Consider the following 144179-nt stretch of genomic DNA (forward strand, 5'->3'; position numbering starts at 1 on the left):
GATACCTTCTGACCATGCCGATTGGTCCCTCCGTCTGTTTCTCGGGAGGTGTGACCTGAGGTGTAAACATTCACCTAAGGCGGGAGTGCCCTCTGAGAGGGTCCCCACAAGGAAGGAGCGCGCCATCGGAGATGCTGGCAATCATGGGGGATTCCTCCGCAATGGATTCTACTCCATCGCTTTCGACTTCGACCCACAAACGGAAACGTGACCAGCCAACAGTGACAAAAATACTACCGCCTGCCCCACAGTTCCTCGTAGTTTCTCGATCTGAGGACGGAAAGGATTTTTCCTCTGTCAACCCTTTCGTTATCCAGAAGGGCGTAGATGCCATAGCCGGATCTGTCAAATCTTGTACCAGGTTGCGTAACGGTACCTTATTACTAGAAACTGAGAGCGCCTTTCAGGCACAAAAACTGCTTCGGGCCACACTCCTGTACACATTCCCTGTCCGGGTGGAGGCTCACCGAACTTTGAATTCGTCTCGTGGTGTGGTCTACACTAGATCCCTCGACGGTTTGACTGACGAGGAGATTCAATCTTTCCTCGCTGAGCAGGGCGTGACGGCTGTCCATCGGGTCATGAAAAAGGTCAACAATGACCTTGTACCGACCCGGACACTTTTCTTAACCTTCGATAGTGTTAAGCTGCCATCGCGCATCAAGGCGGGCTACGAGGTTATTTCTGTTCGCCCCTATGTCCCGACACCTACGCGCTGCTACCAGTGTCAGCGTTTCAATCACACTCGACAGTCTTGTTCCAATGCGGCTAAATGTGTCACTTGTGGCAGGGATGCCCATGAGGGTGACTGTCCACCTCCGTCTCCTCGTTGTGTGAACTGTCAGGGTGACCATGCCGCATCCTCCCGCGACTGTCCTGTCTATAAGGAAGAACGCTGTATCCAGGAAATTCGAGTCAAAGAGAAAGTGTCCACCTCGGCTGCTCGCAAGCTATTGGCTAGTAGGAAGCCCACGCTGCTCCCAGCGGGGAAATACAGCACTGTCCTCGCCTCTCCTCGGACTACCCGGGAGGTAGCAACCCAGACATGCGATCTGACCTTCAGCACCACGGTCGTCCGTTCGGCCAGTGCTAAGATCGCGAGGTCGACGTCTCCTCTTCGTCCCATCACCCCACAGACACCAGCCCCTTCATCAGCTTCTGCTAAGACGAAGACCCAGAAGTCAGATGCACGGGCCTTCAAGAAGGAACCATCCCGTGCAGACTTCCTACGTACCTCGACCTCCCAGCCTTCGTCCGGTACTTCCACCAAACGACCATCCAAGAAGGCTAATAGGAAGCACAGTTCTCCTTCTCCGCCACGGCGCATTTCTTCTCCTGCGCCACCCAGCGGTTGCCGCCCCAGGCCGTCATCCCTTTCGCCTGGCCGCACCACTGGTAGCCGAACATCTGGCCGTTCACCGGCGGAGGAAGCTCCCCCTCCCGGCCATCTTCCCAAGATGGCCGATGAACCTATAGAACCAATGGACGATGACTGTCCGCCTACTGATAGCGGCGGCAGTGCTCGCTCGAAGCCAGGCCCTCAGCGGCCTTCGAGGTGACCCCTTCTCTCATCTTCCTTTTCTTCCGATGGCACTTATTAACTGGAATATTCGCAGCGTTCGCTCCAACCGAGAGGACTTGAAGTTGCTGCTCCGCTCGCATCGTCCGCTCGTCGTAGCCCTCCAGGAAACGAAGCTACGCCCATGCGATCAAATTGCCTTGGCACACTACACCTCTGTGCGGTTTGACCTACCCCCTGTGGTAGGTATCCCAGCACATGGAGGGGTTATGTTGCTGGTCCGGGATGATATTTACTACGATCCCATCACGTTGCACACCGGCCTGCAGGCAGTTGCCATCCGCATTACTCTCCCCACTTTTACGTTTTCCTTTTGTACCGTTTACGCTCCATCGTCATCTGCCGTTACCAGGGCAGACATGACGCAACTTGTTGCTCAGCTACCTGCACCATTTTTGTTAACTGGAGACTTCAATGCCCACCATCCTCTTTGGGGCTCTCCAGCATCCTGCCCGAGGGGCTCCTTGTTAGCAGACCTTTTCAACCAGCTCAATCTTGTCTGCCTCAATACTGGCGCCCCTACTTTTCTTTCGGACACATCTCATACCTATTCCCATTTAGACCTCTCTATATGTACTCCCCAACTTGCACGCCGGTTTGAGTGGTATGCCCTTGTTGATACGTATTCGAGCGACCACTTCCCGTGTATTATCCATCTCCTGCAGCATACTCACTCTCCGTGCTCCTCTCGTTGGACCATCTCCAAGGCAGACTGGGGGCTCTTCTCTTCCAGGGCGACCTTTCAGGATCAAACCGTCACAAGCTGCGATCGTCAGGTCGCACACCTCACGGAAGTCATTCTCGCTGCTGCTGAATATTCCATCCCTCACCCTACCTCTTCTCCACGTCGCGTACCGGTCCCCTGGTGGACCGCAGCATGTAGGGACGCTTTACGTGCTCGTCGACGTGCTTTACGCACCTTTCAACGCCACCCTACAGTGGCGAATTGTATTAATTATAAACGATTACGTGCTCAGTGTCGTCGTATTATTAAAGAAAGCAAGAAAGCCAGCTGGGCTGCTTTCACCAGCACCTTCAACAGTTCTACTCCTTCTTCTGTTGTCTGGGGTAGCCTGCGCCGGCTATCTGGCACTAAGGTCCACTCCCCAATTTCTGGCTTGAAGGTCGCGAATGAAGTCCTTGTGGCCCCTGAGGCTGTCTCCAATGCCTTCGGCCGCTTTTTCGCCGAGGTTTCGAGCTCCGCTCATTACCACCCTGCCTTCCTCCCCCGCAAACAGGCCGAGGAGGCTAGGCCACGTGACTTCCGCTCCTCAAATTGTGAAAGTTATAATGCCCCATTCACCATGCGGGAACTCGAAACCGCACTTGGCCGATCACGGTCCTCCGCTCCAGGGCCTGATTCTATTCATATTCAGATGCTGAAGAACCTTTCTCCTGCGGGTAAAGGTTTTCTTCTTCGTACATACAATCGCATCTGGATTGAGGGACATGTTCCCGCATGCTGGCGCGAGTCTATTGTTGTCCCGATTCCTAAGCCGGGGAAGGACAAGCACTTGCCTTCCAGTTATCGACCTATCTCGCTTACCAGCTGTGTCTGTAAAGTGATGGAGCGAATGGTTAACTCTCGATTGGTTTGGCTGCTCGAGTCTCGACGCCTACTTACCAATGTACAATGTGGATTTCGTAGGCGCCGCTCTGCTGTTGACCATCTGGTTACCTTGTCGGCCTTCATTATGAATAACTTCTTGCGGAAGCGCCCAACCGCGGCTGTGTTCTTTGATTTGGAGAAGGCTTACGACACCTGTTTGAGGGCGGGCATTCTCCGCACCATGCATACATGGGGCCTTCGCAGTCGCCTCCCTCTTTTTATTCGTTCCTTTTTAATGGATCGACAGTTCAGGGTACGTGTGGGTTCTGTCCTGTCAGACACCTTTCGCCAGGAGAATGGGGTGCCACAGGGCTCAGTTTTGAGCGTCGCTCTCTTCGCCATAGCGATCAATCCAATAGTGGATTGCCTCCCAGCTGATGTATCAGGCTCCCTTTTCGTGGACGATTTTACAATCTATTGCAGCGCGCAGCGTACATGTTTCCTGGAGCGCTGTCTTCAGCGTTCTCTTGACCGTCTTTACTCCTGGAGTGTCACCAATGGCTTCCGTTTTTCTGCCGAGAAGACGGTCTGCATTAACTTCTGGCACTACAAAGAGTTTCTCCCACCGTCCTTACGACTCGGTCCCGTTGCTCTCCCATTCGTGGCGACAACAAAATTTTTAGGCCTTACATTTGACAGGAAACTTAGCTGGTCTCCACATGTGTCATATTTGGCTGCCCGTTGTACCCGTTCTCTAAATGTCCTCCGTGTTCTCAGTGGTATGTCGTGGGGAGCGGATCGAACCGTCCTACTTCGTCTATATCGGTCGATCGTCCGCTCCAAGCTGGATTATGGGAGCTTCGTATACTCCTCTGCACGGCCATCCATCTTACGCCGCCTCAACTCCATACAACATCGGGGTTTACGACTTGCGATCGGAGCGTTCTATACTAGTCCCGTAGAGAGTCTTCATGCTGACGCTGGTGAATTGCCACTGACTTTCCGGCGCGATATACTGCTTTGTCGGTATGGTTGTCGGCTAGTGTCAATGCCCGACCACCCGTCTTATCGTTCCTTTTTTGACGACTCTCTCGACCGTCAATACGGGTTGTATGTCTCTGCCCTGTTACCCCCTGGAGTTCGCTTTCGTCGCCTCCTTCAACTCCTTAATTTTTCACTCCCTGCAACCTTTAGAGTGGGCGAGAGCCACACGCCACCTTGGCTCCAGGCTCAGGTTCGCGTTCATCTTGACCTCAGCTCGCTGTCAAAAGAGGTTACCCCCGGTTCGGTCTACCACTCCCGTTTTGTCGAACTTCGTTCGCAGTTCATTAATATGACCTTCATTTATACAGACGGCTCAAAGACCAATGACGGGGTCGGGTGTTCCTTTATTGTCGGGGCACAAAGTTTCAAATACCGGCTCCATGGCCATTGTTCGGTCTTCACAGCTGAGCTCTTTGCCCTCTACCAGGCTGTTCTTTACATCTGCCGCCACCGACATTCTGCTTATGTCGTCTGCTCAGATTCCCTGAGCGCCATCCAGAGCCTCAGTGATCCGTATCCGGTTCACCCTTTCGTGCACCGGATCCAACGCTCTCTTCAGCAGCTGGTGGACGTCGGTTCTCCGGTTAGCTTTATGTGGGTTCCTGGCCGTGTCGGTATCCCTGGGAACGAAGCTGCAGATGCCGCGGCCAAGGCTGCTGTCCTCCAGCCTCGGACAGCTTCTTGTTGTGTGCCTTCATCGGATTGTAGCAGGGTCATTTGTCGGCGCATTTTATCGCTGTGGCATGCTGATTGGGCTGCACTTACGGACAACAAGCTTCGGGCCTTGAAACCTCTTCCCGCGGCTTGGACGTCGTCCTCCTCCCGCCCTTCTCGGCGGGAGGAGGTCGTTTTGGCCCGGTTACGAATTGGACACTGCCGGTTCAGCCATCGCCATCTGCTGACGGCTGCGCCGGCGCCGTTCTGCCTATGTGGGCAATTGCTGACGGTCCGCCACATTTTAACGTCCTGTCCGGATTTTAACACACTGCGTCTTGATCTTGGCCTGCCATGTACTCTAGATGCCATTTTAGCGGATGACCCAGGAGCAGCTGCTCGCGTTCTTCGTTTTATCAACTTGACAAACCTGTCTAAGGACATTTGATTATGCTGTTTTTTTAATCCTATGCCTGTCAGTCTGTCTTTTATCGTGTTTTCGATTTTAGTTGTTTTAAACTTGTACCTCGCGGTGCATTCTTAACGTAGTCTGGGCGCTAATGACCATTGAAGTTGTGCGCCCTAAAACCACAAAAAAAAAAAAAAAAAAAAGATGTCGATCACTTTAGTTGGAGACAAATCCAAAAGGAACTATTGGATGAGTTTGAGGAACCACCTGTACAACCTAGAATAAGCCACCCTATAATAATAGTGAATATGTTGGGTATCAATGTACGTTGTCTCTTAGACAGTGGAAGTGAGGTGAGTGCAATATCTCAGTCCTTCTTTGATGCATTACCTGGTAAAGACAAGCTTACAGTAATGAGGGTATCAGGACTAAGAATAATTGGTGCTACTGGCAAGGTGTCAAAAACGGTAAAGCAAGAAGCTTTGCTGCCCTTTAACATTAATGGTAATTTAATGGATCATCCATGTTTAATTGTAAACAATCTCAATATTGAGGTTTTAATTGGCATAGATTTCTTGTCGAAATATCAGTGTTGTTGACTTTGAAAGAAGCCAGTTAAAAATGGTCTTGCCAATAACCGGGGTAATTACAGTACCTTTTAGCGATAAACATGTAGTAACTAATGATGAGACTTGGGAGCTGCCTATACGAGTTCTGAAAAATAGGAGGTATTGGGACGAAGTTGTTAATCTTATTTTTATTAAGCTGAACACTGAAGAAGAAGAAGAAGAAGAAGAAGAAGAAGCAGCAATTATTTTAGACGAAATAGAAGCTAAATTGCAGGAAATCGATAAAATTTCAGCTAATCAGAAGGAAGAACTGAGACAGGTTTTAAAAAAATCATCATAAGGTGTTTTCAGATCGACCTGGCGTGGTCAAAGATTATGAATGTCAATTAAAGGTGAAACCCGGCCAAGTGTTCTTCAGGAAGCCATACCAAATACATGTAGCTAGGAAGGAGGCGGTTCGAAAGGAGATACAGAGAATGCTAGAGTGGGGTGTGATTGAAAAAGCGGTCAGTGAGTACAATAATCCTCTTGTTGTTGTACCAAAAAGAGACGGGAGTGTCAGATTGGTCTTGGACGCTCGTTGGTTGAATGAAATAGTGGTTAGGGAAAGTGATAGACTGCAGAACATGGACGAGTTATTGCAAAAATTCCGGGGAGTAAAATTCTTAACTTCTATGGATATCACCTGTGGATATTGGAATTTGCCACTGGCGGAAAATTCAAGGAAGTACACAGCTTTCTTGTACGAAGGAGTTTGTTACCAATACCGTATGGTACCTTTCGGACTTAATATCTCTGTTTGTGCCTTCGTACGTGTGATGTGCCATGTTCTAGGACCAGCTTTAAGTAATAAATTAACAGTCTACGTAGATGATCTGTTAATAGCAACTCCTACCTGGGAAGAACACATAGCTTTATTAGAGGAAGTGTTAGAGGCTATTGAGAGAGGTGGCATGAAACTAAAGATTGAAAAGACAGAGTGCGTTAAAGAGGAAATAGGTTTCTTGGGATATATGATAAGTGGAAAAGGTGTTCTGCCTGACCCAGGCAAGCTAGCAGTCATTGAAAAATTTGAGGCTCCCAGAAACAAGAAGCAGTTGAGATCGATGTTCGGTCTTTTCGGCTTCTATAGGCGTTTTGTTAGTGATCAGGCTTTTAATGCGCCCTGTCTTCACCTCCTGCTGAAAAAGAATACCCCTTGGGTTTGTTTAAGCACCTCAAACGCCTGTTGACATTCTGCTGTCCCATCTTTAATTAATAGTCCTATTTTACATCATCCTGATTTTGAAAAACCATTCTGTATGTCTGTTGATGCTAGTGGCTATGGTATAGCTGTGGAGATATTCCAAGTAGAAATAGAGAACGAACAAGAAGTGCACAAGACTATAGCTTTCGCAAGTCGATCTTTACAGGCAGCAGAGAGAAATTATGGCATCTCAGAACTGGAAGCATTGGCAATTGTATTTGGGGTACAAAAGTTTGAGCAGTATCTATTAGGTCACAAGATAATTGTTTACAGTGACCATAAGGCGTTGACCTTTTTAAAGACCTGTAAGTTGAGGAATTCTCGTTTGGTAAGATGGTCATTGTATCTCCAGCAGTTTGACCTTGAGGTTAGATACATTCAGGGGAAAGACAATCTGGTAGCTGATGGGTTATCTAGAAGTGCGGAGCTCTGTGATGACGCGGGAATTACAGCAACAGACCTAAATGAAGTTCGAATGTTTGCATTGCACGAAGTGAAGGAAGAAAGTGCATTATGCATTAAAGAGAGTAATTAAGAACTTGAGACGTGAGAAGAATGCAGATGACCAGCTGAAATTAGTGAAGAGCTATTTAGGAGATGCGAACTATCCAAAGGTTTCGCAATACTATTGTCTGCATAAAGGTATTCTGTTTAGGTGTTTCTGAGTGGAAGCTGTGCTTTCCCTCACAACATGTAAACTTACTAATCGACTATGTACACCTGAGGTATGGTCACTATGGTGCAAAGAAGTGCATTGCAAAATTAAAAGAGAAGGTTTTGTTTGACAACATGTACCGCCGTGTGGCCAAGCGTCTAGCAACTTGTGTAGTGTGCCAGAAAGTCCGTGCTGCTAACACCAGAATACAAGGAGATATGCATTCAGTAGAGCCAACTGAAACCCTAGAATTACTGGCTTGTGATTTGTTTGGCCCTCTTCCTGTTTCGAGAGGTGGGTGCACCCATGTTTTTGTTATTGTGTATGGATTCAGTAAATATTTTAAGCTATACCCAATTAAAAGAGCAAATGCAAAAACATTGGTAGAAAAATTGGAAAAAGATTTCTTCGTGAACGTTGGCGTTCCGAAGAATTTGCTGTCAGACAATGGGCCTCACTTTACTTCTGATAGATTTAAGGAATGTCTAGATAAGGCCGGCATGAAACATCTGAAAATATCTGCGTATTTTCCCCAAGGAAATATGAGTGAACGTATTATGAGAGAATTGAATAGGCTTTGCAGGACTTAATGTGCTCTGCCCAACTTGAGTGTTTCCGAGCACAATAAGTATTTTGAGAATGTAATTAACAACTTAAGGCATGATGCAACTGGTTTTGCGCCTTGCGAATTAATGTTTGGCCAAGAACCGCACAATGTGATTGCAGATATGGTAGAATTCCCTATTCTAACGCAAATATCCACAGACGAGAAGAAGTTAAAGGCTACGGCAAGTATAAGAAAAAGAGCATTGGAAAGGAAGAAGCGTCATGACGCAAAAGCTGTACCCACCAGTTTCGAAATAGGTCAGTTAGTCCTTGTCAAAACCAAGGAAAAATCAAAGAAAATAAATGCAGAAACAAAGAAATTCATGTTCGTATACCAAGGCCCCAGTTCTCTCCAGACGCTAAACAGCACGCCATCTGTGTCAGGAGTCGCGTTGCGTCGGTATCATTGCTATGAAACGGCCTCGCATGCAGTATTAAGTTACTCGGGATACGTGTAACCATGAAATCATTTTCGAGTGAAGTGTTAATTCTGGGATGATTTTCATTATCTAGCTTCAGTTTGCGTACTGTCGTGTTTTCACGTGCCGCCGCGGGACAGACATTCTACCATTAATTAGCGTGGCGTTTGATGAACCTAATCATCAAATTATGGCGAGCATTCATTTAAATATTCAATTTGGACAATTATAGTTGCATCAGCGCACTAGACTCTGAACTGCTCTGTTAGTTAGGTTGTGTGGATTCTTTTGTTTTTCATCTGTGACTTTCAGAATATACTCAACTATTTTAGAAAATCGTTTTTGATTATAAATCCCGGACAATCTCCTAAATTCCTCAGAGCTATAAGCTGTAACTATAAGTGTATTCTCAGACGAAGTGGGCACTAGGAATTCTAATTACAGGCTTCACGTTTTGCAAATCACTTTCTGGTAACCAATATTGTAGTTAGAGAGCCAGTGTTGAGAACAGCGAAAGACAGCATAAATAACATTCTAAATAATAGGAAATGCAGTGTTTCTACATTCTACAAACATTTCTACAACAATTAATTCCACCCGCCGCCCCACATTTGGTGCATCGGCCGGGAAGTGTTTCTACATTCTACAAAATTTTATACCACCTTAAAATTCCTACATGCCGCCCCACAGCACGGTAGCGACGAAACGCTGGATCCTGGGTTGCAGTGGCAGTATTTTGTGCAAAATGCTCTGCCAGCGACTGAGCAATGGCTCTGGGTGTCGTTTGGAAGCATCCCTGGTTCAGGACTGCAGCTATTGGTAAACGGCTGCGTTTACCGGAAATCCTCCGGATGGCTTCCCATACTTTTGTGGAACAAGTGGAACGGTTGATGGAGTCTAGAAACTCCTGCCATGACCTTTTCTTGCTCTCTTTAATGACACGGCGTGCCCTGGCTCTCGCGATACGAAAGGTGGTAAGATTGACCGTTGTTGGGCGGCATTTAAATCGGCGGAGAGCCGCACGCCTGTCCCGGATGGCCGAACGGCACTCTTCCGTCCACCAAGGCACAAGGCGCCGCTTAAGAGCGCCAGAAGACTGTGGTATGGACAGGTCAGCAGCATGGTGGATCACAAGTGTGACGGCCACAACAGCGTACAGGAATGGGTGGATCACATCAAAGACAGCCAACCGAGTGAACAGTGGCCAGTTAGCCCTGCCAATCATCAACGATGGTGGCCGCTGCTCCAGCAATACACCATCCAGGAGATGAAGGCGGATAGGGAAGTGATCGCAGGAATGAAGGTCGTCAATGACCTCCCAGTGAACAGAGTCGGTGAGGGTTGGAGAGCAGAAAGATAGGTCAATGGTTGAGAATGACCCTGCAGCAGTAGAGAAATGAGTCGGAGTACCTGTGTTGAGGATGCACAACACTTGAGATGTTAGAAGGCTCTCCAAAATTCGACCTCGAGCGCAAAGAGAAGTGGAGCCCCACAGGACATGATGGGCATTGAAGTCTCCCAGGAGGAGAAACGGGCGTGGGTGGTGTGTTGGGGCTTATGGGCGCTCGAGGTCATCAGCGCCCTGACACACATTAAAAGGAACGAATGTGGACAGACCTAACAAAACTGAAGCACTCACTCAAAGAAATCACGAAAAGAAGGAAAATGCTGCACAAGAAAGTAAAACCTAAGGAAAGGGAACACATAGCAACAAGAATACCACAGGAAATTGTCATTGGCTGGCCACTTACATAAAATATGGGCGAGCGTGTCACACAGTGAACAAGTTAAAATTCTCTCCCTGAAATCTTTGTAAAAACATTTGACATGACACAGAACTTTAAAACTTTAACCACATTTGTCCGAGTGTTGCCTGAAAGAGTTGGCAGGTCTGCCGGCAAGTCAGCCGCGGCCCGCTGGTCAGAAAATAAAACACAATCCAATAAAACGTGGCGCACAGTGACTTGGACGCCGCAAGCACCACACATTGGAGGGTCCTCTCGCCGGTGCAGGAAGCCATGCGTTATACGGCTGTGGCCTATTCGAAGCCGCGTGAGGAGAACCTCGTCCCGTCAATGGGGCTGAAAGGAAGTACACCACACACGCGTTGTGGGCTTGACTATACAGAGCTTATTGTCAGCCACTTCCAGCCACTCAACCTCCCATCGTCGCATGACTCGTGAGCTCAACAGCGAGGTGAGTGCGTGCAAGGGGATAGCACAATGAGATACTTGTGGATCGATACACGCCTCCTTGGCTGCGAGATCTGCCCTTTCATTCCCAGCAATGCCGACATACACCGGAACACAGCAGAGAGCTACAAACTTCCCCAGTCGCTGTAGTCGGAGGAGGTCATCCTGGATGGTCTGGACTATTTTGTCTGCCGGATACAAACGTTGCAATGAGTGAAGGGCACTGAGTGAATCGGCACAGACTAGAAATTTAAGAGAGGAAGAAAGTCTCATCTGCTCCAGTGCCCACAAGATCGCAGACAATTCTGCATCAAAGACAGTAAAAGTCGGAGGCAGTCGGACCTTGAGGACACGATCCGGAAAAGCAACTGAGCAACCAACGGAATCCCCTTGTTTCGATCCATCCAAAAAAACAGCTACATAGTCGTGGTGCTCAGATAAAATGGCTGCACTCCTGCCACAGTTTTTAATGCAGCATTGTCAATCTCTCTTGTACTGCAACAAATCTAAAATCACTCCGGGCCTCTTCAGTAACCAGGGTGGCAGGCGGTTAAAACCCAGGATTTGAGGTTGTACAGACTCCACACAGAGGGACTCAAGCACACGTTGCACACGGATCCCAAACGGCAACGTAGCCCGGGGACGGCGGGGAAAAAGGCGGTCCAGAGGTGGATGGGCAACAAGACGGTGAGCAGGCGAGCTGGGAGCTGCAAGAAACTTACAAGCCTGGCGCACCAGCAGGAGCTGCCGCCGGATGGTAAGTGGCGGTTCGCCAGCCTCAGCACAGAGGCTGGGAACGGGACTGGTCCGATAAGCACCCGTGGCCAGTCGAATCCAAGCATGGTGAACAACGTCAAGGATCTGCAAATAAGACGGCCTTGCTGACCCATATACTGTGCACCCATAGTCCAGCCGTGAACGCACAAAAGCTCGATAAAACTGAAGGAGACGCGCCCTGTCCGCTCCCCAAGATCTGGCTTTGAAGTCACCATGACAACCTAGAGTCAAAAATTAGGCCCAGAAACCGCACTGTGTCTCTAAAATGTAGGACAGTATCCCCCATATGCAAGGCAGGCAACGTAAAAAGACGACGAGAACGATTAAAATGAACACAAACACACTTACCGGCAGAAAACCGAAAACCTGTCTTTGCAGCCCACTCCTCTAACCGCCACACTGTTAGCTGCAACTGACGGCTCACGGTTGCAACACCGGAGGAGGAACAGAAAACAGCAAAGTCGTCCACATACAAGAAGCACTGTACTGGACTCCTCACTGTAGACGTTATACTGTTGATGGCTATGGCAAAGAGGGTAACGCTTAAAACACTGCCCTGGGGGACACCGTTCTCTTCCTCAAAGCGATCAGAGAATGTGTTACCAACGCGGGTCCGTAAAAACCTCTGGGACAGGAAAGACCGAATGAAAATGGGAGGCGGCCACGAAAGCCCCATTGTTGCAGTTGTGCAAGAATACAGTGTCTCCAAGTAGTATCATATGCCTTACTGATATCAAAGAAGATAGCGATACAGTGATGCTGACGGAGGAAAGCCTGCTGAATAGCCGCCTCTATGAGGGTCAGGTTGTGGATGGTTGGTTGGTTGGTTGGTTGGTTTGAGGATTAAAGGGACCGAACTGCATAGGTCATCGGTCCCTCGTTTCATGAACACACAGATCACAGTGAAACCATCCATTAGTCATGCAAAACACAAGATAAAAATTCCAGGGGAAGAAAATCCCCAAGGTCAATAATAAAGAAACATGGAAAACGGAGCACAGTAACAAAAACAACAAAGAGAAGAAAGGCAGAAAGAATTAAAACAGTTCAGCAGAGGATCGTGGCTGGCTGATCACGAAAACAATAGGATGAGCCAGCCACTCTGCAATACGTTAAAACCTCCAGCCTAAAAGTTTAGGGTGGAGCCGAATTACAACACAAAACTAATTAAAAGATACAGCTCAAAACAGGGTGATGCTAAAAAAAATTAATTGGACCTATAAAAGCCGCTTGCGCGAATAAAACGTAAAACCCGATCTGCCATAGAGACATTGTCACCTAAAAGAGAGGATAAATCACCCAGGAGATTAAAATCACGCCTGAGAGCGGTTAAAAGAGGACATTCCAACAATATATGGGCCACCGTCATGTTCGCACCACAGCGACAATGAGGGGGGTCCTCTCGACGCAGCAGATGACCATGCGTCAGCCAAGAGTGACCAACGCGGAGCCTACACAGAACAACAGAATCCCTGCGAGAGGCCCGCATGGAGGAACCCCACACAGTCGTGGTCGCCTTTACCTGCCGCAGCTTGTTGGGTGCAGACAGAGTGTGCCATTCGTCTCCCCACATCCCAAGGACCCGACGGTGCAAAACCGTTCGGAGATCAGTTGCCGGGAGGCCGATCTCCAACGGCAGTTTGCGGGTAGCCTCTTTGGCTAACTTGTCGGCGAGTTCGTTTCCCGCTATCCCAACGTGTCCCGGGGTCCATATGAACACCACCGAACGACGACGCTGTTCAAGAGCGTGAATGGACCCCTGGATGGCACCAACAATGGGATGGCGTTGCTAGCACTGGTCAAGAGCCTGCAGACTACTGAGCGAGTCACTGCAAATGACGAAGGACTCTCCAGTGCTGGTACGAATATGCTCAAGGGCACGAAAAATGGCTGTCAGTTCTGCGGTATAAACACTGCAGCCTTCCGGCAAGGAGCGCTGGTCGACATGATCCACATGAGCATAAGCGTACCCCACATGGCCATCAACCATCGAGCCATCGGTATAGATAACCTCCGAGGCATGGTATGCGCTTAGGAGAGCAAGGAGGAACTGAATCTTTTGGCCATCGGGAAAGTTCCAGCCGAAGCTGCGGCCGACGAATACACCAAGGTGGTGTATGTGGGCGGACCTGGAAAGCAGATGGAAGAGGCAAACACTCCATTAAGGAGCGACCAAACACGGATCCCAATTGTATGGCCTGATCGCGGCCGCCGGTGTGGGAGATGGACTGCCGCATTTTCTAAAAGGAGACGATAGTTAGGGTGACGGGGCGAACAACGGACGTGGGCAGCATAGTTGGCTAAGAGTTGTTGACGCCGAATACGAAGTGGAGGAACCCCAGCCTCAGCAAGGAGGCTACGAACAGGACTGGTGCGGAATGCTCCTGTCACCTGTCGAACGGGATCCAGCAGTTGCAACGCTGAGGGCGACGGTGAGCCATACGCCACACTCCCATAATCCAGTCGGGACAGCACGAGGGCTTTGTAGAGCTGCAGCAGCGTGTTACGATCTGCACCCCAAGTTGTGTTGCTCAGGCAGCGGAGGGCATTCAGATGCTGCCAGCACTGACGCTTGAGCTGACGAATATGTGGAAGCCAAGTAAGCCGGGAAATTGCAAGGCAATACACAATATACCATTAACATTTAATAGAACACTCGTTTCTGCAGGTGTTATACTCAAATAAGAAACTATGAAGGCCAATGAGATGGTTGGTACTGCTTATTTCTAACAATCTTAATTATATTGGGTTTGGTATCAGCAAATGCACATCGGACATCGGGTTCCAAATTCAGTCAGTTCCCTGCTTTTGTTTTCATTTCCATCATAGTTCCAAATCCACTTACACACCTTAAGTTTTGAGAAAGGGAATCTTTATTCTTATGCCTTTTTCTGATAATAGGAGGTACTTATCACCAGCCTTTCTCTAAAATTTACTAGTTCTGTGTTAGAGAAATTTATTTTCTGAGTGTTTCCATCACACAGTCCAAAAATTTCTCCTTTGGGTTGAATTTCATTGCCTGAAAATGTTCTTAAAACTATGGCATTTACTTCTCATTTCTCAGGTTCAAGAATAAAGTTTACTGATAGAAGTACGATTAAATGCCGTTTTATTTCATGTGTGAATGTGCATTTTCACTGTTGGTGTCAAGCATCACTATACTGTTATATAGATTTGTGCGCTGCTGTCTTAACTGCACACGGCTATAATCTGAAAGTCATGTTCATCATAAGTTTAGCACAGATGTTGAAATGTCACTAAGTACTACATGGCAAAGGAAAAGATATCAGAGTTGCATTTACATCCAGCGGGATTCTCCGACTGGATGTTGTGGAGTATTGCTAGTGTGATGTGAGCCAGTGACAAGTGACTATCGCACTAAGCTGCTATGCAGAATGCAGCACGATAAATCACAACATCCCATAAACAGCTATCTCTTCAAAGATCCCGGTGACTATTGCCGCCATTGCTAGTGTGACAGTCCGAAGTGGAACTGCGAGGAAACCGAACTTTTAGACCTCTACAGATAAAAGCAGGTGAGAGACCCTAAGGCCAATAATTATCACAAAAACGAAATAATTATTGACAAAGGGACCTGCCTGATTTTGGCTTAGTAAACTGATGACAATCTGTGCTGTATTTTGGATATCCTGGATAGGTACTGCAAAATCAAAGCAATCTCCAGTGTCACGAAGTGCAATGTTATTGCAGCTGTGCACTTTGTGTCCATTGTGCATAGTTACGATTCAACAGTTTTATAGTCTTCAAACAACATATAATACATATTTGCAAAATGTCCATTCTTGCCACCAAACAGTCCTATGAAAATATTTCTGCTGTACATTCTATTTTTAATACTGGTGTTACCCACTGGCAACAGCTTCTTCTCTTTTAAATGACTAAAGCATAATAAATGTGGCACTTGCAATCTTGACACGATTCACGGACCTTCGCACCTCTCAGTGGTGCAGCAGTGACAAAACTGGGCGCACACACACACCCCACTACTTCTGAAGCTCCAATAATGGGAGTAATGTGCGTGGCGTAGCATGGAAGCACCTTAACATATTTTGTTATTTGTTTGCATCCTTTGAAATTATATGTAAGGCTGGCAAATTTACCACCTCTGGTGTGAGAGAAAAATAGTTCCTACATGATCATAAAAAGTAATTTCGATATGTTAGTTACATTTCGTACACAGCAATGTATAATGTAAAGTGCACCAACTGAAAAGTAGCAGCATTCCTAATATACATTGATCAATTCATGAGGTGCTTAAAGAGACACGAATGTCATTATCTTTACGCCTTTAAAAACTGATGGTGGAAAAGGAGTCAGGAATTCCGTGAGAATTATTACAGAAGCTTTGGAAGTACTTTTAAGAGCTGGATGAGATATGCATTTTGGGGAAAAAAATGCACACACACACACACACACACACACACACACACACACACACACAATTTATGCATCTCTAAGAGTAGCAATCACACTTTGCATTCATAATTCACAGCAAATTCCTCAAACAGGCAGTGTTACTGAAATTTTTAAATATCGTAATTAAAAAGGACAAAAAGAATGGCAATTCATTGACAAGCTGAGATGTGAGACTATAGAACGGAAAAGTATTAATATTTTTCACCAATGGTTTCCCAGCAATTATTGAAGAGCGCTGCTTAGCAAAAAGTTGAGAGAACACAAAATATGAGTCTTAACTTGCTCCATAAATAATTAAACTTTTTCCAACAAACTGTGAATGAAATGATTCCACATCATTTGCTGAAGTAAAGAACCTCTTAAATAGCAAAGCAGATAATTAAACTTCCAGTTTTCTCCTTTCCTACAATCAACTCTCGATGCATGCATTCTTTGCATGGCAGGGCAAAAATGTTTACTACAAAGAATTGTGGCAATAAATATGAACAATGAGGAGGGCATGTTAAGCTTTACAAGAGAAGTGCTGTCACAAGCTATACATCTAGATCAGGTGTGTCCAGGAGGTAACTTGACGAGACCACCTACCATGATAAAGGAGATGGCAGTGCTATTTGGCGCAAAATGTGCACCACCTTTTGAAGCATGAAAAGATTTATATTTGTTGTACATTCAATCACAAGCAAAGTCACTCACTGCACTGTGATGATTCTCAATATTTTTCTTTTTATGTTAATGACCATACTGTACAAAAGTTCAGATTTTTTACGGGCTTTTCTTCATTGTACCACCACTACCTCTCAAGACTACAACTAAGATTATGGCCCTATTTGAAAACTTAGACCTTTGTGACCAACTTCTATTCTGCAGTGAAAAAGCCAGATAAAGCACATGCTAAACACAGTTCTATCTTTACTGTGTGACTGTGTCAGATGACTGTTTTATGATTACTGCTCAGTGGAAAAAATAATCTTACCCACTTAGACCTTATCAATTCCACTTCTTATGTGCAATACTAAATGAAAGGCTGGGCTGTAAATTAGTGACATCTTACCCAATAGATGGCACTTCAACACCAAAATTTCACTCACCTGCCATGTTTCTTGTCTCTCAATCCTGAGTAAGTTGACAAGGCATTGAAATCTTAGGCAGCAACAATGTATTCACTTCCTATGTCTGTCGACTTGGTTGGCAAAGTAACTGCTGGCTACCAAAGGAAGAACGAAGAGTAGCCGAGTCAATGACGCACCCCACATAAAAAAAGGGCCTCGCTGCAGCTAGTTGACATTGCTGACTGCAGGCACACTTCATATAATAATGTTAACACACTGTCTCTGTCACATCACTTCATACATGAAAGCCCATAGTTGACAATTTTAGAATTAAGTAACCTTCCCAAAAATTATTAGTGTAAGGAAGTTTACTTTTTAAAACAATTTGCTTTCATGACAATCCTGAATGAACCCTTTCTGTTCTCTCTCCCCTCCCCACTCACAGATATTTCCTTTTACGCCTCTGGAGGTAATTGCTATGTTTTGTTTATTAGATGCACTTCTTGTGATACATGGCTGCCTGCACAATCGCAACAATGTTCACCCCATCCCCCTGCTGCTGCCACTGCAATCTATCACAGAGTAATTTAGTCTAAGTATACACTCACTCATGCTTTTTTTATGTTCACTTAGACCTGCTTTTCAAGACTTCTTAAACTCTATTCATCTTCCAAATCTTTCTGTCTGACAACTATAATTTCATTCGCAAATCTCAAACTTACGGGAACAGTTTCTTAACAACATTAATTACTTTTACCCATAAAAATAAATGTTATGTATGAAGCTTTTCCAGATAGTTTAAAGAGAGTAAATGCCGAATTTTCACACTTCCTTAAGAAAGAACAATAGTAACTAATACACAGCATAATTATATGAATAAGAGGCAAAATGTCTAATAGTGAACACAAGTGTGGCATTGTCTTACTAGGCCCTATTCTTCCAGCTGTTCCAATGTTGTGATTATTTGCACATTTTTATGGGAAGCTCAGGGTCCAAAACCTGTAAGTATGATTATGTAATCAGCATACAACAAGGCGAAGTTTGATTATTGGAAGTGCTACAGCTTCTGCAACCAAAAGAAATTTAAGTACCATGAGAATCTTACCACAGTGGCACTCTTCATAGAAGTGACATGTTCAGTCAGTTTCTGAAGCAAGTTCTGTGAATTCAAACCTAAGAACCATAACTGCGGTAGCAGAAAGGATAATGAATCTCTTAATCTTTTGCATAAAGTCAGGAAACAGAGACACAAATCGAGGTCCAAACAACAAACTGCTATACATATCTCCATTTCCCTAGGTCCATCTTTCTCAAATAATTATATTTTTTGCCTGACCTTTGGAGAACATAAGTTTTGTATAGATACTCTTAACCTTCAGGAAATAGTTTAACATAAGCTGTATCACTCCAACAATTCACTGGACTATATACACCTGTAGGTCACATGCTAAAATTGCATGTTCTTCGTCTCCTCCTCTATCAGACAGCACATTGTAACAGGAACTTACTTTCTATTCTTTCAACCTACTGCATAATTGTTTTATTTCCACTAATGGCCTTAAAACACTTTCATCTGTTAATAGAGAATGTTTAATTAAACTGTATTAAACATTTCACAGGTAGATTGGTTCAAATGGCTCTGAGCACTATGGGACTCAACTGCTGAGGTCATTAGTCCCCTAGAACTTAAACTAGTTAAACCTAACTAACCTAAGGACATCACAAGCATCCATGCCCGAGGCAGGATTCGAACCTGCGACAGTAGCGGTCTTGCGGTTCCAGACTGCAGCGCCTTTAACCGCACGGCCACTTCGGTCGGCACAGGTAGATTGAAATAACCTTTATTAAACCACAAGGCCCACGAGAAAGATAGCTTCTTACAGAAATATTTATATTACAAGATGAGTGTAGAAATTGATACAAAAGTCATAAAATAACTGCAGATTATAAAAAGGTTCTGTAGAGATCTTTACAAAAAGCTGGAACGTCAAATTCACCAGCTGCTTTAATTACATTATGTACAGCCAAAAATAGAACAATGTCCCGCTACTTTTCATCTTCCATTTCTTCCTCTTGTTCATCATCAAATTCAACATCTTCATCTGCAGTAGCTTCCTGATATTGTTGGTACTCCGACACCAAGTCATTAATATTCGACTCTGCTTCAGCAAACTCCATTTCATCCATCCCCTCTCCAGTATACCGATGAAGGAAAGCTTTACAGCGGAACATAGCAGTAAACTGCTCAGATATGCGCTTTAAGAGCTCCTGAATAGCAGTAGAATTTCCAATGAACGTAGCAGACATTTTGAGCCCACAGGGTGGAATGTCACACACTGCAGTTTTAACATTATGTGGGATCCATTCTACAAAGTAGCTGCTGTTTTTGTTTTGGATGTTTAGCATCTGCTCATCCACTTCTTTCATGGGCATTCTACCTCTGAAGATAGCTGCAACAGTCAAGTATCGACCATGGCGAGGATCACAAGCTGCCATCATGTTCTTAGCATCGAACATCTGTTGCATAAGCTCTGGAACAGTGAGGGCTCTATACCGCTGACTGCCACGAGCCGTCAGTGGGGCAAACCCAGGCATGAAAAAATGCAGGCGTGGGAAAGGACCCATATTAACTGCTAATTTGCGCAAGTCCGCATTCAACTGTCCCGGAAACCTGAGGCACGCCGTAACACCAGACACCGTTAAGGAGACAAGGTGATTCAGATCACCATAAGTTGGTTCTGCCAGCTTCAGTGTTCGAAAGCAGATGTCATACAGGGCTTCGTTGTCGATACAGTATGTTGCATCAGTATTTTCCAGTAACTGATGTACCGACAACGTGGCATTGTATGGTTCCACAACTGTATCAGAAACCTGAAACATTTACCAACAATAGATATAACTATATTAAATGCCAATTAATACATCTACATCAATGCAAAACAAACCACCTCAGTGTAAGGCAAAAGGTATTTCTACACAAAAAGGTTCACAATAAGCTACAAGTAGAAAGTACATAAACCATGTGTCTTGTCACCCAATGAAGCACAGTTCTTAACCCTCATTACAACTGGGGTCAATGTGACCCTGTAAGTACAATGAAAGAGTGCCTACCTTGTTATCAAAGGCAATTTTTCTTCAAAATATGTGTCCAATGTTGTTTATTACGATTTTATATTTACAACACATTAAAATTTATTCATGATTTTTGTACTATGTACCACTGGGGCCAATGTGACCCCAACTTACATTCATTTGTTTCTTGAAAGTAATACTTATGGAAATAAAATCATTGTTACATTGAACTACAATGTATGTTTTATGTTTCTTCATTAAAATGCAATTTGTATATCTGGTGTAAATTACTTGGTGTCTGCCTGTCTTATGTTCGTTCATTACAATGCAGCTAGTATATCTGCCTACAGACATCAAATAATTTACACCAGATATACTAGCTGCATTTTAATGAATGAACATAATATATACATTGTAGTTGTTTAATGTAACTCAGTGATACTCAGCGAGAAAAACAAATCCTGCAAGTAGGAGGGTTAAAAGGTCACAATTACTGATAGTTTAAGGCCCTTAATATCACCAAGTGATTAGTATAAATGTGTATATAAAAGGACAAGACTTTACACAGTATCTTGAAATGATGATTTTTTCCATCACCACTCATCTACTGGTGGTCGATGTGTTGAAGCAAGCCATCAAATCAAAGCCACACTTACAAAGTAGTAAAAAGATACAGATAACTGTAAAAATTGGTATTCTTGCTTTAACACTTTTCATTGTCCCAAAAATTTGCACTGCTCGATTTCCACAATGCTGAAAAGTTACTAAAAAGTAACCTTCATTTGAATTTTTAGTATCACATGTGATGACTTCTTGGCTTGCTTGTACAAGGGGCAGCTTGTGCCACTGGTTGTTTAACACCACTTTCAGTGGATTTTTAGGATAGGATCAATCTATATCAAATCTATTTACATGTGGCCTCAGCAGCCAGAAACTGCAGTCACGTGTGGCCACCTCCGGAGGTTCACAAGAAAAACACTCTTTACATAAAGACCAATTTTCATGTTCTTTGATATGAGAGAAAAAACTTAGGTGGAAAGTCAGAAACACACTGTCTAGTACATTAATATAAAAAGTTAAAAATGAGTGGTTGCTGGCAAGCAAAATTTTGCTGTGGACCTCCATACTGGACAATTTATTAATCATTTATTGAAAATTGTGAGAGATCTCAGTGTTGAATGAATGTTCAAGTATGTTTGTCTTATTACCCACTGTATTATGTTTATTATTCTACAAGTATTGTGTGATTTTTCTTTCAAGAAATAGACGAGTACACAGTATACAAACTGACAGTGACTGCCACAATTTTCTTCTTATCGTCTATACTTTGTAATACATAAACTACTTTCGAAGTGCCAAAAAATCCTAGAATACATAAAATGCCCCACTGTACAACATACTTGTGACGAGACAGTTACAATTCCTTAAATTCATCACCCGTGGCCTGTGGGCTGCACAGAAGCACTACAGTCCTGGGCCCGTGGATAAACCGTGAAAATCTGACAAATTACACCACACAGACAGACCCAGCCTGCAGGCAGATCACCGACACTAGACCCGACAGAATGGGCCTGCACATTAGTGGGGAACTACGGCCTTCAGACAGGCAGGCCCGATCCATTACACACACCCACAGAAATGGCCTGCAGTTTTGGCCTGTCGTGGAAGTCCACTCGTGTCACAGACACCATGTTGAAATGAGACTGCAGTGATCACCCGTGCAACAGATAACTTGTGCAAATACTCTAAGAATCAATGAGGATAGGTAGAAACTCACCGTAAAGATGATCGCTGAGCCACAGACAGTCACTCGACTAAATCCTTGGCCGTGGCCTTTGAGTAATTGCGTGAATGTGTGCGTGCTCTCGTTTTCTTACAATCGTGCACACTTTACCACTGTCTCTGGCAGCTGCCTCGACGAGCTCCGAGAATCGGATCGAAACGAACCGCTCCTCACACCTCCCTGCCTCTCATTGGCAGCTGCTAGGCTAACAGTAAGTACTGTTGGCAGCACTGCCTGCATGCTGAAGGGAGGGGTGGAAAGGGGGAAGGGAGGGGTGGAAAGGGGGAAGGGAGGGGTGGAAAGGGGGAAGGGAGGGGTGGAAAGGGGGAAGGGAGGGGTGGAAAGGGGGAAGGGAGGGGTGGAAAGGGGGAAGGGAGGGGTGGAAAGGGGGAAGGGAGGGGTGGAAAGGGGGAAGGGAGGGGTGGAAAGGGGGAAGGGAGGGGTGGAAAGGGGGAAGGGAGGGGTGGAAAGGGGGAAGGGAGGGGTGGAAAGGGGGAAGGGAGGGGTGGAAAGGGGGAAGGGAGGGGTGGAAAGGGGGAAGGGAGGGGTGGAAAGGGGGAAGGGAGGGGTGGAAAGGGGGAAGGGAGGGGTGGAAAGGGGGAAGGGAGGGGTGGAAAGGGGGAAGGGAGGGGTGGAAAGGGGGAAGGGAGGGGTGGAAAGGGGGAAGGGAGGGGTGGAAAGGGGGAAGGGAGGGGTGGAAAGGGGGAAGGGAGGGGTGGAAAGGGGGAAGGGAGGGGTGGAAAGGGGGAAGGGAGGGGTGGAAAGGGGGAAGGGAGGGGTGGAAAGGGGGAAGGGAGGGGTGGAAAGGGGGAAGGGAGGGGTGGAAAGGGGGAAGGGAGGGGTGGAAAGGGGGAAGGGAGGGGTGGAAAGGGGGAAGGGAGGGGTGGAAAGGGGGAAGGGAGGGGTGGAAAGGGGGAAGGGAGGGGTGGAAAGGGGGAAGGGAGGGGTGGAAAGGGGGAAGGGAGGGGTGGAAAGGGGGAAGGGAGGGGTGGAAAGGGGGAAGGGAGGGGTGGAAAGGGGGAACGGAGGGGTGGAAAGGGGGAACGGAGGGGTGGAAAGGGGGAACGGAGGGGTGGAAAGGGGGAACGGAGGGGTGGAAAGGGGGAACGGAGGGGTGGAAAGGGGGAACGGAGGGGTGGAAAGGGGGAACGGAGGGGTGGAAAGGGGGAACGGAGGGGTGGAAAGGGGGAACGGAGGGGTGGAAAGGGGGAACGGAGGGGTGGAAAGGGGGAACGGAGGGGTGGAAAGGGGGAACGGAGGGGTGGAAAGGGGGAACGGAGGGGTGGAAAGGGGGAACGGAGGGGTGGAAAGGGGGAACGGAGGGGTGGAAAGGGGGAACGGAGGGGTGGAAAGGGGGAACGGAGGGGTGGAAAGGGGGAACGGAGGGGTGGAAAGGGGGAACGGAGGGGTGGAAAGGGGGAACGGAGGGGTGGAAAGGGGGAACGGAGGGGTGGAAAGGGGGAACGGAGGGGTGGAAAGGGGGAACGGAGGGGTGGAAAGGGGGAACGGAGGGGTGGAAAGGGGGAACGGAGGGGTGGAAAGGGGGAAGGGAGGGGTGGAAAGGGGGAAGGGAGGGGTGGAAAGGGGGAACGGAGGGGTGGAAAGGGGGAACGGAGGGGTGGAAAGGGGGAACGGAGGGGTGGAAAGGGGGAACGGAGGGGTGGAAAGGGGGAACGGAGGGGTGGAAAGGGGGAACGGAGGGGTGGAAAGTGGAGAAGCACTAAGAATGAGCGAGTAGGGAAGTGGTGCACATTCTCTGCTGCACCCAGCCAGCAACAAAGCTGGACATCTGAATAAAACACTTTCATGCTTTTGAGACAAAAACGAGATTTTTCCAGTATTTTTTCTTCAAATGACCCCGATACATTTAAGGCGAGTTTGAAAGCCCTATTCCAACAATGTTAAATTTATTGACTTGGCTTCCCAGTATTTCAGGAACCACTGTAGCCATCGACATGAAACTTTTACAGGACATTAAACTGTATGTTCTGAGCCCACTGAACTACAATAATTGCACTTTAGGCACTGCTTTTGAAATACAATTTTTTAATTACACAGTTAATATTTTGTGTACTTTTTTGTACATTATCCTAAATAATTTTAATTATCCATAACATTATGTTCTTTTAGTTCAGTAGACTCAGGATATGTATGTTATTACTCCCTGAAAATGTGAATACTCAAAGTGATTTATGAGATTTAGGGAAAAATGCAACAGAAAATATAAATTTTTAGGAATGGCTTCTAAAGTTTCAAAAGACTTAACTCACTCAATATATGCTTAATTTTTTTTTATTTTTGGTCACCCTGCACCATACTGTATCTCATCCTCTTTATCATTTTACAAGTTTCTTCTTTATGGACGTCTTAGTGGCCAACTGTGCTGCATACTCAGCTTTATCAATGCAAAGCTTGTCCATCTGTTCTGAAGTTTGCTGCAGCATATGGGAATTAATCCTGGATCACTTTCACCCTACCAGTGTTGCCATCAATGAAAGCAATAACAGCATCACTGACCCCCACTTTAGTGTCTTCTTTCAAACAAAAAGATTGGTGGACTCGCTTACTAACAAAAGATTATTGAACAACTCATTGGAATTTTTAGTCTGACCATGCACACACTTCAGTAATTCAGGATTTGCCAGCTCTCTGTAAATAGCTTTGTGATATCCATGACTGCTGCTGGGATGGAATGTTTATGGCTGCATGAACTTTGAATACTGGGCATTGTGGTAATTGCACCACGAAACAGGTCCAGCAGGTGATGTACTGGTTTTTCATCAGTTGACAGCATGTGGAAGAAGGTAGCCCATACTGCCTGCTTTATTTTCAACAAATGCTCTGTATTATTTCTAATGGCCATCCCATAAAACTGCTGTAGATCATCAATCATTTTGTCTGTCAGCCTGCCTCTTATGGTTACACCACAAGAAAATTTCTTGTCTCTCAAACTGTTTCGACTTCAACATGGTGCCCATCCTATTATGGACGTGACCTTGATAACACAGCTATGCACAGCCTTTAATAAAATTGGTAATTTTTTATACAAATCCTGCAGTAATGGACACAAAACATTTTATTCAGAAAATTGCAAATTATATAATGAGATAATCTCAAAATGTGAAACAAAATCTGTTCTAACCCCCTTTAATATTTCCTGATTTCCAGAACTTGTGGCAACCATGCGACTGGACCAGGAAAAGAGGTATAAATGTTGTAGGAAAGTTGTGGTAGAATGTAAACAATTCAGGAGTAAAGAAAATTGTATTACATGATACAGCTGATGACCTAGGTTGGGGAGGGATAAGGGGAGGGAGGGGGTGGAGAGAGAGAGAGAGAGAGAGAGAGAGAGAGAGAGAGAGAGAGAGAGAGAGAGAGATGCTAGCTAAGAGTGTTGGGACAGAAGGCTGGAGGGTGCACAGGCTAGGCATGTGACAGGTACTAGAGCCATTGGTGTAAGGAGCACAGTGGTGACATGAATGTGTCCTGACACAGATGCAGATGAAGTAAGTAAAAATGTTAGATGTCTTTGGACAAGCCAGTCAAAGTTATAAAATGCAGAAGACGAGCAGCTGCTGGAGCGTCATCAGCTAAAATATCCGGTGAAGTAGATGGCAGGGACAGGACAACACGAGATTGACTAAAGCGGGGACACGACAATAAAACATGGCGCACTGTTAATGCTTGACCACAAGGGCACTGCGGGGCTGGGCCACGGAAGAGCAGGTAGCGGTGGCTAAACCGGCAATGCCCAATCCGCAACGTGGTCAGAAGGACCTCTTCTCGCCGAGATGGTCGGGAGGAGGTTGTCCAAGCAGTTGGGAGCGGTTTTACTGCCCGGAGATTGTTTCCTTGGAGGGATGACCAAGCATCCCACCACAACGACACAAGCCTCTTACAAACAACCCCACGAACGTCAGATGACGGGACACAATGGGAGGCTGGCCGAGGCCGCAGCGTTGGCTGCAGCAGCGTTGGCTGCAGCAGCCTTGGCTGCAGCCTCATTCCCAGGCACTCCTACATGTCCGGGAACCCACAGAAAGGTGACAGGAGAACCATTATCAGCGAAAGAATGGAGGGACTGCTGGATCCGTTGCACCAATGGATGGACCGGATAGGGAGCTCCAAGGCTCTGAAGAGCACTGAGTGAGTCAGAGCAGAGTACATACGATGAATGGCGGTGGCGGCGGGCATACTGAACGGCCTGATGGAGAGCAAGAAGTTCGGCCGTAAAGCTGGAACATTGTTTGAGGAGCCGGTATTTAAAGGTGACGGCCCCGACAAAGGCACAGCTGACACCATCATCAGTTTTGGAGCCATCGGTGTAAATAAAGGTGTGACCGGCAAGTCGAGCACGAAGTTCGACAAACCGTGAGCAATACACTTCAGCCGGAGTACCCTCCTTCGGGAGTGAGCTGAGGTCGAGATAAATGTGGTGTCGGGCTCTCACCCTCTCTGAAGGTGGTAGGGAGGGCAAAATCCAATTGTCGAAGCAGGCGACGGAAGCGGACCCCAGGGGGCAGCAGGGCAGACATATACAACCCGTACTGACGGTCGAGAGAATCGGCGAAGAAGGACTGGTAAGAGGGGTGGTCGGGCATAGACAACAGCCGGCAGGCATACCGACACAGCAGTACGTCGCGCCTGTAGGTCAATGGTAATTCGGCAGCTTCAGCATAAAGACTCTCGACAGGACTAGTGTAGAAGGCTCCAGTCGCAAGACGTAACCCCCGATGGTGGATGGAGTTGAGACGGCGTAAGAGGGATGGCCGAGCAGACGAGTAGACGAAGCTCCCATAATCCAGCTTCGATCAGACTATGGACCGATACAAACAAAGCAGGACAGTGCGATCCGCTCCCCAAGATGAACCGCTAAGAACTCTGAGGACATTAAGGGAACGTGTACAACGGGCCGCCAAATAAGAGACATGTGGAGACCAACACAGTTTCCTGTCCAACGTGAGCCCTAGAAACTTAGTTGTGTCCACGAATGGGAGAACAACGGGACCGAGATGTAAGGATGGCGGAAGGAACGCTTTATATCGCCAAAAGTTGATACAAACCGTCTTCTCTTCAGAGAACCGGAAGCCATTTGCCACGCTCCATGAGTATAGGCTGTCTAGACAACGCTGAAGGCAGCGTTCCAGGAGGCATGTTCTCTGGGCACTGCAGTAGATCGCGAAGTCATCGACAAAGAGAGAGCCTGAGACATTAGGTGGAATGCAATCCATAATTGGATTGATCGTGATGGCAAAAAGGGCTACGCTCAAGACGGAGCCCTGAGGCACTCCGTTCTCCTGGAGGAAGACGTCGGACAATACGGAACCCACACGTACCCTAAACTTTCGATCCGTTAAAAAGGAATCAATAAAAAGGGGCAGGCGACCGCGTAGGCCCCACCTGTGCATAGTGCGGAGGATACCCCCCTCTCCAACAGGTATCATAAGCCTTCTCCAAATCGAAGAACACGGCTACCGTTTGGCGCTTTCGCAAAAAGTTGTTCATGATGAATGTCGACAAGGTCAAAGGTGGTCAACAGCAGAGCGGCGGCGACGAAAGCCGCATTGGACATTGGTAAGTAGCTGTCGAGATTCAAGAATCCAAACTAACCGAGCATTAACCATGTGCTCCATCACCTTACAGACACAGCTTGTAAGATACATGGGGCGGTAACTAGAAGGGAGGTGTCTATCCTTCCCGGGTTTGTGTATAGGAACAACGACGGCGTCACGCCAACGCATGGGGACCTGACCTTCGGTCCAGACGCGATTGTAGGTACGAAGAAGGAAGCTTTTGCCCGCCGGAGAAAGGTGTGCCAGCATCTGAACGTGAATGGCATCTGGCCCCGGAGCAGAGGACCGGGACAGTGCAAGCGCACGTTCGAGTTCCCGCATAGTAAAGGGGGCATTATAAGTTTGCAGATTCAGCGAGTGGAAGGAAGGTCGTCGAGCCTCTTTTGCCTCTTTCCTGGGAAGGAAGGCAGGATGGTAATGGGCGGAGCTTGAAACCAACGCGAAAAACCAGCCGAAGGCGTTGGAGACAGCCACAGGATCAACGAGGACCGCATTACCTGAGGTCAGGCCAGGTACCGAGGAGTGGGCCTTAATGCCCGACAGCCGGCGCAGGCTACCCCAAACGACGGAAGAGGGAGTAAAACAGCAAAAAAGCTTGTTGGGCCTCTTTCACCAGCTCCTTTAACTGTCTTTGATGACTCTACGGCATTGCGCTCTGAGTCGTTTGTATCCAATACAATTCGCCAACGTAGGATGGCGGCGAAAGGTGCGTAAAGCACGTCGTCGAGCACGGATAGCGTCTCTACAAGCCTTATTCCACCAGGGGACGGAAATGCGACGTGAAGAGTTAGTATGAGGAATGGAACGTTCGGCAGCGTTGACGATAACAGCTGTGAGGTATTCGACCTGACTGTCACAACTGAGAAAATCGTGGTCCGGAAAGGTCGCCAGGGAGGAGTAAAGTCCCCAGTCAGCTTTCGGTATGTTCCAGCTCGAAGGACGTGGGGATGGGATGGGGTGTGGTGCAGGAGACGAATGACACAGGGGAAGTGGTCGCTCGAATAGGTGTCAGAAAGGACATACCACTCGAACCGACGGGCAAGAGTGGTAGAACAGATCGAGAGGTCCAAGTGGGAGTAGGTATGAGTAGAGTCCGAGAGGAAAGTCGGGGCACCAGTATTGAGGCAGACAAGATTGAGATGGTTGAAGACATCCGCCAAGAGGGAGCCTCTTTGACAGGATGCAGGAGAGCCCCAAAGGGGATGATGGGCATTGAAGTCGCCAAGCAATAAAAACGGCGGGGGAAGCTGAACAATCAGGTGCATCATGTCAGCCCGACTAACTGCGGATGACGATGGAGTGTAGATGGTACAAACTGAAAAAGTAAAAGCAGAAAGAGTAATACGGACAGCTATCGCTTGGAGTGGGGTGGTCAATGGGATGGGATGGTAATAGACATCGTCCCGAACGAGCAACATGACCCCACCATGAGCTGGGATACCGTCCACAGGGATGAGGTCATATCGCTCCGAGGTATAGTGGGTAAAGGCAATACGGTCAGTCTGGCGCAACTTTGTTTCCTGGAGACCAAGGACGAGCGGACAGTGCAGGCGGAGGAGCAGTTGTAATTCCTCCCGATTAGATCGAATACCTCTTATGTTCCAGTGTAACAAGGCCATCGCTAGTCAAAAAAGAGGGGGAACGAGACGGGGAAGAGCTGGTCACCTCGACGGCCGCGGAGGTCCAGGTTTCGAGGGAACAACGCTACAACCGGCAGGAGGTGGATCCTGTTCCATCGAGTCATCGCCAGCTGTGGCCGCTGTCCCGGGTAGTGTAGGAGGGGCATCATCATTTGCCGACGAGAGGCCAGCTGAGCGCCTGGCAGCAGAGTGTCCCGGCGAAACTGAGGATGGCCGGGAGCAGCGACTCACGGATGGAGCGTCAGACGAAACGCGCCGGGGTGGAGAGGGGGATAGAGACTTCTTCTTGGAGGTCTTCTTGGATGTCCGAGGAGGCACAGGGATGGTGGGCTGGACCCAAAGAAGGTCCTCACTCACGGGGTCCGTTTTGGAACGCCGGACCTCGGAAGCCGGGGTCCGGAACGTTTCCCCGATGGACGCCTGAGAAGAGGATCGCTTCTCAGGCGGTGGGGGGAGAGGAGGAGAAAGGGTGGCCCCTGGGGTAGAGGGGGCGGGGGCCGCGGGGGAGGAGGATTTGGAAGGGAGGGATTTGGGAGGCGGAGGCATAGACCCCGGATGGGGGTAGGAGGTGGAGGGGGGGACAGGATAGGGGTGAGGATACCGTGGAAGGAGTGGACACGACTGAGGCAAACGAAGTGGTCAACGTCACGGGATGGAGGCGGTCATACTTCTTCCTGGCCTCAGAATAAGAGAGACAATCCAAAGTTTTGAGTTCTTGAATCTTCTTCTCCTTCTGATACGTGAGGCAGTCTAAGGATCTAGGCGAGTGGATGCCAGGACAATTAACACACCGAGGTGGTGGGGTGCATGTATGTTCCTCATGAAGAGGACGTCCACAATCGCCACAAAGGGGCTCAGCCTCACACCTTGACGACATGTGCCCAAAGCGCAAACACCGAAAACAGTGCATAGGAGGCGGGACGTAAGGTCGCACGTCACACCAGTAGCACATCACATTTACCTTCTCCGGGAGAACATCCCCCTCGAAGGCGAGGATAAAGGCCCCGGTGTCGATGCGATGGTTTTTGGGGCCGCGCTGGACTCACAGGTTGGCCCTGAGCTCCTCATCAGATTGCAGCAGGAGGTCCCAATGAAAAATAACCCCCTGCGTCCTATTGAATGCCAGATGCGGGACAATGGATACTGGGATGTCCCCCAGTCGGTCGCACGCCTGGAGCTTCACCGACTGTGTGGCGGAGGTGGTCTTTATAAGAACGGACCCCGAACGCCTTTTACTGAGAGCCTCGATTTCCCCGAAGATGTCCTCGATATGCTGAACAAAGAACATGGGCTTGGAGGTGGCGAACGTCCCCCCCATCTGTCCAAGAACCGACTAAATAGTGGGGGAAGTACTTCGCCCCAAGCCGGCGGGCCTGTCCTTCCTCCCAGGGAGTGGCCAAGGGGGAAAGGGCAGGAGAACCAGAACCAGAGACAGTACTTTTCTTTTTAAAAGACTCGGCCGCAGAGCGACCCGATACATGTTGACATTTCATCTGCAAAACGTCCGCCCCAATACCACCCACTCCGACCAGGGGCTCTCCCCACGGGCGCCACCCAGCCTCAGCAAGGGCCACCTGGCAGGATGACCGTTGCCGGGAGTCCTGATGCCCCAAGGAGACGGGCATCTACTCCTTGGCCGACGTAGGGAGGGTGCAGCTCAGTTACCGGCAATACGATCCCTGTGTTGTCAGGGGGCTACAACCTAGAGGGTACATGACGACCCCACCACAACGGGCTGGCTACTGTGCTGAATTTCGGGTGCCATGGGAAGTCCATCATGATCGTAGGTGCAGATGGGGACGCACAATGGGCGTAACTTGTGCAACCCATCAGGAGGCCCAAATTGATGAACAGTGAGTGCAGTTACGAGGCCGTTATGATGATGAGTGCCGAGGTCTTAGTGCACCGAGGACTGGTGATACACCACATAAAGTGTCCTTCCCCAAAAGTCTTGTACTTCTGTAGAATTTCAGCCTTCAATGTGATGGTCCCCATTGGGGTTTGACCTCCATTTTTTGAAAGGGTTGAAACTTTTTAGTCGTGTCTTACAACAGCCAGGAATACCTAGGGCTTAGTCTCACCCTGGACCTACAGGGGGAGGCAAGAAGAGTTATAGGCTCTGTGTTGATATGAGAGTGGTGAATAAAGTAACAACACCTGATACTTATCCTTTGCCTCGTATTGACGAAACCCTAGATCAATTAGGAAACTGCAAGTATTCCACCACTTTAGATATGCCATCAGGGTATCATCAGATTCCTATAGCTCCCAAGGGCAGACCTAACCGCCTTTATCGTGGCTTCGGGTTTGTATGAGTTTTTACGCATGCCATTTGGTCTCTGAAAGGTTGCAGGAGCATTCCTAAGATTTGCTGATTTATTGTTACGTGGTTTAAAGCCCACCGCATGTTTAGTTTATTTAGACGATATTATTGTATTTTCTAGAACTATTGAAGAACATGCAGAAAGGTTGAGTGTGTTTTGTCACGTTTGCAGAGTGCCAGTTTAAGTCTGAAGATAGAAAAATGTACATTTGCACACTCAAGTCCAGTACTTGGGACATGTCATTAGTGCTGAAGGTGTCAAACCAGATCCTCGGTTGACTGAGGCTGTGAGAGATTTTCCCACCCCAACCAATGTAAAAGAGTTACAGTCACTGCTTGGCCTATATAATTACTGTCGTCCGTTTGTGAAAGATTACGCCACCATAGCTAAGCCATTAACCAAGTTGTTGAAAGAGGGTGCAGTTTTCGAGTGGTCAGAAGAATGTTAAGTAGGTGTAAAGAAGATAAAAGGTTTTTCAAAATCTGGATAGACTAACAGAGGTGAGCTTGTTAGTACTTCTTTAATTCTTGCAACCGATGCCTCAGACTTTGCTCTGGGTGCAGTCCTTAGCCAAGAATATAACGGAAAGGAAAGACCTGTTGGACATGCCTCCCGCCAGATGAATCAGGCTGAAATAAATTATAGTACTACTGAAGAGGAATTGCTTGCGCTTATGTTCGGAGTAAACTATTTTAAATGTTATTTGTATGGTAGAAAGTTCACCGTAATAACAGATCACGCGGCATTAACTTGGATGTTGAATATGAAAGATCCTAGCAGTCGTTTAACTGGATGGGCTTTAAAACTTGACGAATATGACTACGAGGTTAAGCATAAACCTGGTAGACTGCATTCTAATGCTGACTCCCTGAGTCGTAAAGTAAGGGTAGTTCAAACAAATGATGTTTTGATTGAGGAGCTGAAAGAGGCGCAAAGCCGAGATGTTGAAATCTACACTCATAACATACCTATGACATTCATTACTGAAGATTGTATTATATACCGAAAGACTCCGGGTGGTAATAGAGTTTTAATTCCTAAGGAATTGCAGTCCAGAATAATAGCTCAATGCCATCATAGTTTGCAAGCATGCCATAATGGGCGAAGAGCAACAAATCCAAGGATAGCTGCACGGTATGGGTGGAAAAACAGAAAGAAAGATGTTCAAAAGTATATTCAAAATTGTTTACCTTGCGCTCAAAGAGCACTCCCTCCTAGGACCAAAATACCTTTACAAAGCCTTCCAGAGGCGACGAGAACATTTCAGAATATTGCCCTGGATGTCGTCGGTCCTTTTCCACAAAGCAATCAAAACAAATATATCCTGTCCATTATGCACCACTTTTCTCGATACCTTGTTTTGGTACCTCTCGGTGATATGTCGGCAGAGACAGTTGCTAGAGAATTTGTCAGTCACTTAGTTTTGCCTTTCGGCAGCCCTGACGCTGTTCTAACAGACCAGGGGACGAACTTTATGTCGGCCTTATTCATTCAAGGGTGCAAGCTTCTAGGAATCCAGAAGTGGAGAACCACCCGCTTCCATCCAAAAGCAAATGGCCGCCTGGAACGTGTCCACAAGACAATTAAGAAAATGTTATGTTACTATGTAAACAGAACGCATTCAGATTGGGACCGTTATATCAATATAATCGCTTCAGCCTATAATAGCCGTGTCCATGAGTCAACAGGCTATAGTCCTTATGAGATGGTTTTTGGCAAACCTATGAACTCACCATCTGAATTGAACAAATTGCCCCAGGTGTGGACATAACTGAAGTTTAGCTCGCCGTTTGAAGTCAATTTGGAAACAAGTTCAAACCAATAATTCCAAAGCCACCAAAAATCAATTACAGCGGAGTAATAAGAATGCAGTAATGCCGTTTTACAAGCCTGGAGATTTAATCTTGTTGCATAACCCAACAGTAATACGAGGAAGAACAAAGGAGTTTGCACCTCAATATGAGGGACCGTACCCTATCGTTCGGTTAACCTCTCCAGTAAATGCTGAAATACAGTTGCCAGATCGGTTAGTGATAGTACATTTTGGTCGTCTGAAACCCTTTTATGGAAAAGCACCTTCCATTCCGACAGTTTTGCCTCATCCATCGCCTAGTAGTGTGTCAACTATGCCAGGACCTACAGTGATTAAATTGAAGAAAAAGAAGGTAAAACCTTTACCTGTTGGACCTAGATATTCCGTAAGGAACAAGCATCCTTAGTCTCTTGACCTCAATGCATAAGTCTGTATCTTGTTCTGTAGTGTATCAAGCGTAGCTGTTAACTCATATTCATTTGAAGTTTCATGTAATGCTTGTTCAGTTACATGCGCTGCTGCAGCCTTAAGTGTAGCTTACTAACGTGTAAGTGCAAAGTGTAGAGTAAGTAGCGAGCAAGAAAAGTGCTGGAAGTACGGGTTGGAACGGCAGTATAATTATATTCGATGAGGAGATATCTGATCAAATAGTACGATAAGTTGTTCCAAGGGCTCCTAACCACTTCCCGAATGGAAAAGGTAATTGACAAATAATGCGAGACTATCATGATCCTACACTAACACGAGTTTAAAACTCAATCCTGGGATATTAGATCAGTTATAGCCACTGTTTGTACCTTCCATGTAATCATTCCGCTATCTTAAGCTCTGGAGAATTCAATTACAACTGCCCACATTTTCTGCAGTTCCTGTGGATCACACTAGAGGATATCAGACCCAATGCTTGTAATCGCTGCGTCACTCTCATACTAGCTTCATCTGCCTCGTCGTAAATATCACACCACATCTCTCTCTGTTTCCCACCCCGAGAGTACAAATCCATGCAGGAACTTTGATTAAACTCTGGGGTAATCTCCAATGTATCAATAAGGTAACAGGACCAGAATAGTGGGGTTTTGGAATAATTTATTATCGAAAGAAATAATTACACAGTACATACAAGCCTAACATTCAGCCGGAAAGGACACAGCAATTTTAATGATATTTCTTTTCACACGTTACACTATCCATCTACACCTATGCGAAGTACGTATGACTATCAGTAACAAAATACACCTACTAGTGCCACTGTAATGAAAGAGAGCTGGTAGCTGCACCGAAGTTTTAGCGCGTCGTATGCCTATACTGAAATACTGGGGAGTATGACAAAGAACGTTGAAAGGTAAGTGTTCTGTGAAGAGGAGTGATCTTTGTTATGGTACCTGGTAATGGGAACTACACTTTTAGTGTTTATGCCATTCATCCTCCATATGACAGTAGTGGTAACTACCCTTTTGAACTTCGCTGCAATAGCTATTAAGCACAATTCATTTTGCCTAATGCTCAAATAAGGTACACCTTTTCATAATGATGTCTGTTGATGTACACAAATTGCTATCTTTTAAGAGGAAGTTTTATTGATTGCCTAGCAGAAGCTAGTGAAAACTTTTCCCAGGTTACATACCAAGTGAATATTCAATGTAAATTCTTCAATACTATGTGATGAAAAAGTAACTTATTTAGTCAAAGTTCACATAGAAAGATGGTTGTCTATGCACTGACGTATACTGGCACTACTACGTAATTGGTAGAGGACACAATCATTTCTAATGTAATGCATCTCAGTTCGTATAGCAGCCAATATTTTTCCGCTATCTTGGAAAACAGGGATTAAAAGTTTGTGTGTTCCACCGTTAAAGAGACTATTGGTATTCGGGGTTGCAAGTTAAAGGAAGTAGTGCCGCTCTTGGGCGTCTTCGGGCGCACTACTCCGCCATACACATCCAGGAATTGGCGGATATACGTCACTTAGTGTAGCCGGCCACTTCGATGTGCATTTCTCTATCCAACCTGGCTACGTACGGAAGGGAGCTGGGCTCGGACTCGTCCGATAGAGAGCGCTACTTTAAGAAGAATAGAATCAGAATGGTAGTTAGAGTTGAAGTATTGAGTATCACAACTTCACTAGTTTAGTACACTATGTAGGTGAATGACTTTGGCATAGTCAAATAACAGGCCACGCCACGCCATCGCAGGCAAAAACAAAACATAACTAAGCGTACGAAGAAGCGCTCAGTTGAGCGTCCTTGCTGGAGGCGCCAGAGCACCGCATTCCGTTTGATACGCACACCCACGCACCAGTACACACTACGTCGAATGAATCACTGCGACACATTTTGTCATTTGTTACGTCGTCTAATGAGCCACACACGTCATATTTGGTGAATTACACTACTACACGAAGTATCTTATACCTAACCAAACGCAGATTGAATAATTTCGTTTACTAGTGTGTTTTATGTAAACATTATCTACAGCCTTGCAACTAATTCACACTCTTATGCTGTCTTAAGTGCAATATAGGGCGTTCAACAAGCACATATGAGATTTAAAGGATACACAATGCCGTGATACGCCTTTAAACCGGTTCTGCACTACAAGTGTAAATACGTCTCATATATACACGTTTGCGGTCTTCTACAATGCAGATCGTACCCGTGGTCTAGGGGTAGCGTCTTTGATTCATAATCAAAACGTTTTCAGTCCCGGGTTCGATCCCCGCAACTGCCTAAATTTTGATAAATAATCAGCATTGGCGGCCGAAGACTTCCGGCATAAGAAGTCAGCCTCATTCTGCCAACGGCCTTGTCAAAAGAGGGCGGAGGAGCAGATAGAGGTTCAGGGCACTCTCTTGTCCTAGGGGGTGGGAAATTGCCCCTAAAGGCAGAAGAATCAGCAATGATCAACGACATGAGGATGCAGAAGGCAATGGAAACCACTGCATTAAAAACACGTAACGTGTATCCACAGGACATGTGGCCTGTAATTGAAGAAGTGTCATGATGATCTCTCCATTGGCAAAAGATTCCGGAATAGTCCCCCATTCGGATCTCCGGGAGGGGACTGCCAAGGGGGAGGCTACCACGAGAAAAAGGAAAGGATAACGTTCTACGAGTCGGGGCGTGGAATGTCAGAAGCTTGAACGTGGTAGGGAAACTAGAAAATCTGAAAAGGGAAATGCAAAGGCTCAATCTAGATATAGTAGGGGTCAGTGAAGTGAAGTGGAAGGAAGACAACGATTTCTGGTCAGATGAGTATCGGGTAATGTCAACAGCAGCAGAAAATGGTATAACAGGTGTAGGATTCGTTATGAATAGGAAGATAGGGCAGGTACTGTGAACAGTTCAGTGACTGGGTTGTTCTAATCAGAATCGACAGCAGACCAACACCGACAACGATAGTTCAGGTATACATGCCAACGTCGCAAGCTGAAGATTAACAGATAGAGAAAGTGTATGAGGATATTGAAAGGGTAATGCAGTATGTAAAGGGGGACGAAAATCTAATAGTCATGGGCGATTGGGATGTAGTTGTAGGGGAAGGAGTAGAAGAAAAGGTTACAGAAGAATATGGGCTTGGGACAAGGAATGAAAGAGGAGAAAGACTAATTGAGTTCTGTAAGATATGATTGTCGGAAGGACAGACTCAGCATACAGGAAAGTCAAAACAACCTTTGGTGACATTAAAAGCAACGGTGGTAACATTAAGAGTGCAGCGGGAATTCCACTGTTAAATGCAGAGGAGAGAGCAGATAGGTGGAAAGAATACATTGAAAGCCTCTATGAGGGTGAAGATTTGTCTGATGTGATAGAAGAAGAAACAGGAGTCGATTTAGAAGAGATAGGGGATCCAATATTAGAATCGGAATTTAAAAGATCTTTGGAGGACTTACGGTCAAATAAGGCAGAAGGGATAAATAACATTCCATCAGAATTTCTAAAATCATTGGGGGAAGTGGCAACAAAACGACTATTCACGTTGGTGTGTAGAACACATGAGTCTGGCGACATACCATGTGACTTTCGGAAAAGCATCATCCACACAATTCCGAAGACGGCAAGAGCTGACAAGTGCGAGAATTATTGCACAATCAGCTTAACAGCTCATGCATCGAAGCTGCTTACAAGAATAATATACAGAAGAATGGAAAAAAAAATTGAGAATGCGCTATGTGACGATCAGTTTGGCTTTAGGAAAAGTAAAGGGACGAGAGAGGCAATTCTGACGTTACGGCTAATAATGGAAGCAAGGCTAAAGAAAAAGACACTTTCATAGGATTTGACGACCTGGAAAAAGCGCTCGACAATATAAAATGGTGCAAGCTGTTCGAGATTCTGAAAAAAGTAGGGGTAAGCTATAGGGAGAGACGGGTCATGTACAATATGTACAACAACCAAGAGGGAATAATAAGAGTGGACGATCAAGAACTAAGTGCTCGTATTAAGAAGAGTAAGACAAGGCTGTAGCCTTTCGCCCCTACTCTTCAATCTGTACATCGAGGAAGCAATGATGGAAATAAAAGAAAGGTTCAGGAGTGGAGTTAAAATACAAGGTGAAAGGATATCAATGATAGGATAGCAATGTCATCAGCGAATCGTGAGTGAAAGTGAAGAAGAATTAAATGATCTGCTGAACGGAATGAACAGTCTAATGAGTACACAGTATGGTTTGAGAGTAAATCGGAGAAAGACGAAGGTAATGAGAAGTAGTAGAAATGAGAACAGCGAGAAACTTAACATCAGGATTGATGGTCACGAAGTCAATGAAGTTAAGGAATTCTGCTACCTAGGCAGTAAAATAACCAATGACGGGCGGAGCGAGGAGGACATCAAAAGCAGACTCGCTATGGCAAAAAAGGCATTTCTGGCCAAGAGAAGTCTACTAATATCAAATACCGGCCTTAATTTGAGGAAGAAATTTCTGAGGATGTACGGCTGGAGTACAGCATTGTATGGTAGTGAAACATGGACTGTGGGAAAACCGGAAAAGAAGAGAATCGAAGCATTTGAGATGTGGTGCTATAGACGAATGTTGAAAATTAGGTGGACTGATAAGGTAAGGAATGAGGAGGTTCTACACAGAATCGGAGAGGAAAGGAATATGTGGAAAACACTGATAAGGAGAAGGGACAGGATGATCGGCCATCTGCTAAGACATGAAGGAATGACTTCCATGGTACTAGAGGGAGCTGTAGAGGGCAAAAACTGTAGAGGAAGACAGAGACTGGAATACGTCAAGCAAATAATTGAGGACGTAGGTTGCAAGTGCTACTCTGAGATGAAGAGGTTAGCACAGGAAAGGAATTCGTGGCGGGCCGCATCAAACCAGTCGGTAGACTGATGACAAAAAAAAAATGCAGATTATCATTTTTCTTAGCTAATGAAGACTGGAACACTATTAGCTTTCATACAAGTGATCATTATAAAAGGTTAACTCAGATTTATTCACTGTTTACATACGACACACCTATAAAATAATGTCTTACTGATCGCAACGGCGGCTCACCGAGCAGACGCCACAGGTGAGTCACGGATCGTCGAGATGTCGCCGTGGTGCTACAGTACGTGCTCAGCTAAGTCTCCAGGATTAGGGAGACACACATGATAGTAGGTGTGTGTCATGCCCTGTCCTCTTTCTGACAAATAGAGGCAGAGTTCATGACAGCTGGTCTGCATAATTACTCAAGCAAGTCTATACTTCGAGTCAAGCTCAATAGGGAATTCTTTCTTCACTAACGTTTTCCAGTCTGTTCCTTCGGCAGTGGTCCCGCTAGATAGTGTATAGGAAACGAGGATCTCGTCAGTCCATTCATGCTGTCACTAATTGAAAGACGAGACCCTCACGTATCCTCACAGTCATCGTTATTCAGCATGGAATAGCATAACTACAGATAAAATAGGCATACTTTACCATAATGGAGTAAGAGGATTTAAAGAAAGAACCATTTATTAGAGAGTGTGGCAGGGGTTATAGGTGGTACAAAACAAGTGAGAGAATCTCATCCTTTCACTGCCACAATTATATTGCAAACCGACACGCACGTCAAACCGACACGCACGTCAAACCGACACGCACGTCAAACCGACACGCACGTCAAACCGACACGCACGTCAAACCGACACGCACGTCAAACCGACACGCACGTCAAACCGACACGCACGTCAAACCGACACGCACGTCAAACCGACACGCACGTCAAACCGACACGCACGTCAAACCGACACGCACGTCAAACCGACACGCACGTCAAACCGACACGCACGTCAAACCGACACGCACGTCAAACCGACACGCACGTCAAACCGACACGCACGTCAAACCGACACGCACGTCAAACCGACACGCACGTCAAACCGACACGCACGTCAAACCGACACGCACGTCAAACCGACACGCACGTCAAACCGACACGCACGTCAAACCGACACGCACGTCAAACCGACACGCACGTCAAACCGACACGCACGTCAAACCGACACGCACGTCAAACCGACACGCACGTCAAACCGACACGCACGTCAAACCGACACGCACGTCAAACCGACACGCACGTCAAACCGACACGCACGTCAAACCGACACGCACGTCAAACCGACACGCACGTCAAACCGACACGCACGTCAAACCGACACGCACGTCAAACCGACACGCACGTCAAACCGACACGCACGTCAAACCGACACGCACGTCAAACCGACACGCACGTCAAACCGACACGCACGTCAAACCGACACGCACGTCAAACCGACACGCACGTCAAACCGACACGCACGTCAAACCGACACGTCAAACCGACACGTCAAACCGACACGTCAAACCGACACGTCAAACCGACACGTCAAACCGACACGTCAAACCGACACGTCAAACCGACACGTCAAACCGACACGTCAAACCGACACGTCAAACCGACACGTCAAACCGACACGTCAAACCGACACGTCAAACCGACACGTCAAACCGACACGTCAAACCGACACGTCAAACCGACACGTCAAACCGACACGTCAAACCGACACGTCAAACCGACACGTCAAACCGACACGTCAAACCGACACGTCAAACCGACACGTCAAACCGACACGTCAAACCGACACGTCAAACCGACACGTCAAACCGACACGTCAAACCGACACGTCAAACCGACACGTCAAACCGACACGTCAAACCGACACGTCAAACCGACACGTCAAACCGACACGTCAAACCGACACGTCAAACCGACACGTCAAACCGACACGTCAAACCGACACGTCAAACCGACACGTCAAACCGACACGTCAAACCGACACGTCAAACCGACACGTCAAACCGACACGTCAAACCGACACGTCAAACCGACACGTCAAACCGACACGTCAAACCGACACGTCAAACCGACACGTCAAACCGACACGTCAAACCGACACGTCAAACCGACACGTCAAACCGACACGTCAAACCGACACGTCAAACCGACACGTCAAACCGACACGTCAAACCGACACGTCAAACCGACACGTCAAACCGACACGTCAAACCGACACGTCAAACCGACACGTCAAACCGACACGTCAAACCGACACGTCAAACCGACACGTCAAACCGACACGTCAAACCGACACGTCAAACCGACACGTCAAACCGACACGTCAAACCGACACGTCAAACCGACACGTCAAACCGACACGTCAAACCGACACGTCAAACCGACACGTCAAACCGACACGTCAAACCGACACGTCAAACCGACACGTCAAACCGACACGTCAAACCGACACGTCAAACCGACACGTCAAACCGACACGTCAAACCGACACGTCAAACCGACACGTCAAACCGACACGTCAAACCGACACGTCAAACCGACACGTCAAACCGACACGTCAAACCGACACGTCAAACCGACACGTCAAACCGACACGTCAAACCGACACGTCAAACCGACACGTCAAACCGACACGTCAAACCGACACGTCAAACCGACACGTCAAACCGACACGTCAAACCGACACGTCAAACCGACACGTCAAACCGACACGTCAAACCGACACGTCAAACCGACACGTCAAACCGACACGTCAAACCGACACGTCAAACCGACACGTCAAACCGACACGTCAAACCGACACGTCAAACCGACACGTCAAACCGACACGTCAAACCGACACGTCAAACCGACACGTCAAATTAACATCTGACTCACAGGAGCGAATGGGACTGATGTGATATTTGCTATTACCGTGATTTACGCACTTTGTACCGATCACACCACCTTGCATTACAAGTAATGTTTTCACACATCTAGTAATGGATGTCCTTAGTATTCATAGCCATGGACCATGACACACTCCTTTCAAGTGACATAATTCGTCCGGAATTAAATGTCTTAATGCCAACTCGTAGCAGATCGCACATCTATTAGATCAGTGAGCAAGCATTGCAAAGCGACTGGAAGGCAGTATAGTCGCCTCAGGACTAAGTCATAAGCTAATTTTGTATACCATCAGTTCGTATACGCAGGGAACACCGCGCCATGTCTCAACCTTCCCCCTCCCCTCACTGTATTATGGGAATCAAATAGCACCTAAGCCATGCCGGTCACCCTGCTACCTTGCATAACAAGGAGCGGCTCCGCGGTAAAGACTAATACACCTGTTTGTCTCTGGGAATGTTTCGCTGCCTCCGCAGTGACGGAAGCCACTGACGTGCCAGATTGACAGGTTTGACTCAGTAAATTATGGGAACTACTCAGGAATGGGCTCAAGCGCAACGTAGTAATTGGCGAAGGGCAAAGGAACGCCTGCTGAGTTGGCCTGAATCACAACTGGCTAGTTCAGCGAGAGACAGTCATCCCTGTTACTCGTTGTCCACTGTGGGTGCGAATCTGTTTCGTTGGCTCGGTTTTTTCACGCTACTGACAACACACAACATGCTGGTATCCGTGCTGCCGAATCGGTGGATATCTGCAGTCGCCTGTGATTGCAGTTAATTTTGAAGCCCCCCCTTTTATTACTGACTCTACTGCCGAGCCCTCGGATCTATCCAGTCTTTCTTCTTTTGTTAATGAGTATGCAGTGGTACCGTAAATTACTCCAACAATACCGGTCCTATCCGTCTTTCCAGCCATTTTCCTCATCGAGGTATCGCTGCTCCCTTGTTGCAGTGTCCATGTTTAAGCTATTCTCCGACGATCTATTGTGAAGTGAAAGTCGTCTCTGCTATCTAGCCAAGCGAAGAATCAGTGTCCTTGAACAGTAGGCGAAAATCTGCGTTGGAAATTTAAGACGTAACCATTGGCATTACTTGGTTGTTCCTACGCAGAGCTTTGCCCCTCCCTTAAAGTACATGAATACAATCATCGTGTTTAGTGTCATGAAAAGTCATGAGCAGCAAGGAAAATTGAAAATGCTAACAAGTGCGACGTGTAATTTGCATCGTAGCAACGATACGATACGTACTTGGAAGAGCCACCACACAGTTCTTAGTGCCAACATAAATTATCTCTCAGCGTAACTCGCTAAACTAAGTACGCCAATGCTCGGTCGTGTAAGAGGGAAGTTTTGTTCCCTGCGCGTACTGCTGTGAAGCAGTGCAGCGCGCAACACACGGGCACGAGCTGCCTGATCAGCACAGACGGGTATCACATAACGTCGTTTTTTTTTTTGTGGTTTTCGGGCGCACAACTTCAATGGTCATTAGCGCCCTGACTACTCTAAGAATGCACCGCGAGGCACAAGTTGACAACAACAACTAAAAGGGAAAACACAATAAAAGACAGACTGACAGGCATAGGATTAAAAAACATCATCAAATGTCCTTAGCGAGGTTTGTCAAATTGATAAAACAAAGAACACGAGCAGCTGCTCGTGGGTCATCCGCTAAAATGGCATCTAAAGTAGTAGGCAGGTTAAGATCGAGGCGCAGTGTTTTAAGATCGGGACAGGACATTAAAATGTGACTAACCGTCAGCAAGTGCCCACATGGGCAGAACGGCGCCGGCGCAGCCGTCAGCAGATGGCGATGGCTGAACCGGCAGTGTCCAATTCTTAACCTTGCTAAAACGACCTCCTCCCGCCGAGAAGGGCGTGAGGAGGACGTCCAAGCCACGGGAAGAGGTTTTAAGGCCCGAAGCTTGTTGTCGGTAAGTGCAGCCCAATCAGCATGCCACAGCGACACAACGCGCCGACAAATGACCCTGCTAAAATCGGACGAAGGGACACAACAAGAAGCTGTCCGAGGCTGGAGGACCGCAGCCTTGGCCGCGGCATCTGCAGCTTCGTTCCCAGGGATACCGACATGGCCAGGAACCCACATAAATCTAACCGGCGTACCGACGTCCACCAGCTGCTGAAGAGAGCGTTGGATCCGGTGTACGAAAGGGTGAACCAGGTACGGATCACTGAGGCTCTGGATGGCGCTCAGGGAATCTGAGCAGATGACATAAGCAGAATGTCGGTGGCGGCAGATGTACAGAACAGCCTGGTAGAGGGCAAAGAGCTCAGCTGTGAAGACCGAACAATGGACATGGAGCCGGTATTGGAAACTTTGTGCCCCGACAATAAAGGAACACCCGACCCCGTCATTGGTCTTAGAGCCATCTGTATAAATGAAAGTCATGTTGTTGAACTTCGAACGAAGTTCCAAAAAACGGGAGTGGTAGACCGAACCGGGGGTGACCTCTTTTGGGAGCGAGCTGAGGTCGAGGTGAACGCGGACCTGAGCCTGGAGCCAAGGTGGCGTGCGGCTCTCGCCCACTCGAAAGGTTGCAGGGAGTGAAAAATGAAGGTGTTGAAGGAGGCGACGAAAGCGAACTCCAGGGGGTAGCAAGGCAGAGACATACAACCCGTATTGAAGGTCAAGAGAGTCGTCAAAAAAGGAACGATAAGAAGGATGGTCGGGCATTGACAGTAGCCGACAGGCATACCGACAAAGCAGTATATCGCGCCGGTAGGTGAGTGGCAATTCGCCAGCGTCAGCATGAAGACTCTCTACGGGACTAGTATAAAATGCTCCGATCGCAAGTCGTAAACCCCGATGTTGTATGGAGTTGAGGCGGCGTAAGATGGATGGCCGTGCAGAGGAGTATACGAAGCTCCCATAATCCAGCTTGGAGCGGACGATCGACCGATATAGACGAAGTAGGACGGTTCGATCCGCTCCCCACGACATACCACTGAGAACACGGAGGACATTTAAAGAACGGGTACAACGGGCGGCCAAATATGACACATGTGGAGACCAGCTAAGTTTCCTGTCAAAGGTAAGGCCTAAAAATTTGATTGTCTCCACGAGTGGGAGAGCAACGGGACCGAGTCGTAAGGACGGTGGGAGAAACTCTTTGTAGCGCCAGAAGTTAATACAGACCGTCTTCTCGGCAGAAAAACGGAAGCCATTGGCGACACTCCAGGAGTAAAGACGGTCAAGAGAACGCTGAAGACAGCGCTCCAAGACACGTGGACACTGCGCGCTGCAATAGATGGTAAAATCGTCCACGAAAAGGGAGCCTGATACATCAGCTGGGAGGCAATCCATTATTGGATTGATCGCGATGGCGAAGAGAGCGACGCTCAAAACTGAGCCCTGTGGCACCCCATTCTCCTGGCGAAAGGTGTCGGACAGGACAGAACCCACACGTACCCGAAACTGTCGATCCATTAAAAAGGAACGAATAAAAAGAGGGAGGCGACCGCGAAAGCCCCACGTATGCATGGTGCGGAGAATGCCCGCCCTCCAACAGGTGTCGTAAGCCTTCTCCAAATCAAAGAACACAGCCGCGGTCGGGCGCTTCCGCAAGAAGTTATTCATGATGAAGGTCGACAAGGTAACCAGATGGTCGACAGCAGAGCGGCGCCTTCGAAATCCACATTGTACATTGGTAAGTAGGCGTCGAGACTCGAGCAGCCAAACCAATCGAGAGTTAACCATTCGCTCCATCACTTTACAGACACAGCTGGTAAGCGAGATAGGTCGATAACTGGAAGGCAAGTGCTTGTCCTTCCCCGGCTTAGGAATCGGGAAAACAATAGACTCGCGCCAGCATGCGGGAACATGTCCCTCAATCCAGATGCGATTGTATGTACGAAGAAGAAAACCTTTACCCTCAGGAGAAAGGTTCTTCAGCATCTGAATATGAATATAATCAGGCCCTGGGGCGGAGGACCGTGATCGGCCAAGTGCGGTTTCGAGTTCCCGCATGGTGAATGGGGCATTATAACTTTCACAATTCGAGGAGCGGAAGTCACGTGGCCGAGCCTCCTCGGCCTGTTTGCGGGGGAGGAAGGCAGGGTGGTAATGAGCGGAGCTCGAAACCTCGGCGAAAAAGCGGCCGAAGGCATTGGAGACAGCCTCAGGGGCCACAAGGACTTCATTCGCGACCTTCAAGCCAGAAATTGGGGAGTGGACCTTAGTGCCAGATAGCCGGCGCAGGCTACCCCAGACAACAGAAGAAGGAGTAGAACTGTTGAAGGTGCTGGTGAAAGCAGCCCAGCTGGCTTTCTTGCTTTCCTTAATAATACGACGACACTGAGCACGTAATCGTTTATAATTAATACAATTCGCCACTGTAGGGTGGCGTTGAAAGGTGCGTAAAGCACGTCGACGAGCACGTAAAGCGTCCCTACATGCTGCGGTCCACCAGGGGACCGGTACGCGACGTGGAGAAGAGGTAGGGTGAGGGATGGAATATTCAGCAGCAGCGAGAATGACTTCCGTGAGGTGTGCGACCTGACGATCGCAGCTTGTGAAGGTTTGATCCTGAAAGGTCGCCCTGGAAGAGAAGAGCCCCCAGTCTGCCTTGGAGATGGTCCAACGAGAGGAGCACGGAGAGGGAGTATGCTGCAGGAGATGGATAATACACGGGAAGTGGTCGCTCGAATATGTATCAGCAAGGGCATACCACTCAAACCGGCGTGCAAGTTGGGGAGTACATATAGAGAGGTCTAAATGGGAATAGGTATGAGATGTGTCCGAAAGAAAAGTAGGGGCGCCAGTATTAAGGCAGACAAGATTGAGCTGGTTGAAAAGGTCTGCTAACAAGGAGCCCCTCGGGCAGGATGCTGGAGAGCCCCAAAGAGGATGGTGGGCATTGAAGTCTCCAGTTAACAAAAATGGTGCAGGTAGCTGAGCAACAAGTTGCGTCATGTCTGCCCTGGTAACGGCAGATGACGATGGAGCGTAAACGGTACAAAAGGAAAACGTAAAAGTGGGGAGAGTAATGCGGATGGCAACTGCCTGCAGGCCGGTGCGCAACGTGGTGGGATCGTAGTAAATATCATCCCGGACCAGCAACATAACCCCTCCATGAGCTGGGATACCTACCACAGGGGGTAGGTCAAAACGCACAGAGGTGTAGTGTGCCAAGGCAATTTGATCGCATGGGCGTAGCTTCGTTTCCTGGAGGGCTACGACGAGCGGACGATGCGAGCGGAGCAGCAACTTCAAGTCCTCTCGGTTGGAGCGAACGCTGCGAATATTCCAGTTAATAAGTGCCATCGGAAGAAAAGGAAGATGAGAGAAGGGGTCACCTCGAAGGCCGCTGAGGGCCTGGCTTCGAGCGAGCACTGCCGCCACTATCAGTAGGCGGACAGTCATCGTCCATTGGTTCTATAGGTTCATCGGCCATCTTGGGAAGATGGCCGGGAGGGGGAGCTTCCTCCGCCGGTGAACGGCCAGATGTTCGGCTACCAGCGGTGCGGCCAGGCGAAAGGGATGACGGCCTGGGGCGGCAACCGCTGGGTGGCGCAGGAGAAGAAATGCGCCGTGGCGGAGAAGGAGAACTGTGCTTCCTATTAGCCTTCTTGGATGGTCGTTTGGTGGAAGTACCGGACGAAGGCTGGGAGGTCGAGGTACGTAGGAAGTCTGCACGGGACGGTTCCTTCTTGAAGGCCCGTGCATCTGACTTCTGGGTCTTCGTCTTAGCAGAAGCTGATGAAGGGGCTGGTGTCTGTGGGGTGATGGGACGAAGAGGAGACGTCGACCGCGCGATCTTAGCACTGGCCGAACGGACGACCGTGGTGCTGAAGGTCAGATCGCATGTCTGGGTTGCTACCTCCCGGGTAGTCCGAGGAGAGGCGAGGACAGTGCTGTATTTCCCCGCTGGGAGCAGCGTGGGCTTCCTACTAGCCAATAGCTTACGAGCAGCCGAGGTGGACACTTTCTCTTTGACTCGAATTTCCTGGATACAGCGTTCTTCCTTATAGACAGGACAGTCACGGGAGGATGCGGCATGGTCACCCTGACAGTTCACACAACGAGGAGACGGAGGTGGACAGTCACCCTCATGGGCATCCCTGCCACAAGTGACACATTTAGCCGCATTGGAACAAGACTGTCGAGTGTGATTGAAACGCTGACACTGGTAGCAGCGCGTAGGTGTCGGGACATAGGGGGCGAACAGAAATAACCTCGTAGCCCGCCTTGATGCGCGATGGCAGCTTAACACTATCGAAGGTTAAGAAAAGTGTCCGGGTCGGTACAAGGTCATTGTTGACCTTTTTCATGACCCGATGGACAGCCGTCACGCCCTGCTCAGCGAGGAAAGATTGAAGCTCCTCGTCAGTCAATCCGTCGAGAGAGCTACTATAGACTACACCACGAGACGAATTCAAAGTTCGGTGAGCCTCCACCCGGACAGGGAATGTGTACAGGAGTGTGGCCCGAAGCAGTTTTTGTGCCTGAAAGGCGCTCTCAGTTTCGAGTAATAAGGTACCGTTACGCAACCTGGTACAGGATTTGACAGATCCGGCTATGGCATCTACGCCCTTCTGGATAACGAAAGGGTTGACAGAGGAAAAATCCTTTCTGTCCTCAGATCGAGAAACTACGAGGAACTGTGGGGCAGGCGGTAGAATTTTTGTCACTGTTGGCTGGTCACGTTTCCGTTTGTGGGTCGAAGTCGAAAGCGATGGAGTAGAATCCATTGTGGAGGAATCCCCCATGATTGCCAGCGTCCCCGATGGCGCGCTCCTTCCTTGTGGGGACCCTCTCAGAGGGCACTCCCGCCTTAGGTGAATGTTTACACCTCAGGTCACACCTCCCGAGAAACAGACGGAGGGACCAATCTGCCTGAGCTGATACCTTCTGACCATGCCATCACCCCTCCCCGGGCCTGGCCTTTACCAGGGGGTACGCGCGTGCCTTACATATCTACCCAGGGCGGGGACTTACGCGTTACCCCGTCACCGGCTACGCGTGCGAACGCGTGGGTCGGCCTTCAGACACGCACAGGGAGGAAGGAAGAAGAGGAAAAAGAAGAGAGAGGGAGAAAGAGGACAGACTGTCTCAAACGCCGAGGCGGAGACCAGAGAAGGCAAGGAGAAGAAGGCAATGAGAAAGCAAGGAGAAGGAGGCAAGGAGAAGAAGGCAAGGAGAAGTCAAGGGAAAAAGTAAGGAAGACAGTGAAGTGGAGAAGAGCAAAGAAAGGAACCAACAAAAGGAAGGAAGAAACGAGAAGGAAAAACCAAAAGGACCACGATTATAGGTCGTGAAACCGTCCGTCTCCGGACGCAGGCGCTAACTACCCCCGTGAGGGGGATGGACTCCTTTTAGTCGCCTCTTACGACAGGCAGGAATACCTCGGGCCTATTCTAATCCCCGGACCCGCAGGGGGGTCTCAGCAAAGTGTTGACCCAATGAGTTAGAAATTGCGACGGGGTCCACTAATGTGTCACGCGCGACAGTGAGCCCAGAGACCGGGGAGAAACTAGGCGCGCCTGAGAACCGTCGAAGCCGACTCCAAACTTCCGAGGAGGGAGTGAAGGTGTTAAATGAGCTAATAAAGAATTTCCAGCTTGCCTTCTTGCTATCGCGGATGACACGACGGCATCGCGCTCGGAGCTGCTTATAGCGGATACAGTTGGCCAAAGTAGGATGGTGGCGGAAAACGCGGAGAGCACGTCGCCGCTCACGTATTGCATCACGGCATGCCTCGTTCCACCAAGGAACTGGGGGGCGCCGGGGCAATTCGGAGGTGCGTGGTATTGAATGTTCCGCAGCTGTAAGAATAACGTCGGTAATATGTGTGACCTCATCGTCGACGCTGGGAAAGTGACGGTCATCGAATGTCGCTAGAGACGAAAAAAGTGTCCAATCGGCTTGGGCAAACTTCCAGCGTCGCGGGCGCATGTAGGGCAGTTGAGGCTGCAGTCTAAGGACACATGGAAAGTGGTCACTCGAGTGTGTATCATCAAGGGCGAACCATTCGAAGCGCCGAGCTAGCGGAACAGTACCGACCGCAAGGTCCAAATGAGATAAATTTGTCGTGGAGGCAGACAAAAATGTAGGGACCCCATTGTTGAGGGAAACTAGATCTGCTTGGTGGAAGACGTCTAGCAATAGTGAGCCACGTGGACAAGGATGTGGAGATCCCCAAAGCCGGTGGTGGGCATTGAAGTCCCCAACCAGCAAATATGGGGGTGGAAGCTGACCAAGAAGATGAAGGAGATCAGCTCGTGCCATTGGTGTGGACGATGGAATGTATACGGTAGAAAGAGAGAACGTGTATTCGGAAAGGGAAAGACGGACGGCGACAGCTTGGAAGGAAGTGTTTAAGTGGACTGGGTTATAATAGAGAGTTTCATGGAGAAGAATCATGAGTCCATGTGCTGGAGTGCCTGCAACAGAGGGGAGATCATATCGGACGGACTGAAAATGAGGGAGAACAAAGCGGTCATGGGGACGCAGCTTTGTTTCCTGAAGACAGAAGATGACTGGCGAGTAGGATCGTAAGAGGATCGACAATTCATCCCGATTGGCTCGAATACCGCGGATATTCCAGTGGATAATGGACATGGGGTGAACAGAGAATGGAGGAATGTGACCAAGGTCGCTGTCAACCCAACGACTGCTCTGAGCTTGCGACCGACAGCATGGAATGGCATTCAGCCGAAGGCAGAAGATCCTGATCCATAGGTTGGTCAGGAGCAGCTCCTGCCACCAGCGACAGGCCGGTTCATCGGCCGCCAGCAGTGCGCCTCGGCGACACAGAAGACGGCCGAGGGCGATTTCCGCCAGGTGGTGCTGTAGATGGGACACGCCTTGGCGGAGAAGGAGAGGAACTGTGTTTCTTTGTAGCCTTCTTGGAAGTATAATGTTTAGAGGAAGGAGGAACCGATGGCTGGGAAGTTGCGGTACGTAAAAACTCTTCACGGGTATGCTCTTTTTTGAAGTCTTGGTGTCTGACTTTTGGGCTCGAGATTTAGCAGAACCCGACGAAGGGTGAGCCAGAGAGTGGGCAGGCGAAAGTGGTGAGGTTGAACGGGCGATCTTTGTGCTGGCCGATCTGACGACCGTGGCACTAAAGGTGAGGTCGCAAGTCTGCGTGGCCGCCTCCTTTGTTGGACAAGGAGAAGCAAGGACAGTGCTGTATTTTCCTGTCTGAGGCACGGTGGGCTGTCGACTGGCGAATAATTTTCGAGCAGCAAAGGTCGACACCTTTTCCTTCACTCGAATTTCCTGGATGAATTTTTCGTCCTTAAAAACGGGGCAATCTCGAGAGGAAGCAGCGTGGTCACCCATACAGTTGATGCAGCGAGGGGATGAAGGTGGACAAGCACCCTCATGGGCATCCTTGCCACACGTAACACATTTGGCCGGATTGGAACAGGACTGGCTGGTGTGATTGAACCGCTGACATGGATAGCAACGCGTAGGGTTTGGGACGTAAGGGCGAACGGAAATTATCTCATAGCCTGCTTTGATTTTCGATGGGAGTTGAACTTTGTCAAATGTCAAGAAGACAGTGCGGGTTGGAATGATGTTCATGTCAACGCTTTTCATAATTCTATGAACAGCCGTTACGTCCTGGTCAGACAGGTAGTGCTTCATCGAGGGAGCGTGTGACTCCACGCGAGGAAATTAAGGTACGGGGCGGTTCCACCCGGACAGGGAAAGTGTGTAGTAGTGAGGTACGTAGCAATTTGTGCCTGGAGGGCACTGACTGTTTCTAACAACAAGGTGCCATTCCGTAATCTGGAACAAGACTTTACAGGACCTGCAATTGCGTCGACACCTTTCTGAATAATGAAAGGGTTGACCGTGGAGAAATCGTGACCTTCGTCAGACCGAGACACAACAAGGAACTGTGGCAACGATGGAAGAACTGACTGCGGCTGAGACACAGTGAACTTACGTTTGTGAGCAGACATAGTGGAAGGTGAGGAAACCATTGCGGAAGAATCCCCCATGATTACCGGCGCCTCCGATGGCGCGCTCCTCCCTTGTTGGGGCCCTCTCTGAGGGTACTCCCGCCTTAGGTGATTGTCGGGAGGTGTGACCTGAGGTGTGAACAAACGGACAGAGGGACCAATCGGCACTTTCGGAAGGTATCAGCTCGGGTAATCACCCATCCCTGGGCCTGGCCGTTACCAGGGGGTACGTACGTGTCCTACCTGTCTACCTGGGGCGGGGAATTACGCGTTACCCCGTCACCAGCTACGCATGGAAGTGCGTGGGTCGGCCTTCAGACACGCACAGGGAGGAAGAAAGAGAAAGGGAAAGGAAAGAAGAGAGGTCTCAAACGCCGCAGCGGAGAAATGGGTAGAGAGAAGAGGTAAGGAAAAGAGAAGGACAACGGAAGGATGAAGACTTACAAGCAAGGAAGGCGAAGAATGTGGTACATTTACAAGCGTCCGTCTCTGGCTCTTTCCTTCCCGTTCTCCCCCTCTGGGGGTATGGTTTGTGCCTACGTCCGGTGGTGAGGGGGGGGGGCGAAGATGGAGGATGGGGAAGGATGCGGAAAGGGAAGGGAAGGGAAGGGAAGGTATGCAGCCCGGAAAGGAAGGAAGGCCGCATCAGCTCGGGGTCCCGTGCTCGCTACGCACGTATCCACAAAAGAGTTGTGGATCCCCTGGGGGGGGGGGGGGGGGGGGAGACTGGTGTCACCGCCAGACACCACACTTGCTAGGTGGTAGCCTTTAAATCGGCCGCGGTCCGTTAAGTATACGTCGGACCCGCGTGTCGCCACTATCAGTGATTGCAGACCGAGCGCCGCCACACGGCAGGTCTAGAGAGACTTCCTAGCACTCGCCCAGTTGTACAGCCGACTTTGCTAGCGATGGTTCACTGACAAATTACGCTCTCATTTACCGAGACGATAGTTAACTTATCCTTCATCTACATCATTTGCTACGACCTAGCAAGGCGCAATTACCACTTGCTATTAATCTTGTGATGCATGTAGCGTCAGACCGATGTTCACCAATCCTGGATTAAAGGTAAGTATTCCAGAAGCTACGTACCTTTTTTTGCTAGTCTCAATTCCTTGTCATTTTCCAGACCTCACGCCAGCCTGCGTGAGCTTAAATGCGTGCCTTTCGGCTACCTGTCATAGTGGATTGGCTGTTTTGCCAGTCCACAACAGAGCATCTGCAGTAACATATCTGGGTATAACTATCCAGAACTGTCTATCTTAAATGGAATGACAATATAAAACAGATAGTGTGAAAAGCTGGCGCAAGACTCACATTTCCTTAGATTCGTTGGAAGAATTTTAAGTTATCCGTGACGACATGTGTCACTCTTCTTTGGATCCTGTCTATCTGGTGAGTGAGCATTACAGTGATGCTAAACTCCACTGGCAGACATTACAAGAGATGTTTTGTGCATCAGAGAGAGATTTACTATTGAAATTTTGGCTCACTACTTTTGGAGGAGGAGTCAGACAACTTATTACTTCCACCCGAGATCTCTTATATTGGCCACGAGGTGAAAATTCGAAAAATTAGAGCCAATACAGAGGTTTACTGACAGTCATTCTTCCCATGCACTATTCACAAATGGAACAGGGTTGGAGGGAACAGATAGTATTACTGAAAGTACCCTCTGCCACAAACCATTAGGTGGCTTGTAGAGTATGATGTAGATGGGTAAGGTCAGAGTTACTTCTTGTACCAGTATTCTTTGGCCACCTAATGTTGATTATTAATCGAAATTTAAGCAGTGGCAGGTTTCAAGCCCAGAACGGATGAAAATTTTTTACTGATCAAACACACTACCCCTAGACCACTGACTTAGATACCACGGCAGTCGCTCAGATCAATCGCAGAAGCATGGTGGACTGCATGTCAGCCTCACCACTGGGAATGACAGGGCCCTTAACAGCACCAGCAGAATCAGCCCCAGCCAGAGACTGGCCAAAATTATATACATGTAGAATGTGGAAATTGACAGAAAAGGATTACTCTGAAGCGTGCTGTTTAATTTCTTCAGCTGCTTTACCTGCATTTCCTTTTCATCTACCTCATTAATTTGTATACTCCATGTACTCCCCAGGGGCCCTGATTATGGTAAGCACAGCAGACACTCCACAAATGAGTCACATTATCTGATTTTTATTGTTTATGATAATTTTGTCTTCAAACAAATTGTGATTTCAGTACAACATGGGAAAAAAGGTGGAGGATGGTGTGATCACTTTAGTTGAGTGGTTTATGGCTGTTATGCAACACTGAGAACCCTGCTATTTTGGTGGCACACGTTGCTTATTTTGAAGGTTGGATAAAACAAGATTCTCAGTCTTGTACATTTATTAGTGATTACTTCAATTTTAAATTATAACTAAAAACACAGATGAAAACAAAGCAAGAAATCCTTTTTTGGTTTTCCAAAAGTATTATTATTCTGATACCCTGGTTGGAGACAATAAGAGACCTATGGAACATATCCATGTTCTGAACAGCATTAATCACCTCTGACTTTCCTAATATTTACTCCTGTTCTCCTATATCCAGAAATTGAGGTGTAAAGAAAACCAAGTTCACAAGAGATGGCATGTAGTATGGCATCTGAACTACAGAATTCCTTATACTGTGCACCTAAATGTGTTAATCATTGGCCTAGTTCCTTGCAACCTTCACCAGAAACAGCATTATGACTCCTGTCTTTGGCACACATTGCAACATACCTCCTTGTTATGCTATTGTTTATTACTTCCAGTATCTCTGAAGGAGCTGTGTCAGTGTGGGTTTTCTCACAAATGTATTGCTTTAAATGAGTGATGCCTGACTGAAAACACACTAATGCAAATCTGTATATGTGCAGTATGTACCTACTAGACTTTATGTTTCCATCCACAACCAATAAAAATTTACTCTATAGTTCACTGATTAGATCCCTCCTATTTACTTACACAATGTGTGCGCATTGATCCCAGTCTTACTCCTCACTGCATTGGCTGTCTCATGTTGCAACATTATTTACACATGAATGAGAACACATTGCTGGATGTAGCCAAGCATTATGGACATGTCTAATGTCTTTGGAGTGAAACATTATCAATGCCTGATGAAAGAAATTTATGACTTCTATTGGAATGGGGCATTGAAACAACTGAATATGGACAGATGGAAATTTCTTCTGCACTCCGGATATGAGAGTGTTTCCTTCCTAACCCAAATCTCCACAGTTGTGCACCCTGTATATTATTCTTCTTTGCTTTCAGGTCTACTGTACTCTTCTGGGATATCTGACATTGCAGTGCATTGGGACTGAAAGGCCAATATTCCATGATGCATGTATATTCATAAAAGTGTGGTGTCTGTTCATTTGAGTGTGTGACCAGAAGGACTTCTATGGCAGGTGGTGAGGGCAGCCTATCAAGTTAGGCTGTGGTCACCTGATCTCACATTTTGTGCTCACTCGCTCACTCGTGCAGGACTGACACCTGTCCCACTCCCCTGTCAACACAGCTTCCGTTTCATGTCGTTTGTCTCCTAACACTGCAGTCAGGTGTCCTGTGGTGTAGCTATTTAATACAATGATGTATTATATTCTGTACCTTATCTTATACACTTCTTCTCTAACTCTGCTACAATTACTTTAAAATTCAAAATTGATGTCTTTGATGACGAATGGAATAAATAATGCGTTAAGTCAAAAGTGGCATAGTAAGTTATTTATAAAAAGGTGATGAGGCACTCATGAACTACACTAAAAGACCACCGTCATTCGGTATAAGACTGTAACAATAATTTTGAAGGTTCCTCTTCTGTGTGTCACAACATACATCAGTTGTTGAACTAACTCTCCTTTAGCAGCCTACACCTTTGCAGGACAGTGTTGTGACCCACGGAATACTTATTTCCACAGTCGAGCAGGTAGTTTCTCACCCAAAGCTGCTGCGATAGCTGTACAGTGCTGGAGGTGCAGTTGTCCGCTGATTTAAGTCACCACACACAAAAAGGAAATAACACTAACAAGAATGTCTGCACATTTACGTTTGACATGTTTTATTTTATTCTTTTCATAATGCGTACGTAACACTTCTTTAAATATGACGTTCACCGATAGGAAGGCATTGATACGTGCATCACTCTTTTGGAGTGGTACGTACAAGCACAGTACGTGAACATGGTGTACCAGTGAATGCAGTCCAAAGTGTTTTAAATTTTTTTTCCATATGCCATGAATGTGGATTTCTTTTCATATATATGGCTTCTGAGATGGGTTATAGCCTCAGTACAGCATTGTGCGTGATAAAGTATCCCCATTTACCCCTAAGTGCAGCCACAATTTAAGAGCATGCCACTGAAGTACATACATAAAGTACTTAGAAGATGTTTTCCTCTCTGTGTGTACAATAGCAGGCATGTGGAACCACAGCGGCTACTGAGACTGGAGGCTGGACCCAGTACTGGGGCTGGGGACATACCTGCAGTGAGGTCACCTTGTCAGTAAGAGTCCACTGTGGGAGGCTTACACTCCTGCTCTGTACACTAACGAATCAAATGTATCTGGACATTCACTTAGAGGACTAACTCTTCTGAGAGCACTGCGCAGGCATCCACCCGAAGAGATTTCGAAATACCTTTCTTCCTCGATAGCTGATACCAGAGAAGGTAGAAATATTGGAGACCAGGTACGGAGTGAAGACGCCATTATAACTAATCTGTAAGATGAACCATTGCCTTCAGGTTGGAACACTGGCAGGCCTCCTTCCGGAATGCCACTGGTCACAAGCCTTTACCTAACAATGCCGATTCATGGGAGGCACCGTTGTTGAGCTGATCAAATCAGTCACTGAACTGTTCCTCTGTTCTGTATAGCACGCAATACTGTCATATATGTACTTACCCTTCTGCATGTATCATATCTTGAAGTGCAATAAGGGGAGTACAAGTTAAGGAGGAGAAATTGCATATTGTTACACTGCCCCCTCTGCACTACATTTTTGGCACTAGAGATGATGGCAGGTAATGTTCACTTAGACTGTGCTACACTCTGTGGCTATCTGATGGAAGGATTTGGATGTTATGACTGCTGTCACTCCAAATCTTGTTTCCACTCATCCACTCTCCAGTAGTCAGATTTTTATGATTTTTATGCTACACTCAGAGTGGCTTTATGTTGAACAGGAGTATGTTTTTTCCAGAAGCTGCTCAGTCATTGTCAATAGTTTTTGTAACCACCTGTACACAGCCGTTTCCTTAAGGGGATCCTAGCAGCACTTTAGCTGCTGCAGTCACTCTTCAGTTTTAATCGCATGCCGGTTTTTACTATTTCCTATCACAATGGTAGAAGCACTTGTCCATCAGCATACTACATGTGCCTGGACTTAGTTAACTGGAAACATGAAGGAACAACCAATTCTAAATTGTCACATCACTGACAGTTGAATTGGTCAAGTTTGGAAGGGCTGAAATGCATCCCTGTGTTAAATTATTCAGGTGGAATCCAAAGACAAGTCCATGTTCCATGTACTGAGCTCCCTGACTGATGAATTTTGCCATTACTGCTTCTCTGCTTACGAAACAGTATTATCTGCCATTTCCTATAGTGGCAGAGCCACCTCTCACTGAAGTCAAACGCTCAGTTCGCCATTACATAAAGGTGCCCATGTACTTTGATTGGATAGTGTGTTGATAGTTCTTATCTATGTGATTTCTGTTACCCCTTAGTCACTCCACCATACACAATTGAATTAAAATCCAGAAATTACAATATATATTATTATAATTATGTTTTAGTGTGAGAGCTTTGTATTTATGTAAACCAGTAACTACCTGCCCCAAATCAACGTTTGCTTAGATAGCCGTGGAAATACGCATGCTGAGAATTACGGGAAAGGAAAAGGAAACAGGCAAACGGACAGGAAACAGGTTGGAGTTGGAGATGTAGTGGGAAAGTAGTGGGAAAGTAGTAGAAATGAGTGATACATGTAGTGAGGGACTGAGAGACTGACAGATGGGATGAGAAAATTATATGCTCCTATCCTATAGGGATGAGTGGGAGGAACACTGAGGTGACAGTCTGGTGAGAGGTGTTGAGTGGGTATGCACTACACGTGGTGATGCCTGTAGCTGGAGACCAGAATACCAGGAGAAGTCAGGAAAGACGCTTAAACAGTGGGACTCCAATGACACATGATGTGAGTACAACAACCTGAGGAGGATTTGGATTTCAGAACTGAACGTTTATGTACAACCTATCAGGGTAGTAACTGAAATGAAATATTGGGGTGTGGATTTAGTTTATAAATGGCCATAGCTGGTAGGTTCAGCACTACCATGTGAATTACCTGATGCTAACATCAATCGGACAAAAAGGTCCTGCCAAAATGTTTGGTTGAGAGTCTGCACAACCATAGGAATGTCCCATTTCATTGTGCACAAACTGAACAACAGATCACAGTACACAATTTGAACCCAGAAGCTGACAGGTGGTGCTAGACATGTATTTTTGCTTTGTTGGTACAGAAGTGAGGACAGTATGTTTCATAGAAGGAGCTTTCTATGTTTTGCTTTATTGTGGGTGGCAAAGACAGTGAGGATATTATTTATCCTTGTTACATTATTTTCTAGGTGTATATACTGTTTGACGTATGTTTTCACTGATAACTTATTACTGAAGAAGACTTGTCTGTGTCTTGTAGTTTTGAATGTAAAGAAATGATGAAAATGTTAATTTTTCTGAACACACTAGTTATGTTTCTACATTTATAATAACTACCACAGCTAACACTAAGTATCTATAGATGTGAGACTTGACTGGTTTGTAGTAATAGGGTCTACAAACTGAATTTGCTAATTCAAAAAAAGAAAAAAAATGTTCAAATGTGTGTGAAATCCGATGGGACTTAATGTCATCAATCCCTAAGCTTACACACTACTTAACCTAAGTTATCCTAAGGACTAACACACAGTCCGCAGCTCACGGTTGTGCGATAGCATTCTTGCTTTCCATGCCCTGGTTCCCGGGTTTGATTCCTGGCGGGGTCATGGATTTTCTCTGCCTTGCGATGACTGGGTGTTGTGTGATGTCTTTAGGTTAGTCAGGTTTAAGTACTTCTAAGTTATAGGGGACTAATGACCATAGATGTTAAGTCCCATAGCGCTCAGAGCCATTTGAATCATTTTTTTGGGCGCACACACACACGCAAAGTTTTACTTCCATTACCAAATCTACTATTCACTGATGCATCAGGATGTGTCAACTGTCAAAGCACACGCGCCCAAGGGAGGACTAACCTCCACCGGGACCAGCCGCACAGTCCATGACTGCAGTTTGCTAATTAGTGCATCTCTATTAATAAAAACCATATCAAAATCCTGACTAGTTGGAGATCTGCCACCATAAATGTACAGATACTGTTCTTTTGATGTACTGTTTTTATTCTCTCTCATGAGATAGTGTACTGGAGACAATTTTATTATTTTCCTTATTTTGTCTTTGATGCCTTGGTAGTTTCTTGGAATAAATTAAGTGTTTACAATTATTTGGGTAGGGGGTTATGAAGCATCCAGTCAGCAGAAGTAAGGTTTCTGTGATTTACTTTATAACATGTCAAAGCTGATCACCTCTGAAATGAAGATGCTGGGAGTAAATAGTAGAGTATAAACAACCAAAGCACGTAGGATAAATGTGTCTATACATGTGGAGAGAATGGCTGCTGATAAGTATCCGAAGATGATGTATGTACAGTATCACTGCCTCTTTGCTCAAACTATTTCCCATAAAGACTTTAACTACAGTCTGTTTCACTTGCCCAACATCACCATGTGCCCTCTGTGTTGCAAGGCAGTTCTAACGTTAATAGCTAGGCACATTTCTCTCATTGTGCATGGATCGTCCACAATAGGTGGGACTTATGACCATGAGTGTGGGTGGCATATTGGGCCAGGGAGTTCCCTGCTGGACTCCCTGTAGAGAGGTGAGGCGGGAAGACAAATAGGTTGGTCTGGGAAGCTAAGCTCATATTAGGCACAGCAAGGTGCACTGGTGATGTCCTAGATACCAATGTTATTGCTGTGCTCAGGAGAAAAGTTGTGACTAACAGCAGCCAAAAATATGAAAACTGTCATCCCCATGGAGAAGATAGCAGTGCCATCCAGGAGGCACACACATGGAACAAAAATACGGAAATGAGGCCATGGTATTAGTAAGGAGGGATGATGTGGTGGAATGGTGCAGGCAGAAAGGCAAGAGTGAAGGAATGAAGTGGCACAAGACATTTGAACATGGAGCAAAAGCATTCGAACACTGTTCAAGAGCTTCTGCACAGAGATGAAGGCTATGTAATGGAACACAAGACACTGGTAAAATGTTTCCAGAGACAAAAAAGTACTGAAAAAAAAAGCATAAGAAGAGTGTTCCCGAGTAGACAAGAGGAATAGATTTTCATTGCGACACAGACTGTACATGCCAACATGCAGCAAATGGAACAGCTTTTTGGTGAAGGCAAGTTAGAGAATGCCCTGATCCACTGAAAGATTGCAGATAATATGAGAACTATTCTTGAAGCTTCCAGCTGAGCACTCTGTTGGTAATAAGTAATAAACACTGCTGTAGTCACCTTCAGTGTAGGTTGGACTGGCAATGCCAGTATTGCGGGTTGCATTCTTATTAATATAGTCACGACACTCTGAAGTAGATAGTTGATGTCAAGTCTGGAACTTGGGTTGGCTGGTGAGCCTACCCTATGAAGGTTGTGCAATGGAGAAATACCGTTAAGTCATCCAGTGTCACATGGCTCCAGGGTGGAAACTGTGCAGTGGCTGTCACTGGCAAGATGAGCTGCACTGAGTGTGAGTTCTGGCCCTCTTAACATGCCAGCAACTGACATCACTCTTGTGTGGCAGAAGGCAGGACTGTAAGGCACCAGCCAGATGCAACACCACCCACTTCCACGTCATTCCTATTAGGTCTCTTACTACATCTTGTTTCCATACCCATCAGCTTTTCTTTTTGCCTCACCTCTACAAAGAATCCACCTGAGAAATAATCTGCCTTGTCTGCCACTCCTCACTACTTGTACCCATCTTTAAGTAAAGAAAGTATTTTGTGTGTGTGTGTGTGTGTGTGTGTGTGTGTGTGTGTGTGTAGTAAAATTGCCACATCAAACAGCAAAAACGTTTACCACTTGCCACATTTTTGCTATTACTCTCTGTGGGGTATCCACAAGAACAATTCCATGATAATTTGAAATTATTGGTGAAGTTTTTTTGCAAGTCACTAAGTGCTCTCGTATTCAAATACTTGATGAATATAATGTTGATATATACCTGCAGTGAGTGAGGCTGTGCACAGTTTCCAACTGTTAAACTTGCCACAGTGTGCTAACCGTGTAACATAAGATTGTATGTTTTACTAAGCAGATTGGAACAAGATTTTAAAATTTGATCAATAATTATGCCAGCTGTAGACAAACATTTATTTGTCCCTGACAGTCTACAGATAGCCAGCCTGCAACTGGAATAAAGTTCTGGCTTTCTGGAACTCAGTAATATTGATTCTCGTACATAATTGAGTAGATTAGATGCTCAGTAATTCACTGATCGGTAGGCTCTCTAAAAAACAGAACAAACTGATTCTGTTCTTTATCACTTCATGTTGAAACACTCTTAGTTTATCACTAGTTTGTGTGTTAAAATAAAAAAATACTTCCTCTGCAAGAGTAAAACAAATTCTTTTTTTGTCTACCAGGTCCTGTTGAGGAATGCACATGTCCTATCGCTCAGGTGAGTTAAAGTAGAGGCATCACCCGTGAGACTGGCAGAGCAAGGGTGATTTTCACCAGTAGCAAGGTGGTTTGGTTTTGTGGCATGTAACGAACCCCACACTGCTTCCTGGCCTCCTTCCAGGGCGAGCACAAATTTCATCAACTCAGGGCTTTGAGCCTTTACAATACTTCCTGCTCTTCTGTGTTGCACTCCACACTACCCACTTACTTCAAACAAACAAACTGAAATGCTACCTCAAATGTAAATGATCCCAAACATTTCTCAAAGACCACTCATATACTGGCTCTTAATTTAAAGCAAGAAACTCTCCTTTACTATTAATGCCATATAATGCGTCATTTTTGTAGTATACCGAATCTTAATGACAGCTCAACTTCTTCATTTTCCTGATGTAATGGCAGTTGTCATGGTGCTGACAGTTTTAGGGCAAAGGCACATTGCTGAACCAGAATGAGACAGCAGGGAATAAACCTGTGAAAGTGGCACAACTGGACCATGTAAAGTTTGGGCATTTCTGTGGATGAATAATGAAAGTAACTATCATTATCCCACCCTGCACAAATCTTCCATCAATCTGCACCAGATTTTATGCACAACAGAGAAGGCTCCTAAAGCATATGAAACCTTAAAGCCACCATTTGAACTAAAAAAATGACTGTGCTGGTGATCATTGTTCATCAGTACTATAGACATTTTGACATACAACTTTACCAAAGCAATGGGTTATACCAAAATGATACTCACTAAACATAATAAATATTCCTTAAAAATGACAATTACCACTTACTGTTGTCTAAACTACTTATTGCACTTTGGAACTGGGCTTAAATTACAGTTACTCTAAATTGCAAACACACATCCAAGTACCTTTCTAGAATGATAGCAGACTCATTCTCCTCCATAAAATCGAGGCCTGAGGAACTTCCTGAAGTCTTCGAAAATACTTTCCTTTTTGTGCAGTAAGTACTAAGTGCACTACTTTGAGAGGTCTACTTGTCTTAGTGGTTATATTTGACATGTTGATTAGTAATTCAATAAAACTACATTAGTGTACTTCAGCACGTGCATCACGAATTGTGCAGTGTGATGTAAAAGTAACTGTTTAGTTATTTTTATCCTTTGCTGAAAGCAAATCCCAATATTAATATAGGTCTCTGGTACATGAAACAGAATCGAATGATCATTCTTGTGATGATCTTTCAGATCTTGCATTGACTTATTTGCCAGCTGCCATGACCATGGCTAACAGTCCTTTATCCAGTAAGTGGTTTCTTTTTCATACATCTTGTTTTGTAGGACCAATATGTGGCACAAATCTTCAAGGTCATGGAATGTGTCAGATGAAATAAAATGTTTAAGAAACCAAAGAAGAGGAGCCATAAGTTTATGTATCTGCAATCAAGATTGTAACAGGAAACAGTTTAAATTTTCAAAGAAATCCTCAACAGAATAGGATACACTTCAATTTTTATTTGAAACCACATGGATTAATGCTACAGTGTTTGAATTCCTGTGGTAACTTATTGGAAATGGATGCCGCAGTACACTGCGTGCCTTTCTGCACGAGAGTCAAGGAAGTGTGCCCCTAAGGCAGATTGGATTTCTGCCTAGTGTTATTCTTGGGGATGAGCTGATGATGTTAACAAGAAATGACAGCAAAGTGTTTATATTTAATGAGAGGCCTATGTCAGATTACTCAGACTAACAGGAGTTACGTGAACTTACACCAGTTGCTGCCCGAACCGCTCATTTCTGAGCCAAAACAGCCTTTGAGAAATGGAAGAAAAACCCCAAAATATACCAATGTATGTCATAAGTGAATGAAAATAAGCAAAGTAGACTGAAGTAAATGATAGTTAAACATAAAAATCAGATACCATTCAAATAGTAAAAATACCAGCATGAAGTCTGAACATGATTTTTCCACAACAGTTCACTGTCTATCTGAACTTGTAGAACTCTGAACTGTTGCATTTCACGAATCGTATGGCCATTCAGTGAAATTAAAATGGCAGGTTTTGTTGAATTATATGTTAGAAATTGCAAAAACTGATTCTTGCTGTGATTTGGCATTAGTTTATCTACAAGCCATGAACCTATGTCTCAAACTGCACTACTTGGAACAATGCCAACATTCCACACAACATTCTTTACTACCAAGCTAGTGTCACAAGCAAACAGAGGGCATACCTTTAATATAAATATGGAACACGAGTGGATCCAACATTTTCAGGAACAGCTATATTACAGAAAACCCATATCACTGTCTGGGTATGTAGGCCTCGAATGTGTTTCGCGACAGCTGAATTTGCTGCCAAAGATAACATGCAAATAAATGAACGCTCAGCCATAAACTCTGTCTAATGAACAGTTTTGCACTGATTGATCAGCAGGAGGATGGTCTGTGAGATTAGAGAAGCACCAGGAGTCTCATGTCGTTACATATTCCTTTCAGTGAATGGAAGCCCAATGGTGCACTCCATTTTCTTACAACACATTGAGAGCACCTGAAACAGTCCAAAAATGAGTATTTTATTATAATTGCTGAAGTCTTTAATCATATGTGTTGAGAGGGAGAAGTTCTCTCCCAGAAGTTGAATGAGGTTAGGCTTGAAACCTATTAAGGGTCCTTATCCTCAGGACAATGGAATGTGCATACTATTCAAAGCAAAAGGGAGGGCGAAATGATACGTCTTAAATTCGAGGGATATTTATACCAGTACCAGTGTGGCTTTAGGCTGACTATGGATGCAGACAAAGTAAGCTCTTGGAAACTATTTAAATGCCTCAAAGTTGGCAGCTGAAAAAGCTGATCCAGTTTGTCTTCATAAAAATGTGTACCATGACATTCTGTGGACTCTTAAATGAGTAATTATGCCTATTCTTGAGACATTTTTTCCAAGTTCCTATTTTTATTCCAGGGGAAAGTTAGTTAAATTCTAAGAAACCTTGAAGTATCTTCCCTTTGACGTATTTGTCCTCTCTATTATCATCTAATGGAACAAATACAGGTAAGGCCAAAAGTCTTAAATTCCATAGTCTTTGTGATGCGTTTAATCACTATCAAATCAGCAGCTTCCCTGGACTTTTTATCTGATGAGCCTAAATATCAAGTCCCTCCAGCACATAGAAATAAACTTTCCAGAGCCATACAAAGTATGGTACATCAATTTGTTCTCTTCTGTAGTAAGTTCATATTTGCTACTTTTCACATACGCTGCAAATGCTCTCCTATTATTGTGCCCACAATGTTCCTCCTACATAATTCCAAAATCCATGGAGAAGAAATTAAACCTTTGAGGTTCACTGATTACATTGTAATTCTGTCAGAGATGGCAAAGGACCTGGAAGAGCAGCTGAACGGAATGGACAGTGTCTTGAAAGGAAAGTATAAGATGAACACCAACAAAAGCAAAATGAGGATAATGGAATGTAGTCTGATTAAACTGGGTGATGCTGAGGGTAGTAGATAAGGAAATGAGATGCTTAAAGTAGTAAAGGAGTTTTGCTATTTGGGGAACAAAATAACTAATGATGGTCGAAGTAGAGAGGATATATAATGTAAACTAGTAATGGCATGGAAAGTGTTTCTGAAAAAGAGAAATTCTTTAACAGTGAGTATAGATTCAAGTGTCAGGAAGTAGTTTTTGATAGTCCAGGTATGGAGTGTAGCCAGGTATGGAGTGTAGCCAGGTATGGAGTGTAGCCAGGTATGGAGTGTAGCCAGGTATGGAGTGTAGCCAGGTATGGAGTGTAGCCAGGTATGGAGTGTAGCCAGGTATGGAGTGTAGCCAGGTATGGAGTGTAGCCAGGTATGGAGTGTAGCCAGGTATGGAGTGTAGCCAGGTATGGAGTGTAGCCAGGTATGGAGTGTAGCCAGGTATGGAGTGTAGCCAGGTATGGAGTGTAGCCAGGTATGGAGTGTAGCCAGGTATGGAGTGTAGCCAGGTATGGAGTGTAGCCAGGTATGGAGTGTAGCCAGGTATGGAGTGTAGCCAGGTATGGAGTGTAGCCAGGTATGGAGTGTAGCCAGGTATGGAGTGTAGCCAGGTATGGAGTGTAGCCAGGTATGGAGTGTAGCCAGGTATGGAGTGTAGCCAGGTATGGAGTGTAGCCAGGTATGGAGTGTAGCCAGGTATGGAGTGTAGCCAGGTATGGAGTGTAGCCAGGTATGGAGTGTAGCCAGGTATGGAGTGTAGCCAGGTATGGAGTGTAGCCAGGTATGGAGTGTAGCCAGGTATGGAGTGTAGCCAGGTATGGAGTGTAGCCAGGTATGGAGTGTAGCCAGGTATGGAGTGTAGCCAGGTATGGAGTGTAGCCAGGTATGGAGTGTAGCCAGGTATAGAAGTGAAACATGGACAATAAACAGTTCAGACAAGAGGGAGACCAAGAGATGAATACACTAAACAAGTTTAGAAGGATGTAGGTTGCAGTAGGTACTGGGATATGATGAAGCTTCCACAGGATAGAGTAGCATGGAGAGCTGCATCAAACAGGTCTCTGTACTGAAGACCACAACATCTGAGAATTCAGATTCATGACATAGCTCAGAAGCTGATTAAAATCATACATACATCATAATTTCCAGTATTATTTAAACCAATTTGGCTGTTTTCATTTTAGAAACACATCTGCAGTTTGATACCCCTTTAATTTGTTCTTCACAGTTTGTGAAAAAATAATTCCCTTGTTTTTTTTATCAAAGTTTTTGTCTATTTGCAGACGTTTCTCCTTCTCAAAGGCTTATTTGTTATTTCTGATTAATCTGATTTTTTCTTCCTTTGTTGTTTAGATTGAGCATGATCTATAATTTTCATTGATCATTTCCATCTTTCTCACTTTAAGCCCTTTCTGCTATGATTTCTTTGCATGTTTCATTCCACATTTTCCATTTAATTTTTATTGATCGAATTATTTTTTGGACTATGGATACCTTTTTTGCCAATTGTCATGATTGGTCAGTAATTTCATGATTCTTTGGTTGGCGAGTCTGCCTGGATTATGTTTTAGTAACCTTTGTGACTTTTTGTTCTTTATTAGGTAGGAGTTTGACTTCAAATTCAACATTCCTAACTACTTTCAAACTCATAACTTCCATTGTACTTCTTTGTGAAATGGGCACATTATCTGACATTTTTCTAACATTGGGTTGCAAGATCTCCATGTTTTAGCCTCCCTTGGAAGCTTCCTAAGGTGGGTTGACAATTTCAAGAGAGATTTGACACAAAATGATTGGCCTCAATTGTGCTGGTTCTTCTGTTAGAAGAAAAATTTATGAATGAGGTAGGGCATTGCCCATCTTTTCTGTATTTTCAGTACTGTCATTATTTTGGATTGAAGCCCTTACAAAATAAACAGAAATATGTGGCAAATATGTTTGTTGCCTCTTTTTACTGAGCCGCAAGATAGACAATACATTCATTACACCTGCTGTTTCTCTGTACATGTAACCAAACTGGCCTCAAACTGCACAATGATTTGTTTACAACATTGTAGTAATTACAAGAAAAGTATCTTCCTTCATCTTTTGGAAAATGCTCATTTGACTGCAGATGCCCATTAGCAGTTAGCCTTTTTAAATTACTTTCAGTTACATTTACTGGACATTGGAAAAGGTCTTGAATTTGTTTGTGGTGGTTCATCATTTACAGACCTGCATCATTTATGGTTGGGACTCATTCATATACGCAGACATACACAAAACAGAGCAAACACTCTCTGAATATGGAGGTGACTGAATGCATTCGAGTACAGTGCTATATTACATCCTCAGATCCTCTCACAACCACCACCACCACCACCACCACCACCACCACCACCACCACCACCACCACCACCACCACCACCACATTTGGGTAAGTGCTGGCAGCTGTGCTACATTTACAAGCAATTTTAGGACACAGAACTAGATGATATGTCGTGACCGCATGGGTAGATCTGACCTAAAATCGATTGAAACGCGAAAAATGAGGAGCTAATAGGTATAAATTGACCGAATATAGACCCAAATGCATTGAAATTAAGGATGTACTTTGTCTCATGTTCTAAATTAACACGAACCAGAAGATAGCAAACATGGAACTTGTGGCAGAAAAACGAAATATTTGTTTTCTAACAAGCTTTGGTCCTGTTTAGTTGTCTCAGACATTGTCGTTGTACAAGAGGGAGGGTGTCATACGATATTCACCTAGAGTGACTGAACTTTGAAGTGGCCTCGGCGGTGCCTGTATACTTAACAGAATCGTGTCACACATACAGCAGCAGCAGGAGCAGCAGGAGCAGCAGTCTGAGGAGACAGCCGGTGAGGGAGCGGCTATACGTCTAGGAATGCGTGGGTGGCTGCTCGCTACGCTATTGTGGGAAGTATTATGACATCTGTTTCCCCGCGCTGGAGGCCGACTGCAGGTATGTGTCATTGCGCCTACATCGGTGCCTTTGTGACTAACTCGTATGAGCTTTTGTAGTTCCTAATTTTTATCTGATGAGCTGTCTGATTTGAATGGACGTGGATCTGTAGTAGCCTACTTGTATCTAGTTTGGGGACGTACGAAATTGCGTGCATTTCCAGCGAATGGTCAAAACACAGTCCTGTTACACTAATTCATGTCGTTCTGTTTCTACAGAGGCTGCTGAAGGTGGTGGATATGTCATTCTCCGACTTTTCCTCAGTTCAGACTTAAATTGGACCGATCACATGCGCGAAGCTGTAAAAGTGGGATCAGTTGCACGACGTGTAGGGGGGACAGTAAAACCACGTTGGAATTTTACTGTAGAAGCTAGGTTCGGGAAAAATATGATCGACTTGTGGGTGTGAGCGTATGCAAGTGTGTTTGAATGGACGTAATTTCTGACATGTAGCGTAACGATTGAGATCTTAGAAGTTAGTAGATGATGTCCTGATTGAGGTAATCAGAAGGAAAATACACACTACTGTCTGTCATCGCCTATAACTCAGCGGATGTATTGCGAAACCTCTGACATGGTCTCGAGACAGGATGTGTTGCCAAAACTAATCAATTATCGAGCTGGGTGCGGTTTGATGGAGTCGCAAATACCGTGTGCATACCACGTTCCTCAGCCGAATCACTTTCAAACTTCAGTGATTTTATCGCGAGATTCCATCGTTGACTGTTAATACACACACATTTTTACTATCACCGTCATGGTATTTGTCCGGAAAACGCCACCTCATTCAAGGTAATGTACCTCGATTCGTAAAGCAGTTATAGGTTTTAACAGGGATACTTGCGTGCACCTGTAGAACCAAGAGAGCTTGTGAGAGTAACATGCACTAGTTGTTGGGATTGGGATTTTTTTTCTTTAACATCTGGTCGGTTGGTTGTAGAAGGGACCAAACTACACGGTCATCAGTCCCTCCGACCTTAGATTATCTAAAACCGATAAAATTCCACATCAGGAGAGGCAATGACAATGTCCATAAAATGAGAAACAAAGGGAGGGAAGGAAGGAAGGAAGGAAGGAAGGAAGGAAGAAAAGAGAAAGGGTGGAAGAAGATGCGAGGGAAAGAAAGTGACTGACAGGGGCGGGAAGGAAGAATCACGGGAGACAAGATAGGCGCTCAAGACGTAACAGACCCCTTAACAAAAGGAGTGGGAAGGCAGAGGGCCAGGGTGAACCACCAAGCCTAGTTGAAGCCAATCCAGTCAGGGCGAAGGGGGGAGCAAGGGAGCCTGCCATCCCCTCCACTCACTGAAAAGGTGGAGGGTCCCCCCCTAAATGAAGTGAAATCCCATCACGAATAAACTTTAAATGAGATCTGTCGCTGAGGCATTGTCAGCCAACACCAGCAGTAGCGAGTCTGGAAGGCTCCAAGTCTGTCATAGGGTGGCTAAGTTGGGGCAGTCCATTAAGATGAGATCCACAGTCAACATCGATCCACAACGACAGTGGAAGGGGGGGTCCTCGTGACGGACGAGGTAACTGTGATTCAAAGAAGTATGGCCAATGCGGAGCCAGCAGAGGATGACAGGACGACAGAGGCCTTAAGAGATGCCTGTAAGGAGGACCTCCATGGCGTTTTGGAATCCTTAATTGCCCTGAGCTTGTTCAGCGAAACAAGAGTGCTCAATTCTGCATCCCAATGGCCCAAAACCTAACGACGTAATGCCGAGCGAAGGTCTATTCCCGGAATAGCAAAAGCGAGAGGTGGCCTGGTAGTTGCTAATTTACCCAGTCCATCGGCAAGTTCATTGCCAGGAATGCCATCGTGGCCTGGGGTCTAAAAAAATCACCGAGCATCCACGTAGAGTGAGGAGAGAAAGGGACTCCTGGATAGCAAGAACCAATGGGTGGCGAGGGAAGCACTGGCCGATAGCGTGCAGACCGCTCAATGAGTCACTACAGATAGTGAAGGATAGTCCTGAGCAAGAGCGGATATGGTCCAGTGCGTGCAAGATGGCTACCGATTCCACAGTAAAAACACTACAGCCGTCTGGCAAGGAACGAAGTTCCGCGCATCGTGCATAGGTGCAAGCAAAACCAGTGCGACCAGCAACCACGAAGCCATCAGTACACTTCTGAACCCTGAAAAACATTGAGGAGACAGGAGAACTGGTGGCGAAGAGCCAGTGGAGGGAGAGAATCCTTCGAATCGATTGAGCGATCAAGACAGAGCTGCATCATATAATACTGCACCAGCCATCCGAATGCAGAGGCCTGTTGGAGTTTATCAGAGTTAACTTTGCCCTCGTCTAGACGACCAAATAGCGAACTGATACTTAAGTGTTGGGCAGCTTTCATGATCAAGTGGAAATTTGGGAAGATTACGTACGGATGTGCGTTTGTTATTCTCTCCCATGTAAATTGTTCGGTTGACTGCTTCTGCACATTTCGTGCCTTTATTTAGTTGAGGGAAGACCGAGTGTGGTGTATGGGACACGTTTGCTTGTTCCCTAGACATGGGAAAGACCTTAGTTGACTTAACAGATTCCAAATCACGCCTATAATTTACATGATCGACATCGGTATTCGAGAGGGGACATATCCGTTTCCTCTATTTGGTTCTAGTTACTCCGTGGTTTACAGCATGCTGCACCTCGCTAAAGTTCGGTGTTTCTATACAAACAATTTATATTCTAAATCTTGGGAATTATGTTGTGCTAGGGATCGGTTGGATGCCGTCTAGTGCTCGATATTGAGAAGTACCGCCAAAGTGGTATAATATTATGGCGAAAATGTGTGTTCTTGTAATCCTGGCGTCTGGATGTCTGTAGGAAAGCAAGCAGGTTCGGATCAGAAAGACTAACACGTTTGTGGCACGGGTGTAGCAATCACGAATTTTTAGGACAGTTCTGGCGTGCTGTGCGCACCTGTCGGGCGTGGATGCCCTAGTGCTTAGGAGTATATACGATACTGTCTGTTGATGTAAAAGGGTTGATTTTGTGCGGTAGAGGAACGGAATTCTGTGTTTACTACATGGATACAGTACGCGTTGGATGTCGGTTTAAGTCTTTAATATTCAAGCTCCTGCCCTTGGTTGGAGAGCTGTGTAGGTGAGTAAGAGTCTTTCTGTATTTGACTATACGTATGAAACCTTTACAGGGTTTAATTGTTCATGCAACATGGCTATCTGTGTAAAAATAAAATTATTGTGCTCTACAGAGTCACACGAGATACGATGTGTGTCGGGAGACAGATGCTTGTACATAATGATTAGAACATTGTGGATGCAATATAAGTAGCCCAAGTTCTGTGAAAGCATGTGATCAAGGAATGGATGAATGGATGAATGGATGCTGCCAGTCATCTACCACTGTATAATTGGGACGTCTACAGACATGTCGGATAACTGAAATTGAGTGCATTTTTGTATGACTGTGCCTGGAATTATCTTTGTTCTAAATCCCCCTCCCCGCACCTCACACCTATGTTTAGTTCACCATAAAAAGAATTCTTTGTCTATGTTTTCACAACTGTACGCAGGCTTTTATCTATGTGACTGTTTAATGTTCAGGGCTGGGAAAGACAGTTTAGGTGCCCCGCTGGAGGTGCAGGGGAACAAAGTGAGCTGGGATACTCGAGAGCCGAGTAGGCAATCGCTGGAGAGCAGGTATGGAGTGTCCACGTCAGCAGCCTGGTCGGGGAGGTGAGGTGAGTGGGTGGCTGTTTAGATGGAGAGAGACGTGACCCACACGCTGTCGGCGGCGCTCCGACGCCGGCTTTCTAACGTGTGATGGAGCATTTGGGAGAGCAGTGTAGGTGAGTAAGTCTCTCTGCATATTTGACGATATGTATGGCACTTTGCAGGTTTAACTGTCCATGCAATTTTAGCGATCTGTGTAAAATAATTTTAACTGTGAAAGGCCCAGAAAAAAAAAAGTTCGATGGTGCTTCGATACCGGGGGTAACAGTAATTCGGAGGATAAATTCGGTAAGAGCTTATGATACTCTATTCACGCTTTGTGTTGGGATATAGGAGTCTCTAAACGGTTGCGTGAACGTTTGCGTATGTTGAAAGCATGAAACTTAACGCGTCATGGACCCAATGTCTTGCTAGCAGTATTCATTATAAAGGACAGCTCGACACGCCCATCCATCACAAGATTTCTTTGGTTTATGTTGTAGCATGACTAGAGAAGATGAGAGTGTATCCTATTGTGATGGACGTAAGCATTATGGACATCGATAACAGCGGGAGATTTTTTTACGTACGCGCTATAGATACCGAGATTCGACCCCAAACGACAAGAGTCAAGAGCAGAAATTACGTGTACATAGATCGCTGTCAGAGGGTTGCGGCAATTTTAGTAATATTTAACTGTAGTTGGAACTGGTAAATACAGTCCTGGCTTCTGATATTCTTGTGGGTCTCGTATGTAATTGATAACCTGTAGACAACTTTGTGCCTTTGACAGTCAATGCAATTTAGTGATCTGTGCAAAATAACCGCTGAAAGAAAAGGTGAGTGGTGCTTCGATACAGGCGGCATCTGTAATTCGGTGGCTAAATTCGATAAGAGCCAACCAGAATGCTAGATTGATTCACATCGCTTGTGCTGGGATATAGGATCCTCTACATAGCGGTGAGAACATTTGCGTATGTAGAGAGTAGGAACGGTAACACGTTAGGTGTGCGAGGAAGACTATATTCCGCGCTATTTTCGTAAACAGGTTCTGTTAGGGCAAGAATTTCCGTGCATACAAGCCGAGACATTTAGAAAGCGAGCGTTAACTACTTCTGGGACACTATACAATTCCCGAGAGGTCGACTTGGCTCTTTTTTTTACAAAGCAATGTGATTTAAGAACATTGAAAACGTTTTAGATGGCGAGTGACCACTGTGAGGTGTCAGTCACGCCAGGTAATTGAGTATGGTTGAACGCATGTGTCATGTCGCGCTAGGATGCCTGCGCCTTGTGGTAAAGACATGTACTGGCCTGAGGTGTATCGCGTATGGGGGCAGCGCCTTTGAATTCTGTGAGATCAGTATAATCCTTTTAACTCTGCGAAACACATTCAGGCAGGAAATTCTGAACGAACTGCAGAAGCATCAACATTTACTGCACAACTGAACTTTATTCATTACGTCCGTTCACATGTCTTCTAGAAAAATGCAAGTTGCTACTCGATATCCTTCAGCGACTATTGTTAACATTGTTGCTACAGTCTTCTGAGTAGGAGTAGAAGAGATTATTTTAACGAAATGTGTGAATGAGACTCAGGTTTCACGTGTGAATGGAAAGAAAACGATGGGTGTACCTGGAAACAAAATAGGTGATATTTCCTCGGATTCTTGAGAATTCTTCAAAAAGACAAATTTGCCAAAACGTCTTGGGGAATATGAAGATTTCGCCGTCGGTAACGTGTCTGCACGCCAGGGATCACGAGGTGTATTCCCAGCAGTGGGCTGCGCGGCTGGCGCCTGAGTGGAGCCGAGCAGCGCCCAGCAGCACAGACCTGCCGCCGTGTGCTGTGTTTTAATCGCGTTTACGAGAGAAAACAAGGGTACTTCCGCGAGTGTGAATTTCTGTTTGTACTGTTCCCGTTCACTGAGTTACGGACTGCAGGGTGTGCTGAGGGATTATTAGAGGCAGTTCGTAAGTGAAAAATAATGGTTTGCAACGCTTCCTTGAAGCGGAGAGACGAAAAGGAAATGGATAAATGCTGGAAACTTGTAGATTCGCTTTCAGTTGAAAATGCTGTTTTCGGTTACGCATACGGAAGGGGGGTTCGAAAGAACTGTTGACTACTACTTTTGAAGGTAGGTAGAAGAATCATGCTGTTCCGATTCTAAATCTATCCTCCGCAGCTGATTCAAGCTTCAGTAATGAGGCTCATAATTAGAGAAACATTCGGATGCGAGAATGAAGCTATCGTAAGGAAGAAGATATTTTACAGGAATATTCCAGTATATTAACAACTAACTAAGAAATCGCTACTGGACGAAACTAACCACGGAAACGCTATGTTGTGTGTCAGTGCGTGCCCACGCCAATTATTAGAAATAATGTAAACACTAACGAAGGATCTTAACACAGAAGAATACAAATTTACAAGATATAGTACCGAGTTACGGAAATTAGAACATCTTCAAAATTTTAACCAGGGCACAACAATTGTTTATGAAAAGACGGTGTACAAAATGGTCACCTGAAGATACTGCATAGGATGCGAATTGACGGTGCCCATCTTATAACGCGTAACCTTTTGTCAGGTCATTCCCGTATTGTTTCGTAGTGGCACACACTTTCTTCAGAATCTGATCAGTAACGAAAAAATGGAAAGAAACTAAGCGAAATGAGAGGACAAAAACGGAAGAATTGAGACAGCTTTAGCTTTCTAGACGAGCAAAGAAAACTTAATAATACAATTTTAGTTTAAAATGGCAACACACAGATTTTCTCGTTTCCTTCCCTTCAACCCCCCCCTCCCCCCCCCCCCCACACACACACAGAGAGAGACAGAGAGAGACAGAGAGAGACAGAGAGAGAGAGAGAGAGAGAGAGAGAGAGAGAGAGAGAGACAGAGAGACAGAGAGAGACACAGAGAGAGAGAGAGAGAGAGAGAGAGAGAGAGAGAGAGAGTAGTGCCGTCCGAGATAGCGAGGCAAGTTTACGTCGCTCTCATGCTTGACAACAGCAACTCACCGACCGTGGAAGAAAATACTGTATTATCCCTGTCGTCTATTCTTGTATCGTCGGTGTACGGGTACCGGAAAGAGTGGTTAACGTATATAGGCGTCCTCCAATTTCCAGAAAATAATGGAAATCTTTTCAATATTCTGTTGTTACTAGGAGTGCCTGTGTTGGAAAATATCGGTATGTATGTAGGTGTGTTGTTTCTGATGGTTTATCTTCTCCCGTTTTTAAATCGCCACAATTTCGTTTGTCTCGAGATCATTTGCCTGGAGGTATCAGGATATGTACATTTAGGGAGTGTGACAGGACGTGACTGATGTAAGGTAGCAAAAGACCCTTTCTATTTATGGCCACAGTAATAAAGAGAAATCGGAAATTTTGTAAAAATGCGATTACATTTTAATGTCATTTAAGTTATTACAATTCTTACGTAGTGTCACATTCCCGTCCAAGGTGGAATGGGTTTTGAACATTTAACTGTACAGTCCGACCCAAAGCCAGAGACAGTCTCAGTGGTTCACACAGTGTAAGCGACCGCACCTCACAGCTCTAAATGCGGCCGTATGCACCGTCGGGATGCTGAGGTGTATGGATCAAGTGCTATCATTCTTCGCTAGACGTTACAGGGGGGTCTATGTACTCATGGTGTAGAGACAAACGTCGCGCAATGTAGATACGAAGTCGCGAGATCGAGACTGCTCGCTGTCTTATTTTGTAAGTCGTATTTTTGTCTGTAGAAGTTACGTCTGATGGAATCTCAAAGATAATTCGCTTCACTGCCTAACCACCAGTAATAGCACGGTTTAGTGAGAAACTTCCAGGAACAGCAGGTAGTGGCTGCGTCAGGGTCAGGCAGTTTGTCAGCCCACACCCGCTGCCGGCCGTGCTCCAGGCACCGCCCGTCAGGCGAGTGGCTGTGGGTGTGCGTGTCAACTGCCAGTTATCTGAAGTTCTAGTATTTATGTTCGAGTTATGTATTGGATTTTGCGTGCTCGAACCTTAATCCATTATGCCGAAACGTTAATTTGTTCTTCCATTGTTTTACATGTAATTGGTACCTCCAGTGACAGAAAAACTGTTCTGAAAGAAGACAAAGCTGTACGGCATCCCATTTTCGGGACGTTCTCCTAATTATCTGTCACAATGGACGATATTATTGCCAAAGCACGAATCTACAAGAAACATCGCGAATAAATTAAAAACGTAATGTTAGTGAATGTGTATTCAGTATGAAATGAAACGAAATACTTGCCACGTACACGATCATAGCAGATACACAGTTTTCCTTTTCCTGCAGTAGGCACATCTTGTGTTTTTTACTCTGCAGCTAAAGTGAGCTCCTGCCTGTAGTTTTAGATATGTGCTCACCCACCCGCCCACCCACCCACCCTCATCTATTTTTTTCCTCGTCGTTCTCTGCATATCGGTGTTCATGTTTTCTTCGGGACGTGCTACAGCACCGTTATTCAGTGAGAGCTTTTCATTTGGATTAGACATTTGGTATGTCCACTGTGTGTTTACCATGCAGGTATTAATCATCGAGAAATTATGGCCAGCAAAATGTATCTTATCGCCCTACGAAGTATCCACTTCGGCATTCTACCGATCGGCATTCTATTCTTCAAACAGATGTGGCATTATAGCATATGTTTTCTTTTTCTTTGCCTGTCAGTATATTTCAGAAAAGCTCAAAGCTGTGGTAATATTATAAATTTTGGCCACACGTTGTGGTGTCACCGCCAGACACCACACTTGCTAGGTGGTAGCCTTTTAAATCGGCCGCGGTCCATTAGTATACGTCGGACCCGCGTGTCGCCACTGTCAGTAATTGCAGACCGAGCGCCATCACACGGTAGGTCTAGAGAGACGTCCTGGCACTCGCCCAGTGGTACAGCAGACTTTGCTAGCGAAGCCACACTGACAAATACGCTCTCATTTGCCGAGACGATAGTTAGCATAGCCTTCAGCTCTGTCATTTGCTACGACCTAGCAAGGCGCCATAGCTTTGATAATACACTACTGGAAATGGAAAAAAGAACACATTGACACCGGTGTGTCAGACCCACCATACTTGCTCCGGACACTGCGAGAGGGCTGTACAAGCAATGATCATACGCACGGCACAGCGGACACACCAGGAACCGCGGTGTTGGCCGTCGAATGGCGCTAGCTGCGCAGCATTTGTGCACCGCCGCCGTCAGTGTCAGCCAGTTTGCCGTGGCATACGGAGCTCCATCGCAGTCTTTAACACTGGTAGCATGCCGCGACAGCGTGGACGTGAACCGTATGTGCAGTTGACGGACTTTGAGCGAGGGCGTATAGTGGGCATGCGGGAGGCCGGGTGGACGTACCGCCGAATTGCTCAACACGTGGGGCGTGAGGTCTCCACAGTACATCGATGTTGTCGCCAGTGGTCGGCGGAAGGTGCACGTGCCCGTCGACCTGGGACCGGACCGCAGCGACGCACGGATGCACGCCAAGACCGTAGGATCCTACGCAGTGCCGTAGGGGACCGCACCGCCACTTCCCAGCAAATTAGGGACACTGTTGCTCCTGGGGTATCGGCGAGGACCATTCGCAACCGTCTCCATGAAGCTGGGCTACGGTCCCGCACACCGTTAGGCCGTCTTCCGCTCACGCCCCAACATCGTGCAGCCCGCCTCCAGTGGTGTCGCGACAGGCGTGAATGGAGGGACGAATGGAGACGTGTCGTCTTCAGCGATGAGAGTCGCTTCTGCCTTGGTGCCAATGATGGTCGTATGCGTGTTTGGCGCCGTGCAGGTGAGCGCCACAATCAGGACTGCATACGACCGAGGCACACAGGGCCAACACCCGGCATCATGGTGTGGGGAGCGATCTCCTACACTGGCCGTACACCACTGGTGATCGTCGAGGGGACACTGAATAGTGCACGGTACATCCAAACCGTCATCGAACCCATCGTTCTAGACCGGCAAGGGAACTTGCTGCTCCAACAGGACAATGCACGTCCGCATGTATCCCGTGCCACCCAACGTGCTCTAGAAGGTGTAAGTCAACTACCCTGGCCAGCAAGATCTCCGGATCTGTCCCCCATTGAGCATGTTTGGGACTGGATGAAGCGTCGTCTCACGCGGTCTGCACGTCCAGCACGAACGCTGGTCCAACTGAGGCGCCAGGTGGAAATGGCATGGCAAGCCGTTCCACAGGACTACATCCAGCATCTCTACGATCGTCTCCATGGGAGAATAGCAGCCTGCATTGCTGCGAAAGGTGGATATACACTGTACTAGCGCCGACATTGTGCATGCTCTGTTGCCTGTGTCTATGTGCCTGTGGTTCTGTCAGTGTGATCATGTGATGTATCTGACCCCAGGATTGTGTCAATAAAGTTTCCCCTTCCTGGGACAATGAATTCACGGTGTTCTTATTTCAATTTCCAGGAGTGTATTTTGAAGCATGTATCATCAAGAGCGATGTTCTACAAATCTGAATTAAAGTTAAGTATTACAGCAACTGCGCCCATTTTCTAAGTTCTCGTTTCCTTTTAACTGTTCCAGACCTCACGCCAATCTGCGTGAGCTTAACGCGTGCCTTTCGGCTTCCTCTCGTTGTGACTTGGCTGTCTTGCTAAGTCACAACACACGTACTGTTTCGTTATCCCACAATTTCACCACCAGAACCTCGTTCTCTTTGCCAAAGACCTGTTGAACTCTCATTCACTTTTTTGCACCTTTTTTTTTTTCGTATGAAGCACAGGGTACGCTTTAGTTCACGTCTCATTGTGGATAGGCCTAATGCACCAGTTTTTACTTTGTACTACTGTTCTCCTTCAATGAGCTTCTTGACAGGTCGACAACTGTTCCGGCGTTAAGTCGAGCGCCGGAGCGCAGGTCGGGAAGGGTAGGCAAGAGATGGCTGCGAGAGGGCACCAGCGAGTCGCACGCTGGCCTGGACGACGTGGCAGCAGCGGCCCCACCTGGTAAGGACAGAGCGGTGGCGGCGGCGGCCCAGTTGAATAGCAGCGACTTAGGATTGTGTCTACTCAGGATTTGTGTCGCCCTTCGCTTGCGACATCTGTGTGGTCGACAAATTGAGGTATTTTCTCTTTTTGTAATGAAACTCAAATACAATTTGTTTGCATGTTTGATCTAGCGAACCGAGTACTCAGGATTCGTGGACTCCAGATATTCGACGACGAGCATGCAGACATAATATTGTACAAGGCCCGATTTAACAACAATAAAAGTTCTAACCAGCAAGTATGAACCAAAAATACGTTACATTTCTTACAACAGTCATCTTTCAGAACTTTTTGCAATGTTTCCGTTATCTGATATTTTATCTTCGTTGGGTGGAATAATCAATCTTTAGCTTCATCTTCAACTTCATACCCCTCCATTTCTGCTAGAACTTTTTCCAACTGCCAGTCCGTGTGATGTTTAGTTCCCATTTGAATCGCGAAATAATTCTACATAGCTGTGCAGAAAATGCCGTAAAATGTAAGGAAAGCTTTTCCCAACAATGTAAATCGCGGTTTGCGTGTGTTAAGACGTGCGTACGTAGAAATCAACGAAGGAATGCTAATGTAGCACTCCATTGTGATATTAGGATAAGATGAACCGATATTGCAGTATTTCATGGAATCTTAATTACACTGAATGTTACGACATCCAGGCTGTACCTGTTGTGCCCTTACACTGTGAGGTACTAGAAGTAGGAATAAAATATTTGATGTGGACGTTTCCTTACGATATCCTTACTGATTTTAGATTTGGCTCGTTGTTCTGTCACGTAATACTGAAGACGCACAGTACTAGTCTGTAACGTATTGCCGTTGTGGTGGCTAGGACAGGTGAACTGCAATGTGAAAGGCGAGATTAGTTCCAATTTCCACGTGGAATGACCTTCCTGCCTTCGAAGCCATGTATTGAAAATCGTGAAAATTTTTCAATGATACGACACGTGAAATCTAATTTAGTAGTATACCTCTGCGCGAACCAGGAAGTAACTATGTCGCAGTTGCCGAACGTGTTCTGTGTTGTTGCTGAGATTCAGTTACACTACCAGCACGAAGAATGCCAGCTAATGCAAATCGGTGCAAATAGAGTGTGAAGTCGCCAGAAGATGGAAGGAGTACTTCTACCGCCTCCAACTGATGAAACCCAAGTACAGTTCTTTTTCAAGTCTGGCCACTTCAGTGTCCGAAACACCCCCCCCCCCCTTCCCCACATAGGATGGTATGCAAACAAATCGAATAGCTTAAGAAGGAAAGCCGAGGTGGAAACAGAATACACGCCAGAAGTGGTCAACAGCGTGCGTCTTGAGACGCCGTTGCCGTGGGCCGGAGTATCAGGACTGTGTCTCCCCGAGTCTTACTGCCGTTTCTGTAACTATTGGAACCAGACCGTATTTACTTCCAATACTTAGGTCCACCAACTGCAAATTAAATACAATAAACAACGAACAGTTATTTCTGTTTTGTGCCTTAAGAGCACTGAATACTGAAAGGTCATTGACTAGACAGGAGTATAACCTATGGAACACTCCAGAAATGTGGAACTGAAGTAGGCAACACGTCTAACTTTACACACTTTCAAACATTTTTTAAGAACGCTGTCACTGGCACTATCCCTAAACCAGAGGAATGCAAATGAAAAGACAATGAATTGATTGCTGAAGATGAACATCCACACAGACTCTGTAAGCTATGACAAAGTTCCAAATCACGTAGTCTGCTGTTAATGGAAACCATGCGCGATGTCCGAAAAAAAAAAAAAAAAAAAAAAAAAAAATATCTCCACAACAAACAAGTGGAGGAAACTGGATCGGCTAATATGAAAGAGAAGCAGCTGTCATCAAAACTTAGACAAAGGTACACACAACGTTCACAGAAACGTCTAGAATGAGTTATTTTGAAGGAAAACCGTCATACTGAAAGAACGAAAAATATATCTACTTAGTTACAATATTTCCAATTTTTATGCTCTGCCAATAAAAGCGAAAGGCGCCTGTTTTGAAGAGCTTTTCAACTTGCAGTACGCCTAAGACAGAACTCTTAAGTAACAATTGGTTTACAAAGTTGACCATGGTTCTGAAATTATCTTTACTTTAGGCCTTCATTTGAGCAACGCCTTTAGGGTACTGTAATGTTTGTATGAGAATTATGGAGTTGTAATGGGACGGCATAAATGGGCAGACGGTTGTAGACTCTGAAAGGGTCCTGTTGCCACCTTTCATTAGTCCGGTAGCCCAATTTCACAAGTATTTCCTCTTTCTTTTCCTTGTTTCTCTTTTCTCTTTACTCTCATAGTGGCGTGATTGAATGAATGTGGTTGTGTGTCACGTTGCTAGACGGTGGCGTAGTCTGCTGCAGAAAGTCTGCGATAGTCGTACAGATTCAGCAGCAGTTTTACAGAATAGCCAACTCTCGTAGTGGTCAAGTCGTCAAAGAGGTTTCCGCTACTTGTGAGATATCCACCTGCGTTAGGTTGGTGGCGGAAATGGCTTCTTTGGGCTTTCCGGTCCACGCGGAGTGTGGAGGAGGCTGGAGAGGAAAAAGGGGGCAGTCTGCCGCCGGTACGGGAAGCGTCCACAGCTGTGCTCCAGTCGAAGAAGGGCGAGTTAGACTGCCCGCGTGGCGCGCTGTTACTTGGCGAGGTGAGAGCTGTTAGCTTTTGGTCTCTCTTTTCAAATCTGGAAGATTGCTTTGCCTTGTCGCAGCAAGGAATGCAAAACTTTGGCAGATTTTTCGTTTAGCAAATTTCTGTAGCAGACTTGGATCCGCCGGAAGAGCGCCACACAAAGGTGTGGATGAGAAGTGAGCACTCGCTTCTGTATGAATGTCTGTCTGCCTTCAGCTGTGCCTGCATAAGCTTTCACCTTTCTAAATATTTAGAGCTTTGCCTTCTCGTAAATTTTCCTTGCTTTATGTGTCTTTCGTCCGTGGGGAGCCAACCACGTGGTAGAACATTATAGTTGTTGGGCTACCGGCATCACTAACTGTCCGATCGCATGTTTTAGATAATGTTAACATGATTGTGTGATGTGATATTGTTGGAATTTGGCACTATACCTAGAAATTGTGTCTCCACAAACCATGTGTTATCAGGAGTCGTGTACATGCCTCACATCCTTATCTTAGGCATAAATGATTTTATCTACAATTTTCTCTTGTGTTCCGAGATTACGTTTTTGCACCTAAGCCACTCACCTCGTAGCTTTCCCGTTAGCACATCCAATGCGTTTCCTTATGCACAGGTCCAGTGATTAGTCTCCCCTTGTATTTCATAACAAATTCTTTAGGTTAAGTCTTATTTTCAGATGTGTTGCTGGGAGCTGATCTTATGCAGTGTTCATGCATTTTCCATTTTATTTTAAATGTTTGATTGTCGTGAACAGTGCACGGGCAATACTATTAATTACATCGTATCCGCTATGAGCGACCTCACAACGTATGCATTTTTGTGAGTTTTTGGTCTGTGATCCAATTAATTTATTTTCCGACTACCATACCTTCGATTACTTGAATGGTTAGAGTCGGTGGCGACCCTAATCTTCTCAAATTAACTTCACAAGCAATAAGCATTTACTTTACATTCCCAATAATAACGTAATAACCCGTAGTAACCGGTTAGTTACAACTCTGCTGAAACTGTTTATTAGGGTGTCCGAAGAGATTCATGTCTTTTTTTAACGCGTACCCTCTTGATTTGTATGTACAATGTCAAAACAGAAGTAAAATTTCAGAAAAGTTGGACGATAACAACCCGTACCGACTTTTACGTGGAACATGGCAAGTTGCCAGCATTTGTTAAGACGGACGCGCAACCAACGTCCGTGTATTTGTAGCACTGTTAGTGAACATATTTTTGTGAATATGCCAGAGAATATGATATTTAGCAGATTTCGGCAAATCGCCTTGAATGATTGACATTTTATGCTACTAACATGCTTTCTTTCCTCTTAAGTCTCAGAATTTTTTGTAACAGCCCACAAAAACACTCGAGTCATGTGATGCATGTGACGTCACTGGCTAGCTCGCTGCACCATCAGCCTCTAATGCATATGTGGGGTGACGTCTCGTTTTGGAATTGACGTTTCAGAAAATGGGTTACAAGTGGTGAGGAGTAACTGACTTTTTCAGGGCTTCAGAGAACAAGTTGCGTAAAATGTGGTTGCACTGTACCGCCAAATTGCCAACATGGCGACGCACAAGTTTACTAAAGTAACTGCAGATGCGTTCAGTATGAAGTTAACGCATCTCCGACATATACTCCCCATTGTCACAACTAAGGATAGCGTCATTGAACGAGATTAAACTTCTAATGAAAATTATCGTTTTACCGAACTACACCTCAATTATTCGGTAGCTCAATTGTTAGGGCGGTACACCATCTAATTTTAAAAAGTGGGTTTCGCAGACCGCTGGTTCGAAGCTAGCCCGAACGAACATTTTGATTTGTGAAACGATTCGGCTCACGTATGAGAACCGTATCACAATTCCAGAGCTTCACCACACCGAGCACGAGCAGAATATAGTTTTTTCCTTGCCGTTTACGTACGCTTACATTTGCAATCGCTGTTCACACGCATTACGTTCATATAGACATTTTCTAGTTTATTGGAAATAAAGTTTTTATCTTCGTACTATCCAGTTAGGATGTTCGTTTAAACTTTTGTAATTTCGTCATCGCACATAAAGATGAATTAAATCCGCTTCAGACGCTAACGTTACTTTACATTCTCAAACTCCTGAAGTTTGTGTCAGCAAGTTTTAGAGGCTCATCGGCCGATACCTCTTATTGTGGACGTATGGAGATCTTCACTACCAGCAACGCTTTGCAGAAAACTCAACTGTTTGTTCGCGAAGTAAATGCATGTATCCTCCGTTGTGCATTTCTCGGACTAATTTGCAGCTATATATATCTCAAGAGGACGTCGTTATCAGGAGAAAGAAAACTGGCGTTCTACGGATCGGAGCGTGGAATGTCAGATCCCTTAATCGGGCAGGTAGGTTAGAAAATTTAAAAAGGGAAATGGATAGGTTAGATATAGTGGGAATTAGTGAAGTTCGGTGGCAGGAGGAACAAGACTTTTGGTCAGGTGATTACAGGGTTATAAATACAAAATCAAATAGGGGTAATGCAGGAGTAGGTTTAATAATGAATAAAAAAATAGGAGTGCGGGTTAGCTACTACAAACAGCATAGTGAACGCATTATTGTGGCCAAGATAGACACAAAGCCCATGCCTACTACAGTAGTACAAGTTTATATGCCAACTAGCTCTGCAGATGATGAAGAAATTGATGAAATGTATGACGAGATAAAAGAAATTATTCAGGTAGTGAAGGGAGACGAAAATTTAATAGTCATGGGTGACTGGAATTAGTCAGTCGGAAAAGGGAGAGAAGGAAACATAGTAGGTGAATATGGATTGGGGGGGGAAGAAATGAAAGAGGAAGCCGCCTTGTAGAATTTTTCACAGAGCATAACTTAATCATAGCTAACACTTGGTTTAAGAATCATAAAAGAAGGTTCTATACCTGGAAGAATCCTGGAGATACTAAAAGGTATCAGATAGATTATATAATGGTAAGACAGAGATTTAGGAACCAGGTTTTAAATTGTAAGACATTTCCAGGGACAGATGTGGATTCTGACCACACTCTATTGGTTATGAACTGCAGATTGAAACTGAAGAAACTGCAAAAAGGTGGGAATTTAAGGAGATGGGACATGGATAAACTGACTAAACCAGAGGTTGTACAGAGTTTCAGGGAGAGCATAAGGGAACAATTGACAGGAATGGGGAAAAGAAATACAGTAGAAGAAGAATGGGTAGCTCTGAGGGATGCAGTAGTGAAGGCAGCAGAGGATCAAGTAGGTAAAAAGACGAGGGCTAATAGAAATCCTTGGGTAACGGAAGAAATATTGAATTTAATTGATGAAAGGAGAAAATATAAAAATGCAGTAAATGAAGCAGGCCAAAGGGAATACAAACGTCTCAAAAATGAGATCGACAGAAAGTGCAAAATGGCTAAGCAGGGATGGCTAGAGGACAAATGTAAGGATGTAGAGGCTTGTCTCACTAGGGGTAAGATAGATACTGCCTACAGGGAAAATTAAAGAGACCTTTGGAGAGAAGAGAACCACTTGTATGAATATCAAGAGCTCAGATGGCAACCCAGTTCTAAGCAAAGAAGGGAAGGCAGAAAGATGGAAGGAGTATATAGAGGGTTTATACAAGGGCGATGTACTTGAGGACAGTATTATGGAAGTGGAAGAGGATGTAGATGAAGATGAAGATGAAGATGAAATGGGAGATAAGATACTGCGTGAAGAGTTTGACAGAGCACTGAAAGACCTGAGTCGAAACAAGGCCCCGGGAGTAGACAACATTCCATTAGAACTACTGATGGCCTTGGGAGAGCCAGTCATGACAAAACTCTACCATCTGGTGAGCAATATGTATGAGACTGGCGAAATACCCACAGACTTCAAGAAGAATATAATAATTCCAATACCAAAGAAAGCAGGTGTTGACAGATGTGAAAATTACCGAACTATCAGTTTAATAAGTCACGGCTGCAAAATACTAACGCGAATTCTTTACAGACGAATGGAAAAACTGGTAGAAGCGGACCTCGGGGAAGATCAGTTTGGATTCCGTAGAAATGTTTGAACACGTGAGGCAATACTAACCTTACGACTTATCTTAGAAGAAAGATTAAGAAAAGGCAAACCTACGTTTCTAGCCTTTGTAGACTTAGAGAAAGCTTTTGACAACGTTAACTGGAATACTCTCTTTCAAATTCTGAAAGTAGCAGGGGTAAAATACAGGGAGCGAAAGGCTATTTACAATTTGTACAGAAACCAGATGGCAGTTATAAGAGTCGAGGGGCATGAAAGGGAAGCAGTGGTTGGGAAAGGAGTGAGACAGGGTTGTAGCCTCTCCCCGATGTTATTCAATCTGTATATTGAGCAAGCAGTAAAGGAAACAAAAGAAAAATTCGGAGTAGGTATTAAAATTTATGGAGAAGAAGTAAAAACTTTGAGGTTCGCCGATGACATTGTAATTCTGTCAGAGACAGCAAAGGACTTGGAAGAGCAGTTGAACGGAATGGACAGTGTCTTGAAAGGAGAATGTAAGATGAACATCAACAAAAGCAAAACGAGGATAATGGAATGTAGACAAATTAAATCGGGTGATGCTGAGGGGATTAGATTAGGAAATGAGACACTTAAAGTAGTAAAGGAGTTTTGCTATTTAGGGAGCAAAATAACTGATGATGGTCGAAGTAGAGAGGATATAAAATGTAGACTGGCAATGGCAAGGAAATCGTTTCTGAAGAAGAGAAATTTGTTAACGTAGAGTATAGATTTAAGTGTCAGGAAGTCCTTTCTGAAAGTATTTGTATGGAGTGTAGCCATGTATGGAAGTGAAACATGGACGATAACCAGTTTGGACAAGAAGAGAATAGAAGCTTTTGAAATGTGGTGCTACAGAAGAATGCTGCAGATTAGATGGGTAGATCACGTAACTAATGAGGAGGTATTGAATAGGATTGGGGAGAAGAGAAGTTTGTGGCACAACTTGACTAGAAGAAGGGATCGGTTGGTAGGACATGTTTTGAGGCATCAAGGGATCACAAATTTAGCATTGGAGGGTAGCGTGGAGGGTAAAAATCGTAGAGGGAGACCAAGAGATCAATACACTAAGCAGATTCAGAAGGATCTAGGTTGCAGTAAGTACTGGGAGATGAAGAAGCTTGCACGGGATAGAGTAGCATGGAGAGCTGCATCAAACCAGTCTCAGGACTGAAGACCACAACAACAACAACAACAACAACATATATCTGCCACAATCTAAAGAACTACTACAATCAGTTCTTGATAACGCTGTTTCCGTATTTCGTGTAAAGCTGTTAAAAATATGTGACCTGTTCTAAATTCGAAAATGTGACCCTATTTTTGCAGTCAGGTGCACTATCCTTTGCGCCACCGAGTGTTCGCTGGATGCACCACCAGTGGTAAGGGTGTTCTGAAGGGGAAATCAGCTGTACGTTTTGCCTAGAATAGTTTTTTTGTGTTTTGGATAGTAGCACATGACAGTCGACGATGTAGCTATAATATACGTACCGATTTGCTGAAATTTCACAGTTACTTAGTTTTGAGCGAGTTTTATGATACTGCAGGGAGCAGGGAAAATAGTATCTCTTAGTTGTACATATCGCCACTATAAGTGGGTGGACCAAAAGCATCCACTTTCACAATTTTGTTTCTATTACTTAGAAGTTGTAATTAAGTTTTCCATCACTAAGTAGCTAAAATGTTTGCAGAAAAAGAACGTAAAAACCTCGCGACTTCGGCTAACGCTCCAATAACACATAGCTTCATCTTACTACTTCTCCCTGACGTCACCAGCTAAGCCAGCAACAGAACGTTTCCCAATAACGTGACCAGACATTTGTGTGCAATGATTTACAAGCTTTAATGCCTTCTGAACAGAGACAAAACCATGAGAAGATGGTTGCTCGAGACAAATTTTGTGCAGGAGTAAGCACGATTTGAGGTGGTTTGGAGAGCTACCCTATCAACTCTGACAAGAACGAAGAGGAAGTATGTGAAAGACATCACCGTGGAGGCAGAAACACACTAGAGCAAACAAGGTCACAGTAATGTTTTTAACGGTGAAGGGTTTTATTGGAGGGTCACGGGCTACAAAGTAAAAAATCGGTACAAATAGAGTGTAAAATCGCCAGAAGATGGAAGGAGTACTTCTACCGCCTCCAACTGGTGAAGCCGAAGTACAGTTCTTTTTCAAGTCTGACCACTTCTGTGTCAGAAGGAAAGCCCAGGTGGAAACGGAATACACATCAAGATGATCCAGACAGGAGGTGAGAAACTTTCAGCAGACCACACCAGCAGGTAATTTGAAGGACCAAAGAAGATATACCAGAAAGGAAAACGCTGCTGATCTATCCAGTCCATAAACGAGGGTGATAAATTTGTGTGTTATCTATGAGTGACCTTGATTAGTTAAGGTAAGTGGTCCTGTCTAACTGCCTCCTATAAAGAACTGAACTCTTGACAGTAATTGGTGAATTCAGGGAGGTTTCCAGCCAGGGCGTTGAACAGTATCTCAGATCTCCGTTCTCTGACAATTCGCTGAGAAACAGAAGACACAGTAAAGAACTATAGAATTAATTTGTCGATTTCACGAAGATCTATGACAGCATATACCACAGAAGCCAGAGTTTCTCAGTGGGAACTCTTCCCATTCAGGAAACCAATCCTCCTACAGCCCAATACAACTGCCAACTGTGTCAAGACCGTTCAGGATTCAGATATACAATACACTGAGCCTACCCACAATACTATATCGCTGAGACATGTGGAGTATCGACTGGGCACAATGGAGAAGGCACCTTTCAGCCACATGCTGTCCATTGGGTGTGACTGCATAGAAGTGAATTAAGGAAGAACATATTCGCAGGGAGACACTGGAACAGAGGCATCAGTGGCAGTGGTAGAGATAAAAGTGGAGATAGCTGCAGCGAGTGAGTCAGTGGAGCCTAGATGTTCTTCCGTCATCGTCATCGTCGCCATTTTCATGCGTGGGGGGGGGGGGGATTTCCTGTTTCCACATCCGCTATAGTCACGTTAGAGATTGGGTGAAAGGATGCTCAATGTTCCTCGTTACAACAGCGTACGTTCATATACCAAAGTTTTGGTGAAGAAAGCAAAATGAGATTGAGCTGCTGATTCCCACTTTTCTGTCTTTGTTCTACAGAGGAACATATTCATCTTTTTGTGCTCAGGAGAGTATTTTTACACTGCTGGTGTACTACTAAAACATCTGCGTAGAGGAGACACCCTCTTACATGAATACATATATCTTAGGGTGGGAACATATGTAGCCAGTAGCTGGTATTATAAGAACATGGAAGTAACAAGTGAAAACGCAGTGACATTAACTCAAGACAATATATGAAAGTCACTATGCAGGCAGTCTATATACTGTAAACCTAACTTTGCATTCTTATGTGAATACTTTCGCTCCAACGATTGTAATAACTGTTCCAGTAACTGGTATTCAATTCTGCCTTCCATGTCCCAGTAAGATAGTGACACTAAACCATCCCAGAGTGTTACTGGTTTCAGGTTGCCTACGTCACAGCTTCCAAGGACAACAAAAGTCTTATTATTACTTCACCGGTTTGCCAAATTCAGAAATTTAGACTGCCAGAATTTACTCATTAAGATGTGCAGTATAGTGGAAGTTCAAGGGAATAAGAAAAATCGTTAGGAACTTGAGGAACCGAGTGCTTTTCGACTCTGCATAGACTGTATGCGTATACCTGGACTTCATCCATCCTGTGTTGGCCAAAGAGCGCTTACCGACTTCCATCAAACTTTACGTTCAACTTCAAACCTTTCCAGAACTTTTTCTTGATTACATGCTTCAAGTCAATTAACACAATTTACAGAGCAATGAGTCAGATACTCTCATGTGTGGAAATCTTTAGACAATCAGCATTTACTGGTACAGAATTTTCAAATACATTACACAATCATGGTAATACCACTGCAGTAGAACGTTTGCATTCGAAATTACATACGCCACCTTAGTAGTAACTTTAAACAAACTACTTTGTTATTTGTAAGAGAATTGAAGTATCTTGCAAACCAATATTTGCATAATACATTACTTCGTTCATAAACATTATCCGAGTGTTAATACTACTATGAAGAAACTGTTTCGTTCACATCCATAATCCGTAAAGTTAATGGTTTAATTCACAGGGGGAACTTCGCTATAAATTTTACAGACTTCGGTAATATTTCTACATTGAAACCCGAACAGACAATTGTATGGGCATCACAGAATAACAAGGTATTTCTATTATTGCACTCAGTTGTTCGTCGAAAAGCTAACAAGCTTTGCTTCAGTCTTCTTTAATAAACATCAAACTTCCAAGGAACAACAAACATCCAAAGAACCCAACTGACAACATTGGAAGAAACGGATTAGACGTTAACCTCGTAATTTTATGTGTAGTAAATGCACATAATTCCACTTGCTACATAGTAGCAGGGGTTTCAAAACTAGATATACAAGACACTGTATTACTTAGACTCAGACATTTATGCAAAACATTTGTCATCAATCCCATCACTAATAAATGCAGGGCATTTCACGATTCCTGTCACAGGCTTGGAGATGCTCAGTAAATGAAGTTTTGATAAGGAGCTCATGTCCAGAAATGTACGAAGTCGTCTCTACAACCTGCGAAGGCCTGTGTTAGGAATTGTGGAACACCCTGCACACAGGGGACAATAGCGAGAGCAAACTGTAGACTTTATCTTGCTTGGGGTGGCGAGGAGACGATGTCAGTTCGCATCACCTCCAGCCAAATTATCAGTCTCAATTTATCAAAAGTGGTTCTCAGTATACTTCAATGTAACTTAGGTATTAACACGAAACTACAGCTTGTACAGCTTGGCAGTACTATAGCAAGTTGCTTGACTATAGTGCCACAACTAACAAGTGCATTACAGCAGATTAAGTTTAAATTCAGAGATACAATTACTGTCATTAAAAAACTTAGCACGTAACTGCACTGACCGAATTTTATACAAGTCTCTTAATTTTCACGTTATAAGTAAGTATTGCTTAGGAGCTGTGCAGTCATAAATTACTGCATTAAAGAAACGTCATTATTCGACTAGCTTTATTATCTGGCCTCAAACATGACAATTGAAAACATAGTACCAGAATGCATACACACAAAAATCAAAGTTCTTCTGCACAGATTGCATAAAATTCATTTCGGTGTGAAATGACCACACCGGGGAGCTGCACAGTAACAAAAATTTTAACAGCTTTGTGTGCTTCAGTGGGGTTCACTACCAAATACAACTAAATTTTATGTATTTCTGAGCACTGAACATGAGATGAGCAACAAACTGGTTTAGCGTTTCTGACTAGAAAAGCAAATTGCCAAAATAGTGCTCAATTACTTTCGGTACATTTAATTCGAAAATCATGGCATTCTGCCACCTATTACCTGCAAAATATTCATAGGTATTGTTACATTATAGCTGCCAATTTACCTCATACCCAGTGCATTCATTTCAATATTGATATACATACAATACACACATTACATACAACAAAAGTTCTCGTACTTTAGTCTAATACACATTTCATCACCTGTGTCAGTTGGGGTCTTCCACAGGCTATCTGCTGCACAATTGTTGCAGAACAGAGGCAGAGAATAATGCTCAGGTAACGTTTATGTACACAATATGCTATGATTAAATACAATCGATAAGAAAAAGGAAACATCAAAGCTGCAGGAAAAGCGCATACATAAATAGCTTGTGAAGAATGTAAGTGAAACTGAATCCAGTTTTTTCCAGTAATACTGTCCCTTCTCATGAGACGTGTGTCATCCTCTTGGTCACGACTGATGTCATAGCAATACATCACACCACCTGTGGTAACTGTGGCTGATATTGCACTGAAGACCGGTTAATGGAAGTGAATTGGACACAGTTTACTTATGATAACCTGTTTCTTTGCACCCTGTTACCTCGCATCCAAAATTCTGGATGGTCTTTTTGTTAATGTAGTTCATTGCGAAGTCTACACAGATCTTGTGAAACATGTGGTAGTTTCTGGTGCCACGCAACACATTGCACTCTTCTGGTTATCCTGTCTCCCTAAAGCAATATGCTGATTAAATCCAGAGTCAGGCCAACTTCGGAACAGCCATCCATAGAGCTACCACTGTTCTTTGACCTTTCATGGAACACCCACAGTACTACCTCATCTTGCTGATTCGCCTGTGAACATCGGTATGGGTCATCTAAAACTGATCTCACTATATTAATTCTAAGCTGTCTGCTTCCACGCTAGACGAAAGCAGTAGTCCACTGGTATTTAAGACTGCATTCAGCTGAATATTCTGAGATGTGTTATGAGTGACATGTGGAAGCATGTTAGTATCAGCATGTAGTCACAGGCAATCGTCGTTTGTAGCTTGGTTTCTTGGCTCTTATACTGGATGTTCCTGAAAAGATGAAACAATTACACGGCAGTAAGAAACGTGCTGGCTGGTTGGCAGGTAGAGCTAATTTGTCACAGTTTTAACTCTTGTGGAACGATGTTGGCATACAGGCAGCTTATGTCCTTCTCCCAAATAGAAGACTGCAGATGAACATACTTCAGGCCGCTTAAGCTTCCTGCACATGTCATCTTCCGGTTAAAGGCAGAGAACCATTTTTTTGAGAAACAGACGACTGCACTAATAGTCATTTGTAATTTGGTGACCACTACTAGGAGAAATATGACTTATGTCTCGGGTGACTGACAATCTGGAACACTGCATCTTTGGAGAGGCTGTGTACTGAACTGTTTTGGGATGAAGTAAACTGGTGCCTCCATTTCAGCAACAGTCCCCCACAATGGTTTGTCACTTTCACTTCAGTCTTCTCATCACATTTAGCACCAATAGCATTACTTTAATTCTGTCCCTCAGGAATGACAAACGCAGTGCATAACATCACAGTAATTTGGGAACACCAACCTCCTCTACCTCATTTGTCCTTTCCTCTCGGTGCAGTGTGAAAGTGCTGAGCCTCCCTCCAGGATTGTCACTTTAGCAATGGCTCCAAGATGGGGTTCCCAGTTCCCATTATTCCCAATTACTTCTTTTTGTGATGATACAGAGCAGCAACAGTTACCATTTTATGTGGCTTACAAGTCTCACCTACTTCAGTTTTGATGCAGAGAGATGTCCCCAGCCGCAGGTCACTTTTCTCCAATGAGAGTAGTCGAGGGTGAATAATGTCTACACTCCCATTATGGCCTATTGTCACCATCTCATCAACCTTCGTATCTGGGGCTTGTGAGTACTAAGATTGTTGCACAGATTACCAGCATTGTCACATAACCCACAGTTTGGAGTACCACATTTTGTCTTACAGGTTTGCACTCCTAGGAGGGCTGACTTCACCACATGTAATGAAAGATTAGAGAAAGAAAATGAATGACACCCTCAGGCCTCGCAACCTAATACCGTCGGGGTCGAAAAATCAAGAGTTGGCCAAGAGAGGCCGACAGGAAAGGAAAACAGAAGTCTGCAAGTGAGCGGAAGCAGTGTCAGAGTACTAGATCACCTAAGACTGACACAAAGAGAAGGAAGGTTCTTGTATTCTTAGAATAGAACAGTACACTCAACAATCCATGTAAATAAACTGTAACTGACAACAGAGCTTATTCAATAAATGTAATTTTCAGGACGTGCAGACACTTTACAGAAACTTGTTACAAGTAACATTCAATGAGACATTGAAAACTATGTTTAACTGCTACACATGGGTCACTCCTTTGCTAAAAATTAAAGCTACTTGGCATGGAAGTATTTTCCTCACATTAAGTAATAGTGGAAATTACACATGGTTTTTGATCTGGTACAAAAGATAATATTCCTCATAACAAAATTGAAATTGTTCCACTGAAATGTTAAATCTTTGTCTAAAATACTAACTTATATATTCAATGTGTAGCTATAGGAAAGCATCATTCAGCAGTAACACACTGCATGTACAGCACAAAGCTGACTTTTAGAGCTGGTATGTCTTTGTCAATTGAAACACACTGTAGCGAAATTTATTGTCATGATGATAGCCCATGCAGGTTTGGATAACGACTGACTTCAACCAAGACAATATATTTTGTCACTTTAATGCATAGGTTATAGAACAGAGTAAAAACATTTTATAAAGTTCCCAGGAGTTTCTCAAATACTTACAGAGTAAGGGTTTTTCTAATTAAAAAAATAGATTTACAGGCTTGTCAACATGTTCTACACTGTAGTTGCACCATCTGGGCTAACAATTTTTCTATCTACAACTTATGTTTCATCATTTGTTATATGTGAGTCCACAGTCCTGAAATACTGCATAAAAGAAAACGTTGCAAGCTATCTTTACAACTGATTTAGTGTGCTATTGGCCAGTTTATACTACCATGCTATTATAAATCACCTATGGAATGATTATACCAACACAGTAATATGCAACTTATGCTGTCTACAGAACTCAAAAATAGGACAATCTTAATTACAGTTTTCATTATTGGCCATCATTTAAAGACATGTTTACAGTATGTACTATGTCCCACAAGATTTGGCACACACATTCAGTCCACATTTATGGCCATATATGCATAATAGTATGCTTTGTATCAAGTAGCAACAGAAGAGCATTTAACAATGTTAACAGTAGACAATTTTATGAATTAAATTCTGAATTTTTACTTCAGAACGACACTCTGATGCGCAAACCGCAACTCATCTACTAGCAACAACGTACATAGTCAAATTCTAGTTAGCTGTTCTAACATATGCCAAAGATACACCGAAGACAATGTACCAGTCAATCGGTAATGTACTTACTTATAAGAGAAGGTATAATATACTGCCTTAAAGGTAACGAAGGACAATTTACATCTAGCTGAGGAAAAATTTTACACAAGTGAGGTACAACATCTTAAATATTTTCATATTATAGGAAACTTAACGTAAATAGTAGCTGTTAGTTAAATGAAGGGCAATAAAAGTTTTCTACATCGTTTAGTGTTTATCTACAAATATCGTTTCGTCAGTATTGGAATTGCAAAACATGACATTGCATCATCTAACTGAACTTAATGAAGTTCTGATTGGTACAAATATTTGCAAAACACGTTTTACAGTGCTTGCAAGAACGAATACGAGTTTAAAAGCTTCAGTAATGACAATTTGAAGTAATTATATTTCCTTTCAAAGGGAACAAATTTCGAATACTAATAGTACAAATTGAAACTAAGGAAAATTTGTGCAATACAAATATTTTGGAGAGAAAGTCTGGATAAGGAAACCACCTCCAAGCACACAAATTCCAATTTTCATTAATTACTTTTAAAACTGCAAGTGGATACTAGAAATTCAAGTTATCAGAATGTGAACTGACATGAAAAACTAATTTTACACGAACTTTTTAATATATATGTGACTAATAATGTGCGTGCAAGACATATGAAGACAGTAACAGAAAAATTTAACTGAGAACACACTGGCTTCTTAAACTAATAATTCCTTTCTCAGATAGGTAAGTATAGTGAGAGGTTACTTTTTATTATGACTTGTGTCGGTCATTTACCATTTGTGTAGATGGCGAAACAGAAGAAAATGGAAACTAGCATCGAAACCGAACAGGAGATCCAGTAAGATTACTAAATCGACATTCGAGAAAATTGAAACCACATCTGAATTCACACATTTCGTCATACACGATTAACCATCATCGTATTGAAAATATATGAAACAGTGAATACAATTTTCGACTTCTAAAGCGAAACACTGCATGTGAGCTACACAGGTAAAATGTGAAGTGAGAAAGATAACAGTTCCAGGATCATACAAAGAGCGTGAATGTACACAATACATAATGTTAGGTAAAAAAGCTCTATTGTAAGTTTGTAAAAATGTATGACAATAACAAAGCGTTTTTCAACAAAGGCGTTTTTAAAAATCACCCAAATGACAAATATACACTCCTGGAAATTGAAATAAGAACACCGTGAATTCATTGTCCCAGGAAGGGCAAACTTTATTGACACATTCCTGGGGTCAGATACATCACATGATCACACTGACAGAACCACAGGCACATAGACACAGGCAACAGAGCATGCACAATGTCGGCACTAGTACAGTGTACATCCACCTTTCGCAGCAATGCAGGCTGCTATTCTCCCATGGAGACGATCGTAGAGATGCTGGATGTAGTCCTGTGGAACGGCTTGCCATGCCATTTCCACCTGGCGCCTCAGTTGGACCAGCATTCGTGCTGGACGTGCAGACCGCGTGAGACGACGCTTCATCCAGTCCCAAACATGCTCAATGGGGGACAGATCCGGAGATCTTGCTGGCCAGGGTAGTTGACTTACACCTTCTAGAGCACGTTGGGTGGCACGGGATACATGCGGACGTGCATTGTCCTGTTGGAACAGCAAGTTCCCTTGCCGGTCTAGGAATGGTAGAACGATGGGTTCGATGACGGTTTGGATGTACCGTGCACTATTCAGTGTCCCCTCGACGATCACCAGTGGTGTACGGCCAGTGTAGGAGATCGCTCCCCACACCGTGATGCCGGGTGTTGGCCCTGTGTGCCTCGGTCGTATGCAGTCCTGATTGTGGCGCTCACCTGCACGGCGCCAAACACGCATACGACCATCATTGGCACCAAGGCAGAAGCGACTCTCATCGCTGAAGACGACACGTCTCCATTCGTCCCTCCATTCACGCCTGTCGCGACACCACTGGAGGCGGGCTGCACGATGTTGGGGCGTGAGCGGAAGACGGCCTAACGGTGTGCGGGACCGTAGCCCAGCTTCATGGAGACGGTTGCGAATGGTCCTCGCCGATACCCCAGGAGCAACAGTGTCCCTAATTTGCTGGGAAGTGGCGGTGCGGTCCCCTACGGCACTGCGTAGGATCCTACGGTCTTGGCGTGCATCCGTGCGTCGCTGCGGTCCGGTCCCAGGTCGACGGGCACGTGCACCTTCCGCCGACCACTGGCGACAACATCGATGTACTGTGGAGACCTCACGCCCCACGTGTTGAGCAATTCGGCGGTACGTCCACCCGGCCTCCCGCATGCCCACTATACGCCCTCGCTGAAAGTCCGTCAACTGCACATACGGTTCACGTCCACGCTGTCGCGGCATGCTACCAGTGTTAAAGACTGTGATGGAGCTCCGTATGCCACGGCAAAATGGCTGACACTGACGGCGGCGGTGCACAAATGCTGCGCAGCTAGCGCCATTCGACGGCCAACACCGCGGTTCCTGGTGTGTCCGCTGTGCCGTGCGTGTGATCATTGCTTGTACAGCCCTCTCGCAGTGTCCGGAGCAAGTATGGTGGGTCTGACACACCGGTGTCAATGTGTTCTTTTTTCCATTTCCAGGAGTGTATGTACAGGGGCACACGATTTATATATGCGATGCAAACTTAATAAAAAGCAGTGTACAAACCAAAACATATGTAGAAGGCACGAAATACTCATGTCGTAAGTAGCTCTATCAGTAAACATACTGAAGTTAGATGTTATTTAAGCATATCAAGGAACACAGATGCAGTACTATATTATTTATGAAGTACAATAAGAAGTGATGGCAATGTGTGTATCAAACTATCATATCAAATAACTGGCCCTCCGTAAGCTTATGTATAATCACATTAAATTAACAAAAAATACATCAAAATAACAGTAAGTCCAACATAATTAACCATAGATCATTCGTGATAGTAGTACTTGAGACAAGGGGTGGGAGGTGTACAGACAACCTGTATTACCAACCATACTAAGAGTGCTTGTGGCATTTCTCTATGCACAATTGCTCGTGTAAAGGAAACTATTCACAACTGAATCACAGTATAGTGTATAACAATTTACAAGAAAATATTAAGACTACAAATTTGTGATCTAAGCACTCTTACAGAGAGACTTAAAAGCTCAGGAGTAATAGTAAGTTACTGTGTATCTGCACACACAGTTCAGGTAACACTGTAGACAATTATTAATCGGAAACCTAGCTCAGACTACCATGTCATGTACGAGGGTTGACTGAAAAGTAATGCCTCTACCTTCATAACACTTAAACAGTTGACAGTATTTATGTGCGGCAGGTACTGTCTTGTTCCACAGCCATTTCTCTACAGCTCCAGTTGGCGTGAAACCTCAGCGGTGAACGGTTGTGTTGTTACAGTGTGAAGTATGGAACCCTATGCAGACGATCGGTCAATGCGATTTAAGCAACTTGCAGTCATTGAATTCTTGACAGGCGAAGGTGTCACCCCAAAGGTGATTCATCAGAGAATGAAAGCAATTTATGGCGATTGTGTTGATGTGAGTGCCATGCGTCATTGGGCGAGTAAGTTTGAAGATGCTGAGGTGGGAACATCTGACCTGCATGACAGTTTGATGTCTTGTGACAGCAACCACGGAGTTTCAAAAGCAAAATTTTGCTAGACTGATCCAGGACAATGGTCGTATCATGCAGAAAAATTGCAAGCACAATCGGAATTTCACAAGAATGTGTGGGTTACATTATTGCTTCACATGCACCACACTTCACGTGCCACCTCAGCATAACATGAGAGACTGAATCGCACCACTGTATGGCATCCTCCATACAGTCCAGATTTAACACCATCTGACTTCCGTCTGTTCTCGATAATGAAAGGCGATCTGCGGGGACATCATTATGCTTCTGATGAAGACGTTGAGAGAACTGTGAGACTGTGGTTGCGGGAACAGTGTCGACTTCTGCGACAGCTTCAGAATACTTTTTCATCGTTGGCAGAAATGTATCCAACTGGCTGGTGGTGATGCGGGAAAGTGAATATTTGTAATCAAACATCACATTCATGTTGCTTTTACTTGTTTTAGGTTTGAAAAGAATCTGTCTACTTCACTGAACACTATGTTTATTTCACATTGTACAGCCACACAAAGACAGATCATCAAAGACCTAGTTTCTGTTACTTGTCTCTCCAAAGACTAGAGCAGAAGTGCTGCCACCTTTTGTCTGCCACTTAAATACAAACATGGAAGTGTAACCTTCCCTTGTTTAATTAAAAAACAAGAGGGAACACAACATGAAAGACCCATCTTATGACATATCTAACAGTGTGTTTTGCCAGCGGCTTCGTCAGTATATCTGCTAATTGGTCTTCAGTTGAAATATGTTGGATGCCTCACTCTCCTTCCCATACCTTTTCTCGGACAAAGAAATACTCTATTTTCATATGTTTAGTGCGATGATGGAACTCTGGGTTGTGTGCGAGTTTCACTGTTGCCAGATTGTCAACCTTAAGGACTGGAACTTCACTCAGCTTTCTCATCCCTCTAAAGTCTACACAGACAATCTCCTTCACAGCTTCTATTGCAGCTACCAGCTCTGTTTCTGTTGTAGATGTTGTAGTCACTGCCTGTCTTTGGCTGAGCCAGGAGATAGCTCCATCTGCATGTGTAATAAGTACATCAGATGTTGACCGTCCTGTTTTGTTGAAACCTCCGAAGTCTGCATCGCTGTAGCAATCTAATATGTCACTGCACAATTTTGGACGATAGATTATGCCTAGGTCACATGTGCCTGCTAAATACCTTAGTACTCGCTTTAGTCGCACTACATCTTCTGTTGACGCTGTGGCGAGAGTTTGAGACAAGAAGCTCACACTATAAGCCAGGTCAGGTCTCGTTCCAAGCATCAGGTACATCAGTGCTCCAACTGTTTACAGGTAGAAGGAAAGAATGCAGAGAAGTCTAACTTTCCCCTATCGGTAATGTATCTCGTTTCTTGACAATTGGTATTGAGACAGGTTTGCACTCTTGAAAACTGAAATGCTCCAGAATCTTTTTTGCATAGGCTTATCTTGATTGCACCATCATCAAAGCGTTTTATCCCAAGTCCAAGGAAACATGATGCTGGTTTCAATGAGATCTTAAATTCAGCCTTCAACTCATCAACAAACTTTCTGGCATCCAGCTGATCACTTGCCATAACTAACCCATCGTCTACATAAAGACGAAGTAACAGTTTCTAGCCACATTCTTCTCTGATACGTAAACAAGGATCTGCATCACTTGCCTTTGAGCCTGCCGACATGAGAAATGCTCCAAACCGTTTACTCCAACATCTTGGGGCTTGCTTAAGTCCATACAAACTTCGCCTTAATTTGCAGACTCACTCTGTGGCATCATTATATCCTTCTGGCTGTTGCATGAATATTATTTCTTCTCGTTCTCCATACAAGAACGCTGTAGACACGTCAAAGTGTATTGGACGCATCTTTTCAGCTGCAGCAACACTTAACATTCAACGAATTGTGCTCCACTTATCTACTGGACTGAAGGTCTCACTGTAGTCTACACCATAGCGTTGATTAAATCCCTTTATGACAAGTCTTGCTTCGTATTTCTCAAAACTTCCATCAGGATTAGTCTTTACACGAAAAACCCACTTACATGGTATAGCTCTTGCTCCTTTTGGTAGAGTAGTCAGTTCCCATGTCTGATTCTCTTGTAGTGACTTCATTTCATTTTTCATAGCTTGCTTCCAGTGAACACTGTAATGTTCACTGAAGAGATGATTAATGAAACAAATGAAGAACCAGAATCATATGAAGAAGCTGTGAACAGTACAAAGTCATTTAGCCACGAAGGTTTCAAGAACGATGAACGATTTTGCAGTTGTCGATGAGGCTGGATAAAAATTTCCTGGTCTCTGGTATCAGCACTGCCCTCTTCAGTCTCAGATTCTTCAGACTCTTCCTTGTTGGAGTTTACCTCTTCTTTTTCTTCAGCTGCATACTTTCCCTGATTGCTCAACATCCTGCAATGGTAATTTGACTTGTTCTTCACAACTTGCAGGCTTTTCATGGAAGATTACATCTCTGCTGAGAATGTTTTCTTCTTTCACCCAAGTTCTGTAACGCTCATCATCATACCCCACAAAATAACCCTTGACAGCTTTCTTATCCATTTTCAATCTTCTTTGTCTGGTATTTGGGCATAGCATGTAGAGCCTATTATATGTAACTTTTATTCTTGGCTTCTTGCCAAACCACAGCTTAAATGGACTAATTCCTTCCACAGATGATTTCGCAGTTCGATTCAAAATGTACACTGATGCTCCAACCAATTCTGCCCATATGGCTGCTGGGAAATTAGCTTCTTTATTTGAATACTTGAAGGTTCTTGCCATTTAAACTATAGTTAGAATATCCCGCTCACTTCCACCATTTTGTTGTAATGTGTAGGGTGCTGTCACCCTCTGAGTAACACCTTCTGCTTGCAGCATGTCCTTAACTTCCTTACTGTCAAATTCTCCACCTTTGTCAATCAGCAGCTCTTTGACTGTATGACCCAGCATCTTTGAATGTTGAATATATTTCAATGCATCTTTAACTTCAGACTTTGGCCTTACATGGAAGCAATACCTAAATTTTGTGTAGCTGTCTGAACACAACCATATGTCTCCTCTTCTAAGATTCATTGAAAGGTTCACAGACTTCAGCTGACATTAGCTCACCAGGGCAGGTTGACTTCTCTCTGTGACCAAATGGTAAGCGATGTGCTTTGCCATAAATGCATGACTCACGAAGTGACTTCTCCAAGGGAACATTTATGCCTAATTCCCTTTCTAACATTCCTTTGACATGGTGTTTATCCTGATGTCCCCACCTCTCATGATACAGCTGCAATAATGAAGTTTCTTCAATGGCATTTACTTCAGCAATTTCTTTGGGCAAATTTGGTTGAATGTCTGCATTGTACAAGGTACCAAAGGGCTCATGGGTTCTATGCAGCACTAGCTTGTCATCAATTTTAAGCCAACATTCTTGTTGATGACTTAAATTCACTATTAGGATTCTGGTCCTGTGCAGCTAACACTGAAATCAATTTTGTAGATAATTGTGGAACATACTACACATCGAACAACATCACATCTTGTCCATCAGTCAGAGATGATAACTGAATATTGCCTTTTCCCACTGCCATTAGAGTTTCTCTTCTGGCTGCCTTTACACCACATGGAGTGCCAAATTTTAGAAAGTCTGTAAAATACTGTGAACAGTTTGTTACAGGTCTTGTAGCCTCATTATCAACCCACCATGGTGCTAAATCTGCCTCAACTGTATAGGCCTCTTCACAGACAGACATTAGCACAGCACTAGCAGCAGCACAATTTTTTTGACTTCAGTTTCGATTTTTATTTGGTCTTCCATCAGAAATCCACCTTTAGCAGTCCTTTACCCAGTGGACATTACACTTACAATAATTGCAAATGTCACCTTTTCTTGGGTCATTCTTGATGAACTTGCCTTTGCCTTGATTGAAAAGTTTCAAATTCACTTGACAGAATATGCAACGTTTTGCACACTAACTTAAGGTCTGGTAAAACACTTTCGTTTTTAGCTTTGAGTCCACTGTTTAACTCATTCCACAAACTCTTCGATTTTTCTATGTGGGTAGAAACATCACCTGGTATCCAGCAGAAGGAGAAAAAGTGAGTGCAGATTTTGAACAACTGATCCTTGGATGAAGCTTTAAACTGCTGCTTTAAGGCATTCCACATATCACTAGCCGTTCCCTTTTCCATTACCTTTTGATATACATCACTGATGGCAGTAGTTATACACTTCGCATAACTATGTGCCTTTCGATACAAATCTAACGGTTCTTTGTGTTTCTTTGCTTCTTCATCTGCTGCACCGTCTTCCAGTGGCTTGGGCTTAACTAACCTCATGTCAATAATGTCCAATGCACCTTCATGGTAACTCAAGACTGATTTTTCATTTCCAAATTGGCCAGTCCATTTGCCTGTTAATTGGTTTTCTATTTTTTGACATCCATTTTTGCTGAATCTTTGCTTCAAAATACAATATATGGCAGAAAATTAGTTACTGAAAACTAATCGTAAAAACTCATCTGTATGTTTCTAACCTCAAATCTCAGCTGGCTGTACTCCACTCAAAACTCAGTTGACAACAATTTAACCTCGAATTCTGACTACTGTATTTTATACTGGGCATAAAAACTTTCGTTTTGGCCCTTACTTACTCTTACACAGTTCAGCAAATGGTTTTACAACAGTTTTTACTCTCAAGCACACGTTATCGTATTTTGTTTAATTTTCGTCACTGTTTCGAGTCTTTAATTCACTTACGACACTTAAGTGTATCTGGGCCCATAACCTGTTACTTTTCTTGTTTTAGATTTAAGAAGAATCTGTCTACTTCACTGAAAATTACGTTTATTTCACATTGTACAGCCACACAAAAACTCACATCGTCAAAGACATAGTTTCTAGTACTTGTCTCTCCAAAGGCTCTAGAGCAGAAGTGCTGCCAACTTTTGTCTGCCACTTAATGAAATACAAACACATATAACTGTAACAATTCTATGGATTATTTCTGCGTTTGATGCACTAAAATATTCCCATCCAAACCCAATTAACGAAGATTGAGTCATTACTCTTCATTCAACTCTTGTACTTGATTATGACCTATTAAATAATACGACAGGAACTAGAGTCCTACCATATTACGATTATTTGTATGTTCTTAAGGTTTTAACAGCATGTAACAAAAACCATGTATAATGAAAAGGCTGAAGGACACAAATCAGAAATTTAATGCATTTGTTGTTTTACGCCTTTATTTTAAATGAATATGATATAATTCAAAAGTAAGTCTGCTAAAATCCCTCACTGGTAATATGTTTTTCATAGGCCAGGGTTTTTTTTTTACAGCTGAAGCATACTTTGCAAATGTTATGGAAGAAGGTCAAATACAAACGAAGAGAAAAAACGTTAGCTACTGTGTTTCTAATTGCTATTATTGCTTCTGCTCACTGAACTTACAATTATTTGAAGCTGTTTTATTCACTGCAGTTTCTTTGAACTTCTGATACCTTGCGAATGATAATGCTTTACATATCTGCCGTTAAGCATTTAGAAAATGTTTTAAATTACGTTTAATGTTTGTTGGAAGCAACTAAGCGCTCATTATGAAACACTGACTATTTCTTTACAATCAGTACCGCCATTAGAGTTATTTATTTGCAATTTTACATTTACACTATTATGATTTCGGCTTCAAAGTGCCATTATGAAGTGTTATAAGAGTTATACAGTGCCTTAGAGCAAACTCATTCAGTCAAGATGGTATTCTCGGTGAAAAGAAGCAGTAGGCCTTATAAGAAATATCGACCCTTAGGCAATGTGTCTAATAGTATGTTTTAAATACGGGAGTATGCCATTGTAGGCACCGTGTAACAAAGCACTAGATAATTTCACTTTCAAGCCGAAATCATGACAGTGTAAATGTAAAACTGCAAATAAACAACAGTCTAATGGCGGTATTGACTTTAAAGAAATATATTATGACTGTGGCCCCACATTATGAAAAAAATTTCTGAATGAATAGTCTTGTGCATCCTTATCTGCACTGCCTGACGACTCACCGCTTCTGACAAATACTTTTGTGTGTAGAATCTTTGATGCAAGATCATACCTATTACTGAGTAAATCCTGGCAATTTTATTTTCAGTATTACATATATTTGGCTGCATCGCGAAAAATTACATTTCTGTTGATCCAGGAAGCTATCAGATACCTGTAAGCAAGATGAAACTGGTAGTGCATGCCATTAATTTGGTTAGCCTTTTAGTAACACCAGTGGAATAGTGTTTCAGAAAAAATGCCTTCATAAACTTTTCATGACCACCAGCATCATAACAGAATATCTGTTAGGACAATGTGGGGCACATCTGCAAATTACAGTCTCCTTGACCAGTACTGGTGGCAACACAGGGATCAGAGGAGAGCAGTGTGGAGTCAATTGGTGAAGCCTGGTGGGGCAAGACTATGATGTCTGCAGTATATGAGCAGTGATGGCACATTTGAAATAATTGATGAATGGCACTGTCTTGATTCTGCTGATATGCCAGTGCTTACATGGAATGATGTCCTTACTTGCATGATAAGACTTTTTACAATTGTGGATTTAGGCAGAGATTACTGAAGATTATTGGACTTCCCTACGGATTAACATGGTGTTCCTTGTGTCTGGCTAAGGATTAATTCTTTGCTTCAACTTGCACATCCTATACATTGCTATACTTCCATTGTGATTAAAGACACTGTACATTTTGGTGGCTCAAAACTGGTGTAGAAGAAAGGGTGGACTATTCCCTATGAGAATTAACTTCCGTTGTTCGAGGCAGTATCAAGATGTTGACAGTTTGTGTTATCTAAAACTTTTCTCATCTCTCAATATCCTTCGAGTTTTATGTAACGCTCCACATCTTTGTCAGATATGGAATACGACATTGTGTGTGAGAAGTGTTGGTAGTCAAACCTTTTTTATTCCATTGACACATGGACAGGGAACATGACAGTACATTAAACATAGGTTCCCCTAATTATATTGAATGGAAGGTTACGAAGCATTGCTGCCAACCTTTGATGGGTTTGATGTAACTGTATAGAGATGTTTTTTTTTTTTTTTTTTTTTGTGGTTTTCGGGCGCACAACTTCAATGGTCATTAGCGCCCTGACTACTCTAAGAATGCACCGCGAGGCACAAGTTGACAACAACAACTAAAAGGGAAAACACAATAAAAGACAGACTGACAGGCATAGGATTAAAAAACATCATCAAATGTCCTTAGCGAGGTTTGTCAAATTGATAAAACAAAGAACACGAGCAGCTGCTCGTGGGTCATCCGCTAAAATGGCATCTAAAGTAGTAGGCAGGTTAAGATCGAGGCGCAGTGTTTTAAGATCGGGACAGGACATTAAAATGTGACTAACCGTCAGCAAGTGCCCACATGGGCAGAACGGCGCCGGCGCAGCCGTCAGCAGATGGCGATGGCTGAACCGGCAGTGTCCAATTCTTAACCTTGCTAAAACGACCTCCTCCCGCCGAGAAGGGCGTGAGGAGGACGTCCAAGCCACGGGAAGAGGTTTTAAGGCCCGAAGCTTGTTGTCGGTAAGTGCAGCCCAATCGGCATGCCACAGCGACACAACGCGCCGACAAATGACCCTGCTAAAATCGGACGAAGGGACACAACAAGAAGCTGTCCGAGGCTGGAGGACCGCAGCCTTGGCCGCGGCATCTGCAGCTTCGTTCCCAGGGATACCGACATGGCCAGGAACCCACATAAAGCTAACCGGCGTACCGACGTCCACCAGCTGCTGAAGAGAGCGTTGGATCCGGTGTACGAAAGGGTGAACCGGGTACGGATCACTGAGGCTCTGGATGGCGCTCAGGGAATCTGAGCAGATGACATAAGCAGAATGTCGGTGGCGGCAGATGTACAGAACAGCCTGGTAGAGGGCAAAGAGCTCAGCTGTGAAGACCGAACAATGGCCATGGAGCCGGTATTGGAAACTTTGTGCCCCGACAATAAAGGAACACCCGACCCCGTCATTGGTCTTAGAGCCATCTGTATAAATGAAAGTCATGTTGTTGAACTTCGAACGAAGTTCCAAAAAACGGGAGTGGTAGACCGAACCGGGGGTGACCTCTTTTGGGAGCGAGCTGAGGTTGAGGTGAACGCGGACCTGAGCCTGGAGCCAAGGTGGCGTGCGGCTCTCGCCCACTCGAAAGGTTGCAGGGAGTGAAAAATGAAGGTGTTGAAGGAGGCGACGAAAGCGAACTCCAGGGGGTAGCAAGGCAGAGACATAAAACCCGTATTGAAAGTCAAGAGAGTCGTCAAAAAAGGAACGATAAGAAGGATGGTCGGGCATTGACAGTAGCCGACAGGCATACCGACAAAGCAGTATATCGCGCCGGTAGGTGAGTGGCAATTCGCCAGCGTCAGCATGAAGACTCTCTACGGGACTGGTATAAAATGCTCCGATCGCAAGTCGTAAACCCCGATGTTGTATGGAGTTGAGGCGGCGTAAGATGGATGGCCGTGCAGAGGAGTATACGAAGCTCCCATAATCCAGCTTGGAGCGGACGATCGACCGATATAGACGAAGTAGGACGGTTCGATCCGCTCCCCACGACATACCACTGAGAACACGGAGGACATTTAAAGAACGGGTACAACGGGCGGCCAAATATGACACATGTGGAGACCAGCTAAGTTTCCTGTCAAAGGTAAGGCCTAAAAATTTGATTGTCTCCACGAGTGGGAGAGCAACGGGACCGAGTCGTAAGGACGGTGGGAGAAACTCTTTGTAGCGCCAGAAGTTAATACAGACCGTCTTCTCGGCAGAAAAACGGAAGCCATTGGCGACACTCCAAGAGTAAAGACGGTCAAGAGAACGCTGAAGACAGCGCTCCAGGACACGTGGACACTGCGCGCTGCAATAGATGGTAAAATCGTCCACGAAAAGGGAGCCTGATACATCAGCTGGGAGGCAATCCATTATTGGATTGATCGCGATGGCGAAGAGAGCGACGCTCAAAACTGAGCCCTGTGGCACCCCATTCTCCTGGCGAAAGGTGTCCGACAGGACAGAACCCACACGCACCCGAAACTGTCTATCCATTAAAAAGGAACGAATAAAAAGAGGGAGGCGACCGCGAAAGCCCCACGTATGCATGGTGCGGAGAATGCCCGCCCTCCAACAGGTGTCGTAAGCCTTCTCCAAATCAAAGAACACAGCCGCGGTCGGGCGCTTCCGCAAGAAGTTATTCATGATGAAGGTCGACAAGGTAACCAGATGGTCGACAGCAGAGCGGCGCCTTCGAAATCCACATTGTACATTGGTAAGTAGGCGTCGAGACTCGAGCAGCCAAACCAATCGAGAGTTAACCATTCGCTCCATCACTTTACAGACACAGCTGGTAAGCGAGATAGGGCGATAACTGGAAGGCAAGTGCTTGTCCTTCCCCGGCTTAGGAATCGGGACAACAATAGACTCGCGCCAGCATGCGGGAACATGTCCCTCAATCCAGATGCGATTGTAAGTACGAAGAAGAAAACCTTTACCCGCAGGAGAAAGGTTCTTCAGCATCTGGATATGAATAGAATCAGGCCCTGGAGCGGAGGACCGTGATCGGCCAAGTGCGTTTTCCAGTTCCCGCATGGTGAATGGGGCATTATAACCCTCACGATTCGAGGAGCGGAAGTTAGGTGGCCTCGCCTCCTCTGCCTGTTTGCGGGGGAGGAAGGCAGGGTGGTAATGAGCGGAGCTCGAAACCTCGGCGAAAAAGCGGCCGAAGGCATTGGAGACAGCCTCAGGGGCCACAAGGACTTCATTCGCGACCTTCAAGCCAGAAATTGGGGAGTGGACCTTAGTGCCAGATAGCCGGCGCAGGCTACCCCAGACAACAGAAGAAGGAGTAGAACTGTTGAAGGTGCTGGTGAAAGCAGCCCAGCTGGCTTTCTTGCTTTCTTTAATAATACGACGACACTGAGCACGTAATCGTTTATAATTAATGCAATTCGCCACTGTAGGGTGGCGTTTAAAGGTGCGTAAAGCACGTCGACGAGCACGTAAAGCGTCCCTACATGCTGCGGTCCACCAGGGGACCGGTACGCGACGTGGAGAAGAAGTAGGGTGAGGGATGGAATATTCAGCAGCAGCGAGAATGACTTCCGTGAGGTGTGCGACCTGACGATCGCAGCTTGTGAAGGTTTGATCCTGAAAGGTCGCCCTGGAAGAGAAGAGCCCCCAGTCTGCCTTGGAGATGGTCCAACGAGAGGAGCACGGAGAGGGAGTATGCTGCAGGAGATGGATAACACACGGGAAGTGGTCGCTCGAATATGCATCAGCAAGTGCATACCACTCAAACCGGCGTGCAAGTTGGGGAGTACATATAGAGAGGTCTAAATGGGAATAGGTATGAGATGTGTCCGAAAGAAAAGTAGGGGCGCCAGTATTGAGGCAGACAAGATTGAGCTGGTTGAAAAGGTCTGCTAACAAGGAGCCCCTCGGGCAGGATGCTGGAGAGCCCCAAAGAGGATGGTGGGCATTGAAGTCTCCAGTTAACAAAAATGGTGCAGGTAGCTGAGTAATAAGTTGCGTCATGTCTGCCCTGGTAACGGCAGATGACGATGGAGCGTAAACGGTACAAAAGGAAAACGTAAAAGTGGGGAGAGTAATGCGGATGGCTACTGCCTGCAGGCCGGTGTGCAATGTGATGGGATCGTAGTAAATATCATCCCGGACCAGCAACATAACCCCTCCATGAGCTGGGATACCTACCACAGGGGGTAGGTCAAAACGCACAGAGGTGTAGTGTGCCAAGGCAATTTGATCGCATGGGCGTAGCTTCGTTTCCTGGAGGGCTACGACGAGCGGACGATGCAAGCGGAGCAGCAACTTCAAGTCCTCTCGGTTGGAGCGAATGCTGCGAATATTCCAGTTAATAAGTGCCATCGTAAGAAAAGGAAGATGAGAGAAGGGGTCACCTCGAAGGCCGCTTGGGGCCTGGCTTCGAGCGAGCACTGCCGCCGCTAGCAGGAGGCAGACAGTCATCGTCCATGGGGTCTATAGGGTCATCGGCCATCGCAGGAGGATGGCCGGGAGGGGGAGCTTCCTCCGCCGGTGAACGGCCAGATGTTCGGCTACCAGCGGTGCGGCCAGGCGAAACGGATGACGGCCTGGGGCGGCAACCGCTGGGTGGCGCAGGAGAAGAAAGGCGCCGCGGCGGAGAAGGAGAACTGTGCTTCCTATGCGCCTTTTTAGAAGGACGTTTGGTGGAAGTACCGGTCGAAGGCTGGGAGGTCGAGGAACGGAGGAAGTCTGCACGGGATGGTTCCTTCTTGAAGGCCCGTGCATCTGACTTCGGGGTCTTCGACTGAGCAGAAGCTGAGGAAGTGGCTGGTGTCTGTGGGGTGATGGGACGAAGAGGAGACGTCGACCGCGCGATCTTAGCACTGGCCGAACGGACGACCGTGGTGCTGAAGGTCAGATCGCATGTCTGGGTTGCTACCTCCCGGGTAGTCCGAGGAGAGACGAGGACAGTGCTGTATTTCCCCGCTGGGAGCAGCGTGGGCTTCCTACTAGCCAATAGCTTGCGAGCAGCCGAGGTGGACACTTTCTCTTTGACCCGAATTTCCTGGATACAGCGTTCTTCCTTATAGACAGGACAGTCGCGGGAGGATGCGGCATGGTCACCCTGACAGTTCACACAACGAGGAGACGGAGGTGGACAGTCACCCTCATGGGCATCCCTGCCACAAGTGACACATTTAGCCGCATTGGAACAAGACTGTCGAGTGTGATTGAAACGCTGACACTGGTAGCAGCGCGTAGGTGTCGGGACATAGGGGCGAACTGAAATGACCTCGTAGCCCGCCTTGATGCGCGATGGCAGCGTAACACTATCGAAGGTTAAGAAAAGTGTCCGGGTCGGTACAAGGTCATTGTTGACCTTTTTCATGACCCTATGGACAGCCGTCACGCCCTGCTCAGCGAGGAAAGATTGAATCTCCTCGTCAGTCAAGCCGTCGAGGGATCTGGTATAGACCACACCACGAGACGAATTCAAAGTTCGGTGAGCCTCCACCCGGACAGGGAATGTGTAAAGGAGTGTGGCCCGAAGCAGTTTTTGTGCCTGAAAGGCGCTCTCAGTTTCGAGTAATAGGGTACCGTTACGCAATCTGGTACAAGATTTGACAGATCCAGCTATGGCATCGACGCCCTTCTGGATAACGAAAGGGTTGACAGAGGAAAAATCCTTTCCTTCCTCAGATCGAGAAACGACGAGGAACTGTGGGGCAGGCGGTAGTATTTTTGTCACTGTTGGCTGGTCACGTTTCCGTTTGTGGGTCGAAGTCGAAAGCGATGGAGTAGAATCCATTGCGGAGGAATCCCCCATGATTGCCAGCGTCTCCGATGGCGCGCTCCTTCCTTGTGGGGACCCTCTCAGAGGGCACTCCCGCCTTAGGTGAATGTTTACACCTCAGGTCACACCTCCCGAGAAACAGACGGAGGGACCAATCGGCATGGTCAGAAGGTATCAGCTCAGGCAATCACCCCTCCCCGGGCCTGGCCTTTACCAGGGGGTACGCGCGTGCCTTACATGTCTACCCAGGGCGGGGACTTACGCGTTACCCCGTCACCGGCTACGCGTGCGAACGCGTGGGTCGGCCTTCAGACACGCACAGGGAGGAAGGAAGAAGAGGAAAAAGAAGAGAGAGGGAGAAAGAGGACAGACTGTCTCAAACGCCGAGGCGGAGACCAGAGAAGGCAAGGAGAAGAAGGCAATGAGAAAGCAAGGAGAAGGAGGCAAGGAGAAGGCAAGGAGAAAAAGGCAATGAGAAGGCAAGGAGAAAAAGGCAATGAGAAGGCAAGGAGAAAAAGGCAATGAGAAGGCAAGGAGAAAAAGGCAATGAGAAGGCAAGGAGAAGTCAAGGGAAAGAGTAAGGAAGACAGTGAAGTGGAGAAGAGCAAAGAAAGGAACCAACAATAGGAATGAAGAAACGAGAAGTGAAAAACCAAAAAGACCACGATTACAGGTCGGGAAACCGTCCGTCTCCGGACGCAGGCGCTAACTACCCCCGTGAGGGGGATGGTCTCCTTTTAGTCGCCTCTTACGACAGGCAGGAATACCTCGGGCCTATTCTAATCCCCGGACCCGCAGGGGGGGTATAGAGATGTGACTTTACATGAAGATCGTAGCAGAATGTGATTAACTGATGGAGATAGCCATGTCATTGATAAGGGGTGTGAATTTGAAAGTTAATTAGGTTATCCTAATGCTATCATTGCTATTTTGTGACTGTCCTTGCTACGGCTATCAATTTTACGGATGTTGGTTTCCAAAAACTAATTATGGTTGATCTGGGATTATGTAAAATGTGTGACATGTGCTTGGATGGGCATTTGAGGTCCAGTAAACGTTGGCATCTGAAATGTTGTATCAGTTGCCACTGACTGGAGGTTAACGGCTGTTAGCAATACTGGGCCCTGCAGTGGATTGTGGCAACTTGTGGTGGCTAAGGATTGGCCAGAGGAAACTGCATTGCATTCTGTCAAACCAAGTTTTTTTCCTGTGTTTCAAATCTTTGTTATTGCATCTGCTGCCTCAAACATTCCAATATTCCCTTTGGTCCAAGGTGTGTAAATTCATTCCCCATTTTTTTCTGACCTGCATGTCTAATTCACTGACTTTGCTTGCATGATTATCTAGTGATTTAAGAAAAAAAGTTTTGTCTCAGTGTTCCAAGAATTTGCAAAATTTGAAGGATTTATGTTAGTTAAATGTATGATTCTTGCGAATTCTTTCAGTTTCATATACTTAATTCATCTCTTTTGATGTAAATTATTGGAAAGTAATGTTTAGTATTAATGAACTTTTTGAAGTGTTGCTCTGACTTGAGACGGTGTCCTCACTCCAGGTACCATTTGGTATGATTTGCTGGAAACTCCTTTTTAGCCAACCTAAACAAGGTAAGTATTGTGCAATTTAGATGAAGTCACAAAAAGCCAGATTACCACAATGACAGTCAACAGCCAGCAGGTGAATTGGTAGCACCACGTTTCTGGGCGTTTGCACCAACTGCCAACTACAGTGGGAACATGGCGTTCATCAAACCGAGAAAAAAAGAAAGTGATCAGCTTCTTTTGCATCAAGAAAGCTCTCATAATGGAGATGAAATGGTCACAAAAGCAGCTTAGTTTGTTCCTGTGCACTGTATGAAAAGAATCCTAATTACCTTCTGGGCCGCCTATTCTCTTCCCCTGACTATCTTCACTGCTTAGTAAAGTGAGTATACTCGTGTGTAAAGTAATTCCAAGAATCTGTTTGAAGTATTCCCAGCTGGCTAAACTTGTTTGCTTCTCAATACATTTAGTTCTCTGATGTGTTGCTATCAAGAACTCCATTGTCTGAACACAGCTCAGCATTTCACATGTGTAACACCAAATCAATGACTGACAACTTACGTAACCTGTCACTTCTGTGGAGATGTTAAGTTTGCTGTTCTGGAACTTTTTAATCTCCTTCCCACTGAGCTCAAAAGCTCATTGAATATTACTCCTTAAGTCAATTACAGCATTGTCTCACTGCTTATTCTACTCTGTTGAGCAGCATGTGAACGGACTGCTTACCTAAGGTAAAATGAAGCTTTGGAGTTACACAGTTGACAGCTGTTTCAGGGGTCTATGTAGCTTCACATCGGTAGGTTTTACCTGAAAGTGTCCTAATGTAACCCCCGTGTAGTGCTAGGAGAGCAACACCTGTCTGCCAGACAATAGCTGTATGTCTCCTTGATGTACGCGAAGACCTTAATGGACAGAGAAGGAATGAATCAGCAGGACATCGGAAGTTATTTTTACAGGGTCACATCTCTAGGAAAATGAGAGCAGTTATTTATGTCAAATGAAAATTCGAGAGCATTAGCAGAAATTCTACAGAACATGCTGTTCAAAAGCAATGATATTATGTCCTACAGGGTAATGTTACAGATGGAGATCAACTACGTTCTGGAGGAGAAAATAGAGAGATTCGATACTGCTGGTGCGACATACACCATGCCTACCGAGTAATCAACAAGTCCGACTACAATAGAAATGCTTACCTGCTAACCAACTCACGACACTATTAATTAACCACCGAAACTGGTGAACTGATCTTAACTGGTATCTACCATCTCTTTCCTTGGCCGACATGTTCTTCAAACATTCGTGAAGTAGACAGTAGAAAACATCCATTTTGTTTTCAATGCTGAAGACCGACGCCTTCACTTAAGCAGCTTGGAACTGGAGAACGACACAAACCTGCGTTTGGCACTGCTGACGGGAACCATCGTTGTCACAACTCAAAATTCTGTCAGATTTCCCTCATTCAATACTACGTCGCTCAGGGGAACTTTCCCATTGATAATGGCAATTCCTCTGTACAAAGGGAACCTGCAAACAGCTGATTGGTATGATTTGTTGTAAAACGATGAATGCCTGGACTGAATTCCTCTTTCTGCTGGTAACAAGAACAGCTTTGAGATGGTCACGGCAACGGCAAAGATGCATATACCCTGAGGATATATAAAGAATATATTCCAGGCTGAGACAAGAAATGTGAGGAACTCTAGAATTTGAAGTTACTGCCAGAATAAAACTGTACTGGACAGACTACAGCTCGGGACCTTTGTGTTTAGTGCTCTACCGACTGTTCCAGACATGTAGCAGCAACGCACTGCCTTTATCGCCCCTTTCCATAGGCTTCTGGAACGAACTGATAGTCAGGATTGTCCAAAAAATGCACAAACTGCCAGCTTTTGTCCCCATGTGAAACTGTGCATTCAAAGTCTTGGCCATCACATACAGAAGCAAACCTTCAGAAGATGATGGCAACCTCTCTGGCTTTTATTTGTTAGCAGCCTAGAGTATCATCTAGAGACTGGCCCTACAGCACGAAGCTATGATGAAATCCCAATTCAAAAGGTTGAAGCTTGTTGAAAGCACGTCTTGTGACATACCAGAGCACTGTAGTAAATAAAATCGGTAGCTAGGAATTCCTCCAAAATGGCTCACCTGAAAGCGCTATATCAGTCTCAATGCTACTTACGCATTACATCGTGGATGCGCCAGAAATAATTTGTAAAATCTGGTTACGCTGCTGATTGGGTAATATGAATGAGGCAAAATTTATTAAAATACCGAAGAGGTCAGGACATCTAATTTATCTGCACAGACAGTACTTGTGTAAACCGAGGCTTACACCTAATCTTACTAAAACGTGACTTCTGACAACGCAGGGAGCACAACAGATACACAGTCTGTTGACTCCGTGCACACAAAGGAGTAGGTAGCGCCTGTCCCAGGAACACTGGGACTCTGGACAAGTGGCTTCCATCATTCCAGGCAGTTTGCGGTTTTTGTTGTAAGGCGCAAAAATTTGGGTCTTACGCGCCCAAGTCAGAACCATAGAACAATCGACGGAAGGAAAGAGCTTAAAAACAAGGACTGAGAAAGGTCCATAAAATACGCCATAGACACAATGGAGGTCCTGAACTGAATATTAAATGTCTTTCGCCGTATTGCTACGACGGATCGAAAGCAAAACGCGGTCGACAGTCCGTGCGTCGCTCGCTAAGGCGTGCAAACTTAAATGAGAACGTAAATGTTTAAGAAAAGGGCATTCCGTCGGGATGTCGCGATCCGTCAGAGACTGAGGGTAATGAGTACAAACTGGTGACGGATCATCTCTAAACAAATGTCGATGGCTAAAAGGACAGTGCGCAATACGCAACCTAGCTAAAATGATCTCACGTCGAGAGGGCAGAGGAGGAGGTTGTCCATATCACTGGGAGAGCCTAAATAACCTGGAGATTGTTCCCTAGAATGGAGGACAAGTGGTAATGCCACCTGCTGGCAGGCTGGAACAGGGACCATCTGAGAGAGTATAAGACCTAGCAGGCTGGGGTAAGAGGACAGCAGTCTTGGCAGCAGCTTCAGCAGGCTCATTTCCTGGCAGGCTGACACGAACAGGAACCCGCAGGAATGTCACAGTGGCTCCATCGAGGGTGAGCAAGGGAGTTTTCCTGGACTCACTGCACATAGTGCCCTTGTCTTTGTGCACTGTACACTGCCCACCCCTAAGTCTGAGCAGATGACAGTTGGAAAGCCTGTGTCACCAGATGTACTCTGGCCTGATAGAGGGAGAAGAGCTCTGCAGCTAATACTGAGCAGTGTTGCAGAAGCTGATACTGAAAAACGTGTGCGCCAATGACAAAGGCACACCTGATAGCACAGCCAGAGCCGCTAGTGTACAGAAAGGTACTATCTCGAAGTCCCTTGTGTGGGTAGTGAAGTTGAAGGCAGCATTAGTGTCCTTAGGAAGCAACTTAAAGCTTAGATGAACATGGTCCGCCACACAAAGGCAAGGTGCTGAAGGGCTCACTCCAACTGGGTAAGTTGCAGGCACTGCAAAGTTCAGCTGCTGGAGCAAGAACTGGAAGGACTCCAGGACGCAACTGAAGAGGGATAGGCCCTCTACTGAAAGGAGTCATCGAAGGAGGCATACGATGGGTGGCCAGGCATGGCAGACGAACTCCATGTGTATCTGTTGAGGAGAATATCACATCAGTATGACTGTGGTAGTTCAGCATCTTCAGTGTACACTAAAAGGCGCCAGTGGCCAAACAGATGCCACAATGGTGAGTAGTGTTGAGATCGTGTACGACGGACAAATGCATAAACAGAGCACCTGTAGTCTAGTTTCGAATGGACAAAGGACCGGTACAAACAGAAGAGCAGCAGGCCAAAGGTGTGAAGATGGTGCGAGAAACCAACTGCACTGCCAGGAATCCACGAAACTGTTGTCAGTGGAAAAAGGAATACAGTTGTCGATGCTGCATGAGGAAGGAAGTTCGAGACATCGCTGAAGACGTCGCTCTATGTGAGAGGTCCGTGGAGAACTGCAGTAGATGGCAAAATCGTCATTAAAAAGGGAGCCAGAGAGGCCTGGCAGGAGACAGACCGTTATAGCGTTAATGGCGATAGCGAAGAGGACAATACTGAGGACGTAACCCTGAGGTACGCCGGTTTCTTGGATAAAGGTGTGGCGAGACGCAACCCCCCCCCCCCCCCCCCCCCCACACACACACACACACACACACACACACACATTGAAACCTCCATCTTTTAAAAATTGTGGAGGGGAACAGGGAAGCTAGGAGTAGAGGGTACAGAGGAAGCCAGTCATCCAACAGATGTCGTGGACTTTCTCCAAATCGAAAAATATAGCTCGCCTGGGGTTTCCGTAGAAAGCCGTTCACGATGTAGGTGGACGAAGTGACTAGATTGTCAACAGGAGAATGGCGCACTAAATCCACACTGGGCACTGGTTAGTAAATTGCACTCAGCCTTAGAAAGCTACCAACAGTTTTACATGTATCTAGGGGTATGCATCAGTGAAAGGATAGCACACAGGAAACTGATGCTCGAGTACATGTCACAGAATGGACCACTCGAGACAAACTGTACAGAGCAGAACGAGAGGTCCAAATGGGAATAGCTGTGTGTGGAGTCTGATAGGAACGTGGGTGCTCCAGTGTTAAGGCAGATGAGGTTGAGTTTATAGTGAAGGTCGGCTGAGATAGCGCATGTCTCGCAGGTTCTTGGAGAGCCTCAATGTGTATGGTGTGCATTGGAGTCACGAAGTTGCAGAGAAAGGTGAGCGCGTTGGCAAAAGACTGGAGGTGGTCTGCACTGCTAACACCACATGCTGGAGTAATGTGAACAATAGAAAGGGGAAGAAGTGAAGCGATGAAGGAAAATGCAAACTGCAACAACCTGCAGTCAAGTGTTCGGTGAGGTGGTCTGAATATGAATGTCACCCAATACGAGCAGCACGAATCCTTCACGAGCTGGAATGCAATCATTCGGGGGGAAGGTCGACGTGGACTGGAAAGAAATGATAGAAGTCGTAGCCGTCACAAGGGCGATTTTGTTTTCTGGAGGCAGATAAGAGGATGCTACGATTCCAAGAGCAGCTTAATTCCTCCTTGCTGGATGTATTGACAAACATTACACTGGCGGGAAGTCATGAAAGGGAAATGGGAGAAGGGAAAATGATGGGTTGTCACCTCAGTGGCTGGGTGTCCACCTTCAACGCCTCACTGCTATAGGGTGCAGTGGCTGGAGGCTCCTGTTCCATGCAATCTACAGAAGTGTCGGCATTCTCGCTTAGTGTGCAACTTCCATGGCAGGAGAAAGGTTGTCACTGGCAGAACAGAGCCTGGCAGGTGAGGGTATCATGCGGCAACACTGCTTGTCAGGACCTGCGAGTCAGCGAAGGGGAAGACCGTTTGCCTTTGGTATCTCTGAGCCTTTGCCGTTAGCAGATGAAGGCTCAGGCGTTGTGTTGGCTTGCAGGATGTTTAAAACCTTCACAGGGCAACTCAGTCTGTGATTTCCAGCCTCCTGGTTGTGTAGAAGGTGATTTTGCCACCAGAGAAGATCTGGCGGCTTGTCGCACAGTTGGAGGAGGAGGGGATACTAACATGACACTGGGCGATTTTACAACTGCAATGCTAAATTTAAGGTCACATGTCTGTGTGGCGATTTCGTTTGTGGAGCAAGGAGTACGAAGAATGACGCTGTTAGTACCAGATGGCGGACAACACAGCTTGGTAACTACAGGGTAACGCTCTTTTTCCTTCTCTCGGATCTCCTGGACAGCTTGCTCATGGAGATACACAGGACATTAACGAAATGAGGCTGCATGGTCGCCATTCTAGTTTATACAGCAGGGAGAAGGTGGCGGGCAATTGCCCTCATGAACATCCCTACCACAAGTAATACATTCGGCTGTTTCGGCAAGATTTGAGTGTTGCTGGAATGTAGACACCAGTAGCAGCTCACTGGGCTTTTCATGTGGCACGTGATGAACTACTTAGCTTGCCCTGATCTGACAGAAGCACTACTGTATCAGATGTGATGTAGTGCATGTAGGCATTCCAGTTTCATCGACCTCTCATTACCTGGTGGTGTTCATACATTCAGATAACACTCGCTGTAGGAAACCCAGAAGTACCAGTGCAAGATCAAACGAAACGCATCCCACAGGTGGGAGTATTAAAATCCTAATGGTGAACTGCATATTCAACGAAGTGCCAGAGTTTGAAGTGCTCATGAAAAGCAGTGAAGCTCATTATGGTAGTTACAGAAAGCTGGTTCAAACTCAAAACTGATAGAGTTTTAGGGAAAATTTAGGTGTATATCGAAAGGGTAGCCAAATGAGAGATGGAGGTGGTGTATTTGTCGCAGCACAGGAACTCAAATCCAGAGAGAAATTGAAGCTGCATGTGAGTGAGTGAGCAAGACTGCGTATAATTCTAACCTATCGCCCGACAGACTCTTCTCCCGATGTAACTGAAAACTTTAGAGGAAACCTCAGTTCACTTCTTAGAAAGTTCCCCATTCATACTGTAATCATTGGTGGAGACTTCGATCATCCAACAATTGGGAAAATTACAGTTTTGTTAGTGGTGGGTGTGGTAGAACGTCCTGTGAAAGTTCACTTGATGCCTTCAACAACTATCTGGAACTGATAGTTAAGAACCCCAGTCATGACGGAAATATATTGGATTTAATGCAAAGGACAGACTTGAACTCTGAGGATATCGACATTGAAACGTATCGGCCACCATGATGTGGTTGTGGCAACAATGGTTACTGAAGTACAGAGGTCAACTGAAACAAGCAGAACGAGATATGTATGTTCTGTGAACTAGATAAAAATCAGTGGCGTCCTATGCCAATGAACTTTCAGCATAGGGCAGGAGCATGTAGAGGAACTATGGCTCAAGTTGGAAAGGGTAATTAACCATGTGCTTGATAGATATGTACCCAGTACAACAGTTCACGATGGGAGATAACCTGCGTGATACAGAGTCGCTGTAAAAGAACTTCTAAAGGAACATTACTGCATAATAGGTGTGAAAGTGTAGGGCTATAGATAGCTGCCGCATGAAACACGTTTGCTTGTCAGAGAAAAGCGTGATGCCTTCAATGACAACCGCAACGAAATATTGTCAAATGGCATTTTATAAGACCCAAATAAATTCTGGTCATATGTAAAGGCTGCCAGTGGCACCAGTGTTAGGGTCCAGTCCCTAGAGAATGAGGGGTCTGAAATTGAGCGTAGAAAAAGCAGAAGGTTGACATGCATTACTCCGTTTCCAAATGCTCCAATACAATGGAAAATCTAGGAGAATTTCCGGAATTTATTCCTCATAACACTGAAAAGTTGAATGAAGTAAGTCGTGATGTCAGTGGCGTGAGAAGCAGCTGAAATCTTTGAAATGTAACAAAGCTTCAGGCTCCCATGTTATTTGTCAGATTCTATACTGGATTTGCCGCCGAGTTAGCCCTCTTATAATCATCTATCTAAGATCCCTTGAACATGAAACTGTACCCAGTTCTTGTAAAAAGGCACAGGTCATACTCATCTATAAGGGGGGGTAATAGAAATGAAGCACAGTTCTACCTTCCAGTTTCCTTATCGACTTTTTGTAGAATCTTAGATGATGTTCTGAGCTCTAACATAATGGGTACTTTGTTTTGAACAGAATGACCACCTCAATGCCAACTGGCATGGATTTCGGAAACTGTCGTGTGCGACCCAACTTGCACTTCTCAGATGACATCACGGCAAACAGGCAGATGCAGTGTTTCTTGATTTCCCATAAGCATCTGACGAACTATCGCACCTAAACTTATTGTCAAAAGTACCATCATGTGGGGTATGACGTGAAATTTGTGACTGGCTTCAGGAACTTTTGGTAGGGAGGCCACAGCATGTTGACTTGGATGGACACACATCGCCAGCTGAAATAACATTTACCAGTGTCGCCCTGGGAAGTGTATTGGGACCCTTGCTGTTTGTTTTTATTTAATTAATGAGCCTACAGACGGCACTAGTAGTAAAATCAGGCTTTCTGCAGTTTTCTATATTCAATTACTATCTGAGAGAAGCTGCATAAATTCTCAGTAAGATGTTAAGGTTTCAACATGCTGCAGAGATTGGGAACATGCTCTAAATGTTCATAAATGTGAAATTTTGCAGTTCACGAAACGAAAAACTTGGTATCCTTTCACTACAACATCAGTGAGTCGCTGGTGGAATAGGACAGCTCATACAGCTACCTGGGTCTAACACTGTGCAGGGATATGAAATGGAATGACGACAGGTTCAGCAGTGGGTAAAGCTGGCGGCACACTGGTTTATTCAGAGAATACCGACCACATTCAATCTGTGTACAACGTAGATAGCTCACAAGTCACTCGTGCGACCAGTTCTACAATATTGCTGAAGTATGTGGGACCTATACGAGATAGGATTAACAGTGGATATATAACGTATACAGAGAAGGGCAGCACGAACTGTCATAGGTTTAATTCGTGGGAGAGATGCTGAAGGAACAAACTCTCCAAGATAGGAGTTAACTATCCCGAGAAAGTCTGTCAAAATTTCAAGAACCGGCTTTGATTACTCTGCGATTACTGCCTAACCCCCTACGTATTGCCCACACTGAGATCGTCAGTATAAGATTAGACTAACTACTGCACGCACAGAGGCGTTCAAACGATCGCTCTTCCTGCGCTGTACACGTCAATAGGACAGAGAGAAACCCTAGTAACTGGTACAGTGGGACGTAACCCCTGCCATGCATAGATGCAGATGTACGCGATACCATCTTGAAACTCTTTTTCCATCGTCCTCTCGTTTCCTCCCATACAGGCCAATTATCGTACTTTTCCTGTTGGCAGTCTACAACTGGCAGAACTGTTGTCGTAGCTCTTTTTCACCTGTCCTCTTTACTTGGGCGTCCTCGCTTTCATTTCTCTTTCCCGCTAATAGTCTACCCGAAATTTGCGCTTTTAATTCGCGCAGTGGAATATGCCGTTCTTTAAGAAACCTGCAGTCTTTACTATATTCGAGTCACCTGGTGACTACCGCAATTGTAATTGTGTGCCGGAAGCTGTGTAAGTACTACCTCATCGATGTTACGTTTTATTTGTATAGTGATGATTTGTCAGTCAGATTAGTACCACCCATACACGTATTGTAAGATGCAATAACGTCTTCTCTTGGGACTTGCACGTGTTGTCTTTGTGATACGGTCCACGTGCGGTTCCAGGCGCTGCAGTCTGGAACCGCGAAACCGCTACGGTCGCAGGTTCGAATCCTGCCTTGGGCATGGATGTGTGTGATGTCTTTAGGTTAGTTAGGTTTCACTAGTTTTAAGTTCTAGGGGACTAATGACCTCAGAAGTTGAGTCCCATAGTGCTCAGAGCCATTTTTTCCACGTGTGTATTATACCAACGAAAGCTGGGAGTAACACGTTTGTTATCGTACCGTATCACTACGATGAATCTCCCTGCATCGTTTGTTCGACATGCCATTGCTCCTCGTTCTCCATCCTTCATGTATTCTCGTTGGGCACGTCAATTTTTCAGCCTATTTGCTCTTAATGTCCCAATGGAAAAGATGCCTCTATTCAACAGGTACTAAGGTGTGTCATCCGTAAAGAAGTTGTCGGCGTGTACCTTGAAATTTTAGCTTTCTGGCAACGTGTGAATTTTACGACCACTTAACATGGGAGTCCTTCCCCTGCTTTTCTGTTCCATTTTATATTTTTCCTGCTACACCCTGAGAAATGTCAGTCGTGTAAGTAGCCAGAATTTCGTGCCCTACCCCTTGAATCCCTACCTTATAGGTTTGTTGTTGCGGATGTTGTTTTATGGTGCGTTTGACTTTAAAAGCAACCATTACTTCGACACCGTAGTGGTGTTCTGGAAGTTTTCAACAATTTTTTCTGATTTGATTCAGTCGTGGGTTATTTTCCAGGGCTTGCCCTAGTGCTGTGAGCCACTAATGAATTTTCGAAGTGGAGGACGCTCAACAGTTTTTCAAATCTGTTTCCTGCCATAATGGTACGAATCAATGGGTAGTCATATGGGTCTCTCAGTAGCAACGAATGCTAGGATTTGATGAAGTCCCATTCTGAGAGGCATGCCTAAAATTTGTTCCAGTTCCAACTTGTGTGTCCACTGTTCCGGTCTTCTGTATGCTATACTGATTTGACTGGTGTACCAAGTTGTGAAGCATGTCATCCACCTCCTGAGTTCTAAAATGTTCAATAAGAGTCACTAGCTCAGCAGCAGCTGATGCAGGAAGAGGAACAATTAGTTCTATGACTGGAGCAACATCCCCTTCTTCCAGAGAAGTTCAGACTTTCCTCCAGCTTTTTCGTCCCTTGTATGGACACTTCTTCAGGTAAATAATCTTCAGCGTCACTGTCAACAGACAGACTTGTTCACGCGCTAGCGAGTCTTGCCAGAGCGGCATTGGTTTCATCAGCACCATCTGGACACACATCTCTTACTGTCATCAGTCTCGTGGAGAACAGGGAACGTATCTTCGATGGATAGCCACAAAAGCGATAGAGAATCGCTGTTACTTCGATTGTATCACGTGTTCAAGTGTTTCATTATGTGAAACATTGAATTCATCCACAACTACGTTATTCATTGCCATACCTAACATTTTTACATGCATTTTCTGTCCCTGTTACAACACTAGAATAGTTATTCCATTCTGAAATAATATTTACCATTGGTGGAATGACAACATAATATATATATATATATATATATATATATATATATATATATATATATATATATATATTCCCAAATTTGCAGTTATATTGTAATATTATTGGATTTCAGCTACTTTGCATGTGAGATATTTGTCATTAAATCTAAGGACAGCCAACGAGCTGTAGTTCGTAAAGATGCTAAGCATCACAGTGCGAGAGTAAAGACATGAATTTTTTTAATGTGCGGCTGTACCAAAACGCGCGTCCAGCGTTTAAATTAAATAAACACTATGACCCGCTGGGCGCAGATACTTAAAACCTTTGCCTCGGCGCTTGATAGCAAGAAGCTGCGAAACACAAGGAAGAACAATATCTTTTGTTAAGAAATATTCTAGAGACTATTATCTTTGTACTTTTGGTCGCGGACATGTTAAGACGTACTTAATAGCATTGCTACGAGTTGTATTTTTATTTTGTGTAAAAACTATGTGAAACGACGGACAAACATTTCGGTAACTCTGGTGTGGATATAATGTACTTACGCACACGCAATAACATTTAATTTTAAGAAGGAACGGACTGACAAAGCAGCGATTATTGGACTGCGCCATTTACAAAATGAATATCAGGTGTAAATCATGCATTTATTGTGTATTTGTTAATGTGTAGAAGTTTACAGCCAATTTTTTCAAACTATTAATATTTTACGATGCAGTACTTTTCTTCTAATTCTTTTCTTTATGTTCAAATTGTGTATTAGTTTTGTGAAAAGTTCGCTGGTTTCTGATGGACGAAGGCAGGATGGTAGTGGGAAGAGCTCGTGACTTCCGCAAAATGGCGGCCCAAGGTGTTGGAGATACTAATAGGGTCCACGGTAACATTGCCAGCTCTGTCAGGCCAGAAAGTGGGGAATGGATCTTTGTTCCAGAGAGCCGTCCGAGGTTGGCCCACTCAACAGATTAAGGTGTGGAATTGTTACTAGTGAATGAAATACGTCTAGATCTTCTGCTATCCTGAAGAGCTCTGACGCTATTCACACATCTGTTCATAACAAATGCAGTTGGGTAGCGTAGGGTGGCGGTTAGAAACGCTGAGAGCACGTCTCTGCGTGCGAATTTCATCGAGGCCTGCCTCAGTCCACCAAGGGACTGCAACATGTCGTAAAGACGAAGTGTGGGGAATGGAACGTTCTGCAGCAGCAAGGGTAATATTGGTGAGATAGTACACCTGGTCATCAGAACAGGAAAATCTTTTTCTTAGAAGGTCGCTAGGGAAGAGTAAAGCTGCCAGTCAGCCATAGTAAGCTGCCATTTGGGTGTGCACACAGGTCAGGTAGCAGTCAGAAAATGGAGAGCACACAGGAAATGGGCGCTCGAGTAGGTGTCAGAAAAAACGGACCACTGAAGACGACGGGCGAGCTGGGCAGTGCAGAATGGTAGGTCCAAATGGGAATAGGTGTGCGAGGAAAGGAAAGTGGGTGCTGGAGTGTTAAGGCAGAAGGGGTTAAGTTGGTTAAGAATTTCAGCCTAGAGGACACCTCTGACAGATCCTGGGAGAAACTCAAAGGGGATGATGTGCATTAAAGCCACCGAGTAGCTAAAGTGGGGAAGTAGCTGCCCAATAAGCTGAATGAAGACTGCCCTGGTGACAGCGAATGACAGAGCGACAAATGGTACACAGGGAAGAAGACAGGCAGGGAAGTAGGTGAAATACGTCAGGGAGATGGGTTGACTATGAAGGTCATCCCATATGAGCAGCATGACGCCCCACGAGTTGTAATGCCAACCTCAGGTGGAAGGTCAAAACGAATCAGTAAGTAATGTGAATCCTCGAAGCAGTTACAAGGGCGCTATTTAGTTCCTAAAGGCAGAGTACAGGAGGACGCTGCAGCGCTAGAAGCAGCTGTAAATCCTCTGTGACCAAAGGCTGTGAGCATTCCACTTGTGAAGAGTCATGATGAGAAGATGTAGGGGTGTCACCTCAGCAGCTGCCGAGGGAGGTGGAAAATCGTCCTCATCCCTACCACTGGTGACATTTGACAAAAGACGTTCTAGTGTGGTTAAAATAATGGCACTGGGTGCAGTGCATTAGGTTCGAAATCTATGGCCGGACGGTTAGAATTTCGTAACCTGCTTTGAGCTTTGACAGAAGCATAGGTAACAAAGAGTGCAGGTGAGCACTAAGCAGGAATCTACCTTTTTCATTACACAATGAACGGCAGTGACACCCTCATCAGAGATGTAAGATTGTATTTCAGGCTCTGTTAGACCGTCGAGCAGCCTGGTGTAAATTACACCACGGGAAGAATTCAAAGACCAGTCTTTAGTGTGAATGTGTCACTGTTTTCCTCTAGATAAAATTTTTCAAATTACTAATTTTTCTGTATCTTCATCCCACATGGAGTGTGCTTTGTGGTACCAGTACCACGTGCTAGTAAAATTGTTTGACCCATCAGGTCAATACTATGGAGTTAGTAATACAGTTCGGAGGATTCTCTTGTAACTAATGTTTCGATTTAATTTATTATTACAATTATTGTGGAGCTACACATTTCTGTAATACTAGTTGACCAGGTGGAGCATGTGGTGTAGTAACAAAACTGGCCCTCAGCTACTCTTTTGGATAATACTTCGGGCATTCAAACGTAATTAGTCGGTACAACGAGCAGTTCGTACTGTTTCACATTCTTTGTGAAAGATTTCATAGACCATTTGTTAAGATTGTGGGCATATCGAACCACGTTTTCTGTGTATAAACTTACTATACCCGTTGTGGTTATACATTACGAACAGGACTACGGTATGAGCGGAGTTTCTTTGTCTTAAATAGAATCGATTGGTTGTGTTTCATTTCCTTTTGTGTACCCTTCAACGATCTTTGTGGTTGGTTGGTTTCTTTGTTTAGAGAGAGAAAAGGGACCAATCGGTGGACATTGAGGTGCTGCCAGCCTTCCACTTCAGCTGAGGAAACTGAGGGAGCCATGTCACTCTAGCGTCGAAAAATGACACGACTTTGCAGCTGAAAACTGGAAGCTGTGGGCTAGAGCCCATGACTGCGCCTTGTGGATGGCTCCCTGCAGGCGCCACTTAGCAACAACAGTACTTGAGCAGCAGTACGAAATGCAGAAGTCGTCTGCATACAGAGAAGGTGAGAGAGGGCCCGAAAGCTGTTGCTAGACCGTTCATGGCAATTAAACATAGAGATTCAATACAGAGCCCTGCAGGACTCCATTCTCCTGGATATGGATGGAACTATGGAGTCACCAACTTTTACACAGAAAGTACGGAGCGATAGGAAGTTTTGGATAAAAATCGGGAGTGGTCCCTGGAGACCCCACTCATACAATGTGGCAAGGATATGATGTCGCCAAGTCGTGTAGTGTGCTTTACACAAGTCAAGGAAGATGGCGATCAGGTGTTGCCGCCTGGAAAAGGCTGTTCGGTTGGCAGACTCGATGGACAAGATTATCAGTGGTAGAGCGACCCTGGTGGAAGCCGCCCTGACATGGAGCCAGCAAGCCACGTGACTCCAGGGCCCAGCCCAACTGCCAACATACCATACGTTCCAGCAGCTTACAAAGAACGTTGGTGAGGCTGATAGCTATCCACATCAAGCGGGTTTTTACCAGGTTTCAGCACCGGAATGATGGTGCTCTCCCACGAGTGCGATGGAAAGACACCATCGCACCAGATCTGGTCGTCTGGTCGAATATGACGAGAAGATGTCGCTTGTAGTCAGATGAGGGATGTTTAATCATCTGGCTGTGTATGTGATCAGGCCGAGGAGCTGTCAGACCAATGTTAAACGGCACTGAGAAGCTCCAATTCTGTAGATGGGGCATTATAGGATTCACTGCAACGTGTAATGAATATGAGGACATTCCCTTCCAGCCGCCATTTGGGTATGTGAAAGGCTTGGGGGTAATCTGAGTAAAATGCTCAGCAATCTCGTTTGCGTTGGTACGTAACTCGCTATTTATGTTAACACCGAGGACAGTTGTTAGGGCCTGGTACCCAGAAAGACGTTTGATCTTTGCCCAGACTTCGGAAGGATGTGTGGAACCCAATGGTGGAGATGTGTAACTCCCAATACTCCTTTCATTGTTTGATAAAGTAGTGAACACAGGCATGGAACCATTTAGAGGCTACGATGTGGTCCAGGGAAGAGTGCCACTTATGCTGCTGTAGAGCTCACCGACGCTCCTTAATTGCTTCAGCGACTTCCGGAGACCACCAAGGGACTGCCTTATGCCTCGGGCACCCTGAATAGGGAGGCATCGCGTTTTCTACCATTGTGCTAATCACCTGCTCAACTATCACATCTATGTTACCTTGTGGGGGAGATTCAGCAGTGACAGCAGAGGTTTAAGTTCCCCAGTCCCACTTGTTCAAAGCCCATCTGTGCAGGCGTCCAGGTGCCTGACGCTGGGACAGTGACAGGAAAATGGGGAAGGGTCACTATCACACAGGTCGTAATGTGCACTCCAGTGCTGCAATTTGATAAAGCCATGGCCGAGTAACTACCATGAGCCACACTGAAATGTGTGGCGACCCCAGTATTTAAGAGGTACAGGTTGAATTGCGAAAGTAAAGTTTCTTCATCTCTGCCTCAGCCAGTAATCATGGTACCAGTTCACACAGAGTTATGGGCAATAAAATCTCCCAGAAGTAGTAAAGGATTAGGGAGTTTATCAATCAGTGCAGCTAATACATTCAGGGGTACTGTACCATCTGGAGGAAGATATACATTGCAGACAGTTATTTTCCACGTCATTCTGACAGCCACAACTTCAAGAGGGGTTTGAAGTGGCACATGTTCACTACTAACCATTTAGGATATAAATGCAAATTCCACCTGATTCTTGATTATAGTTGCTACAGTTCCTGTAATATCCCTTATAGCTACCAAGGTCAGGGGCCGCATTGCTGGGAACCAGGTTTCATGGAGAGCAAACGAGATAGCAGGTGTAAAGCTTAACAGTTGCTGTAGCTCAGCCTGGCGGTGGATAAAACCTCAATTCCACTACAGGATGACATCTTGAGACTGGGAAGGTATGGAACGTTCAGTGAGGGAGTTTACGCCTGTCACCTGCTGCCACCGATTTATTGCCTGAGCAGCCTGTACCCAATGTGTCCAAGGGTCTGAGGAGATCTAGGTCCTCGATGCCAAAATCTCCGCCCCATCCTCAGCCACAGATCTTGTAGGTAGCAATTTTCTTGGTCTTAGGGGTTTTCTTTTTGATTTCTCTCGCTGCTGCTTGGGTTTCTCTGGCTGGGAGGACTTCACTGGCTCAGTCTCCAGGACTCAGGATGAGCATGGAGCTCTACGACCAGCTGCTTTTGGGCTCTTCAGCCACTGGCGGGTGTCTTCTTTCCAACTAGAAGAAACCTGGAAGGGAGCGACCCAAGAGACCCCTTCCTAGTGGGAGAAGCAAAGAAGACTTGCACTTCTCCAGCTTAGAAGTGGGGATGAATGTCCCCTATGGTTGGTGGGTGTTACTCCCAAAGTGGGAGGTGCAGGAGCTACAGGGAGGGAAATGCACCTGACCATCAAGGGGGCAGGTATAGTCTTCCAGCTCCGAGATGTGCCATGGGTTGATGGAGCTGATGGTGCCAGAACTGTTGTTGCATCCTGTGTGTGTGTCATCGTCTTATGCCACTGCAAGTGCTCAAATTTTCTCTTAGCCTCAGTGTAGGTCAGTTGGTCCAGGGTCTTTTACTCCATGATTTTCCTTTCTTTCTGGAGAATCCTGCAGTCAGGTGAGCAAGGCGAATGAATGGTGCTCTCTGCAGTGGCACATGTAGTATTGGGATGTGAAGGACATCTGCAATGAAGCTGGAAGTTCTGTGGGTAGACATGGCCGAAGTTACAGCACTTAAAGCACTGCAGCGGGGGAGGGATATAGGGCTTTACATCACAGTGGTAAACCATCTCCTTGACGTCCTCGGGCAATGTATCACCCTAAAAGGCCAAGATGAAGGCACTGGTGGCAACCTGATTATCCCTTGGACCCCAGTGGACACGCAAGACGAAGTGTACACCTTTGGACAAGTCCTCCACCTCCCCAAACTTGTTCTCGAAATGCTCAACAAAAAATTGAGGCTTCGTCACGAAAGATTCCCCATCAGCTCTCTAACATACAAGGTACCGGGGCGAGTAAGATTTGCTACCATACTTATGACGCTCCTCCTATGGTATGGCCAGGGAAGGGAACGATTTGTTCGTACTTCTTTGCATTGAATTGAGCTCCTGAACGCTTAGAGACTGCTGGTGTTTCACCACCATCAAGAGATAATGGACTATGCTTTGCCATGTCATCTGCCCACTCCGACCTGCAGCCCTCCCCACAGGCGCCACCCAGCCTCAGCAAAGGCCGCCTGGCAGGATGGCCATTGCCGTGAGTTTCAACGCCTCAGAGGGATGGGCATCTACCCCATGGCATACGAGGAGAGTTAACAGCGCAGGCATCAGCAGACTGAACCCTGTGTGGTCAGGGGGCTACAACCAACAGGCTACATTGTGGCCTCACCACAACAGACTGGCTACTGTGGTGGATATCAGGTGCAACCAAGCAAAGAAGTCCATTAGCATCGTGAATGGAGAAAACATACTGGACAGATTATGGAAAAATACCTACCCAGGTAGGTGACCTCACCCAACAGTTGTAGAATGAGCAGAAGTGCCGATCTACATCAATGAACGATGCGAGGTGTCTCAGCACATTGACACTATGCACCATGTAAGGCGTCTTTCCCAAATTGGCTCGCTCTTCGGGAAAGTTTTCAAAAATGGTGGTCAAACCCTACAGGGGACCATCAAATATAGGCTGAAACGTAAGAGGCGACTAAAAGGAGTCTCACGACAGGCAGGAATACCTCGGGCCTATTCTAATCCCCGGACCCGCAGGGGTCACCGGTTGCCTTGCGGCTTTGATTTTTATGCTTAGTGTGCTGACTACGGCGAAAGACGTGTAAATATGGCATGAACGGAAACACTGGGCTGCACTGTAAGTCGTTCTGTTAAGGGGAGGTGGGTTGGGTTGTTTTGGGGGAGCAGACCAGACGACGAGGTCATCGGTCTTCTCGGATTAGGAAAGGAAGTCGGCCGTGCCCTTTCGAAGAAACAATCCCGGCATTTGCCTGGAGCGATTTAGGGAAATCACGGAAAACCTAAATCAGGATGGCCGGACACGGGATTGAACCGTCGTCCTCCCGAATGCGAGTCCAGTGTGCAAGCCACTGCGCCACCTCACTCGGTGTTAAGGCGAGATCTAGGTCCTCACGCACTATTGTATCGGTCGACCAACGAACCAATTTCGTAACCGACTGCAGTACGCGATCACAGTGCCCCGTGTTGTGATTTGTTGATATGATAAATGTCTACGCGATTCCTGTTGGTTTTACACGGGAACAGAAACGGGAGTCTGCCTTGGCTGTCTGAAGAGTAACAGGGCCAGATAAGCCAAGATAAATGCTGGCAAAGAAGTGGCTAACAGAAGGAAAGTAGTTGACTTACTTTGTCACTTAGACGGTAGCTTATGATTTTCGTAATATCTGAGAACTGCTGAACATCAAACCGTTCTTAACGAAAAATAAATACATCGTAGGTTGTAAGCAGCGAGGAGAAGCGTCTCGCTACATTACCATTTCTAGCCACTGGCAGGATTTAACCGGACTTCAAATTCAGTGCTGTTGTATGCACACAATTATTGACTAAATGATTCATTTCCCTGCAAAGCGATTTACACTTGACTGAAGAAATACAGCACGGTTAAGCAAAATAAAAGACTTTGACAAACGTTTTAATTCCAATGGCGAAGCGTGACCTTTTCGGTAGATTAGGTTGAGGATCACTAATTCGAACACATCTTTGAACTATTCTTAAACACTAAAAATAAGTCCTATTTCCACTAAGACAAACTACAAAATTTTTTATAAATAAACGCAAGAAATATTGAACACGTACACATTCATCAAGATGTAATACTTCGTAATGCAGAGTTAAACCTTTTTATAAAGTTGTTCTGTCATCCAGCCCTTTTTCCTGGGCGTAAACCGGTGACGAGAGATATGAAATCCTGCCGATTTTATTTCCAAGTTCCCTTCTCTACAGCCAACACAGTCAAGTTGCCAATGTGTTGTGAACGTATGCTTTAACGCGTTTCAGCGTTCACGCTTATTTATTTATTTCTTCAAGACACGGTGGTTCGTGGAATTGCAAGAACCAACGACAATCATTTCACTCATCCAGAGAACGCTTTCTTTAATTAATTGTTTATAATGGATTGAAGGAGGTCCTGAAGCTCCAGACGTTTATCCTAACTGCTGTACATAAACTATGTTTTCTTCAATTTTTCATTGTCAAAGGATATATTTTAAGTAGCTTTTCAACATTACGTACAGGGAAATTGTTTCACGGTCGTCCTGTAATCTAGTTTCCGTGTTTACTACTACTGTGTCAATTACCTCTAATACTATCCTTCTCCATTTCTGAATACATACATCTGTTTCGTCACAGTTAATTTTAGATACTCCTGCTGAATTTATAAGATTCTAACCTTCCACTTCGCGTTTCACACATTAGTCTCACTAGCCTTAATGCAGTTTTCTGTTTCAGTCATACAGCGTCTCAAGTCCAAAGTTTTACTTTGCAGAATGTCGAACAAGATACTTGTATGCACGAAAATCAAATTCTACAGCTGCAGTAGAAAAAGCTAAATCTGGTCATCAGAAGACAACTTTTGCCGTGCTGAAAAGCAGATAGTCGTAATGCATCTATTTTACTTCTGTTTCGGTAACCTTCTCGTGTTTCATAGTTCGTGCTGCTTCTGAAAGAGCATGGGCAATTCTTACTGATTGTATTTAACAGCTGCTGTGGCATGTCAAATTGAACCTTGGTACTTTATAGCATTCGAAATAAAATTTTGAAGCCCCTTCGTGTAGTCCCCACTTATTCCATTAACTGTCAATCATTCCAAACATCACACAGTACGAACGAAACAAGTAGTTCCTTACAACGCTGCCACCTAACCATCGTTTTGAATTTTATTATTGTGTGGAATCTTCTTACAAATTTTCCCTAAAATTTAAGAGAAACTGCTTCAGCTTTCGTTTTTACACTCATCCAGAGATACAAGTAAAGAATGCATGGTTTTCAGCTCAAAACTTTTGCGGGTCTTGTGATGAAATAAACGCGTCCATGGGAGTTTGACGTAGGCGGCAATAGCATGCTTTGCAACAATGATTTTAATATTAGACAACTTACCGTTTTTCTTTCGACAACCGTGTCAAGACATTGTCGGTGTCACCTGACAGGACACGCCGAAACATACTTCACTAGTCTGTTTACCACCACCACTGCTTACTGCTTGATTCATGTTAGAGGTTTCACCGTTGATTTGAGAAACTACGAACACTCTGCAGTACTACGAACGTATGGGATATGTATGGCTACTAAATTTTAATCTGAGGAAGAATGAAAACACGAGCTATTCCTTGTCATCTTGCAGCAACATCCAATGATGAATTCACATTTATTTTAAACGAATTATGAATGTGTTTTTGTTATTTGTGTTTCTGATTCTTCTCTGTTTGCTGCTGGCGTGCAAGACGCTGCTGAGTCCAGTATTAGAGAATCATATTTCTTTGACAAAGGAATATCAAATATTCGTCAAATTCGTTTGACAAAGATGTTTTCGTCAAATTTCAAGATGGCAGACGGCAACTTATTATGCGCTGCAGCTGCTAGTGCCGCAATTGCATTGTGTGTGTATTTGGAAGAAAAGCGGTAGAGAAAGAGTAAACACTTGAATGAAGCCCTAGGTTTTACGTCTAGATAGTGAACGCGTTCAGCAAAATTGGTTACGAGAGCTGCAAGTGTATGAAGTCAAGTCTTAACATATAAATCAGTTACAACTGGATGAGAGTATTTCAGTATTTGCTCAGTGGAGTGGCTTCTCATGTTACAAAAGAGAATACTCTTAGAAATGCTATACGTCCAGAAGACAAACTGTGTCACTGAGATTTCCTGGTACACGAGAGCTACTCTCGTTAACAACGCAGCACACTAATATCACATTGCAACAATCAAAATAATTCCAGAAACGAGTGAAGCGATTTATAAAGCAATGAAGGGGAATATGTGAAGGTAAAAAACGTTTAGTACACTTTATGGACTATGAGAACAATTTTCAATTTTGAATAATTTAATTGCTAGAATTAGTGTTCGCAAAACTACAAAATGAATAAAAAGTACGAAAGATGAAGCGATTTTTAACTTGTCGCATCCAGAATTCAAAAATAGACAAAGTAGAAAGGAAAGCTAAGCAAGAATTTGAGTGACCACATCCTCTATTCCGGCTTGCTGCATGTATGTTTCCAGATGCAGAGGTGGACGGCTGTAGCTGTGATTGTGGACATGAAGTCGCCTGCAGCGTATTCCACCTCCCATCAGCACACAATCGATAGCATCCACTATGCCCCTTGCTCACCCTTCCCCCCCCCCCCTCCCCTTACTCACCCATAGCCGAAGCTAATTTGTTTAAAAAAGTCTAAGAATCTAACTTTGAAGCCATGTTTACAAACACTACGGAGACGTCAAATAGCTGTAGCGACGCCAGCGCTCGAAGCTGTTACACTACACATTGCAGTGAACACAATATGTACGACTTCTATGACCAAATCTACGGTGAGGCCCTAGATCTCATATTTGACGACACGCGAGATTTGACAAAGTTCCCTATTACACCACATAACTTCGACAAAGATATATGATAGTGAAATACCGGCCCAAGTAGTGCTCTGTTAGATAACTCGTGAAAGACGTTACACAGGCGTGTATCCACCTGCTGGCGAGATGCAGAAAAATCTGACGCCAGCTTTCAAAACCGTATCCACGCTGCAGAAGCCCCAGTCCATCACGGAAAAGAAACGGGCTTATTGCGCATCCTCATAAGAAGCACAGAATTTCGAGCTGCTATTGGCTACACAGCTGCGAGTGATGCATTCTACTTGCGGGTGTATATACGAAGTTTTAACGTAAAATATTTGGAAACATTTAAATTCAGTATCTGAAAATTATTTAGATTTTTTTTTTTTTTTTGGGGGGGGGGGGGGTGTAGCCTCGGCCTCAACCTTTATGGACGCTTCGCCACCGTTTAATTCTTGTACGCAGCCAAGTTTAAGACTCATTTGGAAAACACTACACAGCGGTGCCGCAAATCTAATAAATAGAACATACATAAACGAAGAATCGGAAATAAAAGACAAAAACAAACACGGAACGTCGGCCGACTTGCTCTGTTCTGCACGAAGTCACTATCGATTCGTTGAAAACTGAGGAAAGAGCTTAATTTATTGCATCTATATTCATACACTCCTCGACGTGTCCCACAAACATGTGCGGCTTTATCCAGAACACTGACTGAAGACAAACGTCTAGCAGGCGGTTGGCACAGCCGCCCAATATCCCGACAAGAAAAGTTTGTCTGTCGCCTACACACGTTCAATACGTCGACTGGTTGGCGCGCGTGCAGCGGTCTTAGCACATCCATTAGCCTCGCCAATTCATCTTTCAACCTAATTCAAACCTGTAGCCCTGCTACAGTACAGACCGATCTGTCACAACCAAGATTCCAATGGCCGTGGCGGGGGGAGGGAGGGGGGGGGGGCGAGGGAGATCGCAAAATCTCACTCCGCACTTCATACGTGGCCACAATTTCAAATGCCTCACATAAACCACGAATCCCACCCATAGTGCCGACGCCAAACGTGGCAGTTCGTCGTGATCGGAAATGTGAATTTAGTCCTTGCTAAGGTGCGGTGGCTCTCCGAAGGCAGACTGAATCAGTGTCACAGGTACCTCAGATCCCTTGTGCTGATAGTTAACACCCCCATAAACGACCAAACTGTGTTAAATTTGCCCTTGACTAGTTGCGGATTCGTCAAACACGAACAGCTACAAGTTTATCACTTGTCTCTCTTTGAAGTATACCCTGCTCGTATGTTTACAGAGGCCACTAATGCAGATAAAGCAGCTGTGGCTTCGATTTCGACGCCGTCTACAGATGACGAAAACACGCTGGTCCAGGGAATGGCTTACAATGTGAGTGATTTACCTACGAAACTCCTCGAAAGGAAATGTGTCTCTTCAAATCTGATTACACGAACTTTATTCCAATTGTCAATGAAACCTGTAATAACTATTGATGTTACTTCGCTCTCAGTGGAACAAGCACAGGGATGCTAAGATTTATGCTCAATTCGTCCTTTTATGACAGTTGCTTAAACGTTGGAATATGCAGCCCACGTCGCGCGTTGAAGAACCGGTGAACTTTTATTACTTTTTATTTCGTTGCGCTTCCGTCTCTATTATGGGTACAATATATATTCCCCATCTTAACCCATTCCTAAGAGATACAGCACTGCCACTTTGGTAATTGACAGTGCTACTTCGTTTCTACCCTTGATTGTAGTTTCCGTACTCGTGGAGACTCACGATATAGTGAGATGAATTCTAAAGACACTATTTCACTTAACACATGTGGCGAAACTTGAACAGCCGGCATCTTGTCGAGCTTTTCGCCAAAAAAATCTGAAAACACGATGTATGGTTAAAGTTGGACAAGACCGTAAAAATACACTTTACGTCTATCTGATATCGTAAAGTCTGACATCCGCTGTTACCGCACGAGGGGGGGGGGGGGGGGGGGGGCAGCGTCTTCACGCTACTGTAGTCTAACCACTATCCCGTCAAACTGACACGCGATAGCTATTGGTGAAAGCTGTAACAGTCAACATGTTGTACATCGTTAGCTACTTCCACTTATGGAACACCCTTTGCGCCCGACTTCCAACACTTGCCAGTTGTGGTCGATCTTTTCTGTGAGCAAATTCTACGAAATTTGACTACAGAGCTGAGCTACGAAGCTAAGTCTCCCTAGGCAGTTACTACACAAACCGCCAGAAATCCCGAATTAACATTTGTTCTAACCATTTTCATTTAGCTACTCAGAGTACGCTGAAGCAACTGACTTTTCATCTTTTTCCAAATTAAGTGAAAATTCTTTAAGCAATTAAAGTGGCCCAAAGTTCGCTACACACAGCATGTATTGATATCACGCATTAGCTTTTCCGTAGCGCGCCTATTAAAAAGTCACTCCGTAACAGCTGCACTGTGCGGGGTACCACCAAAGAGTGTTCCGTACTTACCGAGAGCTGCGCCGTCAGGCAGTCAACAGCGGCGAGATACGAACCCAGGGCGCGCCGCCCGCAGAACACGAACAGCCGCCTCCATTTCGTTGTCACCTACGCGCAAGTCGCCGGATCGCGGTCGAATGAAATGATTCGCAGATGGCGGCCCAACACCGAGAAATGAAACTGCCGTCTAAAATAAGCACTTTTTACCGTAACCTGTGGTACTGCTGCTTTCACTCCTAACCGAAACTAAAGCCTCACGCCACAAGCCCGAAGTGAGGCACTCACTGCTACGAGAGTTAATGGGGTAACACCGTGTGACAGATACCGCGTGTATCGACTCCGTACCAGCAATCGACACGGATCACTTCTCGATATCAGACAGACTCGCAACCTACATGTCGGTAGGGAACTCTGAGAGCAGACTTACCAGTCCTGATTGTATATTTTAATATGTATAATTTAATATGAAGAGTCTTAGTTTCTGGCACTGTGCAGCTTAAGTTATGAATGAGGTGTTAGCTGTAGAAATTCCCTGGGCTATGGAATACAGTTTTAGTTAACCTGTGAAGGAAATTTAATCAACGCGATATTCCACTTAACCAAGGAAGATGGCAGACTAGCGTCCACTGTAACGTTTCTCTTCTTATGGGAAGTTAAAAGTGAGAGAAATATTCAAATTAATAAAAAAAAAAATTCTGCGAATTATTATTAGTTTGCCACGGGAAGGACACGTTACGAATGCGATGCCACGGTGTGGTTAGTATTCTTACGCACATCTACATATATATAAATAATCCTTTTAGTATACTGGACAATTACTATTTTTAACCTTAAGGCCAACGCTGTTACATTCTTTCGATGTATGAGACCCCGGTTGTTATTGAACACTGTCGACAACCACTGTCTGAAGGTTCGTTGACTGCAAGACACTACTGTGAGTTATCGACCGGTCTTTATAAAAACGGATCTCCAGGTCCGACCTGTGGAGAACAACATACCTAGCAGGCACAACGCGATAAGCAGTCGTTCATTTTGCTTTCAAATAACGTGACCGCCATTTCGTGATACATCTACCTCAAAAACATAAAATCATTTAAGAAATTCAATGTGGTAATATTAAAAGCTTCACTACAATAACTGCAGACGTCGATATTTATCAATGATAAACTTATTATTCCATAAAAAATATATAACTTTGGGATTCCGGCAACCCACCTCTTAGTACATCGAATGTCAAAACAGAAGTGAATCATAAGAAGAGAAAGTCTCCGTTTCTTTACAAAACCACCTGGTTTCCTTTAACGTTTCATACATATAGGCTCTGAGTTTTTCATCAACATCCGTTACTTAATCATTGACATTATATACAGGGTGTTACAAAAAGGTACGGCCAAACTTTCAGGTAACATTCCTCACACACAAAGAAAGAAAATATGTTATGTGGACATGTGTCCGGAAACGCTTACTTTCCATGTTAGAGCTCATTTTATTACTTCTCTTCAAATCACATTAATCATGGAATGGAAACACACAGCAACAGAACGTACCAGCGTGGCTTCAAACACTTTGTTACAGGAAATGTTCAAAATGTTCTCCGTTAGCGAGGATACCATCCGTCGCACGGAATCCCTGATGCGCTGATGCAGCCCTGGAGAATGGTGTATTGTATCACAGCCGTCCAGAATATGAGCACGAAGAGTCTCTACATTTCGTACCGGGGCTACGTAGACAAGAGCTTTCAAATGCCCCCATAAATGAAAGTCAAGACGGTTGAGGTCAGGAGAGAGTGGAGGCCATGGAATTGGTCCGCCTCTACCAATCCATCGGTCACCGAATCTGTTGTTGAGAAGCGTACAAACACTTCGAATGAAATGTGCAGGAGCTCCATCGTGCATGAACCACATGTTGTCTCGTACTTGTAAAGGCACATGTTCTAGCAGCACAGGTAGAGTATCCCGTATGAAATCATGATAACGTGCTCCATTGAGCGTAGGTGGAAGAACATACTGACGAAACTAAAATGAGCTCTAACATGGAAATTAAGCGTTTCCGAACACATGTCCACATAACATCTTTTCTTTATTTGTGTGTGAGGAATGTTTCCTGAAAGTTTGGCCGTATCTTTTTGTAACACCCTGCATAATATTCGTGATACAAGAGTTTTTAAGATTTTGAAGTTCCCTTCTATAAGATACCCTTCAGTGACCTTCTGAATTCTGGAAGCTGCCGTATAACAGAATCTCACTTCTAGCATTAGGCTGAAATTGCGGTGGCTACTTGACTAATTATGCACAGATTACTTCGTTCACACATACGTACAAGTTAACGAATACTGATTATTTAGAGCAAAACGTTTGTGCGTTTAGTGATTCGTTCCAGAAGTGTGGAAATATTTTGTCCTTGGTCCGGACTGACATTTTGGTTTGTTCACCAATTTGGACTCGTGTTGAGAAAACCGGACCTAAAAACACTAATCTTTAGACTTTATTACTTTCAATGTTTTTGATACATGACTTTCAATAGCTGGTACATTTTGCAGCTGAAAAGCGCCGTGGAATAACTGCTCGCTTTGTAAAAAGACAAAGAATAATTTTAGTATTTTTAGTTGTAGGTTAAGAAGAATTAACTTTTGGATAGGTTTCTTTGATGTATATTGTTCTACCGCGGTACGGGAGATTTTTAACACCAGCCTCATGAATTTTATGTTGTTAAGCATCGCTTAAATGTAAAATTATAATAAATAAACAGCTGTATGTTACAATAAAAACCACCTTCAAAGACTTAATATTAAGAGCTAGAACATATTGCTGCATTCATAAATACTCGCTGTAACTCAGGAAGAGCACTAAAGATTTTTCTTCACAGGCAATTTTACACGTTCCCTGTGTTAACTTGTGTGCACATGTGCCTTTTTCTGACGAAGGTTGTTGGCCTGACTTCGAGGGAAACTACTTCGTGACACATTTCTGGAAACTTTGAAGGTATTGTAGAAATTATCTTTTGCATCACTCCGTCAAATGTCGCCCATGAAAACTGCAAAGTATCACTTCAAACCTGATTATTTTATTGAACCAGTCAACTCAAGGGGAAGTGATCCCATCCCTGGAGATTACGGAGGTCCTGTCATCGCGAGTGATATAATCTTGTAAGTAGGCTGTTTAGGTTTTTTTATTAGTAACGCCACCTCTGTATGAAAATCACTGGCTGTGCTGTGTGCAGTCTGTGGCTGCTTTGCATTGTTGTAATACTCGCCATTGTAGTGTTAGGCAGCTGGCTGTGAACAGCGCGTAGCGTTGGCAGTTGGAGGTGAGCCGCCAGCAGTGGTGGATGTGGGGAGAGAGATGGCGGAGTTTTGAAATTTGTCATGAACTGCTCTCTCTCTCTCTCTTCATTGTTGCCCTTATGGACAGTGTTTGAACTCGAAAATCACATGATGACACAATTTTCACTTCTTTCCTCTCTTCCTCTTCTCTTCCCAAAATCTCTTCATCCTTTGGCTGTGCTCCTGTTTCCTTTGCTCTGTCCATAATGTTCCTGTCTTCTTTCTCTCCTTTACAATAAATTTTGCACTCCTAACTTTGTTTCTGAAGTGTTTCCTGTCTCCTATCATTTGCCTGTTGATCCCTATCTGCCTTAAGTCTTCGTCTATTTCATGATACCAATTTGTTTTCTTGCTTGAGCTGTTTACTACATCAAAAATTTTCTTTGTAAGTCGGTTGTTGTCCATTCTCTGTATGTGCCCATAGAAAGTTAATCTGCGTTTTCTGATCGCGTCTGTTAGTTTGTCAGTGTGCTGGTACAGCTCTTTGGTAGGTCGCTTCATCCATATGCCATCTCTGTGAATTGGTCCAAATATTTTTCTGAGAATTTTGCGTTCTATTTTTTCTGTGTCTATGATGCCTGATGCTCCAATTGTGGTTGTTTCTGACGCGTACAATGCTTCTGGTAATACAACTGTTTTGTAGTGCCTAAGTTTGGCCTGCCTCGATATGCTTTTCTTATTATAATGTGACCATGTGAGTTTGTATGCCTTCTGGAGTTTCTTCGTTCGTTCCATGTTAGCCGCCTTGTTTGATCCTCCCATTTGTATGTACTCCCCTAAATACTTAAATTTTTCGACTCTTTCTACGGATCCATATACAGTATGCATGGTGTGTACATTGTTGGTCTGTCGTTCCATATATTGTGTCCTCTCGTAAGATACCTGCAGACCTGTTTTGGCAGCTATTTCATGCAAGCATTCCAGTGCTTCCTTTGCCTCCTGTGTATTATTGCTGAGTATGGCTATATAATCTGCAAATGCCAGACATTTTATGATTGTTTTGGTTTCACGTGTTCTTCCCAGCTGTATTCCTTTAACTTGTTCCTCCCACTGCTTGATAATTTTGTCTAACACCATGTTGAACAGGATTGGTGAGAGCCCGTCTCCTTGTCGGACACCTGTGTGTATGTGGAAGGGTTCCGAAATTTCTCCCATGAACTTAATCTTGGAGGTAGTGTCTGTAAGCGTCTGTTGTATAAGTGTCCTGGTTTTTCTGTCGATACCATATTATTCCAGTACGTCAAAGAGTGTCTGTCTGTCTATGGAATCATATGCTTTTTTAAAGTCCACAAAGGTAACTACAGTGTTTCTTGCCTGTGTGACTTTCAAAAGTGTTCTCAAGTTCCAGATCTGTTCGATGCATGATCTCCCTTTTCTGAAGCCCGCCTGGTATTCCCCAATTTGCAGATCTGCTTGTGGTTCTAGTCTGTTTAATAGCACCTTAGAGAAAATTTTGTATGTAACTGGTACTAGCGAAATGTCTCTGTAATTGTTTGGATCTGACTTATCACCCTTTTTATGTAACGGATGGATCAATGCACATTTCCATTCCTCAGGCACTTTCTCTGTGATCCAAATTTCGGAGATAATCTTATGGATTTTTTTGGTGATGTTTTCATCTTGGAGTTTCCAGATCTCGGCGATAATACCATCTTCTCCGGCAGCTCTGTTATTTTTCATTTGTTTTATGATTTCCTCTATCTCTTCTATTGTGGGTGGATCAGAATCGGCATTAGATGTGGTCTTTTGGAATGTTAATTTTCCTGTAGGTTTTTTGCAATTAAGAAGTTTATCAAAGTAATGTTTGAGAATTTTACAGTTTTCTTTTGTGTTTGTTTCCAGGGATCCATCTGTTCTTCGGAAGCAGAGGCTAGGGGGTTGATAGCCCTTAATATTTTCTTTGAAAGTTCTGTAAAAATTTCTTGTGTTATTTCTTTTGAAATCTTCCTCAATTTCTTTTAGTCTGTTATTGTCATATGCTCGTTTTTCCCTTCTGATTTCCTTCGATGCTAGTTTCTGAACTTCGTGAAATTCTTTCCATGTTTCTGAATTTCTGTAGCTACTGAACTTGTCCCATGCTTGCTTTCTTCTCTCAATGGCTTCATCACAATTTGCGTTCCACCACCTATGTTTGCGTTTTCTAGGTGGTTGTCCCCAGCACATAGTCTTCTGAACTGCCTTCGCCAGATCTGTCCATGTGTCTATTGAATGCCTATTAATTTCTTCAACGATTTTATCCCTGTTTATCTTCAAGTATTCCGGATCAGGTTTGACTATTTTGTTTTGCGCTGTCTGTTTCAGTCTTGGGATTGGCCTAATCTTAACTTGTAGCAAATAATGATCAGACTCGAAGACTCCTTTACGTGTTCTGGCATTTAGAATTTCCCGCGAATTTTTCTTGGATATGGCCACATGATCAATCTGAAATTCTCCCCACACTGTGTTGGGTGCTTTCCGTGTTGTAAGTTTTCGTCTTGGTTTTTGAAATTGTGTTGACATGATTTTGAGGTTAAAGTTTTGACAATATTTTATGAGGTGTTCCCCATTTCTGTTCGTGCGAATATGTGCTGAGTATGGGCCTGTTATTTCTCTGAATTTTCTCTCCTTACCAAGCTGCGCATTGAAATCACCCATTAAAATTTTCACATGTCTTTCTGGTACGTTGTTAGTTACTTCCTCCATGTCTTCCCAGAAGTCTTCAATTTCTTGTGGCTTCTTTCTGTTATGGTCATTTGTAGGTGCATGTGCGTTGATAATTGTGTATGCTTTATTACCTGATTTGAAGGACAGTGTCGAGATACGTTCTGATATTGAATTGAAGTCTATGATGTTATCCATGACTGATTTGTGTACTGCAAACCCTGTACCAAACAATAATGGTGTTCCTCTTCTGACCGCAGGTTTACCTTTGTAAATCCTGTAATGTTCTGTGTCGAAATGGTTTTCATCTACGAAGCGCGTCTCTTGAATGGCAAGAATTTTGATGTGAAATTTATCTAGCATGTCTGTCAGTTGTTTTAGTTTTCCAAGTTTGAACAGAGTGTTTGCATTGAGAGTGCCAAGGTAGTGCTTGCGAAGAGGTTTTGAGAAGCTCCGACTCTTCTCCTCATGATGTTCCTGGTCCCCCAGAATCCGATGACCAGGAAAGTCCAGTCCATTGACTGGGGCCTGGGGTAGCGGATTTCTTTCCATTTGTTCCATCATGATTACTTCAAGTTGAAGTTGGTTGTGGTGACCTTTAACAAGATCACGGTAATTGCAGACTTGATTGTTGAGATCAAGCCATATTTCACTGCCGCACCAACTAGGTAAACAGACGCAGACCACTAGTCGCTGGATACCAGAACAGACACTAATGGATTTCTTGATGTTGTGTGTTTGGTCCGCGAGAGCTATTTTATTTCGCTCAAGTCCGCCGGCAAGCCGGTGAGGACCCCCCCTATCCGCCACCTGGGACGCGCCACGTCGGAGTATCACCTCTCCGCCTGCTACGACACCGTAGTAGGTTCGTGGATATATATATATATATATATATATATATATATATATATATATATATATATATATATATATGATGATATCAAGGTAAATACATTGTTTGTTCTCTATTAATATCTTTCATTTGCTAACTATCCCTATCAGTAGTTAGTGCCTTCCATAGTTTGAATCTTTTATTTAGCTGGCAGTAGTGGCGCTCGCTGTATTGCAGTAGTGGGAGTAACCAAGATTTTTGTGAGGTAAGTGATTTGTGAAAAGTACAGGTTAATGTTAGTCAGGGCTATTCTCTTGTAGAGATTATTGAAAGTCAGATTGCGTTGCGCTAAAAATATTGTGCGTCAGGTTAAGCACAGTCGTGTAAAAAATTGTTCAAAAGGGGACGTTTCATATGTCGACCCTTAGCCGAGGATACCTCACTGGAATCTTCTGATTTTTTTTCTTGTAGTTTGTGTAATTAGTGTAGCTTTTGTTTATTGCTAGCGCGTAATTGTAGAGAAAATCTCCTTTGTAGTTGCAGTCTTTCATTGTTGTACAGTAAAACAGTTGTGGCATGCATGTAGATTTGCACCAAGTATTTCGCAGCTGCAATTAACTACATATTATTTTCAGTGCTATGTTAATGTGTTCTCTTATTTTTGCTCTTCAAATTGTGCTTTTCTGTGTTATCGTGTGAAATATTGTGACAATAATGGCGTGTGAAAAACGTAACACTAGGCTCCAAAGTAAACTGAGAAATGACAGCGAAGACGAAAGCAGTGTGTTAGCGCCACTGTGTAATGAATTAACTAATGTTCAACATAGTAACTTGGTAATTGTGCATAGGGAAATGGAGCGGGCGGCAAACAATGGCGTAGGCAGTGAAACAATTAGTGAGCAGGGAAGCACTATCGATCGATCGGTCGGCAATAGCTCGGCTCAGGAATCCGAAATGACAGGACACAATTTTGCAAATATTGTAGATTCAGGTTTTGGATCATCACCGTTTTCTCAAATAAGTCAAGACACATTTTCTGCTTGTCAAAATGTGAACGTTTCCGGTGCAAATTCACTGCCGAAAAGCACTGAGGAACATGTTCCAGACACCAGTGCATTGTTATTACAATTAATACAACAAATGGGACAAACACAACAAAAGCTTCAAAAGTTAGACACAATGGAACAAAATCTTCGAAAGTTAGACACAGTGGAACAAAATCTTAATAGGTTAGACACAATGGAACAAAATCAGAGACAAACACAGCAACAGTTAGACACAATGGAACAACACCAGAGACAAACACAGCAACAGTTAGACGCAATGGAACAAAATCTTCAAAAGTTAGACTCATTGGAGCAAACTCTTGAACAAACACGTGAGGATTTAACTACTGAGTTACATTGAATCGAAATGTCAAAAAGTCTGTAATGACGTAAAAACACAAATTTGTGAGCATTTCCAACCTATTTTTTCGCGTCATGAAAATGCACTACAGAATCACGAAGCAGCCATAAAAGAACTGCAAACTACTGTTCATGAAAATCATGAGACCTTGCAAGCTAAATTTGACTCAGTTGCATCTACCGATTCGGTTACGCAACTTGCAAAAACTCAGGAAAACTTAAAGGACACAGTAGAAAGACACATGGAGGAAATTAGTACATTATCAGAGAAAGTAGTTGAACTTTCGGATCAGCTAAATAATTTATCTACGAAGGTAGATGATAATCTGAATGACACAAAACCGGTAGTCTTTAATGACACAGAAGAGTGCGAACAAATTAGGAAATTCAAACAAAATCAGAATCAAATTAATACGCAACACCAAAGAGAAATCCGGGAAGTACAAGATCAGCTGACGCAGGTAATACAAGAATTACATATTTCAGAGGACACTCGCGCTCCAGTACGGGAAGAGGGACATAGAAATACGGAACAACCACAAAATAATAACACAGGACATTTCGGAAATTATGAAAGAAATTGGCAAGGCGCATTGGATTTTGAGATGGAACCGCCGACACGACGTAACAATGACCGATATGCTACTTGCCGACACGATGATTTTGACTATAAGCTGTTCATTACTACACGTAAATTCAAAACGTTTAAGAATTCTGCCAACGACATTCATCCACA

General features: G+C 44.9%; 1 protein-coding gene across 1 annotated transcript; it reads right to left on the reverse strand.

The window, feature by feature from the left end:
• Positions 1-19150: 19150 nt before the first annotated feature.
• Positions 19151-100394, reverse strand: LOC126214996 (tubulin beta chain-like). Its single transcript, XM_049941625.1, has 4 exons — positions 100256-100394; positions 99211-99319; positions 98236-98572; positions 19151-20056 (listed from the first exon to the last, which is right to left on the reverse strand). The coding sequence occupies exons 1-4, from the start codon at positions 100392-100394 to the stop codon at positions 19232-19234; spliced, it is 1410 nt and encodes a 469-aa protein (XP_049797582.1). The 3' UTR covers positions 19151-19231.
• Positions 100395-144179: the final 43785 nt, after the last annotated feature.

Source organism: Schistocerca nitens, chromosome 12, assembly GCF_023898315.1.
Source record: "Schistocerca nitens isolate TAMUIC-IGC-003100 chromosome 12, iqSchNite1.1, whole genome shotgun sequence".
NCBI classification, from domain to species: Eukaryota; Metazoa; Arthropoda; class Insecta; order Orthoptera; family Acrididae; genus Schistocerca; species Schistocerca nitens.

What these genes read in the sequence shown, in the direction of transcription:
- LOC126214996 (XM_049941625.1), bottom strand. Translation starts at nt 100,394, where the DNA reads ATGCTGGGTCATACAGTCAAAGAGCTGCTGATTGACAAAGGTGGAGAA. An exon ending in ATTACAACAAAATGGTGGAA is followed by an intron (nt 99,320 to 100,255) that starts GTGAGCGGGATA and finishes GTGTTGCTGCAG; the next exon opens with CTGAAAAGATGCGTCCAATA. An exon ending in GGATATAATGATGCCACAGA is followed by an intron (nt 98,573 to 99,210) that starts GTGAGTCTGCAA and finishes AAAATTGTGCAG; the next exon opens with TGACATATTAGATTGCTACA.